The sequence below is a fragment of the Eleutherodactylus coqui genome, chromosome 10, assembly GCF_035609145.1.
Source record: "Eleutherodactylus coqui strain aEleCoq1 chromosome 10, aEleCoq1.hap1, whole genome shotgun sequence".
NCBI lineage: Eukaryota > Metazoa > Chordata > Amphibia > Anura > Eleutherodactylidae > Eleutherodactylus > Eleutherodactylus coqui.
Genome location: NC_089846.1, coordinates 46,202,882 through 46,347,060, shown reverse-complemented (window position 1 = coordinate 46,347,060; position 144,179 = coordinate 46,202,882). Strand labels below are relative to the sequence as shown.

Genomic DNA, 144,179 nt, shown 5'->3' with positions numbered 1-144,179 from the left:
ACACTAACCTCTTTAAGACACCAACTGCGCAGCCTCCTCACAGAAAAATATAATAAAAAATATATGTACCGCAAACAGGCCTACTACGCTCACGGCAATAGGGGCAGTAAGCTCACGACAGCCCTACTAAAGAAGGCTAAAATTAGGAACACGATCCATTCCATAAAAACGCAGACGGGGATCTCGGTTTCCTCCACACAGGATATAGCGAAAGAATTTCAGCTATTCTACTCGAAGCTGTACAACTTGGAGGAGAGCGAGATTAGCCTATCGAGACAGAACCCCATAGAAAACATAGACGCGTTTCTCAAGTCCCTTAACCTCCCTGAACTGGAAGCCGCAGAGGCCTCTTCCCGATCACGGAAAAAGAAATAGAAGATGTCCTAAACTCTTTCCCTCTCGGCAAAAGCCCAGGACCGGATGGCCTCTCTCTAACCTATTATAGGGCCTTTAAGAAACAACTAATCCCTAGACTAACTGAAACGTTCAACGCCCTGTTGAGCGGTGCAGCACTTACTAAACAAGCGCAGGAGGCGCACATTACGCTCATCCTGAAGGAGAGCAAGGACCCAGAGCAGTGCAGTAGTTACAGGCCCATTTCGCTCATCAACCAAGACGTAAAAATCTGGGCCAAACTCCTGGCTAAGAGAATGGGCGAATACATTCCTGATCTGATAACACCTGAACAGGCGGGCTTCGTTCGGGGGCGAGAGGGAAGAGAGAACTGTATAAGACTCCTTCATGCTGCTAAATACGCTCAAACCCGCAAAATACCAACGGCCTTTGTCAGCACTGACACTGAAAAGGCATTTGACAGGGTGAGCTGGGTTTTTATGGAGAGGGTACTGCTCAGGTTTAACTTTCCCCCTGCCCTTGTCGCAGCTATTTTTTCCCTCTACTCACAACCTCACGCCAGACTCAGAGTCAACGAATCCCTCTCGCCACCATTCGATATACGAAACGGTACGCGACAGGGCTGTCCCCTGTCTCCCACGCTTTTCATCCTTACTATAGAGCCGCTTCTCCAGTGGATAAGACAGGACCCAATTATCAGGGGCCTAAGGGTACACTCGCACACTTTGTCAACGGCGGCATTCGCAGACGACATAATGATTGTGGTTACCAAACCCGAAAGGAGCCTCCCCAGACTCACTTCAATACTAAAAGACTTTGGAGTTCTTTCAAACTTCAAGGTTAACTTTGCTAAATCTACAATACTCAATATCTCAATCCCGAAAGCACAGAGTGAGTCGTTGAGATCCAGTTCACACTTCAAATGGTCAGAGACGGTGGTAGACTACCTAGGTGTGAAGCTCCCCAAAAAGACCGAGGACCTATACCTTCATAATTTCCAACCACTAATCCCTCAAATAAAATCTTTACTGAGGTCATACGATTTACCGCTCCTGTCTTGGTTCGGGAGGAAAAATATTCTAAAGTCCTACGTACTCCCCATAATCATCTACAAATTGCGTATGATCCAGATCCGCCTACCCCCCTCTTTCTTTAAATCGCTGAAATCGCTTTTTACAAGCTTTGTCTGGAGACAAAAAAGACCCAGACTAGCGTATAGCTTAATGACAAGGCGGAGATCAGAGGGGGGGATGGACTTGCCGAGCATCCAGGACTACTATCAGGCCATCCAACTTAGCTACTGGACAGACCTGACACACCCGTCTAGAGACCCGTTACTCCAGAACCTGGCGAAGGCTTCCCAGAACGACACCTTGCCAGAGGTCTTGTGGTTCCCTGTAAAACAACAATATAGAGCAAAGGGGTTCAACCCTCTACTCAGAGGCCCATGCGAGACCTGGGACAAGTTCAGGGAATCACTCGCACCAGAACCCTCGCCACTGACACCGATCAGAGGGCTTAGTAGACTGGTAGGGGTACATCAGGACCCAGGATCCAGGAGTATCTGGAAACAATTTGAAAATAGTAAAATAGAAGACATCCAAAATCTAGCGCATAAGACACCAGAGGAAATCATGAATACGCTAGCCCCCAATAACTCCCTCTCCTTCCTGCAAAAAGCGCATGTTAAAAAAGTATTCAGCGAATACCTGAATAAGTACAAATCAACCAGACCCAAGACACATTTTGAAAACACCTTGAAAACAAACGCACCCGGCTCGAAGAAAATCTCTATCATAAGAAGGAGCTTCATAGTGCCCCCAATGCATGCTAAACCCACCTTTCTGATTAGCTGGGAAAAAGAGCTAGGGATTTCGCTTTCCACTGCTGAAACCAAATTAATACTGAGCCTGGCGTATGGTCTATCCCCATGCGTCCTTATGCAGGAGTGCCACTATAAATTACTAGTCAGGTGGTACAAAACCCCCCAATGGCTCTTCAGTTATAAGTTAGCCCCACATAATAGATGTTGGAGGTGCGAGGGAGAGATAGGCTCCTTCCTTCACATCTGGTGGGAGTGTTCGGGTATCGCTGGATATTGGAGGGAGGTCGAGAGGGACCTGAGGGCTCTGACCCCTGGCTTCTTGCTAACACCAGACATGATTTTTCTGTGGAAACCATCGTCCCACTTTCACCCGCGCAAAAACAAACTGGTAGCACATTTGATTGATGCGGCTAAAGCACTAATACCACTCAACTGGCTTCAGCAAACTTCGCCCTCTGTTAACCAGTGGAGGGAAAAGGCAGACTTAATATGCAACCTTGAGGAAATCACGAGCTGGTCAAAGGGAAACCAAGAGGATTTTATTTTTTACTTCGTCCGCGTGGAATTTGTATTTTTTTAGTCTAATCTGTGTTTTGCTGTATATTGAAACGTAAAAAGTTTAAATAGTGAAAGAAATGTAACTGCAATACACTGTCAGCGCAGTTCTGTACACTACGGTTTTGGATCATGAGACGTATACTGTCACGTGATCAGTACAGCAATACGTTACACCACTAGTTAATTAACGTGGGGTACGTATCCAGAAGTATTAACATAAACCGGAAGACATCCACGGACGTCTCCGTGTACCGGAAGCTATGGGACGGCGGTCCGGGCTATTGATCAGTGAATAAGCAGCAGGTGTCTCATAGGTAAGATTGGTTTATGTATAGTATATAAGGTCAGTATGTGTTTTATATGTCACTTGAAAAAGTTGCTGCTATGCGACGAAACGCGTCGGACATATTCTCAATAAAAGCATCCATATGTTTTGAAGTTTTAAGAGCCTTGTATTAACTGGGCTAAAGAGATCTGCTTTGGAGCGCTGGATCCTTTTTTGCTTCTTTCTTTATATTCGTTTATACGGAGTCGCATCCCTATCCTAGGGGTGCGACAGATCCTTGCTAGCTCTTTGCACCGTTTTCCTTGTTTCCGGACTGGAGAGAGGAGTCTCCGAAAACTTTGATTGAAGTCTTCCAGGAATTGGTATTCTATATATACAACGTTTACCGGGACGTGGAGGTGTTAGGTGGGGGGGTCCCTTACAAGACCCACCCGCCTACGCCAGGTAAGTCCCGTTCATTTATTGCAGTGACATTGCATTACAGTGGGTTGAGCGCCGTCTCATATTATTTTCCACGGTTTTGGTCTTGTCATCCTTTGCTAGGATATAAAGATTTTGTGGACTGTATACACGTGAGCACACCACATACAGTTGTCCATGAGAAAAACATGTTTTTTCTAAATGTACACCTGCTACCTTAAGTGTTTGCCCTTGAGCCTTATTCATCATTATCACAAATACTATTTTTTGGAGAGAATTGGAGCCTTTTGAATTGAAAAGGAAAATCCGTCGGTGGTGTTGAAATGTGTGGAATTAAAATAATGCTGAGGTAAAATAAAAGCTGCGCCGTGATTGGTTGCTATGGGCAACGCAGAATGTCTTTAAAGTCTCAATCCATGTTAATGTGTCTTTCGTTCAAGTTTTAATCTCGGGCAACGCCAGGTATTCCTGCTAGCTTAATAATTGCATAAGTGCAGCAACAACGTCTGCCTGCTTGTGTAGGCAAAGCTTACAATGTGCACCCCCTTCCCCTCTGTCTTGCTGCACGGTGTGCCTGCGCATCACCAAATAAATCTGTCTTGTCGCACTCCCTAGAGAACTCTATGTATTTTCATGTCCTTCCTCAAGATGCCAGCTATCTTCCTGTCAAATGTCATCAAAATCGCTCCAGCGGTTTAGCCGTGAAAAAGTAGCAGACAGGCAACGAGTGTGACTTCCACATTTATAATATTAGCATGGATGGCAGATGTCACCAAGAGGTTAAATGGGTAAATTCTATCAAGTGCCGAAAAAAATATAGCGCCAAAGTGCCAACAATAGTTTGCTTTCTAACAATTTATCCTTTTTTTTGGTGAGCACAAACTTTGGTCATAACTTCTGTGAACTGTTAGTAGGTTTATGGTTATTATGTAGGGACTCTGAACATCTAATTTTTTTTCTAATTTTACTGTTGTATTAAAGTCATTTTCATAGCCATTTACGGTAAATATAAAAATATTGTGCACAGCTATTGGTTTAGTTTACGAGTGTATTTCTCCCTAGAGTGCAGATTTTTTATTTTTTTATGTCTGTTTGCATTATCAGAAATTCTAAGGGTGGTTTGATTTCGGCATTGGCACCTCTGGCTGGAGGTTCCGTCGCACATCGGGCTGAAAATACCAGATGAAAAAACAGCGCTGCATGCAGCAATTTTTCTTCTGCCCAAAGGCCGGGCACCTGATCGGAAAGCAGGCGTACCCCATTATAAGTCATTGTATCCCACCAATTCCTACTTTATTGATAAAACGTGCATTTTCACAGATAATGGAGAACGCATTTCGATTTAATAAAAGTGAACAAGGTTTTTGATGAAACCGAAACGCGTTCTCCATTATCTGTGAAAATGCACGTTTTATCAATAAAGTAGGAATTGGAAAAGCAAGCAGTTTCCCGATCCTGAATTATATTGATGTACCCCATTATAGTCAATGGGGTCTGTCCAAAGACTGGACCATTCTGCTGCGGGAATTCCCTTTTCCTACTTCCCAAACAACGAGAGTGGAATCCCCAGTGCAAATGTGAAACCACCCTAGATCTGTTTTTTCATGCAAGATTACATTATGCTGGCACAGCATTTTGCATGTGTGCTAATCCTATACAACTACCCACGTTATACAACTTGCTGTCGTTGGGTAATTTACTCTTTTCAGGAAATAGATAATATGCAACACTAATAAATCCAAAATAACCACAGTATGAGAAGTAGTAATGCCATTCTATTTTCATTATTGGTTCGAGTCACACAGTAGGTTTCAGCCAGTACACAAAATTGTCCTGCTCTAGTATGTAAAAGCTAACACCTATGGATACCATAAGGTCAAGCAAGAATTAGGAATATGTATGGAGGTATGTGGAGTTTATCTACACCAATGTGTTACAGAGATATTATCCTGTAGAAGCAATGTTCATGGTGGAGCACAAAACTATTTTAATTCAGTTTTTGAATTTATACTAAACTAAATATATCTGAAGAGCTAAATGCTTACTTTGAGTACAAATTTGTGTGTATACAACCAACTTAAAGCATACCTGAGTTTTCAACAGGTTTTCTAAAACATTACTCATTTACTGCTGTTTTGCACCCTGTTTTAAGCTTTCAGGTTCTGCTTTTCAGGTGGGCTTCACCATTTTTCTGCTGCTTGCAATCCTCTTTCCAGCCGGGGGTATGTAGCTAGCCTACTATTCTGCCAGTAGCTCACTGTCCTGTACTTCCTTTCCTTTATTTCCCGTGCTACATTGTCCAGTCCCTGGTTCAATCAGCAGTGAGGCAATATCTGAATGCCTGTTCCTCTGCTTTCCCAGGATAATTTAAGTATTCAGAGACACTCTGGCCAAATGGTTGGTAAACTGAATTTAATGTACACACACACACACACGCTGTAACACCAGGAGAGGCAGAGATTATGGAGATTGCAGACATAGTATCTGCATATCTATCAGCTTGTGAGTGCACAGAAGCAGCCTGTGAAGATAGCTGCTCTCCCACATCCTAGCATTCGATTAACTACAGAAGCTCAATACCTAGCAACAGGCAGTGGATTGCGGAGGAGCTGGAAGGGAGAACCCTAGTGGCAGCCAATTCAAACTTGAATTACTGTGGTAAAATATCAAAATTGTTAATGAAAGCATATTGCAATGTTGATGAGACAAACTTAGGCTATTACATGACCATAAGTTGTCTCAAAAGTTAGTGACCATTTAAACCATATCCACTCTATATAATTGTTTCCAAACTGACTAATTTTGCTCCCAATAATGAAAAGGGAATATCTTTAATTTTTTGCCATATAGTATGGTACAGTGCAAGGCTGAAAAAACACATGCATCCATCCAAATTAATCTATTTCGCAATGTTTATCCAGAAGAAGGCAAACCTCCCATTAGGTAGACACCAATATTTCTCGTTTTAGGGAAAAAAATCCTTTTCAACTGCAAATTAGAATAACTCCCTTGATCAACAGGTTTTCTGCAATAATCTAATGACTATAACTTGGAATATAGTTGCACTCAAGAAAGGCGTCCAGGCCCCTCTTAAAACTCTTCTAGTGAGTTTGCAATTGCCACGTCCTCAGGCAGAGAATTCCATAGTCTCACTGCTTTTACAGTAAAGAACCCCCTTCGATGTTGGTGATGAAACGTTCTTTCCTTTAGACATAGAGGATGTCCCCTTGTTACAGACCTGGGTATATAATTAGATCATGGGTGAGAGCTCTGTATTTTCCTTCATTCACATATTTCATTTTTTTTTTCATTCCAATCTACTTTTACCTCCTAGCGACATCCACCGTACATGTTTGGCTGATGTGTGCAAGGTTTGTATGTGTGCAAGTGCTAGCATTAAATACAACTGACCATCTCAGTCAGGATTGAAAAGGACTCCTGTCATAGTTGTTAACATTTTATATCTTGCAGTCACTAACCACAATATGTCTATGGCTTGTCAGAGGGAGGAACTTCCTCTGTCCACCGAACGTCCATACCCCCATGACAAGATTATGGGGTGCTGTTCAGTTGCTATGGCAGCAATCAAGTATATCACATTTTATCAGATTATTCTTCCAACAGATTATATTCTGTGTATGTCATAAATAACACTTTTTTGAGAAAAATGTGGTGTTATTAAAGTACTGTTAAGTGTACAGCGTATGATGGTTTTATATAGGAACTATGTGGCATATATAGTATAATCTCTATGCTAGTTTACAGATATTTAAGTTCGGCCACACCACACTTAAAAAAAAGAAAGTGAGTTAGGATTAGTGTCAGAGGTTGTGGCACACAGCTGATCTACTAATACTATATACCTGGAGGCCATTTTTAGACCCTCAGATGCCATAGCAACCTTTGTAATCCAGGCACTGCAGCCTTGGTAGGATAGTTGAGTGGCAGAGGGAGCCACTTCCCTCTATAAACCACTTAAATACCACATTCACCATTGTAGGCATTTACTATGGGCCTCCTGGACAGGCAGAAGATATGGATGAACTCTTTCTACATCAGATGGCCCAGTTATCAAAAAAGATTGACATAGTTATAGGAGATTTTAACTATCCAGACATTTGTTGGAAATCTTTCCTGAAAAAATCAATGAATCAAACAAATTCTTATCCGCTCTTGCTAAGAAATTTATCTTCCAAAAGATAGAAGAGACAACAAGGGGATCTGCTATCTTGGCTCTAATTCTCACCAACAGGGAGGAAATGGTTGAGAAAGTAAGGGTGGCTGGGACCTTAGGAGGCAGTGAACATGCTATAATTGAAATTTGAATAACAAGCGGAGAAAGACCCTAGAATACTCAGAACTCAAGGTTGGAACTCAGAAAGAGGACAAGAAGGATCCATTGGACAGAAATGTCTAAGAAGGTTTAGAAATATTGCAAAATTAGATTCTCAAAGCACAATCTTCACCAATCCCTAAAAGAAGGAAGAATGTGAAGCATTTAAAGAGACCAGGATGGATGAATACAACTTAAATACAAGCTAAAAAAAAGATAAATATATTTATCAAATGGAAAGGGGGGAACAGCATATAAAGAAGAATATAATGTGGCCTGCAAAAACTGTGGAGCAAGTGTCAGAAAAACTTAAGCTAAAAATGAATTGAGGCTTGCAACAGAGGCCGAAAGCAATAAAAAAGGATTGGGGGGGGGGGGGGGGGGTATATCAAAAGCAAAATAAAAGCAAAAATGATGTAAGATGTTTACAGGATGAAAATTGTGATTTGGCTAAAAAATGATGTTGAGAAGGCCGAACTTTTACATTTCTATTCTGTATCTGTTTTCTCTCAGAAAGTAGATGGAACATCAGTTGATCTTCCCTTTGCTATTGGGGGAATAAAAGAATGCAGACTACCTATAAGCAGAGAGATGATGAGGAAACACTTAGCTAACTTAAATGAATTCAAGTTTCAAGGTCCAGATGAATTACATCCCAGGGTACTGAAGGAAGCAGCAGAGGTAATTGCTGAACCGCTTGCCAAAATCTTTGAAAATTCCTGAAGAACCGAAGTTCCAGAAGATTAGAGAAGGTCAAATATTGTCCCCATCTTCAAGAGAGGAGAAGCATAGAGTCTAGATCACGTGAGGCCATTATTCCTCTCGCAGATCTCATCTGGAATATTGTGTCCAGTTCTGGACATCCCAATTTTAAAAAAGACTGACACACGTGAGCAAGTTCAGAGAAGAGCTATCAGGATGGTGACCGGTCTGCAAATCAAGTCCTATGAGGATAGTTTAAAGGATCTGGGAATGCTAAGCTTTAAAAAAAGAAGGCTGAGAGGAGACTTAATGGCCATCTACAAATATCCGAAGGGCTGTCACAGTCCAGAGGGATCAGCTCTATTATCATTTGCACAAGGAAAGACTAGAAGCAAAGGGGTGAAACTGAAAGCGAGGAGACACATATTAGATATTACAAAAAACTTGTTGACAGTGAGAGTGATCAATAAGTGGAACAGGTTGCCACAGGAGGAGGTGAGATCTCTCTGAATGAAAGTCCTCAAACAAATGCTGGACAAACATCTGTCTGGGATGATTAAGTGAATCCTGCACTGAGCAGGATTTTGGACCAGATGACCCTGGAGGTCCCTTCCAACTCTACCATTCTATGTTTCTACTGGGGCCCATATGGTAGCACTATTACTACTGGGACAACTATGGGGAATACTATTACTACTGCAACCAATATGGGGGGGGGGGGGGGACATTATTACAACTAGAACTATTGTGGGGGACTCTATTACTATTGAGGTCTCTATGGGAGTCACTATTAGTACAGGGACCACTATGGTGGATACTGTTACTAATGCAACCACTATGGGGGTCAATGTTACTATACTGTCTTACAATCACAATCAGCCCTTTGAAGGCAACCATAAGGCTGATGTGGCACTTGTTGAAAACAACTTTGACACCCCTGATGTACATGTACATTAAATGTTGGGGAGGGGGTTAACCAAGTTTTTCTTTTAAAAAGACACGTTTCCCAAAAATACCAAATTTGACCACTAAGATCTTTTTTTTTTTTTATCTAGCAAAAGCATTATGCAAAAAATGTGAACACACCCACAATTGTATGAAGGTTTTAGATATTGTGTTCTCAAAAATAACTCAAATGAACATGTCAATGTCTCCATTTGACCAATAAGGCTAGGGGATTATGGTGACATGTAGTCTCATAGAAGTTGCATGACCAAAAATGTTTGCACCTTACCTGTGCCATGTTGTTGCATGACTGTTTCAGAGTATAATTTGGATGCTAACCAACAGCCAAATCAAAGACAAGTCACAGTCCCAATGTGACTTACACTGACGTGTATGATGGAATAATCACTTGCGACTTGTGGCCAAAGTCCATGTCGGATTTTCTGTGACTGTCATGTTGTAGTTGTGTTAGGTCACAGCGCGAAACCATTGACCATGACTAGATGCGACATAGCAGTGCGACACTGCATTCTTCATGTCACCGTGTAGCCCTAGCTTTAAAGTTTATAGTTCTATTAGGGATTCAGTCTGAATACCATTTTCAGCTATTCACATGGAACCCCAGGGTGAAAAGGCACAAGGTAATGAATGACGCACTGTGACTACATAGTCAGCTGTATGGTAAAACATAATGTCAACCATCTGAGTCACTCCACTTCCTGTTAAATGAGGAAATAGTGTAACATTTACTTCTGAAAGCGCTGCACTCAGCATAACCTCAACTCTGGAGAAGAAAAATGCTAAGAAAATACTATTAGAAAGTACATACTATTCTAATTTATAGATCAGCTCGATAGCAGTAACATACTTAGAGCCAAGGATGTCTTTTAGCAAAAATTAAACTGGGTCCACACGTTACCAAGTTTTGCCAAGAACAAATGGATCTGGCGTTTGTGTCTGACCTCATGACTTTTACATTTCACGAGCCGTAAGTCAATTTATAACCTTCTTGCTTACTAATAAAGCAGTTAATCTGGAAAGGATTTCCTGCACTTCTCACCATCTAAATAGCACAGGTAATGAGGCCAACCAGGGTTGGGTCAGCTCCTTCCTAGGGCCGCATAGCAGCTTGTTCTATAGTAAAAAAAAAAAAAAAAGTAAAGTCCACTGGTGCAAGCACTAAGTCGTGATCGACTCCTACAGTGATGTCTTCTCGGCAGACCATTTTTGCGGGGTGGTTTGCCATTGTCTTCGCCAGTCATCTTTTTCTCCCCAGCAAGCTGTGTACTCATTTTACCGACCTTGGAAGGATGGAGGGCTGAGTCAAACTTGAGCCGGCTACCTGAACTATGCAGGTATTGAACCCACATGATGATTGAAAAAGACTTCAGAGGAGGTCGAAACGTCGCAGCTTTATTATTTTTCTGCTGAGAAATAAAGCATTTGGATTAACAAGCTCCTGTGTGCTGATCCTGCCTATTGTTGATTGGAACATACGTCTATTGGGGTTCTCAAGTCCGGACCTCTATTGTTTGGATCGTGCACCAATTGATTCTCCACTCATGCTGTTACCGGTAGTGTTGCTTTCCACCTTGACCAATTTGAAAAGAACTAAGGTAATCCATCATTCCCTATTCAATAGCCTGCCCTCGGCCCCTTGGACATGTCCCTGGTTACCCTCCGATTGGAAGACAGTAGTGCCACTTTGACAAGGCCCAAACTCTACCCCACCATCTCCTAGGCTGGGGCCCACTCCTCGGACGCTGCAGTTTTAGGGGTTGTATCTGATCACCTTAACTGCACAAGACGTTAATGGCTGAATCTCCTGGGTCCTCAGTGCTCAGCAATCATAACTCATGTAGTCTTGTGCAAGAGTAAAACTGAGTTTTTAAAAGTGCTAATAAATGTTAGCAGTTCTTTATCATATGTAAAATAAAAAGAGGATCTAAGTTCTAGGTCAGGGAGCTCTAATGTTAACCCTTAACGATGTGGCCCTTTTTTTTTCATTTTCGGTTTTTCCTCCCCACTTAAAAAAAAAAATTATAACTTATCTATCTAAAAACGTAGATGTCTGAGGACTTGTTTTTTGTGGGATGAGTTGTATTTTTAATGACCCCATTTAATATACTGAAAAACTTTTAAAAAATTCTAAGTGGAGTAAAATGGAAAAAAAAAACACTGCAGCAAAAATGACATGATAACTTTATTCTATGGGTCAGTGCGATTACTACCATACCAATCATCTCACTGAGATCACTGATAGATGTTTAGCTTGTAGTATAATCCTATCTATAGAGAACACAGAAGCCACCATTCACAATATGTATAAGCTGTGACTATGTACCCCCTCCCCCCTGCAAAATGACCTCTGCACTCGTCACGGAACATGTCTAGAACAGTGTCCCATACAAGTCAATGGGTCCCCTCCTGTCCATTGTGTAAATAGCCCAAGAAGCTGCCATAAAGCATATCTTCTAAATGCTCTTAATGCTGTTCAATACAGCTCAGGAAAGATGGCCTCCCCCATAGTCATGTATAGACAACAGAATCAAAATCAATCAGAAAATAAAAATGAATTAGAAAAATGAAAAATATTTCACTATCTGGTTTGAATTAGTAAAAAAAAATGATGATTTAGTCCCTTTAACCACTTCAGAATTGCCATTGGCTATAAACGTCCAGGCAGTCCTTATGTATCTCTTCAAGGATATTTTAAAAACATCCTTGCAGAGAATAACTATAAGGCCTCCCATTACTGTGCAGAAGCTCTGTTATCCTAGTGTCTGATGAAAGCTGAGATTACAGGGTTTAGCCTGGAGAACCCTCGGCATGGTTTCCAGGAATTGTGATGGCTGTGAAAAAAATTGAGTTTGGGAATATTCTTCCACTTTCGAAAAATTGCTGCTATATTAATAAGCCTTGCAATGTTCAGAAGAATTAAAAAACTAAGTAAAAAATTAATGCCAACATAATGAGGACATATGATAAATGTTATTTATTAAGTATTTTACGTGGTATAACTATCTCTATTACAAGCAGAAGATGTCAAATTTAGAAAAATCTCTAAATTTGGAATTTTTTTCTTAAAAAACCCAGAACATATCAACCCAAATTTACCAGGGATATAAAGTAAAATGTCTCAAAAAAACATTCTCAGAATCACTTGAATAAGTAATATAATTCTAAAGTCATGAGCACATAAAGTGAAACAGGTCAGATTTGAAAAATTGGGCTTGGTCACATACAGTAGGCCAGAACTGGCTTGGGAGGCAAGTAGTTAAACAAACAGATGCAGACCAGACTTGTAAGTAAATACAAATGGAGACCAGGCCCCTCAATAAATTTACACCCTGCCCAAACAAATACATACCACAGACCAGACAGACCCCGGCGCAGAGTAATACCGGATGAGGAGTGGTGAGTATTTAATCAGGGTGTGGTGCCCTGAAGACTTAAAGCTTTTGACAGAGGGTGTCTGGAATGTCTCCCCTTTTTTCTAGGGGCCCCTTGAACATTGAAAGTTTAAAATATTGCCCTCCTCACCTGATTTCCTGTCACACTATTGAAGTCTTATCTGTTTATTCCAGTCCATGCAGTGCAGCCTCTTGACTGATGCTTATCAGGCACCATTTTGATGGTGACATTTTTAATTTTCACTTTCAATTAATCCTATGATACATCAGCTGAACATTAGTTAAGGCTATATCATTTTTGTTCACCTAAATAAGCAACAGACCAGCAGTATACGGGCAGTAGGATGAGCTGTGATCTCCTCTACTATAATTGTGTGCCAATTATCAGTAACTGTGAAAGGAGTTCTTGTATCGTTCTCTAGACAGTTTTTGTGGTAAATTCATGTAACAGCATTACATAAACTGAGAATTTGACCAGAAGATGAGCCCAAAACCCCAAAGTAAATCTGAGCTGGTCAGAACTGAGATCACATGACCATCTGAGCAAAAAGAAGCCAGGAGTTTCAGATATAGAGAAATAACTAACCAAGGTAACACTAGTTCGGCGTCCGAGTGGAAGAGACCATGGACTTCTCAAGATTGTTGTCACGTGACGTCAGTACCTCCTTTCAAGAAAACAGTTGCTCATTGTTAAATAAAAGTGTCCACAGACAAAGAGATAGCTTTCAAACCAGAAATACACAGTTTTTCTTTACTCGCATATTCCCACTTTGATTTTCCAAGAATAAAGTAGATTGACAGTCTCAGACATAACACTTCTGGCAGGCTTCCTTCTGATTCAACTCTGTTACACACACTCGTTTCCTAGGAGGCACTTTTCTTCCCGAAATCTAGGTGTCTTCAGTCTAAGTTATCTGATAGACTATCCTCGGGGGTACACTCCTGATACAGTGGGTCAACACACAACTCTACGTTTCCTTATTTGCTAGTTACTTCTTGTCATAGCAGGAACCAAAACTCTGAGCTTCAGTCCCCGAAGGGGATATATCCCACAGCAAATAAAGATAGGCCTGTTGCACTGCACAGGCAGAAGCAAAAACGAGCCTCAGCCTCCCGCTGACACGTCCTCCTCCACCAACTACATCTCTGCACTCTCCTACTACTCTCAACTCCACTTCCCAACTTCTCCTAAACTCCCACAATGCCACACACAACAACAAGTTAGGGAAGACATATTTGCCGCAACAAAGCTTGTTAGCACCAACATAGAACACACACAGACACACAAGTACACAAAGATACATAAACGACAAATACTCACGAGACAGACACATACCAACCAGACACACCAAATCTGGGCCACTACACTAGCTTACTTATACACACTGGTGGGGAAAGCTACATAATGAGTGATTTTTTTTTTTTTTAATCACCAGAGTGGTCCTTTAAAAGAAAGAAAAAATGCTTTAATTCAAAAGCAATTGCCAATCTTAAGTAATATTTATTTTAAGCAACAGTAAATTTACGCACATCCATTTCCTCAGAAGAGTCGACCACAGATCACGTGCCATTAACCATATCCATCTGTTTGGTCAAATTGTATAACTATCTTAAAGTGAAACTTCCACCTTTGTAATCATGTTGTTTAAGATTCTGTTACAGATTAGTTTCTTAATATACATTTGGCTATTTTCACACTATCTGGCAGGAAGATGTGGAGCTGCTCTGCCACGTACCAAATTGGCTTACAGCTAACTCTCAAGGCAGCACTTGGGGAACCCCAGTTTTCACCCTTGACCCCACCAAGTAGAATATGGTCTTTGCTTCAGGGTCCTCAACCATTACTCACACATATAGTCGTGGTGGTCTGGCAGCTGATGCTGTGCAGGGCCGAGGCAAGGTACCTTAAGGTGTGGACTGCAACCCTTGCTAACAAAGTGCAAGCAGAAGGTCAGGGCAGGCAGCAAGCAATAGTGCAGCCCAATAACCAGAGCTGAGGTCAAGGACCAGAGAAGCCAAAATCATCAGGAGTCAAAACCAGAGCAAAAATGAATGGAGGTTTTGACACAATGGCTGATGTAGACCAATTGGTGGTCAGGGAGAAAAAAACATAAATTATTTACTCCCCACGGGGAGTCCCCTTGTCATTGAATACTATAGTGCTGTCAGAGTGTTCAGTGACAAGGGGACTCCCCGCAGGGAATATTGACGGGCACCACGGACCTATGGTGCACGCATGTCCTATGTTTTTGTAGATACGTGCGTTTGCATGCCTGTAAAACATGGACATGTGAACACACCATAGGGAACCAATGGTTCTAATAGGCGTGTTTTTGTGCGCACATAAACACTCTCGTCTGAATCCACCATAAATCATACAGAATAAATAACATTACATTTTTTTCTGTGGGCTGGTACAATTACAACAATACTAAAATTATATTTTTTTAGGTATTTCCACTTTTGCACAATAAAATACACTTTTTTCTTAAATTATTATTTTTTTCCCACAACGTTTGATTCAAAGTCCCATATCTTTTTTATTTTTCATGGATGGAGCTCTGTAAGGGTTTGTTTTTTTGTGTGAAGAGCTAAAGTTTTTAACGGTACTATTTTGTGGTGCATACATCTTTTTTGATGTTTTTTATTGCATTTATTTGGGAGGCAAATTAACAAAATAAGCAGCTTTTTAGTTTTGCTTTTTTACAGTTTTTGCTAGTGTGTTTAATTTATTGTACAGGTCGTTTTAAGTACGATAGTCCCAAATATGTGGTTTTTTGGGGGAAAGTGTGCCCCCTAGTCGCCATCATCTTGGTCCCTCGCGCTGGTGTCCCCAGTTCTGCATTGTCCTCAGCGCTGACAGAGGATTCTCTTCTTGGTAATGGGGCTTTGAATACCTCACTTCCAGCAAGTGAGCGCTGTGATTGGATTGAGCACCAGCCAATCAAAGCTGAGACTCGATGAACCAATCACAGCTATTCAGTGTTGTTATTCACTGAATGACGGTGAATGATTGAGCACCGACTCCATTACCAAGAAGAGAATCCTCTGTCAGCGCTGAGGACACAGCAACCTGACGCAGCATCGGGGAGACCAGCGCGAGGGACCAAAATGCTGGTGGCTAGGTGAGTATTGCTTTTTTATGTAGTGTAGCTAAGGCTTATATTTCAATTCCCCCTTCTAAAAGTAAGGGTAGGGCTTATTATCGGGGTAGGGCTTATTTTCTGGAAAACACAGTAGTACATATTTTGTGGGAGTATGAATGGAATGAAAAGGCTGAAAATTATTCTAACCTTCAAACATTTCTTCCTAAAATGCAAATTCCAACCCCGCTAGATCCACATGATGTCCTTTATGGTGGTAGTACTAATGCGATCAAGCTTTACTACAAACAGGCTGCAGGGGAGAATAAATTACTATTGATTTCATAAGCCTGTATCACCTTATCAACAAAACAAAGACATATCCTGTCGGTCACTACAGATCATTTATGAAAATTTTGGATGCATCAAAAAATACTTGGGCATTGCATGAATTAAAGGGCGACCTCCAAGACGCTTGTTTTTTCCAGTCCTACCGATGAAATTGTGGTTTTTCTATCTGATACAAGACATATTTTGTCAGGGTAAAAAAAGTAGAACAATAAATGTGAAGCACACGGTCCTTTTAAATAACCCCTGCAATTAATTGCAAATTGTAACACTAGAAAGACAAATATACCCTGCGAAGACAAGGTTCATCTTAGAAGCTTTTGAGGAAGCGACACGAGAGCCTTATGGGCATTTGTTAGTAGATTTAAGAGGAAATACACCAGAGGAACTCTGCTTAAGAACGGGATTGTTTCCAACAGCTTTACTGGCCGTGTGTATTCACATGGAAATTGCCTCTAAAAAGTGAATTTATCATCACGCTGACTATTTTAAGCTCTGTACATATAGTGCTGATACGATGTCCGAGAGATTACGCTGCAATTGGGGCCTTTTAAAAAGCTGGTGAAAGCAACTCCTATAGTCAGAAAATCTATTTTGCACAATGTGAGCAATGATTCAACCACAGCTATTGGGGAAATGGCTTTAAATATCATAAAAGGGCGAATACCTCTAAAACAACATAAAAAATATACTAAAGAAGTGGCGAACAGCTATAAGTCGCCTGGGTGATAAAGTAAAAGAAGTGGATACTGAATCATGGGGTTTTATAGGATCACTCTAAGGCCTTAGTCAGACGGGCGTTTTTTCGCGCGATTTGCGGATCGCATGACGGATGCGCATCCGCAAATCGCGTGACCGGTGCGCGCAAGTCGCCCGCAAATCGCCCGAAAATCTGCTCCTAGCCGCGTTTCATTAGAAACGGGCCAGAGCTGTCCAGCGCATTGCATTCAATGGAGACGGCAATACAGCGGTCTCCATTGAAAGCAATGCGCTGCCGGCGAGCCCGGGATGAATTGTCGGTAAGGGCTTAAATATATAAGCCCTTACCTGCAATTCATCCTAAAATGTGTAAAAATAAAAAAAAATTGTATACTCACCTTCTGCCGGCAGCCGGAGCTCCGCGCGGCCGTCCTGCAGTGGGAGTGAAGGGGGTGTGAGTCAGACCTGCCCCCTGATTGGCTCAGCGCTGAGCCAATCAGAGGCATGCCTCACTCACACCCATTCATGAATTCATGAATGGATGTGAGTCAGACCTGCCCCTGATTGGCTCAGCGCTGAGAGGCAGCAGTCACTCACCCATTCATGAATTCATGAATGGGTGTGTGAGTGTTTTCAGCCTCTGATTGGTCAGGGCTGTGACCAATCAGAGGCAGATCATTCAGCAGGCAGGGATTTTAAAGCCCCGCCGGCTGAATAGTGCCAAGAAGCAGTTCAGGAGAACTGACAGCGGCCGCGGCTGGACTCCGGTTGCAGCGGAAAGGTGAGTATGCAATTTTTTTTTATTTTAACACATTTTAAGATGAATTGCCGGGAAGGGCTTATATATTTAACCCAGCTGTTACAGCTGTGGCAGAGAAGAATGATTTGTCTTCTATATGTTCTCAATGGGGTCGGCGCTGCTGCCGCCGGCCCCATTGAGCGCATATACAGAAGAGAACAGGAATCGCAGATCGCAGATAGGTGCGATCTGCGATTTTTTTGTTCTATAATTTATCGGACGAGTGCATAAAAAGCGCTCATGTGTCCGATACCATTGCAAAGCAATGGTTTTAAAAAATCGCGGGACGCATGCGCATGCGCAAATCGCGCCTAAAAACGCCCGTCTGACTAAGGCCTAAGGGTGCTTTCAGACATGAGTGTGTGTGTGCGTACATAGGTGCGCACAAAACCACGCACCTATTAGAACCATTGATTCCCCATGGTGTGTTCACATGTCCGTGCTTTACAGGCGTGCAAATACACATACTTGCGAAACATGGGACATGATGCGCATCAATATTCCCCAGCGGGAAGTCCCCTTCTCACTGAACACTATGACAGCATCCCCGCGGGTAGTAAAGAATCCCCTGCCACAGCTGTGACAGCTGTGGCAGAGGATTGCGATGCCATAAACCCTGCAGTGATTTTTCAGCAAAGGGCTTTAAATAGAAGCCCTTCCCTGAAAATCAATCCTATCTGGTGTAAAAAAAAAAAAATATCCACCTCTCCGCCACTGCCGGGGCTCAGGCACGTCTAGCAGCTTGGGTCCAGTCACTGCTCTGAGTCTCTTTCAGCAGGCAGGCAGCCCTCAGCCATTCATTGATTGACAGCTGAGCGCTGCCTGTGATTGGCTGACCGCTGTGACCAATCACAGGCAGCGCTTGGCCATTCATTAAATTCAATGAAGCCCTTCCCTGAAAATCACTGCAGGGGTTTCCAGCATCCTATTGCGTTCAATGGGGCCGCCGGCAGCAGTCACGGCCCCATTGAAAGCAGGGCTGCTCGGACCTGCATTCATGCGTGTTTGTGCATGTACATGGGGGCACGGTTTTGTGTGCACCTATGTACGCACGCTTGTGTGAATGCACCCTTAAGAGAAACCAAGTAATCTTGTATAGGTGATACCTTCTAATGGCTGAGGGACTAGCATCAGGATAAGGTAGCAACCGGGGCGACCACGGCCAGAGACAGTGACACCAGGAAATAACACTCTTTAGTTCAGGCTTTGCCTGGGTTTATTGCAGCAAAAATAAAGAAAACAGACCTTAACTCCAGGCCAACAGAAATGAACACCTGCTCGTCTGAGCACTCACTACACATAGACCGGCCCTGACTACTCACTTGAAAATACTGCTTGCTGCACACAGCCAGTCCGGTCCTCAGACCTGCAGAGGTCTCAGCACACACCTCTCCTAGGTGTGGAGGTTTTGGGCGTCTCCCTGCGAACCTCTGGCCTTCTCAGCCACACACTGGGCTAGCCGGGCTCCTAGCTCCACTGATCCGTCTCTCTGGCTCTCTCAGCCCACACCTCCACAAGACCTGCAGGCCCAGGTTTTTATGAGGCCTGTTACCAGCCTCACCTGGTACGTGGGAGTGGCCATCCCACCCTTCGCTTTGACCACTCCAGGAAAAGCCGGCCCGGACTATGCGTCTTGGAGCCACTACATAAACTACAACGTGTCAGTAACTTAGTGTTACTGACACCCAAATGCTGGCTTCCTCCACCGAGCCCAGGCTGCTCGGTGACACATATCTGCCAAGGTGCTCCCTAAAGCCACATATGAGCACTCTAGGCGAAACATGTCTGCCCTCCAGCACTTTGCCAGTCACTGTCTCTCACATGGCTAACAAAAATACATGATGTTATAGCGATTTTTCAAAAGTACTTGGGGTTCTTCCTCAGGCTTAATGGAAAAGATATATATATATATATATATATATATATATATACACACACACACACATATACACAGGAAAAGGCATTGACATGGTGTGAATAATAATTTCATAAGTATGTGTACAGTATATAGTAATATTCTTTATTTTTATAGTGCCAACTTTTCCGCAGCGCTATACAAATATATGTATGCTTCTTTGGATCTATTCTATTCCAGTAGCCTGAAGAACCCGATGTAGGTTCGAAAGCTCGATAAAACATCATGTATTTTTGTTAGCCATTAAAAGGTATCATATCTACAAGATTACTTGGTTTCTCTTACTGAGAACAATCATATTTTGCTCTACTGGCTAACACCATACCAAACTTTTTACTTTATACTTATGCAAGACAGTGTAAGTGACACTCACTCTTCATCAGTTCTTTCTGGTAACTCTGAAGATGTCTAGAGACTCTAGGTCCACAGTACACTTAGGCCGCCTGCAGACGGCTGGGTCGGATCCCGCTGTGAGAATTCTCGCAGCGGGATGCGGACCTGTGCCCCTGCAGAGACCTGCGTCTCACCGGCTCCCGGCGTCTCCCCTTCTCTGTGATGTGCCGGCAGATCTCTAATGACATTTCTGTGCGGATCTCTGCGAGACCCGCACAGAAATAGGACATGCCGCAATCTATTTTCCATGTGTGTTTTCACGCGGACAAATCGCGGCTGTGTGCATAGGATTGTTTTTTGTAATGCAATCCTATGGCAGCGGGCACGGGCGGAAATTCTGCGAGAAATCCCGCCGCAGAATTTCCACCTGTGTGCAGGGGGCCTTACAGTATAGACTTGGCATAAAAGAAAATATCAACAATGTTATTATTGTTACTTATGTAACCATTCATTATGATATGAAGTGTCCTTTCATTCTATCAATAGGATGGTGTTTTGGGGGATTTTCTTTATTTGTCATATTTGATGCAAATAAATGCGATCATACATTCAGCTTATTCCTTCACTGTGGGATGTAATACAAAGACTCATCTGTATGAGATCGGTATTCACCCAACAGTCAAGTATTAAGTGTAATTGTGTAGTGACCTAGTACCGGCACTACTGGATAATCTCAGGGAGACTGTGTCATCATATGCATTTTATCATATGTCTGTATCTCCGGTATCTCTGCCTGGCCTTAGCAACTGGGAAGATGTCTAGCTATTGGTCAGTCATTCTGTGGTACTTGATCCCTGATTGGCTGAGGATGGGTTGAGCTGGAAGATGCTAGAAACTTTTCAAAGGGAAGGTTATATAAGATCAGTCAATTAGGGAGTTTGTCAGACGGGTGTTTTTATGTGCACAAAAACACATGCCTAAAAAATTTGCGTGACCAAAGCCGGCGTCATGCTGAAAACAAAACCGCACTTGGCCGCGTTTTTGCGCACATAAAGTGCGCTGCCCACTATCCCCTGCTGTGGCTGTGACAGCTGCAGCAGAGAATTCCTTGGATGTGAGACCCCTGAATGCTGTCACATCCAGGGGTTTCAGCTTTGGTCAGTGGGGCCGGCAGCAGCAGCGACAGCCCCATTGGCATACAGAGAACATCGTTCTCCATCTCCGCAGGGAGTCCCCTCATCACTGAACACTGTGACAGCACTGTGCGATGTGCTTCATTGAAAGCAATGGGCTGCCAGCAAGCCCTGCAGGGATTTTCGGGGAAGGGCTTTAAATATAAGCCCTTCCCTGAAAATCATCCATAAAATGTGTAAAAAAAATAAAAAATATATATACTCACCTCTCTGCAGTTGCCAGGGCTCAGGCACATTCAGCTGGGTCTTCTTCCTGCACTGCTCTGAAGTGCTTTTTAGCAGGCGGGGATTTAAAATCCCCACTCTGATTGGCTGAGCATTGTGTCAAATCATAAGCAGCTCTCAGCTGTCATTCAATAGCAGCTGTGCCAGAGGATCAGGATCTTCACTGTATGTTCTCAGTGGGTCGGCGCTGCTGCTGCCGGCCCAATTGAGCACAAGGTGAAACCCCTGGATGTCACAGCATCCAGGGGTTTCACATTCAAAAAAAGATGCATGCCACAGTTACCTGCCTTTTAAAATTCGGTGCTCTATATTTACCGCTGCGCATTTTTGTGCGCAGGTATTTATCGGGCATATGACTGCTGTCATTGAAAAGCATTGGTTCTTAATACATGCGAATCAGAAATGCAGGTAACATACACACATAAAAACGCCCGTCTGACTGAGTCCTTAGACAGTCAAAAATACAGTTTAGGCAGTGAGACAGACAAAGAGAGTAGAGTGTGTGTAGTAGAAGTAGGCGCAGAGCAAGAAGTGATTTATCTGTTCCCACTCCGCTAATGCAGCGTATGGCACCTGAAAACTAGTGATGTTTTCTTGCATGGCACCGCTATGTGATGCTATGCGGAAAACAAATCACTGCATGTTATATCAAGCTCTTGTATCGCAGGCCCATTGTTTTCAATGTGGCAGACAGCAGCACTGCACCACGTGTTAGGTGCACACGTTGCGATGCGAGATCTTCCATAGAAACAATGGGAGAAACTCCGCGATCCCACGCCATGGCTGAAAGCCTCACATCCTCTGGGCTTTCACATGGATGGCGAGCGTGATATGGTGGTGGGATTCCCAGACAGTTCACGAACAGTCCTTAAATACAGACAGTTTTTTACTGCCATCTGTAGTGTAGAAAAAACCCTGTCCATGACTTTTCTAGTTTGCATGGCACTCTAGAATAAAAAACTTCATAGAGAATTCAGACACTCATGAGAGCAATGCTATTTTTTTAAAGAATGCTTTGTATGCAATTTTTAGATAAAAAGACATGGGTCATTCACATGCTCACTCAACAAACTATAGCTTTCCCTGTCTGTAAGCTCATTAAGAAAGCTACACACGGTTTTTGTGAACAGTCGTGACCAAAAAGTTTTGAGACTGACACAAATTTTGGTTTTCAAAAAGTTTTCTGCTTCAGTGTTTTTAGATCTTTTATGACTGACTGCACCAACCATGGTGTTGATCCAGGTTTAGTTAAACTGCGATCAGCTGGTTTAAAGTGGGTTCTGTCATAAAAGAAAATTCTATACTTAACTATTCCTCCCCCGTCAGTCTTCTTAACAGATCTTCTGCTCGCTGATCTTCTCCTGTCGCCTGCAGTCCCCTGGATCACCTTACCTCCAGCTGACTGAGTCTTCTGCTTCCTGTGACGAAGTGTACATTCACATGCATTCTTCTTCCTGCTGGGCAATGTACACTACGTCACTAAATAACAGTCTAGTAGGGAGTGCTGAGCAATTGCAGAGACTGCTCATGCGTCCTGTCTCTGCAATAGATCAGCATTCCTTTCTAGTCAAAGAACGCTACATCACAGGAATATGACCTTCACTGACCAGGAAGAAGAATGTGAGGAATGCAGGCTTCATAACAAGCAGGTAGAGATGAGCGAACGTACTCGTCCGAGCTTGATACTCGTTCGAGTATTAGCGTGTTCGAGATGCTCGTTACTCGTGACGAGTACCACGCGATGTTCGAGTTCCTTTCACTTTCATCTCTGAGACGTTAGTGCGCTTTTCTGGCCAATAAAAAGACAGGGAAGGCATTACAACTTCCCCCTGCGACGTTCAAGCCCTATACCACCCCCCTGCAGTGAGTGGCTGGCGAGATCAGGTGTCACCCGAGTATAAAAATCAGCCCCTCCCGCGGCTTGCCACAGATGCGTTCTGACATACTTTAGGGAAAGTGCTGTCTTGGTGGAGTTGCTATAGGGAGAGCGTTAGGAGTATTTTAGGCTTCAAGAACCCCAACGGTCCTTCTTAGGGCCACATCTAACCGTGTGCAGTACTGTGGAGGCTGCTTTTTGCAGTGTTGCACATTTTCTTTTTTTGGTATATCGGCCGTGCAGAGCATTGCGCCCTGCAGTAATACTCCAGGGCCAGAAGTGGTGGTTAGGCAGGGACAGGAGACATATATTGCAAAAACATTTAGGGAAAAAAATCTATTTGGGCTGCCTGTGACTGTCCTCAGTGTTCTGGGTCTGTGCTGGGTGTAGTAGTCCTCCTAATTCATACGCAGCCAGCTAAGTGTTACAGCAGGCTTGCGCAAAATTATTTCCTGGCTCTGTGTTGGCTGTTAAATCACCGCTGTATTCCAGTCCACAGTGCAACACTCTGCAGTTATTTGACATACTCCAGGGCCAGTAGCGGTGACGCAGAGAGCGAAGAGATATATTTATTGAATATAGGCAGTGGGCCTTTGCAAAAACATTTGGGGAAAAAAATCTATTTGGGCTGCCTGTGACTGTACTCAGTGTTCTGGGTCTGTGCTGGGGGTAGTAGTCCTCCTAATTCATACGCAGCCAGCTAAGTGTTACAGCAGGCTTGCGCAAAATTATTTCCTGGCGTTCCGTAAGCGAAGTCAGCCTCCAACCACAGGCCAATAAGCGGCACATTTAATTACAGCGTTCTGTTTCTGCACTACTGGTAATACACCATGCTGAGGGGTAGGGGTAGGCCTATAGGACGTGGACGCAGGCGAGGACGCGGAGGCCCAAGTCAGGGTGTGGGCACAGGCCGAGCCAGTGCGGTGGCCAGGGGTAGAGGCAGGGCCAGACCGAATAATCCACCAACTGTTTCCCAAAGCGCCCCCTCGCACCATGCCACCCTGCAGAGGTCAAGGTGCTCTACGGTCTGGCAGTTTTTCACAGAGACGCCTGACGACCGACGAACAGTGGTGTGCAACCTTTGTCGCGCCAAGATCAGCTGGGGAGCCACCACCACCAGCATGCGCAGGCATATGATGGCCAAGCACCCCACAAGGTGGGACGAAGGCCGTTCACCGTCTCCAGTTTGCACCACTGCCTCTCCCCCTGTGCCCCAACCTGCCACTGAGATCCAACCCCCCTCTGAGGACACAGGCACTACCGTCTCCTGGCCTGCACCCACACCCTCACCTCCGCTGTCCTCGGCCCCATCCAGCAATGTCTCTCAGCGCAGCGTCCAGATGTCGCTAGTGCCACTGTTTGAGCGCAAGCGCAAGTATGCCGCCACGCACCCGCACGCTCAAGCGTTAAACGTGCACATTGCCAAATTGATCAGTCTGGAGATGCTGCCGTATAGGCTTGTGGAAACGGAGGCTTTCAAAAGCATGATGGCGGCGGCGGCCCCGCGCTACTCGGTTCCCAGTTGCCACTACTTTTCCCGATGTGCCGTCCCAGCTCTGCACGACCACGTCTCCCGCAACATTGTACGCGCCCTCACCAACGCGGTTACGGCCAAGGTCCACTTAACAACAGACACGTGGACAAGCACAGGCGGGCAGGGCCACTATATCTCCCTGACGGCACATTGGGTGAATTTAGTGGAGGCTGGGACAGAGTCAGAGCCTGGGACCGCTCACGTCCTACCCACCCCCCGAATTGCGTGCCCCAGCTCGGTGGTGGTATCTGCGGCGGTGTATGCTTCCTCCACTAAACCACCCTCCTCCTCCTCCTCCTATGCAACCTCTGTCTCACAATCAAGATGTGTCAGCAGCAGCACGTCGCCAGCAGTCGGTGTCGCGCGGCACGGCAGCACAGCGGTGGGCAAGCGTCAGCAGGCCGTGCTGAAACTACTCAGCTTAGGAGAGAAGAGGCACACGGCCCACGAACTGCTGCAGGGTCTGACAGAGCAGACCGACCGCTGGCTTGCGCCGCTGAGCCTCCAACCGGGCATGGTCGTGTGTGACAACGGCCGTAATCTGGTGGAGACTCTGCAGCTCGGCAGCCTCACGCACGTGCCATGCCTGGCCCATGTGTTTAATTTGGTGGTTCAGCGCTTTCTGAAAAGCTACCCACACTTGTCATACCTGCTCGGAAAGGTGCGCCGGGTCAGCGCACATTTCCGCAACTCCAAGACGGATGCTGCCACCCTGCGCACCCTGCAACATCAGTTTCATCTGCCAGTGCACCGACTGCTGTGCGACGTGCCCACACAGTGGAACTCTACGCTCCACATGTTGGCCAGGCTCTATGAGCAGCGTAGAGCTATTGCGGAATACCAACTCCAACATGGGCGGCGTAGTGGGAGTCAGCCTCCTCAATTATTTGCAGAAGAGTGGGCCTGGTTGGCAGACATCTGCCAGATCCTTGGAAACTTTGAGGAGTCTACCCAGATGCTGAGCGGGGATGCTGCAATCATTAGCGTCACCATTCCTCTGCTATGCCTCTTGAGAAGTTCCCTGCAAAGCATAAAGACAGATGCTTTGCACTCGGAAACGGAGGCGGGGGAAGACAGTATGTCGCTGGATAGTCAGAGCACCCTCATGTCTATATCTCAGCGCGTTGAGGAGGAGGGGGAGGAGCATGAGGAGGAGGGGGAAGAAACAGCTTGGCCCACTGCAGAGGGTACACATGCTGCTTGCCTGTCATCCTTTCAGCGTGTATGGCCAGACGAGGAGGAGGAGGAGGAGGAGGGGGAGGAGCATGAGGAGGAGGGGGAAGAGACAGCTTGGCCCACTGCTGAGGGTACACATGCTGCTTGCCTGTCATCCTTTCAGCGTGTATGGCCAGAGGAGGAGGAGGAGGAGGATCCTGAAAGTGATCTTCCTAGTGAGGACAGCCATGTGTTGCGTACAGGTACCCTGGCACACATGGCTGACTTCATGTTAGGATGCCTTTCTCGTGACCCTTGCATTACACGCATTCTGGCCACTACGGATTACTGGGTGTACACACTGCTCGACCCACGGTATAAGGAGAACCTTTCCAGTCTCATTCCCGAAGAGGAAAGGGGTTCAAGAATGATGCTATACCACAGGGCGCTGGTGGACAAACTGATGGTAGACTTCCCATCCGACAGCGCTAGTGGCCGAAGGCACAGTTCCGAGGGCCAGGTAGCAGGGGAGGCGCAGAGATCAGGCAGCATGTACAGCGCAGGCAGGGGACCATTATCCAAGGCCTTTGCCAGCTTTCTGGCTCCCCAGCAAGACTGTGTCACCGGTCCCCAGTCAAGGCTGAGTTGGCGGGAGCACTGTAAAAGGATAGTGAGGGAGTACGTAGCCGATCGCACGACCGTCCTCGGTGACGCCTCTGCCCCCTACAACTACTGGGTGTCGAAGCTGGACACGTGGCCTGGACTCGCGCTGTATGCGCTGGAGGTGCTTGCTTGTCCTGCGGCTAGCGTCTTGTCAGAGAGTGTGTTTAGTGTGGCTGGGGGAATCATCACGGATAAGCGTACCCACCTGTCAGCCGACAGTGCCGACAGGCTAACACTCATCAAGATGAACAAAGCCTGGATTTCCCCAGACTTCTCTTCTCCACCAGCGGACAGCAGCGATACCTAAGCAATACATAGGCTGCACCCGCGGATGGAAGCATCGTTCTCTATCACCATCAAAAACGGGGACCTTTTTGCTTCATCAATCTGTGTATAATATTCCTCCTCCTCCTCCTGCTCCTCCTCCTGAAACCTCACATAATCACGCCGAACGGGCAATTTTTCTTAGGCCCACAAGGCTCAGTCATATAATTTTTCTAAACAATTTTTATACGTTTCAATGCTCATTAAAGCGTTGAAACTTTCACCTCAACCAATTTTTATTTTAACTGGGCTGCCTCCAGGCCTATTTACCAATTAAGCCACATTAACCAAAGCGATTAATGGGTTTCACCTGCCCTCTTGGTTGGGCATGGGCAATTTTTCTGAGGTACATTAGTACTGTTGGTACACCAATTTTTGGGGGCTCTCGCCTACAGTGTAATCCAATTAATTTTTAGCCCACCTGCATTACAGCTGACGTTACATCAGCTGTGTTGGGCACTGCAATGGGATATATTTATGTACCGCCGGTGGGTTCCAGGGAGCCACCCATGCCGTGGGTCCACAGGGAGTTGTAACTGCATGTGTCCACTTCTAAAGAACCCCAGTCTGACTGGGGCATGCAGTGTGGGCCGAAGCCCACCTGCATTAAGCACGACATTACCTCAGCTGTGTTGGGCACTGCAATGGGATATATTTATGTACCGCCGGTGGCTTCCTGGCACCCACCCATGCTGTCGGTCCACACGGAGTTGTAACTGCATGTGTCCACTTCTAAAGAACCCCAGTCTGACTGGGGCATGCAGTGTGGGCCGAAGCCCATCTGCATTAAGCACGACATTACCTCAGCTGTGTTGGGCACTGCAATGGGATATATTTATGTACCGCCGGTGGCTTCCTGGCACCCACCCATGCTGTCGGTCCACCCGGAGTTGTAACTGCATGTGTCCACTTCTAAAGAACCCCAGTCTGACTGGGGCATGCAGTGTGGGCCGAAGCCCACCTGCATTAAGCACGACATTACCTCAGCTGTGTTGGGCACTGCAATGGGATATATTTATGTACCGCCGGTGGGTTCCAGGGAGCCACCCATGCTGTGGGTGCACACGGAATTCCCATTGCGGAGTTGTACCTGCCTGTGACTATTTATAAAAAAACGCGGTCTGACTGGGGCATGCAGACACCTTGACAGAATGAATAGTGTGTGGCACATAGGTTCCCCATTGCTATGCCCACGTGTGCAGCTCCTGCTGGCGGTGGCACAGGATTATATTTCTCATTGCTTCTGTACAGCATTGTGGGCTATCGCCCCGCCCCTTTTACAGAGGGTTGCTGCCTAGCCGTGTCAACCCTCTGCAGTGTGTGCCTGTGGTTCCTCCTCATGGCAGACGCACTTATATATAGACATGAGTGTGGCGTGGCATGAGGGCAGCTGAAGGCTGCGCAGGGACAATTTGGTGTGCTCTGTGGACACTGGGTCGTGCAGGGGGGGGGGGGGGGTTGGGCAGCATGTAACCCAGGAGAAGTGGCAGCGGAGTGTCATGCAGGCAGTGATTGTGCTTTGTTGGAGGTAGTGTGGTGCTTAGCTAAGGTATGCATTGCTAATGAGGGCTTTTCAGAAGTAAAAGTTGCTGGGAGGGGGGGGGGGGGGCACTCTTGCCGCTATTGTGGCTTAATAGTTGGACCTGGGAACTTGAGATGCAGCCCTACATGTAGCCCCTCGCCTGCCCTATCCGTTGCTGTGTCGTTCCCATCACTTTCTTGAATTGCCCAGATTTTCACAAATGGAAACCTTAGCGAGCATCGGCGAAATACAAAAATGCTCGGGTCGCCCATTGACTTCAATGGGGTTCATTACTCGAAACGAACCCTCGAGCATCGCGATAATTTCGTCCCGAGTAACGAGCACCCGAGCATTTTGGTGCTCGCTCATCTCTACAAGCAGGCTTGCGGTGAGCTGACAAGGGGAAGGGGGGTTGGAGAAGTTCAGTGAGGAGAAGATCTGGTAAGGAGTCTGCCCGCAGAGGAATAGGTGAGTATAGAATTTTATTTTTAAAGACAAAACCCCAGGAAAAAGTATAGCATCAGATTTGCAAAACCAAGTTCACTTGATCTCAGATCAAAGGTTGAACCTAGAAGAAATGTATTGCTGACTGGTCAGATGATCTTCCCAGCATGCATAGTGATAGTAAAAAGATGTCTACTACCAGCAGCAAATGTGGGTGGATTTTCAACACCTAAAAGAAGCCTATCACAAATATTAGCCTCGCCCATCATCTTGGATTTCAGATGTTAAATTAAGTTCAACTAGTTTGATCCGCAAAAAATGAGGGATCAAATTGAACTGTGTTCGTGCAAATTTTTTCTACTTGATCTTAACTCTTGTTAATCTCAGATTAAAACTGGTGCAACCAGCCCTGTGGTACAATTATAAGGATTTCAGAAGTTTATAAACTATTGACACATACATCACGTTTAGGCAAAGACTCATTTTTTACACTGTTCTTTCTAACAGAAGACAATGATTTTAAGCACCATTCTCCTTTCACACAGGACAGAATTGTCCGTAGGCTGCATCGAAGATTAGAATTTTGTCTAAAGGGTGGATATTGTTGCATTTTTAACTGAAGAATGTGTTCTGCGGAACATCTTGTGGAATTTCTTGCTCTTCATTCCACAGACTATGGCTTCTTTCCCACGAGCGTATATCAGCCGGATGTTTTCACGGCCGGCCGATATACGTTACACTGGAAGAGCTAAAACTGGTGAACGGGCACACAAACGCTTGATTCAGACAGCATTGGCCCCCGCACATATACGCTGAGACTACCATGCTGTCACCCCTTTTCCCTTTCTCCCCATCGCAGGCTCACCTGTCCTCTCCTCCCACTCGTTCTTTGCAATGGGAGGGGGCGGGACGGGGGCGTAGTTAAGCACCGTCCCGTCCTGCCTCCTCCCATGGATTGCTATGCAGGAGGGGCACGGAGAGAATGAGAGCTTAGTTCCACCCACGTCACGGCCCTTGTCCACAGCCAGCAATGGGAGGAGGTGGGACGGCTGGTGCTTAGCTCCACCCCTGTCCCACCCCCTCCCATTGCAGAGAGCCAGCGGAGAGGAGAGGACAGGTGAGCCTGCACGGGGGGAGGAGAACAGAGGGCAGGAGTTTAGCAGCCACGCAGCAGCTGTCATTTTCCCGTCAAAAAGATAAAAACACCCGGCGCTATATTTGGCTGGCCGGGTGCTTTTACGTCGCGGGAATACGACCATGTGATCTGATGCATTGGAATCCAATGCATCAGATCACAGCATATATTGTCCGGCCGTATACGCTCGTGGAAAGAAGCCTATAACTGCAGAATTACATCTGCTGTATGTTAGAAATCAGCAACAACAATTCCGCAAGACGTCCTTAATTTCACAGCACAAAGCTTTTCCACTGCAGAATATAATCTTGCAGTTTTGAAGTAAAGACGTGCGGATTTTAACAGGTGCGGAATTCGAGCCCCATAGGGGTAACATTGTGATGCAGAAATCTCTGCATGTTCTTATTCCGTCACATGTGAAAGGTCCCTAATGAAACCAGTTTGCTCTTATAATTCAATCAGTATGACAGAGTGATATCAGCTGCCTCGTCATTGCTTTCTCCTGAGAGAATGAGAAGACCACTGAAATGATGTTAATAGGTCATTTTGTGGCAGGGATGAAATTCAGTGGAAACGGAGTCTTAGGAGTTAATTTTCATGGCAAAAATGACTTTGCAATCCATCTGATCACTCTTCATAACAAGCTGGAGTTAATACAAATTGCCACTATAAAAATTGAAGCAGCAAATTTCGTGAATACCGAAATTAGTGGCAGTCTCAAAAACGTTTGGCCATGACTGTATTTGTGATTAGCAAAAAGTAGGGTCACATGGAGTATAATAGCACATGACTGCAACATCACAACACACAGAGCTTGTTTGTATTCTGTAATTATGGAGACACAAAGGTCTGTATAGGAGGTGCATACACAAAACGGTATATATTATTTAGGGCTCTTTCCCACGAGTGTATATCGGCCGGCCGTTTTCACGCTGTGTTGGGAGAGATAAAACTAGAGACTACCATACCGTTACCCCTTTCCCCTCCCTCACCATTGCAGGCCCACCTCTACTATCCTCCCCAATCGTTCTTTGCAATGGGGGGTGGGGTGGGGGTGGAGCTAAGTGCTGGTCCAGGGGGAGGAGAGCAGAGGTGTGCCTGCATGAGGAATAGAGGAGGGCAGAGGTGAGCCTGCACGGGGAAAGGGGGGAGAGGAGAGCAGAGGGAGGGAGTTTAGCAGCCACGCTCCCATAGGAGCCCATGCAGCGGCCAACGTTTTCCCGCCCAAAATATAGTTCTAGGACTATCTTTTGGGCCCAACGTAAAAATGCCCAGCGCTGTATTGGCCTGGCCAGACGCTTTTACGTCTCAGAAATATGTCCATGTGATCTGATGCATTGGAATCCAATGCATTAGATCAAAGCGTATATCAGGCGTATATACGCTGGTGGGAAAGAGCCCTTAGCAAGACTATGAGTAAACCTGCTGGATTTTTTAGTTCTAGATTCACTGCAATAATTAAAAAATGGTTGCAAAGGTGCACATAGGTGACATACCCCATGTAGAATCATAGAATTAGAGTTGGAAGGGAGCTCCAGGGCCATCAGGATACACTAAATCATCCCAGACAGATGTCTGTCCAGCCTCTGTTTGAAGACTTCCATTGAAGGAGAACTTCAATGTAATGTAATGTAATGCAAGTATGATAGTTGGGCATATTACACATGGCTTATTATATGCTAGATTTTTGTATATTTCCTATATACAGTAATTGTAGGAAGTGTAGACTTAATATGATCTAGCGATTGAGGTCATAAATATCCCAAATTTTGAAATAGATATTACATGTATTTACGTGTTTACTATCTCATAGGAGACGAGAAAAGGGAAGGAAGTTGTATCACTAGAACGATGAAATGGAATACATACAATGTAGAAAAGGGAATCTTCACATTCTTCTGAGTCACTTCAGCGTAGAAGAACACGCCAAGAAGAAGAAGAATGGCACATAACTCGGTCATTGGCCATATCAAGTGGTTTTTTGTGTTTGCCATTTGTTTTTCAGGCAGAAATGGTGAGTTATGATTTTTTTATGCTTTGCCAGCAAATTAGTTGAGATTTTATGGACTTTTTTTTATAGATATAATTTCTTTACTTTTTAAAACATTTTTATTATGCAATGTAAAAAACATTTCACATATTATTAGCAGTTGTAGTATTGTTAGTAGAGATGAGCGAGCATACTCGGTAAGGCGATATACTCCAGAGAGCATCGCCTTTTTCAAGTGCCTGCTGGCTCGTCCCTGAAGATTCGTGGGGACCGCGGGGGTCAGGGGCGGCGCGGGGCAGCGCGGGGGAGCAAGGGGGAGAGTGAGAGAGATCCCTCTCTCTCCCTCCCGATCCCCTCTGCAACCCCCCGATCACCCCCGCGGCCCCCCCGAATCTTCAGGGACGAGCCAGCAGGTACTCGAAAAAGGCGATGCTCTCTCTCTTGAGTATATCGCCTTATCGAGTATGCTCGCTCATCTCTAATTGTTAGGAATTCTTTGGACAATCGTTTTGGAAATCATGGGCTCGATCCCTCTGATTGGCAGATTTCAGTAGTAGACTGTTGTATAAATATTGTTTTGCCTTGTGCTACAAGATATATGGAACACTACATTGTATCCATTGTAAAGCCATCAGCAGAAATTCAACTCTCTCTTCTTGTTATATTGGAACCCCTTCCCAAGGGTAGGACAACAAGGTGTACAGAGGTGGCAGTCATACCTGGGCTCTGGTGCCTGAAAGGGTCAAATAACTCCTATTTTACTTAAGCATATGCCAGCATTAAAAATGGCACTTTGTAAGTGGGGTAGACTGTAGAACATTTTTTTGGGGGGATTCAGGAGTTTCAAGGTACGTTTCAGTGTCTTTTACTTCAATATAGCCTTTTATAAGAATGCCTTTTAGGGTATCTAGAAAATGCTTTTCAAAAGGTGTCCTGGATTATAAAATGTAGGGGCTTGATTTTTGTAGGGCAAGTTGTATTTTTTAATGGTACCATTAATGTATGGAAAACCATTTAAAAATCTCCAAGTCTGTTAAAATTGAAAATAGACATAATTTCACCATTTTTAGGAAGGTGTTCACTGTAACTTTACTTTTATTCTGTGGGTCAGTACAATTACGATGATATCAAAGGTTTTTTTGACGTTGCACTACTTAAAAAGAATAAATAAGTTTTCTGTCTAAGTGGCTCGATGAGGGCTTGTTTTTTGCGGTTCGAGCAGTATTATCTATTGGTACTCCCTTGAATGCGTACGACTTTTGGATTGCTTTATGTTCATTTTTCTCTTTTCGTACGGGGTAATCAAGAAATCCCAATTCTGTTGTATATGTTTTCTGGACACCATGTTGGAAAAATAATGTGATATTTTAAAAGATCAAACTTTATTCAACCCATCCTAGTTACATTCTGGCATTGATTTTTTACAGGTTGCACGGCCAGGGGCCACTTTTTTGTCAATCCCTGTAAACTAGAGATGAGCGAGCACCAAAATGCTCGGGTGCTTGTTACTCGAGACGAACTTTTCGCGATGCTCGAGGGTTCGTTTTGAATAACAAACCCCATTGAAGTCAATGGGCGACCCGAGCATTTTTGTATATCGCCGATGCTCGCTAAGGTTTTCATTTCTGAAAATCTGGGCAATTCAAGAAAGTGATGAAAACGACACAGCAACGGATAGGGCAGGCGAGGGGCTACATGTTGGGCTGCATCTCAAGTTCACAGGTCCCACTATTAAGCCACAATAGCGGCAAGAGTGGGCCCCCCCCCAACAACTTTTACTTCTGAAAAGCCCTCATTAGCAATGCATACCTTAGCTAAGCACCACACTACCTCCAACAAAGCACAATCACTGCCTGCATGACACTCCGCTGCCACTTCTCCTGGGTTACATGCTTCCCAACCCCCCCTGCACGACCCAGTGTCCACAGCGCACACCAAAGTGTCCCTGCGCAGCCTTCAGCTGCCCTCATGCCACGCCACACTCATGTCTATTTATAAGTGCGTCTGCCAGAGGAACCGCAGGCACACACTGCAGAGGGTTGGCACGGCAAGGCAGTGACCCTCTTTAAAAGGGGCGGGGCGATAGTCCACAATGCTGTACAGAAGCAATGAGCAATCCAATCCTGTGCCACCTCCATCTGGAGCTGCACACGTGGGCATAGCAATGGGGAACCTATGTGCCACACACTATTCATTCTGTCAAGGTGTCTGCATGCCCCAGTCAGACCGCGTTTTTTTATAAATAGTCACAGGCATGTACAACTCCGCAATGGGAATTCCGTGTGCACCCACAGCATGGGTGGCTCCCTGGAACCCAGCCGCTGTACATGAATGTATCCCATTGCAGTGCCCTGGACAGCAGAGCTAACGTCAGATGAAATGCAGGTGGGCTTCGGCCCATACTGCATGCCCCAGTCTGACTGGGGTTCTTTAGAAGTGGAAACAGATGCATTTACAACTCCCTGTGGACCCACAGCATGGGTGGCTCCCTGGAACCCACCGGCAGTACATAAAAATATCCCATTGCATTGCCCAACACAGCTGAGGTAGTAATGTCATGTTTAATGCAGGTGGGCTTCGGCCCACACTGCATGCCCCAGTCAGGCTGGGGTTCTTTAGAAGTGGAAACAGATGCATTTACAACTCCCTGTGGACCCACAGCATGGGTGGCTCCCTGGAACCCACTGGCAGTACATAAAAATATCCCTTTGCATTGCCCAACACAGCTGAGGTAGTAATGTCATGTTTAATGCAGGTGGGCTTCGGCCCACACTGCATGCCCCAGTCAGACTGGGGTTCTTTAGAAGTGGAAACAGATGCATTTACAACTCCCTGTGGACCCACAGCATGGGTGGGTGCCAGGAAGCCACCGGCGGTACATAACAATATCCCATTGCATTGCCCATCACAGCTGAGGTAGTAATGTCATGTTTAATGCAGGTGGGCTTCGACCCACACTGCATGCCCCAGTCAGGCTGGGGTTCTTTAGAAGTGGAAACAGATGCATTTACAACTCCCTGTGGACCCACAGCATGGGTGGGTGCCAGGAAGCCACCGGCGGTACATAACAATATCCCATTGCATTGCCCATCACAGCTGAGGTAGTAATGTCATGTTTAATGCAGGTGGGCTTCGGCCCACACTGCATGCCCCAGTCAGACTGGGGTTCTTTAGAAGTGGAAACAGATGCATTTACAACTCCCTGTGGACCCACAGCATGGGCGGCTCCCTGGAACCCACCGGCGGTACATAAATATATCCCATTGCAGTGCCCATCACAGCTGATGTTATGTCAGCTGTAATGCAGGTGGGCCAAAAATTTATTGGATTACACTGTAGGCGAGGGCCCACAAAAATTGGTGTACCAACAGTACTAATGTACATCAGAAAAATTGCCCATTCCCAACCGAGAGGGCAGGTGAAACTCATTAATGGCTTTGGTTAATGTGGCTTAATTGGTAACTAGGCCTGGAGGCAGCCCAGTTAAAATAAAAATTGGTTGAGGTGAAAGTTTCAACGCTTTAATGAGCATTGAAACGTATAAAAATTGTTTAGAAAAATTATATGACTGAGCCTTGTGGGCCTAAGAAAAATTGCACGTTCGGCGTGATTACGTGAGGTTTTTGGAGGAGGAGCAGGAGGAGGAGGATGAATATTATACACAGATTGATGAAGCAAAAAGGTCCCCGTTTTGGATGGTGATAGAGAACGATGCTTCCATCCGCGGGTGCAGCCTACGTATTGCTTACGTATCGCTGCTGTCCGCTGGTGGAGAAGAGAAGTCTGGTGAAATCCAGGCTTTGTTCATCTTGATGAGTGTAAGCCTGTCGGCACTGTCGGTTGACAGGTGGGTACGCTTATCCGTGATGATTCCCCCAGCCACACTAAACACACTCTCTGACAAGACGGTAGCCGCAGGACAAGCAAGCACCTCCAGGGCATACAGCGCAAGTTCAGGCCACGTGTCCAGCTTCAACACCCAGTAGTTGTAGGGGGCAGAGGCGTCACCGAGGACGGTGCTGCAATCGGCTACATACTCCCTCACCATCCTTTTACAGTGCTCCCGCCAACTCAGCCTTGACTGGGGACCGGTGACACAGTCTTGCTGGGGAGCCATAAAGCTGGCAAAGGCCTTAGAGAGTGTTCCCCTGCCTGCGCTGTACATGCTGCCTGATCTCTGCGCCTCCCCTGCTACCTGGGCCGCGGAAATGCGCCTTCGGCCACTAGCGCTGTCGGATGGGAAGTTTACCATCAGTTTGTCCACCAGCGCCCTGTGGTATAGCATTATTCTCGAACCCCTTTCCTCTTCGGGAATGAGAGTGCAAAGGCTCTCCTTATACCGTGGATCGAGCAGTGTGTACACCCAGTAATCCGTAGTGGCCAGAATGCGTGTAACGCGAGGGTCACGAGAAAGGCATCCTAACATGAAGTCAGCCATGTGTGCCAGGGTACCTGTACGCAACACATGGCTGTCCTCTCTCGGAAGATCACTTTCAGGATCCTCCTCCTCCTCCTCCTCCTCTGGCCATACACGCTGAAAGGATGACAGGCAAGCTGCATCTATACCCTCAGCAGTGGGCCAAGCTGTCTCTTCCCCCTCCTCCTCATGCTCCTCCCCCTCCTCCTCCTCCTCCTCCTCCGGCCATACACGCTGAAAGGATGACAGGCAAGCAGCATCTGTCCCCTCAGCAGTGGGCCAAGCTGTCTCTTCCCCCTCCTCCTCATGCTCCTCCCCCTCCTCCTCAACGCGCTGAGATATAGACATGAGGTTGCTCTGACTATCCAGCGACATACTGTCTTCCCCCGCCTCCATTTCTGATTCCAAAGCGTCTGCCTTTATGCTTTGCAGGGAACTTCTCAAGAGGCATAGCAGAGGAATGGTGACGCTAATGATTGCAGCATCCCCGCTCACCATCTGGGTAGGCTCCTCAAATTTTCCAAGGATCTGGCAGATGGCTGCCAACCAGGCCCACTCTTCTGTAAATAATTGAGGAGGCTGACTCCCACTGCGGCGCGCAAGTTGGAGTTGGTATTCCACTATAGCTCTACGCTGCTCATAGAGTCTGGCCAACATGTGGAGCGTAGAGTTCCACTGTGTGGGCACGTCGCACAGCAGTCGGTGCACTGGCAGATTAAACCGATGTTGCAGTGTCCGCAGGGTGGCAGCGTGCGTGTGGGATTTGCGGAAATGTGCGCAGAGCTGGCGCACCTTTCCGAGCAGGTATGACAAGTGGGGGTAGCTTTTCAGAAAGCGCTGAACCACCAAATTAAAGACATGGGCCAAGCATGGCACGTGCGTGAGGCTGCCGAGCTGCAGAGCCGCCACCAGGTTACGGCCGTTGTCACACACGACCATGCCCGATTGGAGGCTCAGCGGCGCAAGCCAGCGGTCGGTCTGCTCTGGCAGACCCTGCAGCAGTTCGTGGGCCTTGTGGCTCTTCTCTCCTAAGCTGAGTAGTTTCAGCACGCCCTGCTGACGCTTGCCCACCGCTGTGCTGCCACGCCGCGTGACACCGACTGCTGGCGACGTGCTGCTGCTGACACATCTTGATTGCGAGACAGAGGTTGCGTAGGAGGAGGAGGAGGAGGAGGGTTTAGTGGAGGAAGCATACACCCCCGCAGATACCACCACCGAGCTGGGGCACGCAATTCGGGGGGTGGGTAGGACGTGAGCGGTCCCAGGCTCTGACTCTGTCAAAGCCTCCACTAAATTCACCCAATGTGCCGTCAGGGAGATATAGTGGCCCTGCCCGCCTGTGCTTGTCCACGTGTCTGTTGTTAAGTGGACCTTGGCAGTAACCGCGTTAATGAGGGCGCGTACAATGTTGCGGGAGACGTGGTCATGCAGGGCTGGGACGGCACATCGGGAAAAGTAGTGGCGACTGGGAACCGAGTAGCGCGGGGCCGCCGCCGCCATCATGCTTTTGAAAGCCTCCGTTTCCACAAGCCTATACGGCAGCATCTCTAGGCTGATCAATTTTGCAATTTGCACGTTTAACGCTTGAGCGTGCGGGTGCGTGGCGTCGTACTTGCGCTCAAACTGTGGCGCTAGCGAAGTCTGGACGCTACGCTGAGAGATATTGCTGGATGGGGCCGAGGACAGCGGAGGTGAGGGTGTGGGTGCAGGCCAGGAGACGGTACTGCCTGTGTCCTCAGAGGGGGGTTGGATCTCAGTGGCAGGTTGGGGCACAGGGGGAGAGGCAGTGGTGCAAACTGGAGGCAGTGAACGGGCATCGTCCCACCTTGTGGGGTGCTTGGCCATCATATGCCTGCGCATGCTGGTGGTGGTGCCTCCCCAGCTGATCTTGGCGCGACAAAGGTTGCACACCACTGTTCGTCGGTCGTCAGGCGTCTCTGTGAAAAACTGCCAGACCTTTGAGCACCTTGACCTCTGCAGGGTGGCATGGCGCGAGGGGGCGCTTTGGGAACCAGTTGGTGGATTATTCGGTCTGGCCCTGCCTCTACCCCTGGCCACCGCACTGGCTCGGCCTGTGCCCACACCCTGACTTGGGCCTCCGCGTCCTCGCCCGCGTCCACGTCCTATAGGCCTACCCCTACCCCTCAGCATGGTGTATTAGCAGTAGTGCAGAAACAGAACGCTGTAATTAAATGTGCCGCTTATTGGCCTGTGGTTGGAGGCTGACTTCGTTTACGGAACCCCAGGAAATAATTTGCTGCAAGCCTGCTGTAACACTTAGCTGGCTGCGTATAAATTTGTAGAACTAATACCCCCAGCAGAGACCCAGAACACTGAGCACAGTGACAGGCAGGCCAAATAGATTTTTTTTCAAGATTTTTTTCAAAAGGACCACTGCGTATATTCAATCAATAGTATATGTCTTCTGGCCCTGCCTACACAATTCTGTCCCTGAACTGTGTCACGGAACTGCAGTGTTGCACTGTTATTAACTGCAACAGAGCGGTGATTTCAGAGCAGGAAATAATTTGGCGCAAGCCTGCTGTAACACTTAGCTGGCTGCGTATTTATTTGGAGAACTACTACCCCCAGCAGACACGGACCCAGAACACTGAGCACAGTGACAGGCAGGCCAAATAGATTTTTTTTCAAGATTTTTTTCAAAAGGACCACTGCGTATATTCAATCTATAATATATGTCTTCTGGCCCTGCCTACACAATTCTGTCCCTGAACTGTGTCATGGAACTGCAGTGTTGCACTGTTATTAACTGCAACAGACCGGTGATTTCAGAGCCAGGAAATAATTTGGCGCAAGCCTGCTGTAACACTTAGCTGGCTGCGTATTTATTTGGAGAACTACTACCCCCAGCAAACACAGACCCAGAACACTGAGCACAGTGACAGGCAGGCCAAATATTTTTTTTTTCAAGTTTTTTTTTAAAAGGACCACTGCGTATATTCAATCAATAGTATATGTCTTCTGGCCCTGCCTACACAATTCTCTCCCTGGAGTATTACTGCAGGGCGCAATGCTCTGCACGGCCGATATACCCCCCCCAAAAAAAGTGCAACACTGCTAAAAGCAGCCTCCACACTACTGCACACGGTTAGATGTGGCCCTAAGAAGGACCATTGGGGTTTTTGAAGCCTACAATAACTCCTAACGCTCTCCCTGCCTCCACACTTCTGTCCCTGGAGTATTACTGCAGGGCGCAATGCTCTGCACGGCCGATATACCAAAAAAAAATAATGTGCAACACTGCTAAAAGCAGCCTCCACACTACTGCACACGGTTAGATGTGGCCCTAAGAAGGACCGTTGGGGTTCTTGAAGCCTACACTAACTCCTAACACTCTCCCTATAGCAGCTCCGGCACCAATAGCACTGTCCCTCAGCTATCTCACAACGCATCTGAGGCGAGCCGCGGGAGGGGCCGATTTTTATACTCAGGTGACACCTGATCTCCCCAGCCACTCACTGCAGGGGTGTGGTATAGGGCTTGAGCGTCGCAGGGGGAAGTTGTAATGCCTTCCCTGTCTTTCAATTGGCCAGAAAAGCGTGCTAACGTCTCAGAGATGAAAGTGAAAGTAACCCGAACATCGCGTGGTACTCGTTACGAGTAACGAGCATCCCGAACACGCTAATACTCGAACGAGTATCAAGTTCGGACGAGTACGTTCGCTCATCTCTACTGTAAACCCTTTAACCGTATATCAATGTGCTGGACATAAAGCTCTGTATTAAAGGGTTTTTTTTAGGATAAGGCACCAATAATCGATTGACGGGGTTCCACCGGTCAGGACCCTGTTGATCAGCTGATTAGAATAAGCTGTGGATAGAACTGTTAAAGCATAATCCATAGCACTGTGGCCAGGTTTGGTATTGCAGCTCTCTTTCATTGAAATGGATTGTAGAGAGTTGCAGTGTGGACCGTATTTTGATAGTTCCAGTTGTCTGAAACTCCTTCCATTCAGCTGATGGCAGGAGATCTGAGCAGTGGACCTCAGCTGATCTGCTGTTGGTGATCTATCATGAGGATAGGTCACTAATATTTTTTTCCTGGAACACCCCTTTAATAAAACAGAGCTCCAAACAGTATATAGATATAGAAAGATAAATTGGTGGTAAAAATGGGCCACTGATTTTAAGGGTGCTTTCCCAAAGGGTGTAAAAATACACAACGGACAAATCTGCTTCAAAATTTGCATGTTTCACATGCCGAACCTGACATGGATTTGCAATGGGTGAAATTCGCAGTAATTCCACTGCAAATCCACGTCAAAATCTGTATGTAATTCATGTAGATTTTGGCTTGAATTTGTCTGTCGCGTATTTTTATTTGCCTTGTGTGAAAGCGCCCTAAGGACCCAAATAATTCCACCGGGACGCAGTGGAATTTGGGGCTAACTGCGGATTTTGATGCAGAATTGCAAGCTGATTTATGCCATTTTCTTTCTGTATCAAAATCTGCACAGAGCCGTTTGGATTTTGGTGCAGAATTTACTGTAACTTATGATGCGGAATGCAAAAATTTCCGCACTTGTGAATTGGGTAATAAGTCACTGCAAGACTTATTACCCAATTTCTCATTTTCTGTGTCATTTTATGCATATGAGCATTTTTCTTCTTTTTTAAGTGAAAATACGTATAGGAAATATAATTTTGCAGAAGCAGAGCTGGAGCACGTACGCTTCACATTTTATGGGATAGGCTTTCAATGGTCTACTCTTCATTCAAGCAGTTTTGAAATCCATAAAGATCAGAAGAATGGTGAACCTTGCTGATAAGTTCTGTCTTTCTCTTACGACCAGACTTATGTCTTTATACAAGACATAGCTTCCTGGAGCTTCAATCCCTGGTCTGGCAATGTCCCCCGATCAGCTAAACCCAGCCAAACCCAGGGATCATCCAACTCACAGCAACTTTTCATTCTTCCCAGAATGCATCAGGAATATGCAAATTATCTTTCTGGAACTCCAATCCCAGCTCTTATATTTTTCTGTTGACACAGCAGTCTGAGGGCTTTTTTTTTTTTTGCGGGATGAGTTGTATTTTTGAATGCTACTATTTATTGGTATATGGTATTATTTAATGTACTGAAAAAACTTTAACTATTTCTAGGTGAACTGTAAAAAAAAGTGGAATTTCACCAACTTTGGGGAGCTGCTTGATCCTACTTCATACAAACTCGTGTACCCAGGATGTACATATATATCCTGGCATGCTAAGGGGTTAAACAGCCATGATCAGAGGTAGCTGCAATCACAGCTGTTGTGGCTGGTGGTCAACTATATGAAATAGCAGATTGCTACCAAGAATGGAGTTGGCCTGCCAAGCCCGCTCCATTCCACCAGACCAAAGGCGTACATTTATGTCCTTGGTTGTGAAGGGGTTAAAGACTAGTTGTGTTTTATGTGATCTGTCAGAATAAATTATTATTTATGCATGGGTTCACCCCTTATGATATGGTTATATAAATGTCCTGATAGGCAAACTTTAAAAAGTTTCTCCTGGATATACCCTTTTATATTTAACCCCTTAATGACACGGCCTATTTTGGCGTTGAGGACCAAGGGAGTTTTTGGTATTTTTCCATCTCCATTTTTCAAAAGCCATAACTTTTTTATTTTTCCGTGGACGTGGCCGTATAAGGGCTTGCTTTTTGCGTGGCGATCTGTAGTTTTTATCGGTGCCACTTCTGGGTACATAGACTACATCGTAAAATTTTTTTTTTTATAATAACGGAGAGAAAATGCATCAATTCTGCCATAGACTTCTTTTTCTTTTTTTTTTACAGCGTTAATCATGCAGGATAAATGACACAAATTTTTTTCTGCGGGTCGGTACGGTTACAACGATACCAAAATTGTTATATTTTTTTTAGGTTTTTACACTTTTTTGCAATAAAACCCCCTTTTTTTTGGAAATCTTTTTTTTTTCTCTATAGCTGCATTCAAAGTCCTGTAACTTTTTAATTTTTTCTATGTACGGAGCTCTATGAGGGCTTATTTTTTTGTGAGACGAGCTATAATTTTTATTGGTACCATTTTGGGGAATGTACGGCTTTTTTGATCACTTTTATTGCATTTTTTGTGAGGCAAAATGCTAAAAATTAGCATTTTGCCTCTGTTTTTTAGCGGGTTTTTTTTACGCTTTTTGTCGTACAAAATAAAAAGCGTGTTCAACTTTTTGGACACGTCGTTATGGACGCGTCAATACCCAATATGTGGGGTTTTAATTTTTGTCCCCTTTTTTTATGCTAATATTAGAAAAAGCATAAAAAAGGGTTTTTTAAATTTTTTTTTTACATTTTTCTTTTTTTTACACTTTTCTTTTCTTTTTTTTACACTATTTGAGTCCCTCTGAGGGACTTGCAGCACTGTGCCTATGATCGCTGTCATAAGGCATGGCAGAGCTACTGCTCTGCCATGCCTTATCGCTTGTACAGTGATTATAGGCACAGGCAATACAGGACGCCAGTGTCTGTTGCTATGGTGACAGGCCGGGCTCGCGAGAGCCGGCCGGAGACACAGAGGGAGCGCGATCCCTCTGTGAACTCTTTCCCTGCCGCGATCTACTTAGATCGCGGCAGGGAAGGGGTTAACAGCAGGGGGCACATCTCCGATGCCTCCCCCCCCCCCCCCGCTGCTGCAGCGGGACGCCGGCTGTGACTGACAGCCGGTTCCCGCTGCGGGATAGCGTGGGATCTTATGTGATCTCACGCTATCCCCAGGACGTACCGGTACGTCCTGTTGCGGGAAGTACCAGGCTCCCAGGACGTACCGGTACGTCCTGGAGCGGGAAGGGGTTAATACCCTCTCATGAAGAATGAAAAGTTTTTCAACTTCATGCTTGTACAACCCCCACCCCATCCACTGAACTGAATGCCGCTACATGTAAGCATTGTAGGGGGGGCTCAAGCCCATTCAGGGCTTCCTCCTCTCTCTTAGGATATCCGTACTTAGCACAAAGAGGCTTTTGTGACTGCAGCCGGAAAGCCTTTTAGTAGCAGTGAGTGCGGGAGGAAGTTATGTACAGACTTGAGTGCCGCTGCAGTGTTTTCATGCAGCCGTACTTAATTCAGCGGACCCTTTAGGGAAGAATGGGGGAATTTTTTTTCAAACATCAAATTGAAAACCCTTTTAACCCCTTGAGTGGCGGGTTTCCTACCACCCTGTCGTGCTCACCAGGGCAGGTTTTTTAAAATGGTCTAATCATTGAATTTCAACTAATTTTACAGTTGCGTCTCAAGAGCTATAACTTTTTCATTTTTCCATTGACATGGCCATGTGAGGGCTTGTTTTTTGCGGGACAAGTTGTGATTTTTTAAACAGGGGGGAGGAAAAAAAGAAATGGGGAAAAAAGAAAAAAAGGGGCCATGTCATTAAGGGGTTAAATAATGTATTAACTTCCCTCTGTGGCTCATTACGACGCATGGATACCACATGTGTGATTTGATTTTTGATTTTTTTACAAAGTAAAGGGAGACAAGTGTTTTTATTTATTTTTTTATAATTTTTTAACTTTTTTTTTTTTTTTGTCCCTTTAGGGGACTTCCACAGGGATCCATAAGGACCCCTGATCACATTCCGGGGGTCCGATGGTGACAGCCCTTTACATGCTGCAGTGACAGCCCTTTATATGCTGCAGTCACATAGACTGCAGCATGTAAAGGGTTAACACAGCAGAGATCGGAGGTTTTCTCTGATCTCTGCTGTAAGAGCTAGTACCTAGCTGTCCTCTGACAGCTAACAACCAGCTCTCCCTGCCACAGAGACCATCGGCTTGCTTCTGACAAGCCGATGGTCTCTATGGCAACCTGTAAACAAACCAGTGCAGGAGATTGCCGACATATCTGCAATATCTTCTGCTGGTTTTTCAAAGCCCTTGCTTTGTTCTCTGTGGGTCTGTGCAGGCAGAGCACACTGTCACCGCTTGTGGCATTGTGCTCTGAAGCTCCCACAGTGATACATAGCCCGGAAATCTTCCGGGCTGTATCGCTATGAGCAGTGGAGCTCGTCCCGGAAAATTTCCGGGCCTGCCACTCAAGGGGTTAATTCTTAAAAAACAGTAGGGTTGAATAAGGGCTCATTCACACGAGCACAGCGATTTTCAGTTGGCCGTGTCATGGCCACACTGCGACCAAAAATCACGTGAACGGGAGCACAAATCTGCCGTTTGTGCGCCTATTCAGACGGCCCAGGCCCGGTGCATATACGCCAAGCCCGAATTGCCGTTGGGCGGGTGGAGACAGTTTAGCTCTGCATTCTATGGACTCTCTCTGTGTCCAACATATCATTGCCGGAGGCTGGCTGTTCCGCTCATCTTAATAACTAGGGCCAGTTTCAAATTTGCATTCAAACCTCCAACAGTGCTTTTTCTTCAACCCAAAAGCTGGTCAACTAGGCAGAAAGCAGACAGACCCCATTATAGTCAATGGGGTCCATCCAGAGACGGCTCCGTCGAGGAATTGAGCCGTTTTGCGGCGGGGATTCCCCTTTCCTGCTTCCTGAACAGAGCAGAAAAGCGGAACCCGGAGTGCAGATGTGAAACCACCCAAAGCCAGTCCTTCTCTCTGTCATGGCTGATGCAGAGACAGTGACGGGTGCTGGCTTAGTTATTAAAATAAGCAGAACAGCCAGCCCCTGCAATATTGGGATGGGCACAGAGAGAGAGTCCATACCATGTGACCCAGTGTTGGAACCGGGCCGAAATGGTTTCAGTACTGCAGGTCATGGTTGGGATTCCGCCTCTCTAGACAACCGCTTAAACTGACAAGTCCATGGAGACTGCTCCAAAGAAGAATGCTACGGTTTATTGCCACCTGATCTACTCTGTAGACTCTAAATGATGGCTAATTAGTTCTCTTGGCTCAGTTGTTGCAGCAGGTAACTTAGCTTCCCATAATATTGGGCTCTAGTTTGTGCTAGTGAGTGTGTTGTGTCTATACTTGACACAGAGAAATTACAATGTAAGCTGCACTTGGACTGAGATGAATGTGAATGTTCTCTGTTCGGCAAAATATGTAGCCTTTAGATGATAAGTAAATAGTCTTTCCTTTGCATTGTGTCTTCTGAGGGTTCTTCTTCTTATTAAATAACAATTGAATACTTTGTGTCCTAACAGTTTTTTGCGACCTTTCTCTAAATATGGATCACGAAGTGACTGGATACCGCCGTCAATCAGTGATCATTCCTTGCACTTACACACCATCTAAGGACTATACGGAGGAAAAGGTCGAATGGTTTTTAGAGGACTCTGATGTAATCATTCTTCGCATTGGGTCACAAGACGACGTCCCACTTACTAAGTTTAGAGAAAGAGTGGAAATATCCAAATCTCCAGGGGATGTGTCCCTGACTATCAAGAAATTGAGCATAGGTGACAAGGGAAACATTAAGTGCAAAGTCACCTGGACGAAAAGGGTTGGAACTCAGGTTTCTAAGGAGCAAATCACTAAACTTATAGTTCTCAAAAGTAAGTTACGCCTTTTTCTTAATAGTAAATCTTTTACATTTATGAATTTTCATCTTTATTTACACATGTCATCCATGGATTCATTGATCATAAACACTTCTGACCCTGAGGCCATGTTCCATGAGACTGAATTGCTATCCTCAGGATAGGTCATCAGCAGCAAATTGAATGGGCTGTGTTCAGTGCATCGGGGCAGGATGTCATCATCAGTGGCCAAGGAGGAAGGGTACTACAAAGGGTGCTGGCCGACTTCACTCAATCGGAGCGCTCTGCTTCTATAACACTTCTTGCTCCTCATTATGGTCAGCACCAGATGTCTGGTCCTGTTTGCAGTGAGGATCAGGAAGTGTAATAGGGGCAGCAGAGGCGTAACTTGTAGCTTTTGGGCCCCAATGCAAAATCTATAACAAGACCCCCAACTATAATGCTTTATTCATAGTACTGGGCTCCCTATATGGAGAAGAGAGAACTTATGGGCTCCTTAGGGCTCCTGGGCCCGGATGCAACCGCATCCCCTATAGTTATGCCAGTGGGTGGCAGCACTCCCATTGATTTCAATGAAGGTGAAGCCAGTTAGTATACTTCCTCCCCTGATCAATGATGACATTGATGATGACATCTAACCTTCTGCACTAACAGTGGGCCTATCAATCAGCTGTTCTGCAGGGATCTGAGGATAGGCCATCAGTTGTGAAAACTTGGAATACTCCATTTAAGTTACAAAACCTAATTAAGAACTAAAGGTTTCAAAAGCTGCTATAGAACTCATACAACAGATTAAGCTAAAGTAGAGTGAGGCCGCTATTATACTGGTTTTCGTTGAATATATATCACCTTAAGGGCCCATTTAGACTCTCACATGTTAGGGACATCAACATGGCCATTCTTTCGCACACACTGATGGTTCGTGTGAAAGAAATCGTTGCAGTGTGCTTGGTCCATAGGTGAAGAGGTCCTGTTCCCGGCAGTCCTGCCCACCTAGTACAGAGAAGGTGCTGACCATTGCCTGACCGTGTTCCATTGGCAGCTGTCCATAGCAGAATTGTTGCATATAGACATGGGTATGTGATTCCCGGCTTAGGAAGAAACAATGAAAGAAAAAAATGGCAATTAGTCCAGTTTTATGTTCTTGTATGGACACCACAATTGAGTTCAGTATGACACCCATTGTAAACAACAGGCAGATGAAAGGAATCCTAAATAGATTTCACATTTGTATGTCCCTGCGGTGGGGCAAGTAGGAGTGAGACGTATATTGTAGTTTCTACAGCTATTACAATTTGCACAAGAAACATTTGTATAATATGTATATTTTGGTATCGCAGCAAATTCAGGAATATCTGAGGACCTCATTACTACAGAAGAACCCGACTTCAAGACAAGTATTCAGTTTCTAGAATGAAACTGTTGTTTATGTGGAGTTATGCTTTCAGTTTTTGTTGCCTATTACTGTACGGCCGCTTGCACACGGGCGGGTCAGACCCCGCATGCGGGATTCCTGCAGCAGAGTTCGACCTGGTGCCTGGCCCGTGACCCCCACGTACCTCTTCGCCATCTTCTCATCTGCTGGTGATGTGCAGGCCGACGTGCCGGCGCACATACGCAGTACAGAGAACGCCGCTCCAACATTATGGCTATGACGCAGCAATGATAACGATTGAAGAATGGCCGCAGGACAGACGGCTTCTATTGACTTCAAGAAAGCCGACCGCGCGTATCCCGCACAAAATCGCAGCATGCTGCGATTTCTCCCCAGTGAGCAGAAAATCGTAATCGATTTCTGTTCATGGGCAGGAAATCACGCATCATCATAGCATGCTATGGGCTGGATTTGCTGCAGAATCTGGAGGCGGAATCCCGCTCCAGATTTCGCAATGGAAATCCACCCGTGTGCAGAAGGCCTTAATTGGTGTCATACCTTGGCTGCTTTTTGTATCTATGTGTCCGCTAAATTAGCCTTCAGCTTGTGTAAAACTATGTTCATCCAACGCATATTACAGTAATACTTATTTATGTTCAGAAGTATTCCAAAGTTACAGAAGTCAACAGGGCCGGTTGTAGACAAAGTGCAGCCGTGAATAAAGGTTAAGTGGGACTCCATATTCTGAAATATTGTACCAATACAGACATGTGGAATAACTCGGTAAATCATAAACATTTACGCTCATGCAAAAATATTTGCTTAAACACCATACTGCCAAAACTTGGGTTTTTGCTATATATATATATATATATATATATATATATATATATATATATATATATATATATATATACATACAGAGAGAGAGAGAGAGGAAGAGAGTAGCAAACTAAAAGGCTTAAGGTTTGGCAATATGAAATGTAAGCAGTCCATACACATATATGTCTATATGTGAGAGTAGCATGGACATTTTTGTTCTCCTATTTGGACAACATTGGGATGGAATCAATTTCCTTAATAAAATGGGCAAAGATGGATGGTTTTGAAGAGTTTTTTTGAAACAAAAATTTTTTTTACTGCAGCATAAAGTTTGTCCCTGGTAGGCTGGCAGCCCAAGGATGAAAAAGTCCTCCACAGCTCCACTCTTTTACCTTCTGACATCACTGTGGCATCTACATTGGGTGTGTAGATGCAAACTGCATCTTCTAATGCAGCGCTGGCCAGGTGGGCTACCTGATTGGGCTGGTGACGGGCCTAGTCAACCAACCCCAAGAATCCTCATTGACCTGGGGGTAGAGAGTGTCCGGTTGCCTAATCTGTTAGTAAACACTCCCCTCCTCTGCTGATCCACACTTGGCTCCCAATATGCTGTTCCATTACAAAGCTACCCATTTACTGCAAAGATGGATAGCGCTGCAGCTGATCTGTAGACTTTAATAGTAATGGCCGCTGTAGCAACATGGGGGTTAATGAGTACGCCAAATGGTCACTTTTACGTCTTTGTTAGTTTATTCATATATGTTTTAGCAGAACATAAATGACTCGGTCTCCAGAGAAATAATAAAGTTTGCAAAAGTCCTTTCAATTTAACCCTCCATAGTCCACAGGAGGAGCAAGTAAGTCCACAGCTGAGGGAAACAGTAATAAGTCTGTTTGTTTTCACAGACCTGTAAGTGTCCAGAGAGCAGCTGGTCTTTAGGCCGTAGTGTCTCCAGACCCCAGTCCTAGGGCAGGCGTTCCCCAAGGGTCCTGCTGGAACAACGTAGCTCCTTGTCCACAATGTCTCTCTGCTCACAACAGAAGTCAGGTTAACCAGAAGTCTGGTCGCAACACAATTCTGGTTACAACTGAAGTCTGGTTCTCCCAGACACACACACCTCCTCCTAACTTCCATCTGTCCCTTTACATAGCTTGCTGGTTCAGGTGGAAGATCTGGCTTGGAGTATTTTTGGACCGATCTACATCACAGAAGCAAACAACCTCTGTGACATACATCTTCTATTCCATACCATACCTGTGGGTGTTTTTGCTCTTGTCTCAGGCACCAGACTGACTGTCTGTTGCCCCCTACAGGCCATTCTTAGTAGTGCACCCCTACACCGCGTTGAAGACAAGGGGCCTGGGCAATTACTCACTGTCCCCCATTCTATAGCCGGCCCTGAGAGTAATATCTGCCTTACATGCTCTACTTACCAATATTTGAGCCCCCAATTCGTGAAATATTTTAATCGTTAGGAGCACCCCAAAATGGCAGAAATATCCCTTTTTAATCTTTCACTTGTTTTGTCATTGCAAGTTTTATCATATCATGTGCATACGCTGCGTTGGTGTGCTAATGTCTTGACTTGTAGGTCCTGCAGCTTCCACTATGTGCCTTATAATACAGACAAAGCAGAACAATGCTTATAATACTAACAACCTACCTTTATCATTTTTATCTTAGTGCAACCTCCAACTGAGAAACCCCCTAAAAATATAATGACAACAACACATCAAGAACATGAGACAAGTACGTGATCGCACAGAGTGTCTCACTCTTGGGAGGCATAGATGGTACAGCCTCATGCACGCAGGTGTATTACAGCTGTGAATTGTACAGAGCTCCCTGGCACTCTATGTGCTGCCATATAACCTTCTTCACACGGCTTCACAATGTGCATGTGACCTTAATTGTAATAATTGTTATTTGATTTACCAATCAGAATCATTTTGGGGTTAAGGAATAATGCGGTCAATACAACATAACAAAACCAAAAGACTTCCAAAACTGTTATAGAACTGCTTCAAGTAGTATGAGAGCGCTATAAGACTGGTTTCAGTTGAATATATATCACCCTAAGGGTCCATGCAGACAGATGTATATTGAGGCTGTATACGGTTTATGTATTCCATGAACAGTACACAGACCCATTATAGGACGACCATAGGCGTGATTGCGCATTCTTCAGTGCAAGGTATTAATGCAGTGAACGAGGTTTGAAGAGGTGCGTTTGTGCGCATATTGGCGCATAATACCTTTTTGCGCCCGCAGGACCTGTTCACATGCGTGCACAACACCCACCCACCATTATTTTAAATGCTATTTAGCCTAATGAAATCCTTAGGTGTTCTTTTTTTCACTAACTTGCCAACGTATTGTGCATTTGTGTGCATATTGAATGCACATTTGTACAACCGCCCTAATACTTCTATGGAGCCCTCGGTGTGCAAATGCGTACAAATATAGAGCAGGTACAATTGTTTTCCACTCATGCAAAATACGTGCAAAAAACACATTTATGAGAAAGAACCCATTGGCATCAATGCGCTCAACTCTTGCGCATTGTGCATATACGTTACGCGTGAAAAAACATGCGCAAATATGGTTGTCTGAAGCCGACCTAAGGCTATTAGTATGACCATTCGTGTGCATGGATTAAAGGGTAGCTCGGGACCTTACCTTATTACCAACAGGGGAAGTTCACAAAATGGGGTAACAGCAGTTACCTGTAGTCCTGTTTGTCACTCGTGACGCCAACGTTCCGTCCTCTGCGGTGAATCTTAGTAGATGGAATAAAGTAGTCTACGCACACAGAGTGTCTTTTCTCAACAAGAAGCGGGAACGTTTCGGTTCTGTCCGTTCACTTAAATGCTGTGAACGAATAACAAGAAAACAGTTCTTACAGGGATGAAGCAGGGAGGATTCACGGGGTATATGTACATCCACAGGCGTAGTTATCTGTAGGAATTCACTCTCCTGGCAACTCTCTCTCCTGTCAATCACTCACTCAGGCGGTGGTTCTCTCTCTTTCCGGATGCTATGCGGCTTTTCCTTGGTCTGGGCTCAGGCACTCCAGCTATGGGTAATATCCTTGGAAAGCATAGATCCAAGCGGGAACAGCAAACCACCTTTCCGCTTCCTCCATGTCCGTCCAACTTTCTCTTCAACGCCAACAACTACTCCGTCCCTTCTCTCTCACTTTCTAGATTCTCGACTCTCTCTCACATAGACATGTGACCCTCCTTTTATACTGCACACAGGACAAAACAATACATTTCCAGACATCCCCAGACGTGACCAGACAATAACCAATTCATGCCTGCAAACACCCAATACACATAAATGATGCCTGCAACAAACAAGAGACAAATATACAGCATGCATTCTGAGGTGCAGAGGGGACCCCAAACTCTGGGCCACTACATTACCACATGCACCCATGTGTTTTTGCCCTTATTAGATGTTTTTGCGTTCTGCAATCCTCCATCTCATGTTTGATTAAAGCCACATTAAGGAAGAAACAATGAAAGAAAAAATGGCAATTAGTCCAGTTTTACGTTCTTGTATGGACACCACAATGGAGATTAGTTTGACCCATTGTAAACAACAAGCAGATGAAAGAAATCCTAATAGTTTTCCCATTTGTATGTTCCCCTGGTGGGGCCATTAGGAGGAGTGACATTTGTGTAACTTATGTAATGCAGATTCTACTGCTGTAACAATTTGCACATGAAACATTTGTATAATATGTATATTTTGGTATCGCAGCAAATTCAGAATTATATGAGGACCTCATTACTACAGAAGAACCCGACTTCAAGACAAGTATTCAGTTTCTAAAATGAAACTGTTGTTTATGTGGAGTTATGCTTTCAGTTTTTGTTGCCTATTACTGTAAGGCCGCCTGCACACGGGCGGGTCAGACCCCGCGTGCGGGATTCCTGCAGCAGAGTTCGACCCGGTGCCTGGCCGGTGACCCCCATGAAACTCTTGGCCATCTTCTCCTCTGCTGCTGATGTGCCAGCGCACATGCGCTGTACAGAGAACGCCCCTCCGTCATTATGGCTATGGCGTGGCTGTCGCACCCATTTTGCAATGATGATTGCAGAATGGCCGCAGGACAGACAGCTTCCATTGATTTCAAAGAAGCCGGCCGTCCCCCGCAAGCGGAAAATCGTATTCGATTTCTGTTCATGGGCAGGAAATCACGCATCATCATAGCATGCTATGGGCTGGATTTGCTACAGAATCCGGAGGCGGAATCCCTCTCCAGATTTCGCAATGCAAATCCACCCGTGTGCAGAAGGCCTTAAGTGGTGTCATTCCTTGGCTGCTGTTTTTACTTATGTGTCCGCTAAATTAGCCTTCAGCTTGTGTAAAACTGTGTTAATCCAACGCATATTACAGAAATACTTATTTATGTTCAGAAGTATTCCAAAGTTACAGAAGTCAGCAGGGCCGGTTGTAGACAAAGTGCAGCCCTGAATAAAGGTTAAGTGGGACTCCATATTCTGAAATATTGTACCAATACACACATGTAGAATAACCCAGTAAATCATAAACATTCACGCTCATGCAAAATTATTTGAAGAGTTTTTTTTTAAACAAAAATTTTTATTTACTGCAGCATAAAGTTGGTCCCTGGTAGGCTGGCAGCCCAAGGCTGAAAAAGTCCTCCACATCTCCACTCTTTTACCTTCTGACATCACTGTGGCATTTACATTGGGTGTGTAGATGCAAACTGCATCTCCTAATGCAGCGCTGGCCAGGTGGGCTACCTGATTGGGCTGGTGACGGGCCCAGTCAACCAAGCCCAAGAATCCTCATTGACCTGGGGGAAGAGAGTGTCCGGTTGCCTAATCTGTTAGTAAATACTCTCCTCCTCTGCTGATCCACACTCAGCTCCCAATATGCTGTTCCATTACGGTGCTACCCATCAATTGCAAAGATGGGTAGCGCTGCAGCTGATCCGTAGACACTGATAGTAATCGCCACGTTGAAGACAGGGGGCCTGGGTAATTACTCACTTTCCCCCATCCTATAGCCGGCCCTGAGAGTAATATCTGCCTTACATGCTCTACTTACCAATATTTGAGCCCCCAATTCGTGAAATATTTTAATCCTTTGGAGCACCCCAAAATGGCAGAAATATCCCTTTTTAATCTTTCACTTGTTTTGTCATTGCCAGTTTTATCATATCATGTGCATACGCTGCGTTGGTGTGCTAATGTCTTGACTTGTAGGTCCTGCAGCTTCCACTATGTGCCTTATAATATGGACAAAGCAGAACAATGCTCATAATACTAACAACCTACCTTTATAATTTTTATCTTAGTGCAACCTCCAACTGAGAAGCCCCATAAAAATATAATGACAACACATCAAGAACATGAGACAAGTACGTGATCGCTCAGAGTGTCTCACTCTTGGGAGGCATAGATGGTACAGCCTCATGCACGCAGGTGTATTACAGCTGTGAATTGTACAGAGCTCACTGACACTCTATGTGCTGCCATATAACCTTCTTCATACGGCTTCACAATGTGCATGTGACCTTAATTGTAATAATTGTTATTTGATTTACCAAGCAGAATCATTTTGGGGTTAAGGAATAATGTGGTCAATACAACATAACAAAACCAAAAGACTGCAAAAACTGTTGTAGAACTGCTTCAAGTAGCATGAGGGCGCTGTAAGACTGGTTTCTGTTGAATATATATCACCCTGAGGGTCCATGCAGACAGATGTATATTGGGGCTGTATATGGTTTATGTATTCCATGAACAGTACACAGACCCATTATAGGACGACCATAGGCACAATTGCACATTCTTCAGCGCAATGTATTAGCGCAGTGAACGAGGTTTGAAGAGGTGGGTTTGTGCGCGTATTGGTGCATAATACCTTACTTTTTGCGCACGCAGGACCTGTTCACATGCGTGCACAACACCCCCCCACCATGATTTTAAATGCTATTTAGCTCAATGAGATCCTTATGTGTTCTTTTTTTCACTAACTTGCCAGCGTATTGCGCATTTGTGTGCATATTGAGTGCACATTTGTACAACCACCCTAATACTTCTATGGAGCCCTCGGTGTGCAAATGCGTACAAATATAGAGCAGGTCCAATTTTTTTCCACGCATGCAAAATACGTGCAAAAAACACATTTATGAGAAAGAACCCATTGACATCAAAGGGCTCAACTCTTGCGTATTGCGCATATACTTTATGTGCATAAACGTGCACAAATATGGTTGTCTGAAGCCGACCTAGGGCTATTAACATGAGCATTCTTTCGCATGGATCGAAGGTCATGTGAAATAAATTATTGCGTGTCCTATTCTTGCCATTTTCACAGTCCAGAAGAGCATGTTTAGGGTCCGTGGGCGAGGAGGGTGAGGAGTTCCTAGCAGCCCAGCTTGTCTTATACAGTAAGAGCGCCATCCTGTGCCTGAACATACTCCCTTCCTGCTCTAGCTGCCAAGTTGACCTCTGTCCATTCCACAACTGTCGCATATAGATATGGCTATGTGAGTTCAGACTTTAAAGCCCAAGCTCTTTGATTAGGGCTTAAACAGATGGTTGTGTTTTAGTCCCATTATATGGGCTGGAAAATCACGGCCGCATAACTATGAAATGAAACTGCTGATTTCAATGGTTTCATTTCTTCTATCGGGATTCTGGTGCGTTAATATTACATGTGAGAAAGATAGGGCAGGACCTACCTTATTGCTTTCTTTTTCAAACCCGCGCCCAATAGCGCAGAGTCTGAATAGTTTAAAATATAAACTGTAGTTTATGCGCAAATACGCTTCATAGTGACGTGTGTATTAGTGCAGTGTCCAAGGAGCAGGCCCTCAGCCGAGGAGACAACGAGATAGAAAAGGGCCTTGTCACAGGGCTCTACCGTCTCCTCCCCTAGGGGGAGGTCAGGACCCTACCTCGCTACTGACAGGGCGAGTTCACAAAATGGGGGTAACAGCAGTTACCTGTAGTCCTGTTTGTCACTCGTGACGCCAACGTTCCGTCCTCTGCGGTGAATCTTAGTAGATGGAATAAAGTAGTCAACACACACAGACTGTCTTATCTCAACAAGAACCAGGAACGTTCGGTTCTGTCCGTTCACTTAAATGCTGTGAACGAATAACAAGAAAACAGTTCTTACAGGGATGAAGCAGGGAGGATTCACGGGGTATATGTACATCCACAGGCGTAGTTATCTGTAGGAATTCACTCTCCCGGCATTTCTCTCTCCTGTTAATCACTCACTGGGTTGCTCGCTCTCAGGCGGTGGTTCTCTTACTTTCCGGATGCTATGTGGTTTTTCCTAGATCCGGGCTCATGCACTCCTTGTGGATAGTAGCTATGGATAATATCCTTGGAAAGCATAGGTCCAAGCAGGAACAGCAAACCACCTTTCCGCTTCCTCCATGTCTGCCCAACTTTCTCTCCAACTCCAACAATTACTCTGTCCTTTCTCTCTCACTTTCTAGATTCTCGACTCTCTCTCACATAGACATGTGACCCTCCTTTTATACTGCACACAGGACAAAGCAATACATTTCCAGACATCCCCAGACATGACCAGACATTAACCTATTCATGCCTGCAAACACCCAATACACATAAATGATGCATGCAACACACAAGACAATGCATGAGACAAATATAAAGCATGCATTCTGAGGTGCTGGGGGGACCCCAAACTCTAGGCCACTACATTAGCACATGCACCCATGTGTTTTTGCCCTTATTAGAGGTTTTTATGTTCTACAATCCTCCATCTCATGTTTGATTTGAGCCACACTAAGGAAGAAACAATGAAAGAAAAAATGGCAATTAGTCCAGTTTTACGTTCTTGTATGAACATTACAATGGAGTTCAGTTTGACCCATCGTGAACAACAGGCAGATGAAAGGAATCCTAAATAGATTTCACATTTGTATGTCCCTGCGGGGGGGCAAGTAGGAGTAACATGTATATTGTAGTTTCTACAGCTATTACAATTTGCACAAGAAACATTTGTATAATATGTATATTTTGGTATTGCAGCAAATTCAGAATTATATGAGGACCTCATTACTACAGAAGAACCCGACTTCAAGACAAGTATTCAGTTTCTAGAATGAAACTGTTGTTTATGTGGAGTTGTACTTTCAGTTTTTGTTGCCTATCACTGTAAGGCCGCCTACACACGGGCGGGTCAGACCCCGCGTGCGGGATTCCTGCAGCAGAGCTCGACCTGGTGCTCGGCCGGTGACCCCCACGTACCTCTTCGCCATCTTCTTCTCTGCTGCTGATGTGCTGGCCGATGTACCAACGCACATGTGCAGTACAGAGAACGCCGCTCCGTCATAATGGCTATGACGCGGCTGCCGCGACCATTCTGCAATGATGATTGCAGAATGGCCGCAGGACAGACGGCTTCCATTGACTTCAAAGAAGCCGGCCGTGTGTAGGCCGCACAAAATTGCAGCATGCTGCGATTTCTCCCCCGCGAGCGGAAAATCGTAATCGATTTCTGTTCATGGGCAGGAAATCACGCATCATCATAGCATGCTATAGGCTGGATTTGCTGCAGAATCCGGAGGCGGAATCCCGCTCCAGATTTCGCAATGCAAATCCACCCGTGTGCAGGAGGCCTTAAGTGGTGTCATACCTTGGCTGCTCTTTGTATCTATGTGTCCGCTAAATTAGCCTTCAGCTTGTGTAAAACTATGTTTATCCAACGCATATTACAGTAATCCTTATTTATGTTCAGAAGTATTCCAAAGTTACAGAAATATTCCATATATACAGAGAGAGAGGAAGAGGAAGAGAGTAGCAAGCAAAATGGCTCAAATTTTGGCAATATGAAATGCAAGCAGTCCATACACATATATGTCTATAGGTGAGAGTAGCATGGAAATTTATTGTTCTCCTATTAGGACAGCGTCGGGATGGAATTAATTTCCTTAATAAAATGGGCAAAGATGGATGATTTCGAAGAGTTTATTTGGAACAAAAAATTTTTATTTACTGCAGCATAAAGTTGGTCCCTGGTAGGCTGGCAGCCCAAGGCTGAAAAAGTCCTCCACAGCTCCACTCGTATACCTTCTGACATCACTGTGGCATCTACATTGGGTGTGTAGATGCAAACTGCATCTCCTAATGCAGCGCTGGCCTGGTGGGCTACCTGATTGGGCTGGTGACGGGCCCAGTCAACCAACCCCAAGAATCCTGGTTGACCTGGGGAAAGAGAGTGTCCGGTTGCCTAATCTGTTAGTAAATACTCTCCTCCTCTGCTGATCCACACTTGGCTCCCAATATGCTGTTCCATAACGGTGCTACCCATCCAGTGCAAAGATGGGTAGAGCTGCAGCTGATCAGTAGACACTGGTAGTAATGGCCACGTTGAAGACAAGGGGCCTGGGCAATTACTCACTTTCCCCCATCCTATAGTCGGCCCTGAGAGTAATATCTGCCTTACATGCTCTACTTACCAATATTTGAGCCCCCAATCCGTGAAATATTTTAATCCTTTGGAGCACCCCAAAATGGCAGAAATATCCCTTTTTAATCTTTCACTTGTTTTGTCAGTGCAAGTTTTATCATATCATGTGCATACACTGCGTTGGTGTGCTAATGTCTTGACTTGTAGGTCCTGCAGCTTCCACTATGTGCCTTCTAATATGGACAAAGCAGAACAATGCTCATAATACTAACAACCTAACTTTATCATTTTTATCTTAGTGCAACCTCCAACTGAGAAACCCCCTAAAAATATAATGACAACAACACATCAAGAACATGAGACAAGTACGTGATCGCACAGAGTGTCTCACTCTTGGGAGGCATAGATGGTACAGCCTCATGCATGCAGGTGTATTACAGCTGTGAATTGTACAGAGCTCACTGACACTCTATGTGCTGCCATATAACCTTCTTCATACGGCTTCACAATGTGCATGTGACCTTAATTGTAATAATTGTTATTTGATTTACCAAGCAGAATCATTTTGGGGTTAAGGAATAATGTGGTCAATACAACATAAAACCAAAAGACTGCAAAAACTGTTGTAGAACTGCTTCAAGTAGTATGAGGGCGCTGTAAGACTGGTGTCTGTTGAATATATATCACCTAAGGGTCCATGCAGACAGATGTATATTGGGGCTGTATACGGTTTATGTATTCCATGAACAGTACACAGACCCATTATAGGACGACCATAGGCACAATTGCACATTCTTCAGCGCAATGTATTAGCGCAGTGAACGAGGTTTGAAGAGGTAGGTTTGTGCGCGTATTGGTGCATAATACCTTACTTTTTGCGCACGCAGGACCTGTTCACATGCGTGCACAACACCCCCCCACCCTGATTTTAAATGCTATTTAGCTCAATGAGATCCTTATGTGTTCTTTTTTTCACTAACTTGCCAGCGTATTGCGCATTTGTGTGCATATTGAGTGCACATTTGTACAACCGTCCTAATACTTCTATGGAGCCCTCGGTGTGCAAATGCGTACAAATATAGAGCAGGTCCAATTTTTTTCCACGCATGCAAAATACGTGCAAAAAACACATTTATGAGAAAGAACCCATTGACATCAAAGGGCTCAACTCTTGCGTATTGCGCATATACTTTATGTGCATAAACGTGCACAAATATGGCTGTCTGAAGCCGACCTAGGGCTATTAACATGAGCATTCTTTCGCATGGATCGAAGGTCATGTGAAATAAATTACTGCGTGTCCTATTCTTGCCATTTTCACAGTCCAGAAGAGCATGTTTAGGGTCCGTGGGTGAGGAGGGTGAGGAGTTCCTAGCAGCCCAGCTTGTCTTATACAGTAAGAGCGCCATCCTGTGCCTGAACATACTCCCTTCCTGCTCTAGCTGCCAAGTTGACCTCTGTCCATTCCCCAACTGTCGCATATAGACATGGCTATGTGAGTTCAGACTTTAAAGTCCAAGCTCTTTGATTAGGGCTTAAACAGATGGTTGTGTTTTAGTCCCATTATATGGGCTGGAAAATCATGACTGCAAAACTATGAAATGAAACTACTGATTTCAATGGTTTTATTTCCACTATCGGGAATCTGGTGCGTTAATATTACATGTGAGAAAGATAGGGCAGGACCTACCTTATTGCTTTTTTTTTTTTTTCAAACCCGCGCCCAATAGTGCAGAGTCTGAATAGTTTACAATATAAACTGTAGTTTATGCGCAAATACGCTTCATAGTGATGAGTGTATTAGTGCAGTGTCCGAGGAGCAGGCCCTCAGCCGAGGAGACAACGAGGTAGAAAAGGGCCTTGTCACAGGGCTCTACCGTCTCCTCCCCTAGGGGGAGGTCAGGACCCTACCTCGCTACTGACAGGGCGAGTTCACAAAATGGGGGTAACAGCAGTTACCTGTAGTCCTGTTTGTCACTCGTGACGCCAACGTTCCGTCCTCTGCGGTGAATCTTAGTAGATGGAATAAAGTAGTCAACACACACAGACTGTCTTATCTCAACAAGAACTGGGAACGTTCGGTTCTGTCCGTTCACTTAAATGCTGTGAACGAATAACAAGAAAACAGTTCTTACAGGGATGAAGCAGGGAGGATTCACGGGGTATTTGTACATCCACAGGCGTAGTTATCTGTAGGAATTCACTCTCCCGGCATTTATCTCTCCTGTTAATCACTCACTGGGTTGCTCGCTCTCAGGCGGTGGTTCTCTTACTTTCCGGATGCTATGTGTTTTTCCTAGATCCGGGCTCATGCACTCCTTGTGGATAGTAGCTATGGATAATATCCTTGGAAAGCATAGGTCCAAGCAGGAACAGCAAACCACCTTTCCGCTTCCTCCATGTCTGTCCAACTTTCTCTCCAACTCCAACAAGTACTCCGTCCCTTCTCTCTCACTTTCTAGATTCTCGACTCTCTCTCACATAGACATGTGACCATCCTTTTATACTGCACACAGGACAAAACAATACATTTCCAGACATCCCCAGGCGTGACCAGACATTAACCGATTCATGCCTGCAAACACCCAATACACATAAATGATGCATGCAACACACAAGACAATGCATGAGACAAATATAAAGCATGCATTCTGAGGTGCTGGGGGGACCCCAAACTCTAGGCCACTACATTAGCACATGCACCCATGTGTTTTTGCCCTTATTAGAGGTTTTTATGTTCTACAATCCTCCATCTCATGTTTGATTTGAGCCACACTAAGGAAGAATCAGTGAAAGAAAAAATGGCACTTAGTCCAGTTTTACGTTCTTGTATGAACATTACAACGGAATTCAGTTTGACCCATCGTGAACAACAGGCAGATGAAAGGAATCCTAAATAGATTTCACATTTGTATGTCCCTGCGGGCCAGTAGGAGTGAGACGTATATTGTAGTTTATACAGCTATTACAATTTGCACAAGAAACATTTGTATAATATGTATATTTTGGTATTGCAGCAAATTCAGAATTATATGAGGACCTCATTACTACAGAAGAACCCGACTTCAAGACAAGTATTCAGTTTCTAGAATGAAACTGTTGTTTATGTGGAGTTGTACTTTCAGTTTTTGTTGCCTATCACTGTACGGCCGCCTGCACACGGGCGGGTCAGACCCCGCGTGCGGGATTCCTGCAGCAGAGCTCGACCTGGTGCTCGGCCGGTGACTCCCACGTACCTCTTCGCCATCTTCTTCTCTGCTGCTGATGTGCTGGCCGATGTACCAACGCACATGCGCAGTACAGAGAACGCCGCTCCGTCATAATGGCTATGACGCGGCTGCCGCGACCATTCTGCAAGACAGACGGCTTCCATTGACGTCAAAGAAGCCGGCCGTGTGTAGGCCGCACAAAATTGCAGCATGCTGCGATTTCTCCCCCGCGAGCGGAAAATCGTAATCGATTTCTGTTCATGGGCAGGAAATCACGCATCATCATAGCATGCTATAGGCTGGATTTGCTGCAGAATCCTGAGGCGGAACCCCGCTTGAGATTTCGCAATGCAAATCCACTTGTGTGCAGGAGGCCTTAAGTGGTGTCATACCTTGGCTGCTCTTTGTATCTATGTGTCCGCTAAATTAGCCTTCAGCTTGTGTAAAACTATGTTTATCCAACGCATATTACAGTAATCCTTATTTATGTTCAGAAGTATTCCAAAGTTACAGAAATATTCCATATATACAGAGAGAGAGGAAGAGGAAGAGCGTAGCAAGCAAAATGGCTCAAATTTTGGCAATATGAAATGCAAGCAGTCCATACACATATATATCTATAGGTTAGAGTAGCATGGAAATTTATTGTTCTCCTATTAGGACAGCGTCAGGATGGAATTAATTTCCTTAATAAAATGGGCAAAGATGGATGGTTTCGAAGAGTTTATTTGGAACAAAAATTTTTTATTTACTGCAGCATAAAGTTGGTCCCTGGTAGGCTGGCAGCCCAAGGCTGAAAAAGTCCTCCACAGCTCCACTCGTATACCTTCTGACATCACTGTGGCATCTACATTGGGTGTGTAGATGCAAACTGCATCTCCTAATGCAGCGCTGGCCTGGTGGGCTACCTGATTGGGCTGGTGACGGGCCCAGTCAACCAACCCCAAGAATCCTGGTTGACCTGGGGAAAGAGAGTGTCCGGTTGCCTAATCTGTTAGTAAATACTCTCCTCCTCTGCTGATCCACACTTGGCTCCCAATATGCTGTTCCATAACGGTGCTACCCATCCAGTGCAAAGATGGGTAGAGCTGCAGCTGATCAGTAGACACTGGTAGTAATGGCCGCGTTGAAGACAAGGGGCCTGGGCAATTACTCACTTTCCTCCATCCTATAGTCGGCCATGAGAGTAATATCTGCCTTACATGCTCTACTTACCAATATTTGAGCCCCCAATCCGTGAAATATTTTAATCCTTTGGAGCACCCCAAAATGGCAGAAATATCCCTTTTTAATCTTTCACTTGTTTTGTCAGTGCAAGTTTTATCATATCATGTACATACGCTGCGTTGGTGTGCTAATGTCTTGACTTGTAGGTCCTGCAGCTTCCACTATGTGCCTTCTAATATGGACAAAGCAGAACAATGCTCATAATACTAACAACCTAACTTTATCATTTTTATCTTAGTGCAACCTCCAACTGAGAAACCCCCTAAAAATATAATGACAACAACACATCAAGAACATGAGACAAGTACGTGATCGCACAGAGTGTCTCACTCTTGGGAGGCATAGATGGTACAGCCTCATGCACGCAGGTGTATTACAGCTGTGAATTGTACAGAGCTCACTGACACTCTATGTGCTGCCATATAACCTTCTTTGCATGGCTTCACAATGTGCATGTGACCTTAATTGTAATAATTGTTATTTGATTTACCAATTAGAATCATTTTGGGGTTAAGGAATAATGTGGTCAATACAACATAACAAAACCGAAGACTTTAAAAACTGTTGTAGAACTGCTTCAAGTAGTATGAGGGCGCTGGAAGACTGGTTTCTGTTGAATATATATCACTCTCAGGGTCCATGCAGACAGATGTATATTGGGGCTATATACAGTTTGTGTATTCCATGAACAGTACACAGACCCATTATAGGATGACCATATGTGTGATTGCGCATTCTTCAGTGCAACGTATTAGTGCAGTGAACAAGGTTTGAAGAGGTAGGTTGGTGCGCATTGGTGCATAATACCTTACTTTTTGCGCACGCAGGACCTGTTCACATGCGTGCACAACACACCCCCACCATGATTTTAAATGCTATTTAGCTCAATGAGATCCTTAGGTGTTCTTTTTTTCACTAACTTGCCAGCGTATTGCGCATTTGTGTGCATATTGAGTGCACATTTGTACAACCGCCCTAATACTTCTATGGAGCCCTCGGTGTGCAAATGCTTACAAATATAGAGCAAGTTCAATTTTTTTCCACTCATGCAAAATACTTGCAAAAAACACATTTATGAGAAAGAACCCATTGACATCAATGGGCTCAGCTCTTCTGCATTGTGCTTATTCTTCACGCGTGAAAAAACATGCGCAAATATGGTTGTCTAAAGCCGACCTAAGGCTATTAATATGACCGTTCGTTTGCATGGATTGAAGGGTAGCTCGGGACCTTAGCTTATTACCAACAGGGGAAGTTCACAAAATGGGGTAACAGCAGTTACCTGTAGTCCTGTTGGTCACTCGTGACGCCAACGTTCCGTCCTCTGCGGTGAATCTTAGTAGATGGAATAAAGTAGTCTACGCACACAGACTGTCTTTTCTCAACAAGAACTGGGAACGTTTCGGCTCTGTCCGTTCACTTAAACGCTGTGAACGAATAACAAGAAAACAGTTCTTACAGGGAGGATTCACGGGGTATTTGCACTTCCACAGGCATAGTTATCTGTAGGAATTCACTCTCCTGGCAACTCTCTCTCCTGTCAATCACTCACTCAGGCGGTGGCTCTCTCTCTTTCCGAATGCTATGCGGTTTTTCCTTGGTCCGGGCTCAGGCACTCCAGCTATGGGTAATATCCTTGGAAAGGATATGCACAAGCAGGAACAGCAAACCACCTTTCCGCTTCCTCCATGTCTGTCCAACTTTCTCTCCAACTCCAACAAGTACTCCGTCCCTTCTCTCTCACTTTCTAGATTCTCGACTCTCTCTCACATAGACATGTGACCCTCCTTTTATACTGCACACAGAACAAAACAATACATTTCCAGACATCCCCAGGCGTGACCAGACATTAACCGATTCATGCCTGCAAACACCCAATACACATAAATAATGCCTGCAACAAATAAGAGACAAATATAAAGCATGCATTCTGAGGTGCTGGGGGGACAGCAAACTCTGGGCCACTACATTACCACATGCACCCATGTGTTTTTGCCCTTATTAGAGGTTTTAATGTTCTGCAATCCTCCATCTCAAGTTTGATTTAAGCCACACAAAGATAGAAACAATGAAAGAAAAAATGGCAATTAGTCCAGTTTTACGTTCTTGTATGGACATTACAATGGAGTTCAGTTTGACCCATTGTAAACAACAAGCAGATGAAAGAAATCCTAATAGTTTTCCCATTGTATGTTCCCCTGGTGGGGCCATTAGGAGGAGTGACATTTGTGTAACTTATGTAATGCAGATTCTACTGCTGTAACAATTTGCACATGAAACATTTGTATAATATGTATATTTTGGTATCGCAGCAAATTCAGAATTATATGAGGACATCATTACTACAGAAGAACCCGACTTCAAGACAAGTATTCAGTCTCTAGAATGAAACTGCTGTATATGTGGAGTTATGCTTTCAGTTTTTGTTGCCTATTACTGTAAGGCCGCCTGCACACGGGCGGTTCAGACCCCGCATGCGGGATTCCTGCAGCAGAGTTCAACCTGGTGCCTGGCCCGTGACCCCCATGTACCTCTTCGCCATCTTCTCCTCTGCTGCTGATGTGCCAGCGCACATGCGCAGTACAGAGAACGCCGCTCCGTCATTATGGCTATGGTGCGGCTGTCGCACCCATTCTGCAATGATGATTGCAGAATGGCCGCAGGACAGACAGCTTCCGTTGACTTCAAAGAAGCCGTCCGTGCGTAGCCCGCACAAAATCGCAGCATGCTGCGACTTCTCCCCCGTGAGCGGAAAATCGTATTCGATTTCTGTTCATGGGCAGGAAATCACACATCATCATAGCATGCTATGGGCTGGATTTGCTGCAGAATCCAGAGGCGGAATCCCGCTCCAGATTTCGCAATGCAAATCCACCCGTGTGCAGAAGGCCTTAACAGGTGTCATTCCTTGGCTGCTTTTTGTATCTATGTGTCCGCTAAATTAGCCTTCAGCTTGTGTAAAACTGTATTCATCCAGCGCATATTACAGTAATACTTATTTATGTTCAGAAGTATTCCAAAGTTACAGAAGTCAACAGGGCCGGTTGCAGACAAAGTGCAGCCGTGAATAAAGTTTAAGTGGGACTCCATATTCTGAAATATTGTACCAATACAGACATGTGGAATAACTCAGTAAATCATAAACATTCACGCTCATGCAAAATTATTTGCTTACACATCATATTGCCAAAACTTAGGTTTTTGCCTGATATATATATATACTAGCTGATATACCCGGTTCGCCCGAGTTAATTTGGTACTGGAGTTTATCTGGTGTTCACACGGAAAATCTTCTGAAGTCATGGTTACTTTAGAGATACCGGGGAAAAACATATGTTCACCATTTTGCATAGTTCTCTGTGTTACCCAGGAAACACCACGGGAGGTAACCATGCGACGTTTCCTTTATATAAAATGACATCAAGAAGTGAGAGAATTAGATTCCATACGTAAAATTTGGACGCTAATTCTTTTGCACTTAGAATTGAACAATCGTGGTGGGACCCATTATATTTTCCTATTTATGACGTAAACAATGACCGTGCCAAATTTCAAGTTTCTATGACATCGGGAAGTGAGAGAATAAGATTTTGTACGTAAAATGTGGACGCTAATTCTTTTGCGCTTAGAATTGAACAATCGAGGTGGGACCCACTAACTTTTCCTATTTATGACATAATCAATGCCCGTGCCAAATTTCATGTTTCTATGACACCAAGAAGTGAGAGAATTAGATTCCATACGTAAAATTTGGACGCTAGTTCTTTTGCGCTAGAATTGAATAATGGAGTTGGGACCCATTAGCTTTTCCTATTTATGACATATTCAATGCCTGTGCGAAATTTTAAGTTTCTATGTGAGAAAATTACATTTCGTACATAAAATTTGGACACTAATTCTTTTGCGCATAGAATTGAATAATGGAGTTGGGACCCATTAGCTTTTCCTATTTATGACATAATCAATGCTCCTGCCAAATTTCCACTTTCTATGACACCGGGAAGTGAGAGAATTAGATTCCGTGCGTAAAATTTGGACGCTAATTCTTTTGCACTTAGAATTGAATAATCGAGTTGGGACCCATTAGCTTTTCCTATTTATGACATAATCAATGCTCGTGCCAAATTTCACATTTCTATGACACCGGAAAGTGAGAAAATTACATTCCGTACGTAAAATTTGGACACTAATTGTTTTGTGCATAGAATTGAATAATCGAGGTGGGAGCCATTTGCTTTTCCTATTTATGACATAATCAATGCTCGTGCCAAATTTCATGTTTCTATGACACCGGAAAGTGAGAAAATTACATTCCGTACGTAAAATTTGGACGGTAATTCTTTTGCGCATAGAATTGAATAATCGAGTTGGGACCCATTAGCTTTTCCTATTTATGACATAATCAATGCTCGTGCCAAATTTCACGTTTCTATGACACCGGAAAGTGAGAAAATTACATTCCGTACGTAAAATTTGGATGCTAATGCTTTTGCGCATAGAATTGAATAATCGAGTTGGGACCCATTAACTTTTCCTATTTATGACATATTCAATGCCCGTGCCAAAGTTTAAGTTTCTATGTGAGAAGATTACATTCCGTACGTAAAATTTGGACGCTAATTCTTTTGCGCATAGAATTAAATAATCGAGTTGGGACCCATTAGCTTTTCCTATTTATGACATAATCAATGCTCGTGCCAAATTTCACAGTTCTATGACACCGGAAAGTGAGAAAAATACATTCCGTACGTAAAATTTGGACGCTAATGCTTTTGCGCATAGAATTGAAAAATCGAGTTGGGACCCATTAGCTTTTCCTATTTATGACATAATCAATGCTCGTGCCAAATTTCACGTTTCTATGACACCGGAAAGTGAGAAAATTACATTCCGTACGTAAAATTTGGATGCTAATGCTTTTGCGCATAGAATTGAATAATCGAGTTGGGACCCATTAACTTTTCCTATTTATGACATATTCAATGCCCGTGCCAAAGTTTAAGTTTCTATGTGAGAAGATTACATTCCGTACGTAAAATTTGGACGCTAATTCTTTTGCGCTAGAATTAAATAATCAAGTTGGGACCCATTAGCTTTTCCTATTTATGACATAATCAATGCTCGTGCCAAATTTCACATTTATATGACACCGGAAAGTGAGAAAATGACATTCCGTACATAAATTTGGACGTTCATTCTTTTGCACATACAATTGAATAATCGAGTTGGGACCCATTAGCTTTTCCTATTTATGACATAATCAATGCTCCTGCCAAATTTTAAGTTTCTATGTGAGAAAATTACATTCCGTACGTAAAATTTGGACGCTAATTCTTTTGCGCATAGAATTGAATAATGGAGTTGGGACCCATTAGCTTTTCCTATTTATGACATATTCAATGCTCATGCCAAATTTCCAGTTTCTATGACACCGGGAAGTGAGAGAATTAGATTCCGTACGTAAAATTTGGACGCTAATTCTTTTGCGCATAGAATTGAATAATCGAGTTGGGACCCATAGAATTTTCCTATTTATGACATATTTAATGCCGTGCCAAATTTTAAGTTTCTATGACATTTGGAACTGAGAGATTTAGATTCCGTACGTAAAATTTGGACGCTAATTCTTTTGTGCTAGAATTGAATAATCGAGTTGGGACCCAATTACTTTTCCTATTTTGGAGATAATCTATGCTTGTGCCAAAATTCATGTTTCTACGACCTCGGGAAATTGGAGAACTTTTGGCAAGTCAGTCAGTGAGTGACTTAGTGAGTCAGTCAGTCAGTGAGGGCTTTCAGCTTTATATATACATATATATATATATATATATATATATATATATATATATATATACTACCTGACATACCCGGCTTCGCCTGAGTTAATTTGGTACTGGTGTTTATCTGGTGTTCACACGGAAAAGCTTATGAAGTCGTGGTTACTTTAGAGATACCGAGGAAAAAAAATATGTTCACCATTTTGCATGGTTCTTTGCATTACCCAGGAAACACCACGGGACGTAACCATGCGACGTTTCCTTTATATAAAATTACATCAGGAAGTGACAGAGTTAGATTCCGTACGTAAAGTTTGGACGCTAATTCTTTTGCCCTTAGAATTAAATAATCGAGTTGGGACCCATTAACTTTTCCTATTTATGACATAATCAATGCTCGTGCCAAATTTCATGTTTCTATGACATCGGGAAGTGAGAGAATTAGATTACGTATGTAAAATTTGGACGCTAGTTCTTTTGTGCCAAAATTGAATAATCGAGTTGGTACCCATTAGCTTTTCCTATTTATGACATAATCAATGCTCGTGCCAAATTTCACGTTTCTATGACATCGGGAAGTGAGAGAATTAGATTACGTACGTAAAATTTGGACGCTAGTTCTTTTGTGCTAGAATTGCATAATCGAGTTGGGACCCATAAGCTTTTCCTATTTTGGACATAATCTATGCTTGTGCCAAATTTCATGTTTCTACGACATCGGGAAGTTGGAGAATTAGTGGCGAGTCAGTGAGTGAGAGAGAGGAAGAGAGTAACAAGCAAAAAGGCTCATATTTTGGCAATATGAAATGCAAGCAGTACATACACATATATTCTGAAATATCTATATGTGAGAGTAGCATGGAAATTTTTTCTTCTCCTATTTGGACAATGTCGGGATGGAATTAATTTCCTTAATAAAATGGGCAGAGATGGATGGTTTTCAAGAGTTTCTTTGAAACAAAAATTTTTATTTACTGCAGCATAAAGTTGGTCCCTGGTAGGCTGTCAGTCCAAGGCTGAAAAAGTCCTCCACAGCTCCAATCTTATACCTTCTGACATCACTGTGGCATCTACATTGGGTGTGTAGATGCAAACTGCATCTCCTAATGGAGCGCTGGCCAGGTGGGCTACCTGATTGGGCTGGTGAACCTGGAGGAAGAGAGTGTCCGGTTGCCTAATCTGTTAGTAAATACTCTCCTCCTCTGCTGATCCACACTTAGCTCCCAATATGCTGTTCCATAACGGTGCTACCCATTCACTGCAAAGATGGGTAGCGGTGCAGCTGATATGTAGACACTGATAGTAATCGCCGCATTGGAGACAGGGGGCCTGGGCAACTACTCACTTTCCTCCATCCTATAGCAGGCCTGAGAGTAATATCTGCCTTACATGCTCTACTTACTAATATTTGAGCCCCCAATTCGTGAAATATTTTAATCCTTAGGAGAACCCCAAAATGGCAGAAATATCCCTTTTTAATCTTTCACTTGTCTTCTCATTGCAAGTTTTATCATATCATGTACATACGCTGCGTTGGTGTGCTAATGTCTTGACTTGTAGGTCCTGCAGCTTCCACTATGTGCCTTCTAATACAATGATCATAATACTAACAACCTAAATTTATCATTTTTATCTTAGTGCAACCTCCAACTGAGAAACCCCCTAAAAATATAATGACAACAACACATCAAGAACACGAGACAAGTACGTGATCGCACAGAGTGTCTCACTCTTGGGAGGCATAGATGGTACAGCCTCATGCACGCAGGTGTATTACAGCTGTGAATTGTACAGAGCTCACTGACATTCTATGTGCTGCCATATAACCTTCTTCACGTGGCTTCACAATGGGCATGTGATCTTAATTGTAATAATATTTGATTTACCAATCAGAATCATTTTTGGGTTAAGGAATAATGCGGTCAATACAACATAACAAAACCGAAAGACTTCAAAAACTTTTGTAGAACTGTTTGAAGTAGCATGAGGGCGCTGTAAGACTGGTTTCAGTTGAATATATACCACCCTAAGGGTCCATGAAGGCAGCCCTATATTGGGGCTGTATACGGTTTATGTTTTCCATGAACAGTACACAGACCCATTATAGGACGACCATATGCGCAATTGCACATTCTTCAGAGCAATGTATTAGCGCAGAGAACGAGGTTTGAAGAAATAGGTTTCTGTGCATATTGGCCTGCAGGACCTGTTCACATGCGTGCACAACACCCCCCCCACCATGATTTTAAATGCCTAATAAGATCCTTATGTGTTCTTTTTTTCACTAACTTACGCAGCATATTGCACATTTGTACAACTGCCCTAATACTTCTATGGAGCCCTCGGTGTGCAAATACGTACAAATACAGAGCAGGACCAATTTTTTTCCACGCATGCAAAATACGTGCAAAAAACACATTTATGAGAAAGAACCCATTGACATCAATGGGCTCGACTCTTGCGCATTGCGCATACACTTTATACGCATAAACGTGCACAAATATGGTTGTCTGAAACCGACCTAAGGCTATTAACATGACCATTCTTTCGCATGGATCGAAGGTCATGTGAAATAAATTACTGCGTGTCCTATTCTTGCCATTTTCAAAGTCCAGAAGAGCATGTTTAGGGTCCGTGGGCGAGGAGGGTGAGGAGTTCTTGGCAGCCCAGCTTCTCTTATACAGTAAGAGCGCCATCCTGTGCCTGAACATACTCCCTTCCTGCTCTAACTGCCACGTTGACCTCTGTCCATTCCACAACTGTCGCATATACATATGGCTATGTGAGTTCAGGCTTTAAAGTCCAAGCTCTTTGATTAGGGCTTAAACAGATGGTCGTGTTTTAGTCCCATTATATGGGCTGGAAAATCACGGCCGCATAACTATGAAATGACAACAACACATCAAGAACATGAGACAAGTACGTGATCGCACAGAGTGTCTCACTCTTGGGAGGCATAGATGGTACAGCCTCATGCACGCAGGTGTATTGCAGCTGTGAATTGTACAGAGCTCACTGACACTCTATGTGCTGCCATATAAACTTCTTCATACGGCTTCACAATGTGCATGTGACCTTAATTGTAATAATATTTGAATTACCAATCAGAATCATTTTGGGGTTAAGGAATAATGCGGTCAATACAACATAACAAAACCGAAAGACTTCAAAAACTGTTGTAGAGCTGCTTCAAGTAGCATGAGGGCGCTGTAAGACTGGTTTCTGTTGAATATATATCACCCTAAGGGTCCATGCAGACAGATGTATATTGGGGCTGTATATGGTTTATGTATTCCATGAACAGTACACAGACCCATTATAGGACGACCATATGCGTGATTGCGCATTCTTCAGCGCAATGTATTAGCGCAGGGACGAGGTTTGAAGAGGTGGGTTTGTGCGCGTATTGGTGCATAATACCTTACTTTTTGCACACGCAGGACCTGTTCACATGCGTGCACAACACCCCCCTACCATGATTTTAAATGCTATTTAGCTCAATGAGATCCTTAGGTGTTCTTTTTTTCACTAACTTGCCAGCGTATTGCGCATTTGTGTGCATATTGAGTGCACATTTGTACAACCGCCCTAATACTTCTATGGAGCCCTCGGTGTGCAAATGCTTACAAATATAGAGCAGGTCCAATTTTTTTCCACGCATGCAAAATACGTGCAAAAAACACATTTATGAGAAAGAACCCATTGACATCAATGGGCTCGACTCTTGCGCATTGTGCATATACTTTATACGCATAAACGCGCACAAATATGGTTGTCTGAAGCCGACCTAGGGCTATTAACATGAGCATTCTTTCGCATGGATCGAAGGTCATGTGAAATAAATTACTGCATGTCCTATTCTTGCCATTTTCACAGTCCGAAAGAGCATGTTTAGGGTCCGTGTGTGAGGAGGGTGAGGCGTTCTTGGCAGCCCAGCTTGTCTTATACAGTAAGAGCGCCATCCTGTGCCTGAACATACTCCCTTCCTGCTCTAGCTGCCCAGTTGACCTCTGTCCATTCCACAACTGTCGCATATAGACATGGCTATGTGAGTTCAGGCTTTAAAGTCCAAGCTCTTTGATTAGGGCTTAAACAGATGGTCGTGTTTTAGTCCCATTATATGGGCTGGAAAATCACGGCCGCATAACTATGAAATGAAACTACTGATTTCAATGGTTTCATTTCCACTATCGGGATTCTGGTGCGTTAATATTACATGTGAGAAAGATAGGGCAGGACCTATCTTCTTGCTTTTTTTTTTGAAACCCGCGCCCAATAGCGCAGAGTCTGAATAGCTTAAAAAATAAATTGTAGTTTATGCGCAAATACGCTTCACAGTGACGAGTGTATTAGTGCAGTGTCCGAGGAGCAGGCCCTCAGCCGAGGAGACAGCGAGGTAGAGAAGGGCCTTGTCACGGGGGTCTACTGTCTCCTCCCCTAAGGGTAGCTCGGGACCCTACCTCATTACTGACAGGGGGAGTTAACAAAATGGGGGTAACAGCAGTTACCTGTAGTCCTGTTGGTCACTCGTGACGCCAATGTTCCGTCCTCTGCAGTGAATCTTAGTAGATGGATTAAAGTAGTCTACACACACAGAGTGTCTTTTCTCAACAAGAACCGGGAATGTTTTGGTTCTGTCCGTTCACTTTACTGCTGTGAACGAATAACAAGAAAACAGTTCTTACAGGGAGGATTCACGGGGTATTTGTACATCCACAGGCGTAGTTATCCGTAGGAATTCACTCTCCCGGCATTTCTCTCTCCTGTCAATCACTCACTGGGTTGCTCGCTCTCAGGCGGTGGCTCTCTTACTTTCCGGATGCTATGTGGTTTTTCCTAGGTCCGGGCTCATGCACTCCTTGTGGATAGCAGCTATGGATAATATCCTTGGAAAGCATAGGTCCAAGCAGGAACAGCAAACCACCTTTCCGCTTCCTCCATGTCTGTCCAACTTTCTCTCCAACTCCAACAACTACTCCGTCCCTTCTCTCTCACTTTCTAGATTCTCGACTCTCTCTCACATAGACATGTGACCCCCTTTTATACTGCACACAGGACAAAACAATACATTTCTAGACATCCCCAGATGTGACCAGACATTAACCAATTCATGCCTGCAAACACCCAATACACATAAATGATGCCTGCACCACACAAGACAATGCATGAGACAAATATAAAGCATGCATTCTGAGGTGCTGGGGGGACCCCAAACTCTGGGCCACTACATTACCACATGCACCCATGTGTTTTTGCCCCCATTACAGGTTTTTACGTTCTGCAATCCTCCATTTCATGTTTGATTTAAGCCACACTAAGGAAGAAACAATGAAAGAAAAAATAGCAATTAGTCCAGTTTTACGTTCTTGTATGAACATTACAATGGAGATTAGTTTGACCCATCGTGAACAACAGGCAGATGAAAGGAATCCTAAATAGATTTCACATTTGTATGTCCCTGCGGGGGGGCAAGTAGGAGTAACATGTATATTGTAGTTTCTACAGCTATTACAATTTGCACAAGAAACATTTGTATAATATGTATATTTTGGTATCGCAGCAAATTCAGAAATATTTGAGGACCTCATTACTACAGAAGAACCCGACTTCAAGACAAGTATTCAGTTTCTAGAATGAAACTGTTGTTTATGTGGAGTTATGCTTTCAGTTTTTGTTGCCTATTACTGTAAGGCCGCCTGCACACGGGCGGGTCAGACCCCGCGTGCGGGATTCCTGCAGCAGAGTTCGACCTGGTGCCTGGCTGGTGACCCCCATGTACCTCTTTGCCATCTCCTCTGCTGCTAAAGTGGCGGCCGACGTGCCGGCGCACATGCGCAGTACAGAGAACGCCGCTCCGTCGTTATGGCTATGACGCGGCAACCGTGACCATTCTGCAATGATGATTGAAGAATGGCCACAGGACAGACAGCTTCCATTGACTTCAAAGAAGCCGGCCGTGTGTAGCCTGCACAAAATCGCAGCATGCTGCGATTTCTCCCCCGCGAGCGGAAAATCGTAATCGATTTCTGCTCATGGGCAGGAAATCACGCATCATCATAGCATGCTATGGGCTGGATTTGCTGCAGAATCCAGAGGCGGAATCCCGCTCCAGATTTCGCAATGCAAATCCACCCGTGTGAAGGAGGCCTTAATTGGTGTCATACCTTGGCTGCTTTTTGTACATATGTGTCCGCTAAATTAGCCTTTAGCTTGTGTAAAACTATGTTCATCCAACGCATATTACAGTAGGCCGCCTGCAGACGAGTGGGTCGGATCCAGCGGCGAGAATTCTTGCCGCGAGAGCCGACCCGAGCGCCTGCAGAGACGAGCGCGTACTCACCCGCGCCCGGCGGCCCCGGCTATTTCATGTGCTGGCTGCCGGGCAGCCGGCGCATGCGCAGACCGGAGCCGGCGGCCGGGTGAGTGACGTTTTTGTGTGCGAGGCTCTGCGAGCCCCGTACAAAAATAGGACATGCCGCGGTTTGTTTGCCGCGCGAGATTTCGCGCGGCCAAACCGCGGCCGTCTACATAGGAGTGCGTATTGTAATGCACTCCTATGCAGGCTTTGAGCGGCGGAAATCCTGCGGGAAATCCTGCCGCGGGATTTCCGCCCGTGTGCAGGCGGCCTAATCCTTATTTATGTTTAGAAGTATTCCAAAGTTACAGAAATATTCCATATATACAGAGAGAGAGGAAGAGAGTAGCAAGCAAAAAGGCTCAAATTTTGGCAATATGAAATGTAAGCAGTCCATACACATATATGTCTATAGGTGAGAGTAGCATGGAAATTTATTGTTCTCCTATTTGGACAACATTGGGATGGAATCAATTTCCTTAATAAAATGGGCAAAGATGGATGGTTTTGAAGAGTTTTTTTGGTCCCTGGTAGGCTGGCAGCCCAAGGCTGAAAAAGTCCTCCACAGCTCCACTCTTATACCTTCTGACATCACTGTGGCATCTACATTGGGTGTGTAGATGCAAACTGCATCTCCTAATGCAGCGCTGGCCTGGTGGGCTACCTGATTGGGCTGGTGACGGGCCCAGTCAACCAACCCCAAGAATCCTGGTTGACCTGGGGGTAGAGAGTGTCTGGTTGCCTAATCTGTTAGTAAATACTCTCCTCCTCTGCTGATCCACACTTGGCTCCCAATATGCTGTTCCATAACGGTGCTACCCATTCACTGCAAAGATGGGTAGCGCTGCAGCTGATCAGTAGACACTGATAGTAATCGCCGCATTGGAGACAAGGGGCCTGGGCAATTACTCACTTTCCTCCATCCTATAGCCGGCCTGAGAGTAATATCTGCCTTACATGCTCTACTTACCAATATTTGAGCCCCCAATCCGTGAAATATTTTAATCCTTTGGAGCACCCCAAAATGGCAGAAATATCCCTTTTTAATCTTTCACTTGTTTTGTCAGTGCAAGTTTTATCATATCATGTGCATACGCTGCGTTGGTGTGCTAATGTCTTGCCTTGTAGGTCCTGCAGCTTCCACTATGTGCCTTATAATATGGACAAAGCAGAACAATGCTCATAATACTAACAAACTAACTTTATCATTTTTATCTTAGTGCAACCTCCAACTGAGAAACCCTCTAAAAATATAATGACAACAACACATCAAGAACATGAGACAAGTACGTGATCGTACAGATTGTCTCACTCTTGGGAGGCATAGATGGTACAGCCTCATGCACGCAGGTGTATTACAGCTGTGAATTGTACAGAGCTCACTGGCACTCTATGTGCTGCCATACAACCTTCTTCACACGGCTTCACAATGTGCATGTGACCTTAATTGTAATAATTGTTATTTGATTTACCAATCAGAATCATTTTGGGGTTAAGGAATAATGCGGTCAATACAACATAACAAAACCGAAAGACTTCCAAAACTGTTGTAGAGCTGCTTCAAGTAGTATGAGGGCGCTGTAAGACTGGTTTCTGTTGAATATATATCACCCTAAGGGTCCATGCAGACAGATGTATATTGGGGCTGTATATGGTTTATGTATTCCATGAACAGTACACAGACCCATTATAGGACGACCATATGCGTGATTGCGCATTCTTCAGTGCAATGTATTAGCGCAGGGACGAGGTTTGAAGAGGTGGGTTTGTGCGCATATTGGCGCATAATACCTTACTTTTTGCGCCCGCAGGACCTGTTCACATGCGAGCACAACACCCCCCTACCATGATTTTAAATGCTTTTTACCTAATGAGATCCATATGTGTTCTTTTTTTTCACTAACTTGCCAGCGTATTGCGCATTTGTGTGCATATTGAGTGCCCATTTGTACAACCGCCATAATACTTCTACGGAGCCCTCGGTGTGCAAATGCGTACAAATATAGAGCAGGTCCAATTTTTTTCCATGCATGCAAAATACATGCAAAAAACACATTTAAGAGAAAGAACCCATCGGCATCAATGCGCTCAACTCTTGCACATTGCGCATATACTTTATGTGCATAAACGTGCACAAATATGGTTGTCTGAAGCTGACCGAAGGCTATTAACATGAGCATTATTTCGCATGGATCGAAGGTCATGTGAAATAAATTACTGCATGTCCTATTCTTGCCATTTTCACAGTCCAGAAGAGCATGTTTAGGGTCCGTGGGTGAGGAGGGTGAGGCCCAGCTTGTCTTATACAGTAAGAGCGCCATCCTGTGCCTGAACATACTCCCTTCCTTCTCTAGCTGCCCAGTTGACCTCTGTCCATTCCACAACTGTCGCATATAGACATGGCTATGTGAGTTCAGGCTTTAAAGTCCAAGCTCTTTGATTAGGGCTTAAACAGATGGTCGTGTTTTAGTCCCATTATATGGGCTAGAAGATCACAGCCGCATAACGGACCGAAATTTAACCACTAATATCAATGATTTCGTTTCCACTATCGGGATTCTGGTGTGTTAACATTACATGTGAGAAAGATAGGGCAGGACCTACCTTCTTGCTTTTTTTTTTTTTTTTTTTCAAACTCATGCCTAATAGCGCAGAGTCTGAATAGTTTAAAAAATAAACTGTAATTTATGAGCAAATACGCTTCATAGCGACGAGTGTATTAGTGCAATGTCCGAGGAGCAGGCCCTCAGCCGAGGAGACAGGGGGTAGAGAACGGCCTTGTCACAGGGCTCTACCGTCTCCTCCCCTAAGGGTAGCTCAGGACCCTATCTCGTTACTGACAGGGGGAGTTCAAAAAATGGGGGTAACAGCAGTCACCTGTAGTCCTGTTGGTCCCTCGTGACGCCAACGTTCCGTCCTCTGCAGTGAATCTTAGTAGATGGAATAAAGTAGTCTACACACACAGAGTGTCTTTTCTCAGCAAGAACCGGAAACATTTTGGTTCTGTCCATTCACTTAAACGCTGTGAACAAATAACCAGAAAACAGTTCTTACAGGGATGAAACAGGGAGGATTCACGGGGTATTTGTACATCCACAAGCGTAGTTATCTGTAGGAATTCACTCTCCCGGCATTTCTTTCTCCTGTCAATCACTCACGGGGTTGCTCGCTCTCAGGCGGTGGCTCTCTTACTTTCCGGATGCCATGTGGTTTTTCCTAGGTCCGGGCTCATGTACTCCTTGTGGATAGTAGCTATGGGTAATATCCTTGGAAAGCATAGGTCCAAGCAGGAACAGCAAACCACCTTTCCGCTTCCTCCATGTCTGTCCAACTTTCTCTCCAACTCCAACAACTACTCCGTCCCTTCTCTCTCACTTTTTAGATTCTCGACTCTCTCTCACATAGACATGTAACCCCCCTTTTATACTGCACACAGGACAAAACAATACATTTCTAGACATCCCCAGACGTGACCAGACAATAACCAATTCATGCCTGCAAACACCCAATACACATAAATGATGCATGCACCACACAAGACAATGCATGAGACAAATATAAAGCATGCATTCTGAGGTGCTGGGGGGACCCCAAACTCTGGGCCACTACATTACCACATGCACCCTTGTGTTTTTGCCCTTATTACAGGTTTTTACGTTCTGCAATCCTCCATCTCATGTTTGATTTAAGCCACATTAAGGAAGAAACAATTAAAGAAAAAATAGCAATTAGTCCAGTTTTACGTTCTTGCATAGACATTACAATGGAGATTAGTTTGACCCATCGTGAACAACAGGCAGATGAAAGGAATCCTAAATAGATGTCATATTTGTATGTCCCTGCAGTGGGGCAAGTAGGAGTGAGACGTATATTGTAGTTTCTACAGCTATTACAATTTGCAGAAGAAACATTTGTATAATATGTATATTTTGGTATCGCAGCAAATTCAGAATTATATGAGGACCTCATTACTACAGAAGAACCCGACTTCAAGACAAGTATTCAGTTTCTAGAATGACACTGTTGTTTGTGTGGAGTTATGCTTTCAGTTTTTGCTGCCTATTAGTGTAAGGCCGCCTGCACACGGGCGGGTCAGACCCCGCATGCGGGATTCCTGCAGCAGAGTTCGACCCGGTGCCTGGCCGGTGACCCCCACGTACCTCTTTGCCCTCTCCTCTCCTGCTGAACTGCCGGCCGACGTGCTGGCGCACATGCGCATTACAGAGAACAGCGCTTCATCATTATGGCTATGACGCGGCTGTCGCGACCATTCGGCAATGATGATTGCAGAATGGCCGCAGGACAGGTAGCTTCCATTGACTTCAAAGAAGCCGGCCGTGCGTATCCCACACAAAATCGCCGCATGCTGTGATTTCTCCCCTGCGAGCGGAAAATCGTAATCGATTTCAGTTCATAGGCAGGAAATCACGCATCATCATAGCATGCTATGGGCTGGATCTGCTGCAGAATCCGGAGGCAGAATCCCGCTCCAGATTTCGCAATGCAAATCCACCCGTGTGAAGGAGGCCTTAATTGGTGTCATACCTTGGCTGCTTTTTGTATCTATGTGTCCGCTAAATTAGCCTTCAGCTTGTGTAAAACTATGTTCATCCAACGCATATTACAGTAATCCTTATTTATGTTCAGAAGTATTCCAAAGTTACAGAAATATTCCATATATACAGAGAGAGAGGAAGAGAGTAGCAAGCAAAATGGCTCAAATTTTGGCAATATGAAATGTAAGCAGTCCATACACATATATGTCTATAGGTGAGAGTAGCATGGAAATTTATTGTTCTCCTATTTGGACAACGTCGGGATGGAATCAATTTCCTTAATAAAATGGGCAAAGATGGATGGTTTTGAAGAGTTTTTTTTTAAACAAAATTTTTTTAATTTACTGCAGCATGAAGTTGGTCCCTGGTAGGCTGGCAGCCCAAGGCTGAAAAAGTCCTCCACAGCTCCACTCTTTTACCTTCTGACATCACTGTGGCATCTATATTGGGTGTGTAGATGCAAACTGCATCTCCTAATGCAGCGCTGGCCAGGTGGGCTACCTGATTGGGCTGGTGACGGGCCCAGTCAACCAACCCCAAGAATCCTGATTGACCTGGGGGTAGAGAGTGTCCGGTTGCCTAATCTGTTAGTAAATACTCTCCTCCTCTGCTGATACACAATTGGCTCCCAATATGCAAAGATGGGTAGCGCTGCAGCTGATCAGTAGACACTGATCGTAATCGCCGCATTGGAGACAGGGGGCTTGGGCAACTACTCACTTTCCCCCATCCTATAGCCGGCCCTGAGAGTAATATCTGCCTTACATGCTCTACTTACCAATATTTGAACCCCCAATTCGTGAAATATTTTAATCCTTAGGAGCACCCCAAAATGGCAGAAATATCCCTTTGTAATCTTTCACTTGTCTTCTCATTGCAAGTTTTATCATATCATGTACATACGCTGCGTTGGTGTGCTAATGTCTTGACTTGTAGGTCCTGCAGCTTCCACTATGTGCCTTCTAATACAATGATCATAATACTAACAACCTAAATTTATCATTTTTATCTTAGTGCAACCTCCAACTGAGAAACCCCCTAAAAATATAATGACAACAACACATCAAGAACACGAGACAAGTACGTGATCGCACAGAGTGTCTCACTCTTGGGAGGCATAGATGGTACAGCCTCATGCACGCAGGTGTATTACAGCTGTGAATTGTACAGAGCTCACTGACATTCTATGTGCTGCCATATAACCTTCTTCACGTGGCTTCACAATGGGCATGTGATCTTAATTGTAATAATATTTGATTTACCAATCAGAATCATTTTTGGGTTAAGGAATAATGCGGTCAATACAACATAACAAAACCGAAAGACTTCAAAAACTTTTGTAGAACTGTTTGAAGTAGCATGAGGGCGCTGTAAGACTGGTTTCAGTTGAATATATACCACCCTAAGGGTCCATGAAGGCAGCCCTATATTGGGGCTGTATACGGTTTATGTTTTCCATGAACAGTACACAGACCCATTATAGGACGACCATATGCGCAATTGCACATTCTTCAGAGCAATGTATTAGCGCAGAGAACGAGGTTTGAAGAAATAGGTTTCTGTGCATATTGGCCTGCAGGACCTGTTCACATGCGTGCACAACACCCCCCCACCATGATTTTAAATGCCTAATAAGATCCTTATGTGTTCTTTTTTTCACTAACTTACGCAGCATATTGCACATTTGTACAACTGCCCTAATACTTCTATGGAGCCCTCGGTGTGCAAATACGTACAAATACAGAGCAGGACCAATTTTTTTCCACGCATGCAAAATACGTGCAAAAAACACATTTATGAGAAAGAACCCATTGACATCAATGGGCTCGACTCTTGCGCATTGCGCATACACTTTATACGCATAAACGTGCACAAATATGGTTGTCTGAAACCGACCTAAGGCTATTAACATGACCATTCTTTCGCATGGATCGAAGGTCATGTGAAATAAATTACTGCGTGTCCTATTCTTGCCATTTTCAAAGTCCAGAAGAGCATGTTTAGGGTCCGTGGGCGAGGAGGGTGAGGAGTTCTTGGCAGCCCAGCTTCTCTTATACAGTAAGAGCGCCATCCTGTGCCTGAACATACTCCCTTCCTGCTCTAACTGCCACGTTGACCTCTGTCCATTCCACAACTGTCGCATATACATATGGCTATGTGAGTTCAGGCTTTAAAGTCCAAGCTCTTTGATTAGGGCTTAAACAGATGGTCGTGTTTTAGTCCCGTTACATGGGCTAGAAAATCACAGCCGCATAACGGACCGAAATTTAACCACTGATTTCAATGGTTTTGTTTCCACTATCGGGATTCTGGTGCGTTAATATTACATGTGAGAAAGAAAGGGCAGGACCTACCTTCTTGCTTTTTTTTTTCGAACTCATGCCTAATAGCGCAGAGTCTGAATAGTTTAAAAAATAAACTGTAATTTATGAGCAAATACGCTCCATAGCAACGAGTGTATTAGTGCAGTGTCCGAGGAGCAGGCCCTCAGCCGAGGAGACAGCGAGGTAGAGAAGGGCCTTGTCACGGGGCTCTACTGTCTCCTCCCCTAAGGGTAGCTCGGGACCCTACCTCATTACTGACAGGGGGAGTTAACAAAATGGGGGTAACATCAGTTACCTGTGGTCCTGTTGGTCACTCATGATACCAACGTTCCGTCCTCTGCAGTGAATCTTAGTAGATGGAATAAAGTAGTCTACGCACACAGAGTGTCTTTTCTCAACAAGAACCGGAAACGTTTTGGTTCTGTCCATTAACTTAAACGCTGTGAACAAATAACCAGAAAACAGTTCTTACAGGGATGAAGCAGGGAGGATTCACAAGGTATTTCTACATCCACAGGCGTAGTTATCTGTAGGAATTCACTCTCCCGGCATTTCTCTCTCCTGTCAATCACTCACGGGGTTGCTCGCTCTCAGGTGGTGGTTCTCTTACTTTCCGGATGCCATGTGGTTTTTCCTAGGTCCGGGCTCATGCACTCCTTGTGGATAGCAGCTATGGGTAATATCCTTGGAAAGCATAGGTCCAAGCAGGAAAAGCAAACCACCTTTCCGCTTCCTCCATGTCCGTCCAACTTTCTCTCCAACTCCAACAACTACTCCGTCCCTTCTCTCTCACTTTTTAGATTCTCGACTCTCTCTCACATAGACATGTGACCCCCTTTTATACTGCACACAGGACAAAACAATACATTTCTAGGCATCCCCAGACGTGACCAGACATTAACCAATTCATGCCTGCAAACACCCAATACACAAATGATGCATGCACCACACAAGACAATGCATGAGACAAATATATAGCATGCATTCTGAGGTGCTGGGGGGACCCCAAACTCTGGGCCACTACATTACCACATGCACCCATGTGTTTTTGCCCTTATTAGATGTTTTTGCGTTCTGCAATCCTCCATCTCATGTTTGATTTAAGCCACATTAAGGGAGAAACAATGAAAGAAAAAATGGCAATTAGTCCAGTTTTACGTTCTTCTATGGACATTACAATGGAGATTAGTTTGACCCATCGTGAACAACAGGCAGATGAAAGGAATCCTAAATAGATTTCACATTTGTATGTCCCTGCGGGCCAGTAGGAGTGAGACGTATATTGTAGTTTATACAGCTATTACAATTTGCACAAGAAACATTTGTATAATATGTATATTTTGGTATCGCAGCAAATTCAGAAATATTTGAGGACCTCATTACTACAGAAGAACCCGACTTCAAGACAAGTATTCAGTTTCTAGAATGAAACTGTTGTTTATGTGGAGTTATGCTTTCAGTTTTTGTTGCCTATTACTGTAGTGCCGCCTGCACACGGGCGGGTCAGACCCCGCATGCGGGATTCCTGCAGCAGAGCTCGACCTGGTGCCTGGCCCGTGACCCCCATGTACCTCTTCGCCATCTTCTCCTCTGCTGCTGATGTGCGGGCCGACGTGCCGGCGCACATGCGCATTACAGAGAACGGCGCTCCATCATTTTGGCTATGACGCGGCTGCCGCATCAATGATCTCAATGATGACTGCAGAATGGCTGCAGGACAGACGGCTTCCATTGACTTCAAAGTAGCCGGCCGTGCGTAGCCTGTACAAAATCACAGCATGCTGCGACTTCTCCCCCGCGAGCGGAAAATCATAATTGATTTCTGTTCATGGGCAGGAAATCACGCATCATCATAGCATGCTATGGGCTGGATTTGCTGCAGAATCTGGAGGCGGGATCCCGCTCCAGATTTCGCAATGCAAATCCACCCGTGTGCAGGAGGCCTTAAGTGGTGTCATACCTTGGCTGCTTTTTGTATCTATGTGTCCGCTAAATTAGCCTTCAGCTTGTGTAAAACTATGTTCATCCAACGCATATTACAGTAATCCTTATTTATGTTCAGAAGTATTCCAAAGTTACAGAAATATTCCATATATACGGAGAGAGAGGAAGAGAGTAGTAAGCAAAATTGCTCAAATTTTGGCAATATGAAATGTAAGCAGTCCATACACATATATGTCTATAGGTGAGAGTAGCATGGAAATTTATTGTTCTCCTATTTGGACAACGTCGGGATGGAATCAATTTCCTTAATAAAATGGGCAGAGATGGATGATTTCGATGAGTTTTTTTGAAACAAAAATGTTTTATTTACTGCAGCATAAAGTTGGTCCCTGGTAGGCTGGCAGCCCAAGGCTGAAAAAGTCCTCCACAGCTCCACTCTTTTACCTTCTGACATCACTGTGGCATCTACATTGGGTGTGTAGATGCAAACTGCATTTCCTAATGCAGCGCTGGCCAGGTGGGCTACCTGATTGGGCTGGTGACGGGCCCAGTCAACTAACCCCAAGAATCCTCATTGACCTGGGGGTAGAGAGTGTCCGGTTGCCTAAACTGTTAGTAAATACTCTCCACCTCTGCTGATCCACACTTGGCTCCCAATATGCTGTTCCTTTACGAAGCTACCCATTCACTGCAAAGATGGGTAGCGCTGCAGCTGATCAGTAGACACTGATTGTAATAGCCGCGTTGAAGACAAGGGGCCTGGGCAATTACTCACTGTCCCCCATCCTATAGCCGGCCCTGAGAGTAATATCTGCCTTACATGCTCTGCTTACCAATATTTGAACCCCCAATTCGTGAAATATTTGAATCCTTAGGAGAACCCCAAAATGGCAGAAATATCCCTTTTTAATCTTTCACTTGTTTTGTCAGTGCAAGTTTTATCATATCATGTGCATACACTGCGTTGGTGTGCTAATGTCTTGCCTTGTAGGTCCTGCAGCTTCCACTATGTGCCTTCTAATACAATGATCATAATACTAACAACCTAACTTTATCATTTTTATCTTAGTGCAACCTCCAACTGAGAAACCCCCTAAAAATATAATGACAACAACACATCAAGAACATGAGACAAGTACGTGATCGCACAGAGTGTCTCACTCTTGGGAGGCATAGATGGTACAGCCTCATGCACGCAGGTGTATTACAGCTGTGAATTGTACAGAGCTCACTGACACTCTATGTGCTGCCATATAACCTTCTTCATACGGCTTCACAATGTGCATGTGACCTTAATTGTAATAATTGTTATTTGATTTACCAATCAGAATCATTTTGGGGTTAAGGAATAATGCGGTCAATACAACATAACAAAACCAAAAGACTTCAAAAACTGTTGTAGAACTGCTTCAAGTAGTATGAGGGCGCTGTAAGACTGGTTTGTGTTGAATATATACCACCCTAAGGGTCCATGCAGACAGATATATAATGGGGCTGTATATGGTTTATGTATTCCATGAACAGTACACAGACCCATTATAGGACGTCCATATGCGTGATTGCGCATTCTTCAGTGCAAGGTATTAGCGCAGTGAACGAGGTTTAAAGAGGTGGGTTTGTGCGCATATTGGCGCATAATACCTTACTTTTTGCGCCCGCAGAACCTGTTTACATGCGTGCACAACACCCCCCACCATGATTTTAAATGCTATTTAACTAATGAGATCCTTATGTGTTCTTTTTTTCACTAACTTGCCAGCGTATTGCGCATTTGTGTGCATATTGAGTGCACATTTGTACAACCATCCTAATACTTCTATGGAGCCCTCGGTGTGCAAATGCGTACAAATATAGAGCAGGTACAATTGTTTTCCATGCATGCAAAATACGTGCAAAAAACACATTTAAGAGAAAGAACACATTGACATCAAAGGGCTCAACTCTTGCGCATTGCGCATATACTTTATGTGCATAAACGTGCACAAATATGGTTGTCTGAAGCCGACCTAAGGCTATTAACATGAGCATTCTTTTGCATGGATCGAAGGTCATGTGAAATAAATTACTGCATGTCCTATTCTTGCCATTTTCACAGTCCAGAAGAGCATGTTTAGGGTCCGTGGGTGAGGAGGGTGAGGAGTTCCTAGCAGCCCAGCTTGTCTTATACAGTAAGAGCGCCATCCTGTGCCTGAACATACTCCCTTCCTGCTCTAGCTGCCATGTTGACCTCTGTCCATTCCACAACTGTCGCATATAGACATGGCTATGTGAGTTCAGGCTTTAAAGTCCAAGCTCTTTGATTGGGGCTTAAACAGATGGTCGTGTTTTAGTCCCATTATATGGGCTGGAAAATCACGGACGCATAACTATGAAATGAAACTGCTGATTTCAATGGTTTCATTTCCACTATCGGGATTCTGGTGCGTTAATATTACATGTGAGAAAGATAGGGCAGGACCTATCTTCTTGCTTTTTTTTTTTCAAACCCGCGCCCAATAGCGCAGAGTCTGAATAGTTTAAAAAATAAATTGTACTTTATGCGCAAATACGCTTCATAGTGATGAGTGTATTAGTGCAGTGTCCGAGGAGCAGGCCCTCAGCCGAGGAGACAACGAGGTAGAAAAGGGTCTTGTTACGGGGCTCTACTGTCTCCTCCCCTAAGGGTTGCTCGAGACCCTACCTCTTTACTGACAGGGGGAGTTCACAAAATGGGGGTAACAGCAGTCACCTGTAGTCCTGTTTGTCACTCGTGACGCCAACGTTCTGTCCTCTGCAGTGAATCTTAGTAGATGGATTAAAGTAGTCTATGCACACAGAGTGTCTTTTCTCAACAAGAACCGGGAACGCTTTGGTTCTGTCCGTTCACTTAAATGCTGTGAACGAATAACAAGAAAACAGTTCTTACAGGGATGAAGCAGGGAGGATTCACAGGATATTTGTACATCCACAGGCGTAGTTATCTGTAGGAATTCACTCTCCCGGCATTTCTCTCTCCTGTCAATTACTCACGGGGTTGCTCGCTCTCAGGTGGTGGTTCTCTTACTTTCCGGATGCTATGTGGTTTTTCCTAGGTCCGGGCTCATGTACTCCTTGTGGATAGTAGCTATGGGTAATATCCTTGGAAAGCATAGGTCCAAGCAGGAACAGCAAACCACCTTTCCGCTTCCTCCATGTCTGCCCAACTTTCTCTCCAACTCCAACAACTACTCCGTCCCTTCTCTCTCACTTTCTAGATTCTCGACTCTCTCTCACATAGACATGTGACCCCCCTTTTATACTGCACACAGGACAAAACAATACATTTCTAGACATCCCCAGATGTGACCAGACATTAACCAATTCATGCCTGCAAACACCCAATACACATAAATGATGCCTGCAACAAACAAGGCAATGCATGAGACAAATATACAGCGTGCATTCTGAGGTGCTATAGGGGACCCCGAACTCTGGGCCACTACATTACCACATGCACCCATGTGTTTTTGCCCCCATTACAGGTTTTTACATTCTGCAATCCTCCATCTCATGTTTGATTTAAGCCACATTAAGGAAGAAACAATGAAAGAAAAAAATGGCAATTAGTCCAGTTTTACGTTCTTGTATGACCATTACAACGGAGTTCAGTTTGACCCATCGTGAACAACAGGCAGATGAAAGGAATCCTAAATAGATTTCACATTTGTATGTCCCTGCGGGCCAGTAGGAGTAACATGTATATTGTAGTTTATACAGCTATTACAATTTGCACAAGAAACATTTGTATAATATGTATATTTTGGTATCGCAGCAAATTCAGGAATATTTGAGGACCTCATTACCACAGAAGAACCCGACTTCAAGACAAGTATTCAGTTTCTAGAATGAAGCTGTTGTTTATGTGGAGTTATGCTTTCAGTTTTTGTTGCCTATTACTGTAGTGCCGCCTGCACACGGGCGGGTCAGACCCCGCATGCGGGATTCCTGCAGCAGAGCTCGACCTGGTGCCTTGCCCGTGACCCCCATGTACCTCTTCGCCATCTTCTCCTCTGCTGCTGATGTGCCGGCCGACGTGCCGGCGCACATGCGCATTACAGAGAGCGCCGCTCCAACATTATGGCTATGACGCAGCTGCCGCATCAATGATCTCAATGATGACTGCAGAATGGCTGCAGGACAGATGGCTTCCATTGACTTCAAAGTAGCCGGCCGTGCACAGCCTGTACAAAATCGCAGCATGCTGCGACTTCTCCCCCGCGAGCGGAAAATCGTAATTGATTTCTGTTCATAGGCAGGAAATCACGCATCATCATAGCATGCTATGGGCTGGATTTGCTGCAGAATCTGGAGGCGGAATCCCGCTCCAGAATTCGCAATGCAAATCCACCCGTGTGCAGGAGGCCTTAAGTGGTGTCATACCTTGGCTGCTTTTTGTATCTATGTGTCCGCTAAATTAGCCTTCAGCTTGTGTAAAACTATGTTCATCCAACGCATATTACAGTAATACTTATTTATGTTCAGAAGTATTCCAAAGTTACAGAAATATTCCATATATACAGAGAGAGAGGAAGAGAGTAGCAAGCAAAATGGCTCAAATTTTGGCAATATGAAATGTAAGCAGTCCATACACATATATGTCTATAGGTGAGAGTAGCATGGAAATTTATTGTTCTCCTATTTGGACAACGTCGGGATGGAATCAATTTCCTTAATGAAATGGGCAAAGATGGATGGTTTCGAAGAGTTTTTTTGAAACAAAAATGTTTTATTTACTGCAGCATAAAGTTGGTCCCTGGTAGGCTGGCAGCCCAAGGCTGAAAAAGTCCTCCACAGCTCCACTCTTATACCTTCTGACATCACTGTGGCATCTACATTGGGTGTGTAGATGCAAACTGCATTTCCTAATGCAGCGCTGGCCAGGTGTGCTGCCTGATTGGGCTGGTGACGGGCCCAGTCAACCAACCCCAAGAATCCTCATTGACCTGGGGGTAGAGAGTGTCCGGTTGCCTAATCTGTTAGTAAATACTCTCCACCTCTGCTGATCCACACTTGGCTCCCAATATGCTGTTCCTTTACGAAGCTACCCATTCACTGCAAAGATGGGTAGCGCTGCAGCTGATCAGTAGACACTGATTGTAATAGCCGCGTTGAAGACAAGGGGCCTGGGCAATTACTCACTGTCCCCCATCCTATAGCCGGCCCTGAGAGTAATATCTGCCTTACATGCTCTGCTTACCAATATTTGAACCCCCAATTCGTGAAATATTTGAATCCTTAGGAGAACCCCAAAATGGCAGAAATATCCCTTTTTAATCTTTCACTTGTTTTGTCAGTGCAAGTTTTATCATATCATGTACATACGCTGCGTTGGTGTGCTAATGTCTTGCCTTGTAGGTCCTGCAGCTTCCACTATGTGCCTTCTAATATGGACAAAGCAGAACAATGCTCATAATACTAACAACCTAACTTTATCATTTTTATCTTAGTGCAACCTCCAACTGAGAAACCCCCTAAAAATATAATGACAACAACACATCAAGAACATGAGACAAGTACGTGATCGCACAGAGTGTCTCACTCTTGGGAGGCATAGATGGTACAGCCTCATGCACGCAGGTGTATTACAGCTGTGAATTGTACAGAGCTCACTGACACTCTATGTGCTGCCATATAACCTTCTTCATACGGCTTCACAATGTGCATGTGACCTTAATTGTAATAATTGTTATTTGATTTACCAATCAGAATCATTTTGGGGTTAAGGAATAATGCGGTCAATACAAGATAACAAAACCGAAAGACTTCCAAAACTGTTGTAGAACTGCTTCAAGTAGTATGAGGGCGCTGTAAGACTGGTTTCTGTTGAATATATATCACCCTAAGGGTCCATGCAGACAGATGTATATTGGGGCTGTATACGGTTTATGTATTCCATGAACAGTACACAGACCCATTATAGGATGACCATAGGCACAATTGCACATTCTTCAGCGCAATGTATTAGCGCAGGGACGAGGTTTGAAGACGTAGGTTTGTGCGCGTATTGGTGCATAATACCTTACTTTTTGCGCCCGCAGAACCTGTTCACATGCGTGCACAACACCCCCCCACCATGATTTTAAATGCTATTTAACTATTGAGATCCTTATGTGTTCTTTTTTTCACTAACTTGCCAGCGTATTGCGCATTTGTGTGCATATTGAGTGCACATTTGTACAACCACCCTAATACTTCTATGGAGCCCTCGGTGTGCAAATGCTTACAAATATAGAGCAGGTCCAATTTTTTTTCCACGCATGCAAAATACGTGCAAAAACCACATTTAAGAGAAAGAACCCATTGACATAAATGGGCTCAACTCTTGCACATTGTGCATATACGTTATGTGCATAAACGTGCACTAATATGGTTGTCTGAAGCCGACCTAAAGCTATTAACATGACCATTATTTCGCATGGATCGAAGGTCATGTGAAATAAATTACTGTGTGTACTATTCTTGCCATTTTCACAGTCCAGAAGAGCATGTTTAGGGTCCGTGGGTGAGGAGGGTGAGGAGGGTGAGGCCCAGCTTGTCTTATACAATAAGAGTGCCATCCTGTGCCTGAACATACTCCCTTGCTGTTCTAGCTGCCATGTTGACCTCTGTCCATTCCACAACTGTCGCATATAGACATGGCTATGTGAGTTCAGGCTTTAAAGTCCAAGCTCTTTGATTGGGGCTTAAACAGATGGTCGTGTTTTAGTCCCATTATATGGGCTGGAAAATCACGGACGCATAACTATGAAATGAAACTGCTGATTTCAATGGTTTCATTTCTTCTATCGGGATTCTGGTGTGTTAATATTACATGTGAGAAAGACAGGGCAGGACCTACCTTCTTGCTTTTTTTTTTTTTGAAACCCGCGCCCAATAGCGCAGAGTCTGAATAGTTTAAAAAATAAATTGTAGTTTATGCGCAAATACGCTTCACAGTGACGTGTGTATTAGTGCAGTGTCCGAGGAGCAGGCCCTCAGCCGAGGAGACAACGAGGTAGAGAAGGGCCTTGTCACGGGGCTCTACTGTCTCCTCCCCTAAGGGTAGCTCAGGACCCTACCTCATTACTGACAGGGGGAGTTAACAAAATGGGGGTAACAGCAGTTACCTGTAGTCCTGTTGGTCACTCGTGACGCCAACGTTCTGTCCTCTGCAGTGAATCTTAGTAGATGGATTAAAGTCGTCTACGCACACAGAATGTCTTTTCTCAACAAGAACCGGGAACGTTTTGGTTCTGTCCGTTCACTTTACTGCTGTGAACGAATAACAAGAAAACAGTTCTTACAGGGATGAAGCAGGGAGGATTCATGGGGTATTTGTACATCCACAGGCGTAGTTATCTGTAGGAATTCACTCTCCCGGCATTTCTCTCTCCTGTTAATCACTCGCTGGGTTGCTCGCTCTCAGGCGGTGGCTCTCGTAGTTTCCGGATGCTATGTGGTTTTTCCTAGGTCCGGGCTCATGCACTCCTTGTGGATAGTAGCTATGGGTAATATCCTTGGAAAGCGTAGGTCCAAGCAGGAACAGCAAACCACCTTTCCGCTTCCTCCATGTCTGTCCAACTTTCTCTCCAACTCCAACAACTACTCCGTCCCTTCTCTCTCACTTTCTAGATTCTCGACTCTCTCTCACATAGACATGTGACCCTCCTTTTATACTGCACACAGGACAAAACAATACATTTCTAGACATCCCCAGACGTGACCAGACATTAACCCATTCATGCCTGCAAACACCCAATACACATAAATGATGCCTGCAACAAACAAAACAATGCATGAGACAATTATAAAGCATGCATTCTGAGGTGCTGTAGGGTACCCCAAACTCTAGGCCACTACATTACCACATGCACCCATGTGTTTTTGCCCCCATTACAGGTTTTTACGTTCTGCAATCCTCCATCTCATGTTTGATTTAAGCCACACTAAGGAAGAAACAATTAAAGAAAATAGCAATTAGTCCAGTTTTACGTTCTTGTATAGACATTACAATGGAGATTAGTTTGACCCATCGTGAACAACAGGCAGATGAAAGGAATCCTAAATAGATTTCACATTTGTATGTCCCTGCGGGGGGGCAAGTAGGAGTGAGACGTATATTGTAGTTTCTACAGCTATTACAATTTGCAGAAGAAACATTTGTATAATATGTATATTTTGGTATCGCAGCAAATTCAGAATTATTTGAGGACCTCATTACTACAGAAGAACCCGACTTCAAGACAAGTATTCAGTTTCTAGAATGAAACTGTTGTTTATGTGGAGTTATGCTTTCAGTTTTTGTTGCCTATTACTGTAAGGCCGCCTGCACACGGGCGGGTCAGACCCCGCGTGCGGGATTCCTGCAGCAGAGTTCGACCTGGTGCCTGGCTGGTGACCCCCATGCACCTCTTTGCCATCTCCTCTGCTGCTAAAGTGGCGGCCGACGTGCCGGCGCACATGCGCAGTACAGAGAACGCCGCTCCGTCGTTATGGCTATGACGCGGCAACCGTGACCATTCTGCAATGATGATTGAAGAATGGCCACAGGACAGACAGCTTCCATTGACTTCAAAGAAGCCGGCCGTGTGTAGCCTGCACAAAATCGCAGCATGCTGTGATTTCTCCCCCGCGAGCGGAAAATCATAATCGATTTCTGTTCATGGGCAGGAAATCACGCATCATCATAGCATGCTATGGGCTGGATTTGCTGCAGAATCCAGAGGCGGAATCCCGCTCCAGATTTCGCAATGCATATCCACCCATGTGAAGGAGGCCTTAATTGGTGTCATACCTTGGCTGCTTTTTGTATCTGTGTCCGCTAAATTAGCCTTTAGCTTGTGTAAAACTATGTTCATCCAACGCATATTACAGTAGGCCGCCTGCAGACGAGCGGGTCGGATCCGGCGGTGAGAATTCCCGCCGCGAGAGCTGACCCGAGCGCCTGCAGAGACGAGCGCGTGCTCACCCGCACCCGGCGGCCCCGGATCTTTCATGTGCCAGCTGCTGGGCAGCCGGCGCATGCGCAGACCAGAGCAGGCGGCCGGGTGAGTGACGTTTCTGTGCGAGGCTCTGCGAGCCCCGCACAAAAATAGGAAAGGCTGCGGTTTGTTTGCCGCGCGAGATTTCGCGTGGCCAAACCGCGGCCGTCTGCATAGGAGTGCGTATTGTAATGCACTCCTATGCAGGCTTTGAGCGGCGGAAATCCCGTGGGAAATCCCGCCGCGGGATTTCCGCCCGTGTGCAAGCGGCCTAATCCTTATTTATGTTTAGAAGTATTCCAAAGTTACAGAAATATTCCATATATACAGAGAGAGAGGAAGAGAGTAGCAAGCAAAAAGGCTCAAATTTTGGCAATATGAATTGTAAGCAGTCCATACACATATATGTCTATAGGTGAGAGTAGCATGGAAATTTATTGTTCTCCTATTTGGACAACATTGGGATGGAATCAATTTCCTTAATAAAATGGGCAGAGATGGATGGTTTCGAAGAGTTTTTTTGAAACAAAAATTTTTTTGGTCCCTGGTAGGCTGGCAGCCCAAGGCTGAAAAAGTCCTCCACAGCTCCAATCTTATACCTTCTGACATCACTGTGGCATCTACATTGGGTGTGTAGATGCAAACTGCATCTCCTAATGCAGCGCTGGCCAGGTGGGCTACCTGACTGGGCTGGTGACAGGCCCAGTCAACCAACCCCAAGAATCCTGGTTGACCTGGGGGTAGAGAGTGTCCGGTTGCCTAATCTGTTAGTAAATACTCTCCTCCTCTGCTGATTCACACTTGGCTCCCAATATGCTGTTCCATAACGGTGCTACCCATCCAGTGCAAAGATGGGTAGCGCTGCAGCTGATCAGTAGACACTGATAGTAAACGCCGCATTGGGGACAAGGGGCCTGGGCAATTACTCACTTTCCCCCATCCTATAGTCGGCCATGAGAGTAATATCTGCCTTACATGCTCTACTTACCAATATTTGAGCTCCCAATTCGTGAAATATTTTAATCCTTAGGAGAACCCCAAAATGGCAGAAATTTTCCTTTTTAATCTTTCACTTGTTTTGTCATTGCAAGTTTTATCATATCATGTACATACGCTGCTTTGGTGTGCTAATGTCTTGCCTTGTAGGTCCTGCAGCTTCCACTATGTGCGTTCTAATATGGACAAAGCAGAACAATGCTTATAATACTAACAACCTACCTTTATCATTTTTATCTTAGTGCAACCTCCAACTGAGAAACCCCCTAAAAATATAATGACAACAACACATCAAGAACATGAGACAAGTACGTGATCGCACAGAGTGTCTCACTCTTGGGAGGCATAGATGGTACAGCCTCATGCACGCAGGTGTATTACAGCTGTGAATTGTACAGAGCTCACTGACACTCTATGTGCTGCCATATAACCTTCTTCATACGGCTTCACAATGTGCATGTGACCTTAATTGTAATAATTAATATTTGATTTACCAATCAGAATCATTTTGGGGTTAAGGAATAATGCGGTCAATACAACATAACAAAACCGAAAGACTTCCAAAACTGTTGTAGAACTGCTTCAAGTAGTATGAGGGCGCTGTAAGACTGGTTTGTGTTGAATATATATCACCCTAAGGGTCCATGTAGACAGCCGTATATTGGGGCTGTATACGGTTTATGTATTCCATGAACAGTACACAGACCCATTATAGGACGACCATATGCGTGATTGCGCATTCTTCAGTGCAAGGTATTAATGCAGTGAACGAGGTTTGAAGAGGTGGGTTTGTGCGCATATTGGCGCATAATACCTTACTTTTTGCGCACGCATGACCTGTTCACATGCAAGCACAACACCCCCCACCATGATTTTAAATGCTATTTAACTAATGAGATCCTTATGTGTTCTTTTTTTCACTAACTTGCCAGCGTATTGCGCATTTGTGTGCATATTGAGTGCACATTTGTACAACCGCCCTAATACTTCTATGGAGCCTTCGGTGTGCAAATGCTTACAAATATAGAGCAGGTCCAATTTTTTTTCCACGCATGCAAAATACGTGCAAAAAACACATTTATGAGAAAGAACCCATTGACATCAATGGGCTCAACTCTTGCGCATTGCGCATATACTTTATGCGCATAAGCGTGCACAAATATGGTTGTCTGAAGCCGACCTAGGGCTATTAACATGAGCATTCTTTCGCATGGATCGAAGGTCATGTGAAATAAATTACTGCATGTCCTATTCTTGCCATTTTCACAGTCCAGAAGAGCATGTTTAGGGTCCGTGGGTGAGGAGGGTGAGGAGTTCTTGGCAGTCCAGCTTGTCTTATACAGTAAGAGCGCCATCCTGTGCCTGAACATACTCCCTTCCTGCTCTAGCTGCCAAGTTGACCTCTGTCCATTCCACAACTGTCGCATATAGACATGGCTATGTGAGTTCAGACTTTAAAGTCCAAGCTCTTTGATTAGGGCTTAAACAGATGGTTGTGTTTTAGTCCCATTATATGGGCTGGAAAATCATGACTGCAAAACTATGAAATGAAACTACTGATTTCAATGGTTTTATTTCCACTATCGGGAATCTGGTGCGTTAATATTACATGTGAGAAAGATAGGGCAGGACCTACCTTATTGCTTTTTTTTTTTTTTCAAACCCGCGCCCAATAGCGCAGAGTCTGAATAGTTTACAATATAAACTGTAGTTTATGCGCAAATACGCTTCACAGTGACGAGTGTATTAGTGCAGTGTCCGAGGAGCAGGCCCTCAGCCGAGGAGACAACGAGGTAGAAAAGGGCCTTGTCACGGGGCTCTACCGTCTCCTCCCCTAAGGGTAGCTCGGGACCCTACCTCGTTACTGACAGGGGGAGTTCACAAAATGGGGGTAACAGCAGTTACCTGTAGTCCTGTTTGTCACTCGTGACGCCAACATTCTGTCCTCTACGGTGAATCTTAGTACATGGATAAACCCCTTGAGTGGCACGCCCGGAAAATTTTTGGGACGAGCTGCACTGCTCATAGCAACATAGCCCGGAAGATTTCCGGGCTATGTATCACTATGGGAGCTGCAGAGCACAATGCCACAAGCTGTGGCAGTGTGCTCTGCCTGCACAGACCCACAGAGAACAAAGCAAGGGCTTTGAAAAACCAGCAGAAGATATTGCCGATATGTCGGCAATCTCCTGCTTTGTTTACAGGTTGCCATAGAGACCATCTGCTTGTCAGAAGCAAGCCGATGGTCTCTGTAGCAGGGAGAGCTTGGTGCTTGGCTGTCAGAGGACAGCTAGGTACTAGCTCTTACAGCAGAGATCAGAGAAAACCTCTGATCTCTGCTGTGTTAACCCCTTACATGCTGCAGTCTATGTGACTGCAGCATGTAAAGGGCTGTCACTGCAGCATGTAAAGGGCTGTCACCATCAGACCCCCAGAATGTGATCAGGGGTCCTGATGGGTTCCTGTGGAAGTCCCCTACAGGGACAAAAAAAAAAAAATTAAAAAAAAAAAGTTAAAAAATTATAAACAGAATTATAAAAACACTTGTCTCCCTTTACTTTATAAAAAAAATCAAAAATACAATCACACATGTGGTATCCATGCGTTGTAATGACCCAGAAAAGGAAGTTAATACATTATTTAACCCCTTAATGACATGGCCCCTTTTTTTCTTTTTTCCCCATTTCTTTTTGTCCTCCCCCCCTGTTTAAAAAATCACAACTTGTCCCGCAAAAAACAAGCCCTCAAAGGGCCATGTCAATGGAAAAATGAAAAAGTTATGGCTCTTGAGACGCAACTGCAAAATCAGTTGAAATTCAATGATTAGACCATTTTAAAAAACCTGCCCTGGTGGGCACGATGGGGTGGTAGGAAACCCGCCACTCAAGGGGTTAAAGTAGTCTACACACACAGAGTGTCTTTTCTCAACAAGAGCCGGGAACGTTTGGTTCTGTCCATTCACTTAAATGCTGTGAACGAATAACAAGAAAACAGTTCTTGCAGGGAGGATTCACGGGGTATTTGTACATCCACAGGCGTAGTTATCTGTAGGAATTCACTCTCCCGGCATTTCTCTCTCCTGTCAATCACTCACTGGGTTGCTCGCTCTCAGGCGGTGGTTCTCTTACTTTCCGGATGCCATGTGGTTTTTCCTAGGTCCGGGCTCATGCACTCCTTGTGGCTAGCAGCTATGGGTAATATCCTTGGAAATCATAGGTCCAAGCAGGAACAGCAAACCACCTTTCCGCTTCCTCCATGTCTGCCCAACTTTCTCTCCAACTCCAACAACTACTCCGTCCCTTCTCTCTCACTTTCAAGATTCTCGACTCTCTCTCACATAGACATGTGACCCTCCTTTTATACTGCACACAGGACAAAACAATACATTTCCAGACATCCCCAGACGTGACCAGACAATAACCAATTCATGCCTGCAAACACCCAATACACATAAATGATGCATGCACCACACAAGACAATGCATGAGACAAATATAAAGCATGCATTCTGAGGTGCTGGGGGGACCCCAAACTCTGGGCCACTACATTACCACATGCACCCATGTGTTTTTGCCCCTATTACAGGTTTTTACGTTCTGCAATCCTCCATCTCATGTTTGATTTAAGCCACATTAAGGAAGAAACAATGAAAGAAAAAAATGGCAATTAGTCCAGTTTTACGTTCTTGTATAGACATTACAATGGAGATTAGTTTGACCCATCGTGAACAACAGGCAGATGAAAGGAATCCTAAATAGATTTCACATTTGTATGTCCCTGCGGGGGGGGCAAGTAGGAGTGAGACGTATATTGTAGTTTCTACAGCTATTACAATTTGCACAAGAAACATTTGTATAATATGTATATTTTGGTATCGCAGCAAATTCAGGAATATTTGAGGACCTCATTACTACAGAAGAACCCGACTTCAAGACAAGTATTCAGTTTCTAGAATGAAACTGTTGTTTATGTGGAGTTATGCTTTCAGGTTTTGTTGCCTATTACTGTAGTGCCGCCTGCACACGGGCGGGTCAGACCCCGCATGAGGGATTCCTGCAGCAGAGTTCGACCTGGTGCCTGGCCCGTGACCCCCATGTACCTCTTCGCCATCTTCTCCTCTGCTGCTGATGTGCGGGCCGACGTGCCGGCGCACATGCGCATTACAGAGAACGTCGCTCCAACATTTTGGCTATGACGCGGCTGCCGCATCAATGATGTCAATGATGACTGCAGAATGGCTGCAGGACAGACGGCTTCCATTGACTTCAAATAAGCTGGCCGTGCGTAGCCAAAATCACAGCATGCTGCGACATCTCCCCCGCGAGCGGAAAATCGTAATTGATTTCTGTTCATGGGCAGGAAATCACGCATCATCATAGCATGCTATGGGCTGGATTTGCTGCAGAATTTGGTGGCGGAATCCCGCTCCAGATTTCGCAATGCAAATCCACCCGTGTGCAGGAGGCCTTAAGTGGTGTCATACCTTGGCTGCTTTTTGTATCTATGTGTCCGCTAAATTAGCCTTCAGCTTGTGTAAAACTATGTTCATCCAACGCATATTACAGTAATCCTTATTTATGTTCAGAAGTATTCCAAAATTACAGAAATATTCCATATATACAGAGAGAGAGGAAGAGCGTAGCAAGCAAAAAGGCTCAAATTTTGGCAATATGAAATGCAAGCAGTCCATAACCATATATGTCTATAGGTGAGAGTAGCATGGAAATTTATTGTTCTCCTATTTGGACAACGTCGGGATGGAATCAATTTCCTTAATAAAATGGGCAGAGATGGATGGTTTCGAAGAGTTTTTTTTAAACAAATTTTTTTTATTGACTGCAGCATAAAGTTGGTCCCTGGTAGGCTGGCAGCCCAAGGCTGAAAAAGTCCTCCACAGCTCCACTCTTTTACCTTCTGACATCACTGTGGCATCTACATTGGGTGTGTAGATGCAAACTGCATTTCCTAATGCAGCACTGGCCAGGTGGGCTACCTGATTGGGCTGGTGACGGGCCCAGTCAACTAACCCCAAGAATCCTGATTGACCTGGGGGTAGAGAGTGTCCGGTTGCCTAAACTGTTAGTAAATACTCTCCACCTCTGCTGATCCACACTTGGCTCCCAATATGCTGTTCCTTTACGAAGCTACCCATTCACTGCAAAGATGGGTAGCGCTGCAGCTGATCAGTAGACACTGATTGTAATAGCTGAAGACAAGGGGGCCTGGGCAATTACTCACTGTCCCCCATCCTATAGCCGGCCTGAGAGTAATATCTGCCTTACATGCTCTGCTTACCAATATTTCAACCCCCAATTCGTGAAATATTTTAATCCTTAGGAGCACCCCAAAATGGCAGAAACATCCCTTTTTAATCTTTCGCTTGTTTTGTCAGTGCAAATTTTATCATATCATGTACATACGCTGCGTTGGTGTGCTAATGTCTTGCCTTGTAGGTCCTGCAGCTTCCACTATGTGCCTTCTAATACAATGATCATAATACTAACAACCTAACTGTATCATTTTTATCTTAGCGCAACCTCCAACTGAGAAACCCCCTAAAAATATAATGACAACAACACATCAAGAACATGAGACAAGTACGTGATTGCACAGTGTCTCACTCTTGGGAGGCATAGATGGTACAGCCTCATGCACGCAGGTGTATTACAGCTGGGAATTGTACAGAGCTCACTGACGCTCTATGTGCTGCCATATAACCTTCTTCACATGGCTTCACAATGTGCATGTGACCTTAATTGTAATAGTTAATATTTAGAGATGAGCGAACGTACTCGGTAAGGCCGATTTCGCAATCGAGCACCGCGATTTTCGAGTACTTCACTACTCGGGTGAAAAGATTCGGGGGTCGCCGGGGGGCGGGGCGTGGCATGGGGTAGCGGGGGGTAGCAGCGCGGAACAGGTGGGAGCTCTCTCTCTCTCCCTCTCTCCCCCACTCGCCTCTGCAACCTCCTGCTCACCCACAGTGCCCCCGAGTACTTTTCACCCGAGTAGTGAAGTACTCGAAAATCGCGGTGCTAGATTGCGAAATCGGCCTTACCGAGTACGTTCGCTCATCTCTATTAATATTTGATTTACCAATCAGAATGATTTTGGGCTTAAGGAATAATGCGGTCAATACAACATAACAAAAACGGAAAACTTCAAAAACTGTTGTAGAGCTGCTTCAAGTAGTATGAGGGCGCTGGAAGACTGGTTTCTGTTGAATATATATCACTCTCAGGGTCCATGCAGACAGCCGTATATTGGGGCTGTATACGGTTTATGTATTCCATGAACAGTACACAGACCCATTATAGGATGACCATATGCGTGATTGAGCATTCTACAGTGCAACATATTAGCGCAGTGAACGAGGTTTGAAGAGGTGGGTTTGTGCGCATATTGGCGCATAATACCTTACTTTTTGCGCACGCAGGACCTGTTCACATGCGTGCACAACACCCCCCACCATGATTTTAAATGCTATTTAACTAATGAGATCCTTATGTGTTCTTTTTTTCACTAACTTGCCAGCGTATTGCGCATTTGTGTGCATATTGAGTGCACATTTGTACAACCACCCTAATTCTTCTACGGAGCCCTCGGTGTGCAAATGCTTACAAATACAGAGCGGGTCCAATTTTTTTCCATGCATGCAAAATACGTGCAAAAAACACATTTATGAGAAAGAACCCATCGGCATCAATGGGCTCAACTCTTGCGCATTGTGCATATACGTTACGCGTGAAAAAAACATGCGCAAATATGGTTGTCTGAAGCCGACCTAAGGCTATTAGTATGACCATTCTTTTGCATGGATCGAAGGGTAGTTTGGGACCCTACCTTGCTACCGACAGGGGGAGTTCACAAAATGGGGGTAACAGCAGTTACCTGTAGTCCTGTTTGTCACTCGTGACGCCAACGTTCCGTCCTCTGCGGTGAATCTTAGTAGATGGAATAAAGTAGTCTACGCACACAGAATGTCTTTTCTTAACAAGAATCAGGAACCTTTTGGTTCTGTCCGTTCACTTAACCCTTTCCAATCCACTGTCTGACGTCTGAAGACATTATGATGTAAGGCTGTACAGCTCCGATGTTGGAAGACGTCCATCGGGGGTTCTCTTACTGTATATTGCCAGCCTCTCTACCGTCGGAGCCTATCCAACGTGTCACCTCATGCAGTACTGGCTTTAGCCAGCAGATAACGTTGTTGTATAACAGTAGAAAAAGAGTAAGCTCCCTAGGACCGTGATGGCGAACCTATGACACGCGTGTCAGTGCAGACACGCGTGGCCATGTTCGCTGACACGCGGCCGCATACAGAGGATTATGCGGCTGCACGCGGAGAGCCGGGATGTTTCATCCTCGGCTCCTGCACAGCCAGGTGCAGTAGCCGAGGATAAAACATTGCGGTGGGTAGACGCTGTGCGCCGGAGGTCTGTAGGCCAAAACCACAGACCTCCGGCACAGAGCGTCTAGTAGTGCCGGGACGTCCGGTTAGGCCGCTGACCTCACTTCCGGCCGGCGGACCTTTTAGCCGCGGAGTGCGCAGGGGAAGGGATCTGGGGGCCATCTTAGCAGCCACCAGCAGCATCCACCGTGAGCAGCATCAATTACTGAGATAAGTGAGGCGAGGGCCTGTGTGGAGCCATTTAAAAAAGCCCATTAGCGCCATTACTGAGAAGTGAGGGGAGGGCCTGTGCAACAGCCATTTAGAAAAGCCCATTACCAGCGCCATTACTGAGAAGTGAGGGGAGGGCCTGTGCGGCAGCCATTTAAAAAAGCCCATTACCAGCGCCATTACTGAGAAGTGAGGGGAGCACCTGTGCGGCAGCTATTTAAAAAAGCCCATTACCAGCTCCATTACTGAGAAGTGAGGGGAGCGCCTTTGCAGCACCAGCGCCATTACTGAGATAAGTGAGGGGAGGGCCTGTGCAGCAGGCATTTAAAAAGCACCATTACCAGCGCCATTACTGAGAAGTGAGTAATCTTCTGCCATTGCAATCACTGTCTGATGGAGAACCCCCCCCCCCCAAAAAAAAAAACAGGTTAAGTAAAGGGAGTGGTAGTAGTAGCAGTAGCCGACCCTTTCAAGAGACGTGGACCGAGATGTCTGGCATTATGAAGTTAGTAGTGCTTGCTTGGGCTTGAAGTGTGCAAAATACCAACCTTCAATTGAAGATTTAATTTTAGCCACTGAAATTCAGCAACAAAAAAAGTCACTAATAGGGAGGTTAGTTAAAGAACTCCCCCCCCCCCCCTCACTTACCTCAGTTCACGGCACCTCACACCAGTTAGATTCATATTGGACCGTTAATTAATTTCAAGACCAACAGAAGAAACCGACTGATGGATGAACAAAGAAGTCACTAAGCAGGTAAGTTAAAATAATTATTTTTTGGTTTATTCATTACAGTTATATGTTACAAGTATACATTCTTCCTATTTAAACTATTAATATCACAAATTTTGGGTGTTTTTTTCGAAGTGACACACCACCCGAGTTATGCTCGGTTTTTTGGCGAATTTTGACCCACCAAGCCAAAAAGGTTGCCCATCACTGCCCTAGGAAAACCAGGATACAAATTGGATTGGAAAGGGTTAAATGTTGTGAACGAATAACAAGAAAACAGTTCTTACAGGGATGAAGCAGGGAGGATTCACGGGGTATTTGTACATCCATAGGCGTAGTTATCTGTAGGAATTCACTCTCCCAGCGACTCTCTCTCCTGTCAATCACTTACTGGGTTGCTCGCTCTCAGGCGGTGGCTTTCTCTCTTTCCGGATGCTATGCGGCTTTTCCTTGGTCCGCAGCGGATTTTAACTCTTCACCCGCACGTGGATCCACACCCCATAGGGATGCATTGACCACCCGCGGGTAGATAAATACCCGCGGATGGTCAATAAAAGTGATTTAAAAAAAAATGGAGCATGAAAAAATCTAGACCATGCTCCATTTTCGTGCAGGTCTCCCGCGGGGACAGCTCCCGCGGGCTTCTATTGCAGCCTATGGAAGCCGTCCGGATCCGCGGGAGACCAAAATCGGAATTTACTCACCTGCTCCGGATCTTCCCTTCACCGCAGCTTCATCTGTCACGGCCGGATCTTTTTTCTTTGGGCCGGCGCATGCGCGAGGCACGCAACCGATGTGCCCTGCGCATCCGCCGGGCTGAAGAAAGAAGATCTGGCCGCGACGGAGAGAAGATGAAGCCGCGGCGAAGGGAAGATCCGGAGCGGGCGAGAGGTAAGTTAATTCTTATTTTTATGCCTCATGTCCGCGGGGCAGGAGGGACCCGCTACGGATTCTCCATGGAGAATCCGTAGCGGGCCTGATTTTCTCCGTGGACATGAGGCCTTACAGAGTGCATTCTGAGGTGCTGAAGGCAACCCCAAACTCTGGGCCATTTCATTACCACATGCACCTATGTGTTTTTGCCCTTATTAGAGGTTTTTACATTCTGCAATCCTACGTCTCATGTTTGATTTAAGCCACACTTAGAAAGAAACAATGAAAGAAAAAAATGCCAATTGGTCCAGTTTTACGTTCTTGTATGGACATTACAATGGAGTTCAGTCTGACCCATCGTGAACAACAGGCAGATTAAAGGAATCCTAAATAGTTTCCCCATTTGTACTGTATGTCCCTGCGGTGGGGCAAGTAGGAGGAGTGACATTTGTGTGACTTATATAATGTAGATTCTACATTCTATTACAATTTGCACAAGAAACATTTGTATAATATGTATATTTTGGTATCGCAGCAAATTCAGAAATATCTGAGGACCTCATTACTACAGAAGAACCCGACTTCAAGACAAGTATTCAGTTTCTAGAATGAAGCTGTTGTTTATGTGGAGTTGTGCTTTCAGTTTTTGTTGCCTATTACTGTAAATTGGTGTCATTCCTTTGCTGCTTTCTTGTACCTCATGTGTTTGTTAAATTAGCCTTCAGCTTGTGTAAAACTATGTTCATCAAATGTTCTTGCCTTGTAGGTCCTGCAGCTTCCACTATGTGCCTTCTAATATGGAGGAAGTAGAACAATGCTCATAATACTAACAACATATATTTATCCTTTTTATCTTAGTGAAACCTTCAACTGAGAAACCCAAAGAAGATCTAATGACAACGACACATCAAAAACACGAGACAAGTACGTGATCGCACCGATTGTCCAACTCTAGGGAGGCATAGATGGTACAGCCTCATGCATACAGGTGTATTACAGCTGTGAATTGTACAGAGTCATAATGGGAAACCCATAAAAATGTATGGAGCACTACTGCCTCCGATTCATTATGTACAGAAATTATTTACTGATCGATTAAATGTGGAGTGAAAATGGCCCTCATATATAACAGATACAGCAGCTCACTGACACTCTATGTGCTGCCATATAACCTTCTTCACTCAGCTTCACAATGTGCATGTGACCTTAATTAAAACCAATGTAATAATCACTATTTGATTTTACAATCAGAATCATTTTGGGGTTAAGCAATAGTGCAGTCAATTCAGGCTATACAACATAACAAAACCGAAAGCCTTCAAATAGTATGAGAGCGCTGTAAGACTGGTTTCTGTTGAATATATATGCAAATAAGGAAGATGGAACAATACCTCTGCAGCGCCACCTATTGGATGGCAGGATTCCTGCAAATCAATGTACAACCCTTTATACAGGTCTTTAGAACAATGATTGTGAATAGCAAACCAAGCCAGAATGCATACACAGGCGGCTGTTTCGGGGTTCTTGCCCCTCATCAGTGTGCAGTAGGATTCCAGATTGGCTAGTGAGAGGTCTATGATGTGAGTCGGGAGGGGTACCATCACTCCTTGAGGAGAGCGCCTTTCACTAGCCAAGCCAGAAACCTACTGCACACTGATGAGGGGGAAACACCCTGAAACAGCTGTCTGTGTATGGATTCTAGCTTGGTTTTCAATTCCCAATCATTGTTGCAAAGACCTGTATAAAGGGTTGGACATTGATTTGCAGGAATGCTGCCATCCAATAGGTGGTGCTAAAGAGGCTCAAGCACTTCTTTCTCGCCTGTCTCCCTGCCACATACAGGACCTCTGGCACATCCAAAAACGTTTGGAATTGTGTCACTCCCCAGCATCCTGTTATGTTCAATCCAGCCGAACAGACGAAGGGGCTCGTCCCCGAAATGCGTTTTCAATTGCTGGTTTTTATTTTGTGAAATGATAAAAAAGAAGTGCTTTCACTATCACATATTGGACCTTAATCTTCTAGTAGCTTAAAGGGTTGCACCTTCACGAAAGTATTTTTTCCACCCATCGTGAACAACAAGCAGATAAAAGAAGTCCTAAATAGATTTCCCATTTGTATGTCCCCGTGGTGGAATAAGTAGGAGTGACATTTGTGGGACTTATATAATGTAGATTCTACTGCTGTAATAATTTCCACAAGAAACATTTGTATAATATGTATATTTTGGTATCGCAGCAAATTCAGAAATATCCGAGGACCTCATGACTACAGAAGAACCCGACTTCAAGACAAGTATTCAGTTTCTAGAATGAAGCTGTTGTTTGTGTGGTTATACTTTCTGTAGTTTTGCCTATTACTATGAATTGGTGTCCTTCCATGGCTGCTCTTTGTATCTCATGTGTCCGCTAAATTAGCTTTCAGCTTGTGTAAAATGGGGTTCCAACCAACGCATTTTACAGTATTTCTCATTTGTATTGAGAACTATTCCAAAGGTTCAGAAGTAATATCTGCCTACATGCACATCTAATTACCAACATTTGAAGCCCAAATCAAGAGACATTTTAAGACCCAAGAACACCCCAAAATGGCAGAAATGCCCCTTTTGCAATGTGTCACTTGTTTTATGCCAGCACAAGTTTTATTATATGTACTGTATTGTATGTACTCCATGTTGGCTGCCTAACGTCTTGCCTTTTAGGTCCTGCTGCTTCCACTATGTGCCTTCTAATACGGACAAAGTATAACGATGCTCATAATACTAACAACCTACCTTCATCCTTTTTATCTTAGTGCAACCTGCAACTGAGAAACCCAAAGTAAATACGATGACAACAACACATCAAGAACGTAAGACAAGTATGTCATTGCACATATTGCCTCTCTCTTGGGATGCATAGATGGTACAGCCTCATGGACTCACATGGTTTATGTTTTGTACGGAGCCATAATAAGGCACCTACAAAAGTGTATTTAATATTACTCGAAAGCAGGAACCGAATATAACTCTGTGTCGGATACACGGTACACGGTCAGCATCTTTAGATGTGTAACGAGTACTGAGGAAGAGGTTCCCATACCTCAAAACGCATATACAAGTTGGTTTTAATAAACTGAAATCTTTTTGTCAAAATACCTCATCTCAAGAATTTATATCTCAAGAAGATTGCCCCACAGTGACTCCTCCAGAAGATAGTTTTCGTTTTTCCTCATTTGTTATTGCACAATAACTGCTGACTGCAGCATCTAAGTAGTTAACAGATGGGGAAAAAAAACGCTATAAAAAGTGAGCAAAAAGTCATTCTACACCAATTAAAACTACAAGTCATCCAACAAAAAGAAAAAAAAAAGCTCACACAGGTCCGTGGATGGAAAAGTAAAAATATTACGGCTCTTTGAATGTAACAACACAAAGAACATAAAAAAGTGCTTTTGTTGTACCAAGGAAGAAGACTCTAAATAAACCCATATAATCTTGGGTTCTTCATAATGGTATACTGTAGGTGTGCCGCTTGACCTCCTGTCGACTTTTTTGTGCTTTTTTGGTAGTCACATAGTCGGGCTATTAGTAAATGGCTGGCCATGCTCCTGCCCAGAAAAAGTGGAGATGAAACAAAGCAGTGCTAAGCTTTCCCTGCACTTCTGTTATTAGTTGTAAAGTAGCTAACCCCTTTAACCCTTTGCAATCCAATTTTGGATTCAGGGTTTCCCAGGGGGCTTTATCTTTCTGCCATTATACAATGATGCCATCTGCTGGCTAAAGCCAGTACTGCGGTATGGGACATGCTGGAGAGGCCCCCCGACAACAATGCGGCCAGTAATCTACAGCAAGAATACCCTGCCGGACGTCTTTCGACATTGGAGCTGTACAGCCTTCGATCAGAATGTCTTTAGATGTCAGACAGTGGATTGGAAAGGGTTAATAAATATGTTTCACTTGATAGTTTTTGCATTTTTTAGTTTTCTCCACATTCTCCTTTCCCTTTGACCTTTCATTTTCCATTTGCTTTGATCTAACCCTCTCAGGGATAGGTGATAAAAGTTGATTGTGGTACAAACCCTCTAATAGACTGCAAAACATAACAATCCTGGGATCTTATACTAGTCTCCGGGCTGCTATGTGAAGCCAAACAATGAATCGAAACCGTTAACAGCAGTGATCGGAGCTAGCTGCCATTACAGGCAGGCATCAGCTGTCAGAAACAGCCGGCACTCACTTAGCATGGAGCAGGCTCAGCTCCTGGGCTTGCTCCATACAACACCCGTGACTGCCCAATGTATATTTACAGAAGGTGGTCTATAAGGGATTAAGATATAAAACCTTTGTAGAAAATAACATTCTAAACTATTTAGCATTAATAGAGTCTCATGTGCAATAAGCTCACATTGATGAAGTCTGTGATCTTGGACCGCCACTATCACCCATACTGAAAGGACATCATAGAGACCCCTTTGGCACTGATCAGAGATTCCTACTGCTGGAAGAGGAAGGGGTTTTATGCACACTTGCTAACTTTCCTGAAATGTGTAGGCAATAGAGATGAGCGAACGTGTTCTTCCGAGCTTGATATTCGTGCGAATATTAGGGTGTTCGGGATGTTCGTTATTCGTAACGAACACCATGCGGTGTTCTGGTTATTTTCACTTCCTTCCCTGAGACGTTAGCGCACTTTTCTGGCCAATTGAAAGACAGGGAAGGCATTACAACTTCCCCCTGTGACATTCAAGCCCTATACCACCCCCCTGCTGTGAGTGGCTGGGAAGATCAGGTGTCACCCGAACATAAAAGTCGGCCCCTCCCGCGGTTCGCCTCAGATGCCGTGTGAGTTAGATGAGGGACAGTGCTGTTTGTACCGGAGCTGCTGTAGGGAAAGAATTGGTAGTTAGTGTAGGCTTCAAGACCCCCCAAAGGTCCTTATTAGGGCCACTGATAGCTGTGTGTTGGCTGCTGTTAGCAGTGGCAATTTTTTTTTTCTCAAAATCGGCTCTGCAGAGCGTTGCACCTGGCATTAGGGACAGAAGTGCTGCATAGGCAGGGAGAGTGTTAGGAGTGAGTGTAGCCTTCAAGAACCTCAACGGTCCTTTCTAGGGCCATATTTATCCGTGTGCAGTACTGTGCTGGCTGCTGTTAGCTGTGCTGCATATTTTTTTGCTTCTCAAAATCGCCTCTGCAGACCATTGCACCCTCCATTGATACTGCAGGGAAAGAATTGTATAGGCAGGGCCACAACACAGTTATTATTCATAGAATATACGCAGTGCTGCCTTTTGGTGCAAAAAAACGGAAAATAATTCTATTTGTCCTGCCTCTGTCCGTCCTAAGGGCGGTGGACACGTGTCGGCTGCGTGTGCAACCTGTAAAAATCAGACGCACCCAGCTACGTTTTACTCCTGGCTTCGCCATTTGCTTTCCTTAATTGGGAAAAAAAATACCTGCTCTGCCACAGTTAATAACTCTGCTACCCTCACGTTCTGTGACACATTAGCAGGAACACAGCACAGTTATTAAACTTCTCATGTTCATAGAATATACGCAGTGCTGCCTTTTGGTGCAAAAAAACGGAAAATAATTCTATTTGTCCTGCCTCTGTCCGTCCTAAGGGCGGTGGACACATGTCGGCTGCGTGTGCAACCTGTAAAAATCAGACGCACCCAGCTACGTTTTACTCCTGGCTTCGCCATTTGCTTTCCTTAATTGGGAAAAAAAATACCTGCTCTGCCACAGTTAATAACTCTGCTACCCTCACGTTCTGTGACACATTAGCAGGAAAACAGCACAGTTATTAAACTTAGATTATTCATTCACTAGAGGCAGTGGGGCCTTTCGTTTTCAAAAAAGGGAAAAAATTATATTTGGCCTGCAGTCTTGCGCCAATTTATTTCCTGCCTGTGAAATCAAATCACTGGTAATACAGCATGCTGAGGGGTAAGGGTAGGCCTAGAGGACGTGGACGCGGCCGAGGACGGGGAGGGCCAAGTCAGGGTGTGGGCACAGGCCAAGCTCCTGATCCAGGTGTGTCGCAGCCGACTGCTGCGCGATTAGGAGAGAGGCACGTTTCTGGTGTCCCCACATTCATCGCCCAATTAATGGGTCCACGCGGGAGACGGTTATTAGAAAATGAGCAGTGTGAGCAGGTCCTGTCCTGGATGGCAGAAAGTGCTTCGAGCAACCTATCATCTACCCGCAGTTCTGCGCCGTCCACTGCTGCCAATCCGAATCCTCTGTCTGCTGCTCCTCCTTCCTCCCAGCCTCCTCACTCCACTACAATAACACCTGCTCAGGAGCGGGAACACTCCCAGGAACTGTTCTCGGGCCCCTGCTTAGATTGGGCAGCAGCGGTTCCTCTCCCACCAGAGGAGTTTATCGTCACTGATGCCCAACCATTCGAAAGTTCCCGGGGTCCGGGGGAAGAGGCTGGGGACTTCCGCCAACTGTCTCAACAACTTTCTGTGGGTGAGGAGGACGATGACGATCAGACACAGTTGTCTTGCAGTGAGGTAGTAGTAAGGGCAGTAAGTCCGAGGGAGCAGCGCACAGAGGATTCGGAGGAAGAGCAGCAGGACGATGAGGTGACTGACCCCACCTGGTGTGCAACGCTTACTCAGGAGGACAGGTCTTCAGAGGGGGAGTCAAGGGCATCAGCAGGGCAGGTTGCAAGAGGCAGTGCGGTGGCCAGGGGTAGAGGCAGGGCCAGACCGAATAATCCACCAAGTGTTTCCCAAAGCGCCCCCTCGCGCCATGCCACCCTGCAGAGGCCGAGGTGCTCTAAGGTCTGGCAGTTTTTCACAGAGACGCCTGACGACCGACGAACAGTGGTGTGCAACCTTTGTCGCGCAAAGCTCAGCCGAGGAGCCAACACCAACAGCCTCACCACCACCACCATGCACAGACATATGATGGCCAAGCACCCCGCAAGGTGGGACGAAGGCCGTTCAGCGCCTCCGGTTTGCACCCCTGCCTCTCCCCCTGTGCCCCAACCTGCCACAGAGATGCAACCCCCCTCTCAGGACACAGGCACTACCGTCTCCTGGCCTGCACCCACACCATCACCTCCGCTGTCCTCGGCCCCATCCAGCAGTGTAGTTCAGCGCACCGTCCAGCCGTCGCTTGCGCAACTGTTGGAGCGCAAGCGCAAGTACGCCGCCACGCACCCGCACGCTCAAACGTTAACCGTCCGCATAGCAAAATTCATCAGCCTTGAGATGCTGCCGTATAGGGTTGTGGAAACGGAGTCCTTCAAAAGTATCATGGAGGCGGCGGCCCCGCGCTACTCAGTTCCCAGTCGCCACTACTTTTCCCGATGTCAAGCGTCAGCAGGCCGTGCTGAAACTACTCAGCTTAGGCGATAAGAGGCACACGGCCCACGAACTGCTGCAGGGTCTGACACAGCAGACCGACCGCTGGCTTGCGCCGCTGAGCCTCCAACCGGGCATGGTCGTGTGTGACAACGGGCGTAACCTGGTGGCGGCTCTGCAGCTCGGCAGCCTCACGCACGTGCCATGCCTGGCCCACGTCTTTAATTTGGTGGTTCAGCGCTTTCTGAAAAGCTACCCACGCTTGTCAGACCTGCTCGTAAAGGCGCGCCGGCTCTGCGCACATTTTCGCAAGTCCCACACGGACACTGCCACCCTGCGCACCCTGCAACATCACTTTAAGCTGCCAGTGCACCGACTGCTGTGCGACGTGCCCACACGGTGGAACTCTACGCTCCACATGTTGGCCAGGCTCTATGAACAACGTAGAGCTATTGTCGAATACCAACTCCAACATGGGCGGCGCAGTGGGAGTCAGCCTCCTCAATTCCTTTCAGAAGAGTGGGCCTGGTTGGCAGACATCTGCCATGTCCTTGGTAATTTTGAGGAGTCTACCCAGGTGGTGAGCGGCGATGCTACAATCATTAGCGTCACCATTCCTCTGCTATGCATCTTGAGAAATTCCCTGCAAACCATAAAGGCAGCTGCTTTGCGCTCGGAAACGGGGGCGGGGGAAGACAGTATGCCGCTGGATAGTCAGGGCACCCTCTTGTCTATTTCTCAGCGCGTACAGGAGGAGGAGGAGGAGCATGAGGAGGATGAGGAGGAGGGGGAAGAGACAGCTTGGGCCACTGCTGACGGTACACCGGCTGATTGCCTGTCATCCTTTCAGCGTGTATGGCCTGAGGAGGAGGAGGAGGAGGAGGAGGATCCTGAAAGTGATCTTCCTAGTGAAGACAGCCATGTGTTGCGTACAGGTACCCTGGCACACATGGCTGACTTCATGTTAGGATGCCTTTCTCGTGACCCTCGCGTTGCACGCATTCTGGCCACGACGGATTACTGGGTGTACACACTGCTCGATCCACGGTATAAGGAGAACCTGCCCACTCTGATTCCCGAAGAGGAAAGGGGTTCGAGAGTGTTGCTATACCACAGGACCCTTGCGGACAAGCTGATGGTAAAATTCCCAGCCGACAGCGCTAGTGGCAGAAGGCGCAGTACCGAGGGCAAGGTAGCAGGGGATGTGCGTAGATCGAGCAGCATGTACATCCCAGGCAGTGCAACAGTCTTTAAGGGCCTGGCCAGCTTTATGGCTCCCCATCAAGACTGTGTCACCGCTCCCCAGTCAAGGCTGAGTCGGCGGGAGCACTGTAAAAGGATGGTGAGGGAGTACGTAGCGGATCGCACGACCATCCTTGGTGACGCCTCTGCCCCCTACAACTACTGGGTGTCGAAGCTGGACACGTGGCCTGAACTAGCGCTGTATGCCCTGGAGGTGCTTGCTTGTCCTGCGGCTAGCGTCTTGTCGGAGAGGGTGTTTAGTGCGGCTGGGGGAATCATCACAGATAAGCGTAGCCGCTTGTCAACTGACAGTGCCGACAGGCTAACACTCATCAAGATGAACAAAGGCTGGATTTCCCCAGACTTCTGTTCTCCACCAGCGGACAGCAGCGATACGTAAGCAATACGTAGGCTGCACCCGCGGATGGAAGCTACGTTCTCTCTCACCATCCAAAACGGGGACATTTCTGCTTCATCAATCTGTGTCTAATATTCCTCCTCCTCCTCCTCCTGCTACTCCTCCTGAAACCTCACGTAATCACGCTGAACGGGCAATTTTTCTTAGGGCCACAAGGCTCACTCAAATAATTTTTCTGAACAATTTTTATAAGTTTCAATGCGCTTAAAAGCGTTGGAACTTTAACTTGAACCAATTTTTCGTTACACTGGGCTGCCTCCAGGCCTAGTTACCACTTAAGCCACATTAACCAAAGCGATTAATGGGTTTCACCTGCCCTCTTGGCTGGCCATGGCCAATTTTTGGGATGTACATTAGTACTGTTGATACAGCAATTTTTGTGGGCCCTCGCCTACAGTGTAATCAAATTAATTTTTAGCCCACCTGCATTACAGCTGACGTTACCTCAGCTGTGTTGGGCAATGCAATGGGATATTTTTATGTACCGCCGGTGGGTTCCAGGGAGCCACCCATGCTGTAGGTGCACACGGAGTTTTTAATACATCTGTACACTTCTAAAGAACCCCAGTCTGACTGGGGCATGCAGTGTGGGCCGAAGCCCACCTGTATTACGCACGACATTACTACCTCAGCTGTGTTGGGCAATGCAATGGGATATTTCTATGTACCGCCGGTGGCTTCCTGGCACCCACCCAGGCAGTGGGTCCACAGGGAGTTTAACCTACATGTGTCCACTTGTAAAGAACCCCGGTCAGACTGGGGCATGCAGTGTGGGCCGAAGCCCACCTGTATTACGCACGACATTACTACCTCAGCTGTGTTGGGCAATGCAATGGGATATTTCTATGTACCGCCGGTGGCTTCCTGGCACCCACCCATGCTGTGGGTCCACAGGGAATTATAAATGCATCTGTTTCCACTTATAAAGAAACCCAGTCTGACTGGGGCATGCAGTGTGGGCCGAAACCCACCTGCATTAACCCTTTCCAGTCCACTGTGTGACCTGTGAAGACATTAGGGTTTAAGGCTGTACAGCTCCGTTGTTGGTAGACGTCCGTCGGGGTTCTCTTACTGTATATTGCCAGCCTCTCTGCTGTCGGAGCCTATCCTACGTGTCAGCTCATGCAGTACTGGCTTTAGCCAGCATATAGCGCCGTTGTATAACGGCAGAAAAAGAGTAAGCCCCCTAGGAAAACCATATACAAATTGAATTGGAAAGGGTTAAGCACAACATTACTACCTCAGCTGTGTTGGGCAATGCAATGGGATATTTCTATGTACCGCCAGTGGCTTCCTGGCACCCACCCATGCTGTGGGTCCACAGGGAATTATAAATGCATCTGTTTCCACTTGTAAAGAACCCCAGTCTGACTGGGGCATGCAGTGTGGGCCGAAGCCCACCTGCATTAAGCACGACATTACTACCTCAGCTGTGTTGGGCAATGCAATGGGATATTTTTGTGTATCGCCGGTGGGTTCCAGGGAGCCACCCATGCTGTCGGTCGACAGGGACTTCACAATAGGGAGTTGTACCTGCCTGTGTCTATGAATTAAAAAGCCCGGTCTGACTGGGGCATGCAGACACCTTGACAGAATGAATAGTGTGTGGCACATAGGTTCCCCATTGCTATGCCCACGTGTGCAGCTCCTGATGGCGGTGGCACAGGATTATATTTCTCATTGCTTCTGTACAGCATTGTGGGCTATCGCTCCGCCACTTTTAAAGAGGGTCGCTGCCTAGCCGTGCCAACCTCTGCAGTGTGTGCCTGCGGTCCCTCGTCATGGCAGACGCAATTCTAAATAGACATGAGCGTGGTGTGGCATGAGGGCAGCTGAAGGCTGCCCAGGGACACTTTGGTGTGCGCTGTGGGGGGGAGGGGGGGCGGTTGGGCAGCATGTAACCCAGGAGAAGTGTCAGTGGAGTGTCATGCAGGCAGTGATTGTGCTTTGTTGGAGGTAGTGTGGTGCTTAGCAAAGGTATGCCATGCTAATGAGGGCTTTTCAGAAGTAAAAGTTGTTGGGAGGGGGGGGGGGGCCCACTCTTGCCGGTATTGTGGCTTAATAGTGGGACCTGTGAACTTGAGATGCAGCCCAACATGTAGCCCCTCGCCTGCCCTATCCGTTGCTGTGTCGTTCCTATCACTTTCTTGAATTGCCCAGATTTTCACACATGAAAACCTTAGCGAGCATCGGCGAAATACAAAAATGCTCGGGTCGCCCATTGACTTCAATGGGGTTCGTTGTTCGAAACGAACCCTCGAACATCGCGGGAAGTTCGTTCCGAATAACGAACACCCGAACATTTTGGTGTTCGCTCATCTCTAGTAGGCAACACTTGGGGAGATCCCCCAAACTCCTGGAAGTGCAGAATCTCCCGAATGCCGATTCTACTCACCTCTCCCCATCCTTCCTTTCATCTTCATACATGGACAACGCTGCTCACAATGTCCTGGTGCTGGCTTGGCATTAAAACTTTGCAGCAGCGCCCAGGAATAAAGGAACATGCAGGAATAGGAAAAGGTTTGCATATGCATATCTAGTTTGAGATCTGCATTTAGAAGTAAGATGGTTCTAGTCTGGGGTCTGTAGTTGTAGGAGATCTGGTCTGGGATCTGTATACAATGATAGTCTGGTCTGCGGTATGTATTTTTGGGAAGTCTGGTCTAGGATGTCTATTTAGGGATAGTCTGGTTTGGGGTTGTATATTTTAGGATAGTCTGGTCTGGGGTCGGAATTTATGGCACATGATTGATGCACTAAATTGAACACAAACTACTGGAAACCAATGAAGTGGAGGCAATGAAGCATCACTACTAGAGATGAGAGAGCATACTCACTAAGGACAATTACTCAATCGAGCATTGTCCTTAGCGAGTACCTGCCCGCTCGGAAGAAAAGATTCGGCTGCCGGCACGGGTGAGCGGTGAGTTGCAGGGGGGAGCGGGGGGGGGGGGGGGGAGAGAGGGAGAGAGAGATCTCCCCTCCGTTCCTCCCCGCTCTCCCACGCCATTCCCCGCCCCCCACCGGCAGCCGAATCTTTTCTTCCGAACGGGCAAGTACTCGCTAAGGACAATGCTCATTTGAGTAATTGTCCTTAGCGAGTATGCTCGCTCATCTCTGATCACTACCCAAAAAAATCTTCAGCGAGTGTAATCAAGTCAAGTGCTATGTTTGTGAATGACTACAGAAAATCTTATTTAGAGATACAAGGCTGCCTAGATTACATGCACAGCGGGGTTTATCCTTGTGCCGACCTTTACTACAGTACTGTTCTATCAGTAGGTATATTGTATTCTAAGGCGGGTTAGATTTGTAAGGATGTTATCATGGTAGAGCCATCTAGTGGCTGCTAAACATACAGCAGGCAAGCCGTTAAAAGTCTTTCAAAATTGAAGCTATTTTCCACTGTGGGGGGAGTGTCTTATGTAGCGGCCACAATGCCACCAAAATAAAATTAACTAATGTTTAATCACTTGATAATGAGAAGTCCTAAAGCTTTCTATTATACTCTGTGTTTCAGTTCCTTGCTGACGATGAATAAGTTATTTCTTGTTCACATCCAGAGGCTGAAAACTTGTAAAGCACTACTGTACTATGTTCTTACAACTGACAATTGAGTGCAGAAATACAAAAGCCCACAGGACCTCTTAGTACGGGATAGTCACGAAGAAAGACAGTAATGGACTGTAGGCGCAACTCTCATAATATAAGGCAGATTTAGACAAATGGATTAGCACAATTCTTCTTTACTAATTGATTGCTTAACAGCCAGCACATATGACACGTTTTGGGGGCACAGCCCCTTCCTCAGAAATGGCAGGGTAGAGTACAACTATAGATAAGAACCTGCTCAGGTATGAATGGTTGAAAGAGAGTTAAAGACACCACCTTAATTGGGTGATGTTGAGGAGGGGAAACTAAGTGTGGCCAGTCTAGCGGCACTCTAGATGACTCAGGTGGTGTCCGTAACCCTCTTTCAACCATGTATAGCTGAGCAAGTTCTTATCTATAGATGTCTAATTTTGTCTAAATTTGCCCTACATTATAAGGGTTGTGCCTATGGTCCATTATTTGCTTTCTTTAGTGACTAGCACTTTTTACGCCCCGTTACCCACAGTTGCGACAATTAGATTGGCAGCACCCTACTAACTATCTTACTAAAAAAATGTACTATTTGGATGACATTCCTAATAGTAGTTGCTCCACCTTTTTCTTCTCTTAGTACAAGGGCTGGGCATGTGTCACATTGATGCCCCCATGGTAACATAATCCAAAAGATGGCTGCTCCAACACTATAGCAGTCTCCCTGTGTATTATTTTCATATAGGTTTTATTCATGTTTTCAATAAAGTATTTGTAATTTTATGGCGCTTTACTCTTTCTATCTTTATGTTAATATGACAATAGAGCGCAGTCAAAATATTGCTACATTTTGACAGGAGAGCGCAGCTTGTGAATACATATGTTATTCCTGGTCATTGTTACAAGGCTTGTTTAAAAAGTCTAACACTGACTTGCAGGAATGCTGCATTCCAATAGATGGCGCTGCAGAGGTATCATCTTCCAATTTGCATATTTCCCAGAGGAGCATGGATGGCCTTATAAGTCTCTTCATACACCTTCTAGGTGTTCTCCTTTAAGAGAAATGATACCCTTCCTGACCCATATATATAGGCCTCTCACTAGCCAAGCCAGAAACCTGCTGCACACTGATGAGGGGAAATCACCCCAAAACAGCTGTCTGTGTATGGTTATTCTGGCTTTGGCTCATAATTCCCAGTCATTGTTATAAGGCTTGTTTAAAAAGTCTGACATTGACTTGCAGGAAAGCTGCCTTCCAATAGGTGGTGCTGTATGGGGTATTGTTCCATCTTCCCATTTACATATGTGATTGTGATGCCATCACAACCTATTGTAGCTTAGAAATACTCACTATTTTGAGATTATTGCAGTTTATAAATGCATACTATACACCCTCTGCTGTGACATCATCTTAATACAGCTGATTATATATATATATATATATATATATATATAATCAGATTTCATGCTCTATATTTCCAATTAGTGTTTTTGTTATGTTTGCTAATACATGTATAATGTATATAAATATGAGTGTGTTACAACAACAATCTATTCTGTTGTAGGAATCTCACATTCTGATGAAGACTCCCATGTTAGTACAGTCGCTACAATGGAAAGCACTAAGCATACAACTGTTCAGAAATTTCCGGAAAGTACAACTGTGATGCCATTGCATACTACCGACATATTCTACGAAAATCCTGCAACTGCTCAAAGTAAAGGTAACTTGCCAAATCTAATGCTTAGTGTGCGAAGTTTATAAAGTACATTGCATTGGCAAGCTGTTGTTAAGCAATGATGTAGGCAAGAATGGGATCAATATTTATGGGAAGTAGAAGAATCCAGAATCATCTATTTCAATGGACAGTATAGAATACAGAAAAATCTGTACTCCCATATACTACAGCATTTTACAGCAGCGCCATATCTTCCGTGGCATCACAGCCCCGGTCCTCTCCCTCCGGGTGCCACCAACACGTTTGGGTCCATATCCCAGTAGTCCCAAGAGTGATGGACTACCCAGCCTGACTGATAAAAGGGGTTCACCCTGAAACGCATATCGTTTGCTGGTTTTTAATTCATTTAATAAAAGAGAAATTGGATATTTTATCCTATTGTCTCACGACTTTTACTGGAGAGTGGCGCAAGATACTAGTATTTTGTTTTTCTGTAGAATCAGGCTACACAACTCAGCTATTTACTGTAGTCCCATAGAGATGAATGGAGCACACGTTTGACCCCCACTCCATTCATTTGGGGACTCTCATAGCCCTTGTTCTCGTGATCAGTGGGAGTCCAAGTGGTCAAAACCCCACCAACCAGATACTTATCTCCTCACTGTTGAGACCCCTGCCATTCTCCAGAACAGGACTCCCATGTCCCGTTCCGACTGTCAGTGCTAGGGTTGCTTCTTTCAGAGCAGCAACGTCAGAATGAAGGGAGTGCTGGCCAAGCATGTGCTGTCAGCACTCCATTCATTTCAATGGGGCTGAAGGAAATACCCAAGTGGGTGTCACTTGGGTATCTCCGCAAGGAATAAAATAAAGGAATAAAAGGGATTATATCCATATGGTTTTCTATTGGCACTGACCTATGTATAATCATCCTGGGGGAGCATTTGGTCATTCTTTTGGATTGCTTCTAATATCTTAAGCACATTGTCAAAGTTGATTTGGACTACTACGACATACAGTGGAGCATTATTGGCTTTAATAGTCATTGTGGCTTACCTTACACAACAATGACAGGTGAGCAGCCACTTTGGATTTCTATTTGGGCCATTTTGTCTCTCACCCCTATATCTCTTTTAATGCACCCCAAGACTTTATTTGCTTTTGCAGCAGCTGACCGGCATTGGTTACTCCAGTTTAGTCTACAATCCACTAGTACCCCCAGGTCCTTTTCCATCTCACTTTTTCCTAGCAATACCCCATTTAGTGTACATTGGTGACATCCGTTTCTCCTGCCCATGTGCATAACCTTACATTTATCAATATTGAACTTCATTTGACATTTTTCTGCCCAAGCCTCCCACATATCTAGGTCCATTTACAGCCGTACATTGTCCTTGTTATATTAATTGTCTCGTATATTTTTGTATCATCTACAAATATTGATATTTAACTGCGCAGTCCCTCTATCAGGTCATTGAAAAATATATTGAAAAGAAAGCTAGATGGCTAGACAGAACTAGAGGAAAATAACAGTGTTATCATTTGTGTTTCTCAACTGATTCAAGTATTTATTCTATTTCGATAGGTTTTCGGATGCCTTTATTCATACTTATAGCCATTCTAATATGTGTTCTATGCATCACTACTGTAGTTATTGTCCTCCTCAAGAAGAAGAAGAAGGGTAAATGATCCTATCTGTTATATATACTAAATATAATCTGTCTATCTCTGTATCCATTTCTGCCCTATATACTATAACACAATGAAGGATATCAGTAGACCGACTACTCAGGGTCATAGATTAGAGATGTATGCTGGGGGTTTCAGGCGGCAGGACTCCCTGCGATTTGCTTATTATCAAGAAACCATTCCAAGAAAAATCTATGGTCAACTGTAGACATCTGCTTTTGAGTTTAAGCCCATATGGAGCAGCATTGATGGCCATAATGCAGCTGAAGAACAAAAGGAAAGAAACTGGTGGATAGGTACAACTCTCCAAAAAAGGTAATCGGACGATAGGATGTAATATCCAACTTCTTTTTTATTAAATAGAATAAACACCATCATAAGATACGGAGTGTACCCCTTCATCAGTCAAGGTGGGTACAACCAACACACAAGAGGTATATGGTAATGGAAGACGTCCTTTCCTGCTTCTAGTCTTGTAACACATCTATTGTAAGTTACAACTACTTCCATTACCACATATTTCTTGTGTATTCGTTCTGCCCAGCTTGACTGATGAAGGGGTTCACGCTGAAACGCACATCTTATGCTGGTTTTTAATCTATTTAATAAAAGAGACGTTGGATATTACGTCCTATTACCTTTTTTGTGAAGTTGCGCCTATCCACCATTTTGTTTCCTTTTGCTCCTCACATATCCGGTGTGCCCACCGTTGGTGGGCTCCTCTGGTTGGTAAAACCTCCACTATCTATCTAATTTTGCAACTCTTCCTGGGGCTTCTTTGGCTTGAGATATCCATCTGGGACCCAAGCCTCCAGGACCATTGAGTTTGCTCCACCTCTCTTCCTTCTTATATAATGCAGCTGAAGACTGTGGAAGGATGCAACTGTTGCAGTCTTTAAAATGATTGTTTCATGATTGCATAATTTTACCTTCAAAACCATGTGGTTAACAATAAATCTTAAAGGGTTTTTCTGGGACTAAACTATTGATGAGCTATCCTCAAAATAGGTCATCAATAATTGATTGGTGAGGGTTCGCTGCTCTGGATCACTGCCAATCAGCTGATTGAAGAGGCCATGGTGCTCAGGTGAGTGACTCGGCCTCTTCTTGGGCATGTGAAGTCAAGTTCATCAGTCACATGGCCTGAGAACAGTTCCATCCCTTCCCATTCAACTGACCTGCAATACCAAGCACAGCTGCTATACAATGTGTGGCACTGTGCTTGGTATGGACTGAAGTCACAACAGCCCTCACCCAAGTCAGCTAAACAGCAAGGATCCTGAGCAGTGGATCCCTGACGATCAACTATTGGCATAGGTCATCAATACTTTAGTCCAGCAAACTACTTTAATGGTCGCATTGTCTTATGAGTAGGACCGGTTTCAGACAAGTGTACTCTAATATGGACATGTGTCCCAGCTCGACCATGGGGTTTACTGACCCAAACCCAGAGCGTCAGTAAACAATGTTGTCAGGCTGGAACACGTATGGGACACAGAAATGTGACTGTAACACGCTCGTCAGGAACTAGCCTAAAATTAATCTGTAAACCTGTACGAACATTCAACAGTCATTATAAAAAAATCACATGCTGCTATGGTTTTCAGCCACATGGTGATTGCATCAATTCCACCTCAAATGGCCTTACTCTAAATAATCACATTTTATTATAATTTTTAAACCCATTGAGAAATTATGACAAAATACAACAGAAGCTGCGAGACAAGTTTAGATGCTGCCAATGACTTTGCAAAGATGGAAATCTCCACTGACACAATTGAACAATTGTTTCATCAGTCACATAACAGACAGTTAAAGGGGTTGTATAAAGTTATAAGGCTATTCCCTATCCACAGGTTAGGGGATAACTTTATGATTGGTGGGGATTCAACTGCTGGGACCTCCACCGATCCTGAGAACGAAGGTCCAGTTGGTCCTTGACTGATTGGAGCAGACATTGTGCAGGAACGCCGCTTCTTCATTTGCTTCAAAGACAGCGCTGGAGATTGCCAAAGCACTTGAACTCTAATGTCTGGCGCAGTCATTGAAGTGAACGGAGCAGTGACGCACCTGCCGACCTCCACTCCATTCACTGGATTACCGACCGGATGCTCACCAATCATAAAGTTATCCCCTATGATGTGAATAGGGGATAGCTTTATAACTTGGAACTACACCTTTAGGCCCCCTGCACACGACCGTGGTTGAATTGCGAAATCCGCAATCGTCTCCCGCATGGATGATCGGCAGCATTCCACACCAATTCAAACCAAAGGAGCATCCACATGTTTGCTCACACGAGCGGACAATGTCTGCGATTTTCTGCTTGCGGAGGAAAGATTGCAGCATGATTCATTTTCCTGCAGGCTCCACATGGGCGGCTTCCATTGAAGTCAATGGAAACCATCCAACCCTTGGCCCTTCTGCAGTTGACATTGCGGAAAGGTCGCGAGACCCGCGTCATTGCCTAGCGACAGCGAGAGAGAGATAAACCTTTGAAGAAAAATATGTACTACGTATGTCCGACGGCTTGCCGTCTGGACCAACCGCAGTACAGTAGAAGATAAGAAATGACAGGTACGTGCGGATGTCGGCTGGGCACAGGGTCAGAATTCGGCTCTGGGATCCCGCAGCTGGCCCTAAAGAAAGAGCTTAATAAATAATTCTCACTGACAAAAAAGATATATGAATACAATTGTAGGTGATATTGTGAGATGCAACGCCTGTGCTTCTGTATTAATGAATGATCTGTTTCCCTTTCTTTAGGTTACATGTATGATCTACCCACGTAAGTCCTAAAACAGCCGTCACACAAACATAATAAAGAGTTTGCCTATTGTTCCTTTTCTAATGTTGTATCTTCTCAGGCTTATCGTTAGTTCACCAGGACGGTGGAAAGGGGTTCCTCATTACACCCACAGCATTTATAGGGTGGTTTCATCTTCAGCTGACATGTTTGTTTCAGTTTTTGCATTCTCCAAGATATATCAATTCTGGAGCATCAATTATTATCAAATAACCGTCCATTCCTCTGTTACTCCTCATGACAACGAGCTCTTACCATACCCCCTGTATTGGCACAGCCTGGCACTGTCAGCAATACTAGACACTGTCAAAGTCTGTAGGGATATGCGGTTAAACTGGTTAAACACCCAGTTGCCAATGTATGCAGATGTTTTCAGGAGGAGTAACATTACTTTACATAGTTTTGTATCATCTGCAAATATTGATATTTCACTGCACAATCCTTTTACCAGGTCAATAATAAATATGTTAAAAAGAATGGGGGCCCATACTGACCCCTGTGGTACCCCACTAGTAATCCCTTCAAAACTGACCCCTGTGGTACCCCACTAGTAACCCCTCCAATACTGCCCCCTGGGGTACCCCACTGGTAATGGTGACCCAATCAGAGTATGTACCATTTATAACCAGTGCCACCTTTCTATCAATGACCAGTTACTTACCCACTTACACCCATTCTCACCCAGACCAAGCTTTCTCATTTTATATACCAACCTTTTATGCGGCGCAGTATCAAACACTGTGGAAAAGTCCAGATACACAAGATCCAATGACTCCCCTTGGTCCAGTCTAGAACTTATCTCCTCATAGAAGATGCTGTTACTTACCTATCAGTGTGGATGTAACTGCAGGGATCCCCATGATCCTGAGAATAAAGAGGTCACAGCACTAATCCATAACTGGGTATGTCTACACTGGGTGCATTTTCTGCACGGACCCTTTTAAAAGTCTCCTGCATGTGCTGCAGAAAAAAAAATCCATTGTGGAAATTGACATGTGGTACAGAATTTAGGCCTCATGTCCACGGGCAAATTCGGATTTTAAATCCGCAGCGTTTCTCCCGCATGCGGATCCGCGCCCCATAGGGATGCATTAGACACCCGTAGGTAGTTAAATACCTGCGGATGTCATTTTTCCCTGCAGGCGCGGGTCCCGCGTGCAGGAAAAAATCCGGGCATGCTCCATTCAGGCGCGGGTCTCCCGCGGGGACAGCTCCCGCAGGCATCTATTGAAGCCTATTGAAGCCTATGGAAGCCGTCCGGATCCGCAGGACACTCGCGCCTGAATTAAACTCACCTGCCCCGGGCGATGCAGGTCTTCCTTCCTTCGCGGCCTGAAACTTCTTTCTTTGCCCCGCGGATGTGCCCGGCGCATGCACATGGCACGCAACCGACGTGCCGAGCACATCCGCCGGTCCGAAGAAAGAAGATCCAACGCGACGGAAGGAAGAGACACATGGACCGCTGCAGGTGAGTTTATTCTGATTTTTTAGCATCATGTCCGTGGGGCAGGAGGGACCCGCTACGGATTCTCCATGGAGAATCCGTAGCGGGCCTGATTTTCCCCATGGACATGAGGCCTTAAGGCCTCATGTCCACGGAGAAAATCAGGCACGCACGGATTTCTGCTGTGGATGCACTATAATTGCCTTTTTTTCGATGCGGGAGATCAATTGAGATAGAGCTCCCATACGCGTGATCAATGTTAAAATGGAGCATGCCGTGTTTTTTTTCCCACACGTGAAATCAGTAAATCACTTAAAATACCATTCGTAGCTATTTAATTAACCGCGGATGGTCAATGTATTCCTATGGGATGCGGATTTGCTTTTTTTCTCCCGTGCGGATTTGCTAAATATAATTTCCCCGTGGACATGAGGCCTAAATCCCAGCATGTCAAATATAGAACTGGATATTCTGTGCGGATCCACCTCTTCAAATCAGGGGATGAATTCTGTACCAAATACTGCATAAAAAAGGTGTCAAATTCTGCAGCAAATGAGACTGTTGTTAAGCAGATTTAGTGCTGTGGATCTGCTGCTACTCCACAACACATCTGCCCTGTGTGGACGTACCCTCACAGTTTTCCCTGCACAGCGGGGCTCCCAGTAAGGCTTTTTTTCACACAAGCGTTTTATCGTGGCTATTTTGCCATGATAAAACGCAGGCTCAAAATCGTGACCATCTGAAGCATTGGATTCCAATGCATTTGTTTGGATGGGCGTTTTTATTTTTTTTTTGGTGCGTAAAAGCGTCCGTCCGGAAAAGATAGCGCATACGCTGCACATTCCAGCAGGCCGCTTTTACACGCACCCGGAAAAGATACGTCTTGTCCTATCTTTTGTGGCAATGCACCGGCCGTTCCCATTAACATCAATATGTTATTTTCCCGTTCTATCCGTATCACAAACGGACAGAACTCGCACAGGAGAAAACATTTTTGTAAATTCACCCTTACTCACTATTTCATCAACTTTTTAGGTAAGTATCCTCTAATAATGTTCCTTAAGGGTTAGCTAAAAATGAAGAACCTCGATAATCCTTTTTAGTTTGCAGAATATAAATTAATTAATTTGTGAGAGCGTGATTAGTATAACCATAGAATTCTGTAGATTTGCCCTTTCCTCCAGCTAATACTAACTCCCAGAAGTTGACCCTCTACTACAGTGTTCCCCAACTCCAGTCCTCACCCCTAACAGGTCATGTTTTCAGGATTTCCTCAGTATTTCACGGCTGATGTAATTATCATTGATGCCTCATACATTGCCACAGGTGTTCTTACTATAGGATATCCTGACAACATGACCTGTTGGGGTGCCTTGAGGACTGGAGTTGGGAAACACTGCTCTGCTAGATAAGCACACCCTGAAACTTTGACCAAAGTTTGTTCAAATGCAGACAGCCCCTTGAAAACTTTTTAACAATATAAACTTTTCGTAAAAGATACATGTGACATTTTATTCTAATTGTACTTTTCTTTAGGATGAACCAGCTGTTGGCTTTAGAAGGTGTTGGAAATGGCCAATCATGTACTGATGAAACAAGAGCTAGCAACGTCTACGAACAATGCAACCCTCCCCCAGTGTCGGCATATGAAGGAATAGTTCTCCCCTATTCCAATGAATATGAGGTTCTTCTACCTGAAAATCCACCAGAAGAAAACTCTTCATGAAGTTCCATAAGTCAACATTCAATGTCAGACATGGACGAAAACATTTGGAACATGTGTTCCTTACCTTATGAAAGTTTAGCTAGTTGGTGCAGGTTACCCATTGGCTTTCACTAGGCTTCACACTCCCACTTTTTCCAGTGCACAATGTATAAACCCAACCTAACTGCTCATACAAACAAGCAGATTCCATATTGAATTGATACCAAATAAATATCCCATAGTATCCTACGGGCTTCTGTTGGACAGTACCTCTGTGTGCCTTGCATCTTCATACGGAGGCATACAGAACGTGTTCTATCTCATGCTACCCCAAGGCTAGAGCTTCATTGTGATTCTGGTTGCTGACCTCAAGTCTCAGACAATTCGCATTACTAAATGATTTGTCTACACTTTACGGTGGCACAAGTCGTTAAAATTTGTGATCTGCTTGTAAAATAACCAAATCACATACCGCTGGCAAGCAAGTCGCACGCGGCTTATACTGCAGTCTATGAAGGCAAAGTCGTATGTATCCTGTAACTAAAAATCTAGCAGGTTTGGGCTTTTGCATATAGTCATGTTGTGTTCTTATGTCATGTGCCACAACATGACCACATTAACAATCATTGGATGTCATGTTACAAGGCAACATTGCAATGTTCATGTCGCGAAGGCAAAGCCACTGCATAGTCCTGGCGTTAAAGACTGTTTTCTTCGCTCTATAGCAAGCATTGCCTGCAAGGGAGGGTATTGCGGTGCACTGAGGCACCTTGGAGATTGCTGTGCATATTGCAGATTCAAATTGCTGTCTCTACATCTCTGCACAAAAAGTCTTCTAATTATTCGGATTTTAACCTTTGTTGCTTCATTAAAAGCCTTTTTCTGTTAGGCAATCTGTAAGATGTAATGGATGCATAGTGGCCTTATGACAGGTTCCTTTCATATCTTTGAATATCTGTAAAAGGGCGAATTAATGCTGGCTAAATATTCGATAATCAACCTGACCACTCGGCCCTGTGAACAAGATGGAGGCTACATATACAATACAAAGTAAACATAACCGGCATGTACACACATCTACCGTGGCTTCACCTGAGGTTGGTTCATTCTACGTTTCTGCCCTCCGTTTAGCGTGCATGTCGGAAAAGCTCCGGAGGCTAAAGGTCTCCATCTGGCTGGTATCCGTTGTGGATGGAATTGCGTAGTAGACTGCTCTATTCTATCCAGATGCATCCTGTAGAAAATGTATCCGTTAAACAGATACCATAAAAGCCTATGGGTGATAGATGCCACTGCATGACATTCATCACAGGTTTCCATTTAATAGGTAAGTCATGAGGTTTTTCTGGCCTTTTCATGACAAATCAATTAAATGGATGTACAGTATTTATAGCCTATAGGTGATGAATTGGAACACCGGACTGTGTCACCCATAGGCTATAATGACATTTGTTTAATGGATATGTAATGGAAAAGCTAACAATGTATCCCATATTAGTCTATGGATGATGGATGTCACTTTTAGGCAACTTTCACATTGCGATTTTAGTTCCGGTGCTGGTTCCATCTACTATTCAGAAAACTGCATAGGGAAAAAATCCTGGACGGAAACCAGGACAGAACTATAGTGTTTAATGTGTAAGATGGAGACCAATTTGGTCTCCTTTTTACTAGGTTTCCATTCCTGCTACTCTTTTTATTTGGATAGAAAAGCTCAGTGGAAGATGCTTCTATCCAGATAAAAAGACTGACAGGGACGGAAAGCTAGTGAAAAGGAGACCAAACAGGTCTCCAACTTACACATTGAATACTATGGTTCTGTCCTGGTTTCCGTCCAGTATTCCTTCCCTATACAGTTTTCTGAATAGAAGATGAAAACCCGAGATGTAATCAACACTGGAAGTAAATGTGAAAGCAGCTTAATCATCCGACGTATCTATCGGCATATCCCAACATATGCATTAAAGGGAGGCCAAAAACTAAGTGTAAACCGAACCTTACACACATACAGTAATTCACTTTATTAGGTTGTTAGTTATTGACGATGTACCTGAGTGTAACATGTTAACATGAGGGTATTGAGAAGTAGTAGAAGTGAATGTAGAATATGTTAGTGCAATATGGATATATGGCTTTTATATGTACTGTAATAATGTTGTAATATAGGGATATATTAGAATAAATATTGTACTGCCTGAATACTGTTTTCTGTGTCCTGACATAAAGTGTGATCATTCCGCTATTGTAATTTTATCTATTATATGTGAAATTATTGCTCACAATTCCCCTTTCACAAGCACGTCTCATCCAGGGGCATAAACTAAACAGGGCGCTCTACACGGTTACAACCTGAATTTTTGTTTTCTTGGACAACTTATCCAAAAATCACGGTCAGCCAATATTTTATTAGGGCCACATAGGACAACCATAATGAATGATAAAGATTATATGTGATGCATGTTTATAGGTCATGTACTCATGTGAATACTAACCAGCTCAAATACCAATAGCCTCAAAAAAATCATGGTCATATCTATTTTTTATATGCCCTATTTTTAAGGACTGTGCCAGACCTTCAGGACGGTTGGTAACCCTCGGTACTGCATAGCAAAGCTTGGAGTCGGATTAGAGTCCACCATGCTCGACTTTTGTAGCAAGCATGTTTAGGAATAGCATGCGTTAATTTTGGCCTCTACTCTTTTATGCACCAACAAATGGACGATTGATTCAATCCTTATTTAGTAAAGCTTAAAGAGGTATTCCCACCTCGGGAACCCCATTCCAATGTGCCGCAAATATAAAAATAAAGTACTTACCTATAACACGTCTGTATTAAAAATGACCCATTCTTTTGAGAAGTTTCTGTCTTCATTGCAGTTGTTTAATGCTTATTGTTAGCGGAACCGACCACCTCCGCCATGTTTCTTTGCATAGAAGGGCTTCTGAGCAGCACAAAAAGTCCTTGTTGTTCGCGTTGCCCAAAGCACTTCTATGTAAAGAAACAGCAGGGCTCAGCGGTAGCTGGTGGCCGGGTGGGGAGTTAATGCGCATGCGCTCTACAAATCCCGGCCATCCAGCAGATCGTTGCACACCAAGTTAGAAGTGCGCAAGCGCTGTCCATCTCTGCTCCATAGTGGTGGTACTTGGTTCAAACAACTGCAATGAGGACTGGAGGCTTTCAAGAAAATGGGGCATTTTTGTAAAATAGATGTCATTGATTAGTACTTCATTTTCGCATTTGCGGCACATTGAAATCTGAGATGAAAATACCCCTTAATATGGTCACTAATTTTTCAAACAACATGTGCCAATATGATAGCCAGTATGGTAACTTGCAAAACTGCCATTTACTTCATTTGCCTAAAATATTGTTTTTGTTTTGAAAAATCACTCAAGTCCTGGTGACCAGGAGTCTCACTCGATCTGTCGGGCACAGATGCCCGGAAGGTCGTCCCAGCAATAATGGTTCCGAACGAGCCTCGCTGACTGAACAGAGATGGATCAGACTGGGGATTGTTCCGGCCCACCCGCCTCATAGTAATCAGCCAGTCGTTCATAAGTGAGTAATCAGCCAGTCGTTCATAAGTGAGTAACTGCCTGTTTTCACCGAATGATCCGTCATTCAGTTTTCTGCATGCAGAAACTGAATGCCGAACGAGAAGCGAACAAGTCCTCATTCATTGTTCAGTCGGTACATGCATTTACACTGAATGATAATCGTTCAGATTCTCGCTGGATCCCAGGAATCTGAATGAAAATCATTCTGAGTAAAAGCTCCTTTACTTGAAGTCCACTGCCTGTTGTCAACTAATGCTATCTCTGTTACTGGAGAGGGCACAATAGCAGAAAACTAGGTATAGGAGGGGGTGAGTCATCCTGCTGTTTGGAGTCTATGAGATTAGAGGGGAGGAGGAGGAAGGACAGAAGCACTCACATACAAACATCCTGCTAGAGCTAATAGTGAGGGATTTGTTGCTATTTATTGACATTTCCACTGCTCCGTACTGTTGTGCACTGTTATACATGCTGATGTTATGTCTGTATGTTATAAACAGAGAGCAGAATCTGCAGTCTTTTCTGTGTGCAGTGTATAGAAGACAGCATAACAGTAGGCTCCTCCCATCACTTCTGAGAGAACTGAAAATCAGATTTATAGGATAGTGTTTGTAATGACTGCTGAGCCAGCAGTGCCTATCTCACCTGCCTCTTCCATCGGTTGATGCCAGATGTATGTGTTGTTCCCTCTACGCAGCAGACACTACACTCTTGCTCCTGCTGTCAGGGCCTTCCATCCCCAACCAACGCAGGCACTCTCCTAGTTATTTAAGAAACCGTCCCCTTTTGGAGGGTGCCTGAGCAATAGGTTCTGTAAAACATGTTGTTTTGTGATTAGGGGATTTTGTGTTGTTTTGTAATAGGGGATATTTAGGACAGCTGTATGTACATCCTTAGGCTGGCTGTCCACGGGCGAGGTGTCAATGCGAGATCCGTGGAGATAAATCGTTTGCAGAGCTCGCATGGCACGCTTTCCATAGGAGAACTATGGAAAGCGCAGCCTACTGCACACGAGCGGAAAATCATAGCAATTTTCCACTTGTGTGATTAAAATCACAGCATGCTGCGATTCTCCACGGTGCGCCTATCAATAATATACCTTTTAGTGCTCCTCCCCCACTGCTGAATATCGCTAGCGATAATCCGTCGCGGCCGTGGACAGGCGGTCTTAGGGTGCTATTACACGAGTGCTTGTGGCTACCACTAGCACTCACATTTTCCTGACAGTTGTCAGGCAGGTGCAGCCCGGGATTATCAGGGAGACATGAGCTGTAGTGGCTGCTGACAGCACTTGTGTAATGGCAGCCTGAGGCCGGTTTCACATGACCGAGAAACTCTAGCAAAATTTGTGCTTTGCCAGACTCACAGATCTCACATGAATATAAACCACATTCTTTTGAATGGAGTCATATACATGTCCTCTCTTTTCGCATTCCTTGGAACGCATTGTCCATTGTTTTCAATGTAATGATAAAAAACATCGCACGGCGTGCAACGCAAAGTTTTCTATTGAAAATAATGGAGAACACTTGCCGATCCTCTAACATCGTCTGAAAGCCATTCCAGGGAATCACTACTTTACAGGAGTGATGGGGAATGTTTTCGCGCATGTTGGCGAGTGTGATGTCGGGCCAAGTTTCTGGCCGCGATATCATGCTTGTCTGTGTGTATATAGTCTTCGTTATATTGCAAGGCCTATTCAAATTTGGGATATTGGTTCATAGGGTACCATTCCAGCAGGTAGCACGGTGGAGGATTATTCTATCACTTATTTACATGGAATGGCCAAGTTGAAGTTAATCCTATTGAGATTTTGTGACATAACCTGAACAAGACATACAAGGAATCCTGAAAATATTGATGACCTAAAACACATCAGCAGGAAGGAATGCTCCAAAATTTCTCAAGGTGGTACAAATCTTATTTGCGGCTATAGGAACATTTGACGAAGGTGATTGCTGATAAAAGGAGAATCTACAAGTTACTAAATTCAAGAATTTACTTCTTCTCTGTGCACTGTGGATGTTTACTCAACATGCTCAATAAAACCAGATTTGAACTGCGGATTCCGCGATCATATGATCCGCGGTTATACGCTGTTCAATCAAATATACGGGATTACACAATTCCGCTCACATTAGCAAAGGTTCTGTACTTGATAATGATCCAGCATGCAGAAGGTACATTAACAATCCCAAACTATATGTCATGTGATTAAAAAGCCACCAACGTATATTGCAGACCATTTACGCGTTTCGGGTGAAGCTTGTCCCTAATAGTAGCTACAATGAAAGATGAGTTTCCGCCTTAAAAGCATAAACAGTCTTCAGTATATGTTGGTGTCTTTTTAATGGCATGAAATAAAGTTTGGGAATTTTTAACCAACCATCTGCATGCTGGATCATTCTTAAGCACAGGAGTTGGGCTATGGTTGAAATGAGATCTGTGCACACCAGAGAGGAATTTCTTGGGCCTCTCAAAGCTGGCTTCTTCTCCCCTTCACAATTGCATTAACTTTTTATGGCAACTATAATTGCTTCTGGTCAGAATATCTCTTTAAGGCTGCTGACAGAAGAGCGTATTCTGGCTGCATTTATGTGTCCCTAATATGGATGAGTGTCCTGGCCTGATCGTAGGTCTCCTGACCCAAAGTCTGAGCATGATGTAAATCTATGATGCTCGTAGTTTGGGTCAGGAAACTAGCGGTCAGGCTGGAACACTCATCTGTATTCCAGATGCATAAATGCGGCCGGTACACGCTCATGTGTCACCTGCCTAAGTGTACCTGAGCTTTCTATTGTGATGAACTAAGAGCTTGTGTTAGTTGGGCATGATCTATAATAAAATAAGTGGCACAGAAGAATTTGGGAATATAAATTTATAACAACTTTTGACACTTTCAACAGAGGGTTGAATTCGTCAAGAGGAGTGTGACTGGGAAGTATGAGACATCTATAGCCCAGATAACACTGCTGACCTGATGATTTCTTAACACTAATTCAGAGACCATAAAACCTTCACATCTATGTTTGTATTTCTGTTGTAGCAAATTAATGCCACCATGACTGCGCCTCGTCATAAGTATGTATATGTGTGTGTGTATGTATGTGTATATATAAATACATGGCTCTTCAAATCCATTTCATTATGCCTTGATGAAGGACCCTGTTAGGTCTGAAAGCTTGCATTATCATCATGTATTTTTGTTAGCCATTGAAAGGTATCATATCTACAAGATTACTTGGTTGCTCTTACTGAGAACAAACACACTTTGGGCATGATCAGGACAGCCTTTCAGACTCTAAATAAGGGGTCGGGATGGGTAAGGTTACTGGTGAGAGCACTTAGAAGGTATGTGAGGAGACTTTGGGTGGTTTCTGCTTTTCGGCTTTGTTTGGGGAACAGGAAAGGGGAATCCCTGCAGCTGAATGGCTCCGTCTCAGGACAAAACTGAACTTTAATGGGGTCCATTGGGTTTCCAGTCAGCTGCCTAACATTTAAATGGAAGACAAAGTGCTCCATGCAGTGCTTTTTCCTCTCATATTTTGAGATGGATCAGCGGCAGAACCTCCAACGCAGATGTGAAACTGGCCTTATAAGGCCAAGCATGCTCTTTTGGGAAAAATGCAAATGAAAGATGAAACAATAAAAGGAATAAAAGGCCCATTTTAGGCCCCAATGATAAACCAATTTCATTTTTTACAGGTTTACTGGACATAACTAGAGAGAAGCGAGTATACTCGCTAAGGCACATTACTCAAGCGAGTAGTGCCTTAGCCGAGTATCTCCCTGCTCGTCTCTAAAGATTTGGGGGCCGGCGTGGGTGACAGGTGAGTTGTGGCGGGGAGCGGGGGGAGAGGGAGGGAGAGAGAGATCTCCCTTCCATTCCTCCCCGCCCCCCGCCGGCCCCCGAATCTTTAGAGACGAGCGGGCAGATACTCGGCTAAGGCACTACTCGCTCGAGTAATGTGCCTTAGCGAGTATACTCGCTCATCTCCAGACATAACCAGATGACCTGTCAAATGTTGTGACACTGGACTGCCAGAGAGGAGGTTAGGTGCCACAGTATATTGATTTTAAATAGGGAGCCCAAAAATATATAAAATCAATAACTCAGAAAACCCTTTTAAAGAATAAATAAAAAGGAAAACATGGCAAATTGAATTTATTATATTAACATTTTTACCAAACAATAAGTACATGGGGGAAACATCATTTCTTGTACAAATATATGTGCCGCCTGACATGTTCTATTTTTTTTTTCTACTATTTTTCTCATAGACCCTTCCTGGATATACCGGCTGATTTACGGATGGCCTTCTCATGCCCCAGTGTGATACAATGCAGACATGTCATTTGCATCCGTGTCTTATAGAAACATTTTGTTGTTATACAACATGCAAATGTTTATATACAATAGTTCTTTTGTCATGCTGGGAGAAATTGTGCAAGCTCCCCCAGCACACCGTGAAAGACAAGTATACAAATAGTAAAGTAGACAACGACGAGACAAAAAGACAAAGATAAACACTAACGAGAAACAAAACCGAGAAAAAGAAAAACAATTAACAAAATTATTTAAATTGTATTTCTGAAATCAACTGTAAGTCAAAACCAGCTGGCTTTGTTTAGATGTCCTGAAGTCGGGTTTACCATTCGCAAGTCGCTCCATCTGCTCAAATGAGTTATGGAAATATTTACATCTTTACAGCCTTGTAATTAATTCAGTCACTCTAATCCAAGCGGCTAGGGGTATACAAGCCGGGGCGTAGAGGAATCCAGAAGACTGAGGTCAGCGGTGCAATGTCTTCAGGACTTCTAAACAAGTTTAGTTGGCTCTTAAGTAATTTACATGAAAAGTTACTTTCAATATTTAACTTTTTTTTAGTCATCAAGTAACACAAATATCTAACATTTGTAGCATACAATACTGCTGAAGCCGGAAGGTGAAGAAATCTGTTGCCTCCTTCGCTGCAAGTGCCTCACTTGGGGTATTTGACAAACTGACACTGATATGTTGAGTGTCAAATTCAGCTTGTCAAATACACTTAGTGCCGCACCAAAGATCTGCCTCTTCTTATATTAACCGAAATCTGAAAGAAAAGATAGACATTTTGGATGAGATGCAATGAGAGTTGTCAATTTCTAATGGTCAATCCATAAAAAGTGCATTAATTAAGCATGTTGTAGACGACAGAGTATTGCAATACTATAACTATGTCTGAAATAGTCTAAGACTTGCATTACCAATAGTAGTAAAAGCATTATTATTATTGAGTTATTATCTCAATTCATAGGGGTTAAGGCTATTATGGATACGTCTTGGAGAATGATGTTAGTTTACCTCTAATTAATTCTCCATATAATGAGTTTTCTTGAGTGCACCATGTTGTAGTCACATCCAAGTTATATTCAGAATTACATAGTAACGTAGTATGTAATGCCACAAAAAAGACATGTCCATTCAGTTCAGCCTATTACCCCCCAATGTTGGCAAACCCTAAGGCTGCTTTCACATGGGGCAGAATTATAATGTATTCCACACTCAATTCCGCCACTTTGAATTCTGCACCAAAACCTGCAAGTCTTATGGCGAATTTTGGTGCAGAATTGCAGACCGATTTAAGCCATTTTCAATTCTGCATCAAAATCTGCATGAGCCATTTGGATTTTGGTGTGGGATTTGGGTGCAGAATGTGAAATAATTCCACCTGTCTGATAGAACTATTAAGGCGTTTTCACACATGCAGAATTAGCCCACAGTGTGCACGGCAACACGCCGTAAAGTCATCTCCAAAATCTGTAGGGTTACCTGTGGGGAATTCAAAATGGCTTAAATCAGCCTGCAATTCCACATCAAAGTCTGCAGTTAGACTTGTGGATTTTGGTGTGGAATTCCACAGCGGCAAATTAAGCTGCAGTTTTCGTGCATATTGCGATTAATTCTGGCCCATAGCGGCCCACTCTGCGTTCACTTGATTCATCTGCCTTCTGGAGAACTGTATTCTCTCCTGCATCAAACTATTGTGTATTGCCTGATAGAACGGCTACCCCCCAGGATACAAGTCAGTATCACCCTGCAGAGTTATTGAACCCGCAATGGATGGGAATGTACAATAAGATGAACTAAGAAGCCAACAGAATTATAAATGAAGCTCTGGGTGATGCTAAACTGTAATACATACTGTAAGCTATCACCAGTATATAATAAGTGAAGTACTAGTAGTTACATGACAGCATGTATATATAATAGGGTGCATTCACATGGGTGATAGTGAGTCCTGGTGACTCGCATCACACAGCCCATGGACATCCCGCCATGCAGGAGACCGCACATCTGCATGTTCTATTCTCATGTGAAACTCACACAAAAATAGTAGATGCTGCGATTCTACCGTCCCTCAGCGTCGCTGTGAGAAAAAAGACAAACACCCATGTAAATACACCCGTTGCAAATAAGGAGTTGTATTTTCGTGCAACGCACAAAACTCGCACAATTTTGACGTTCGTGGGAATGCACCCTTATACATGTGTAAACTGTATGAAACCTTCTATTTATCCAGTTCTGCTTTTGCAGGGTTACATAAAATACTAACAGTCACGCAGATCTAATCCGCACCTAAGGCATAAAATACACCACGACTAGTATTATATACAGAGTATGAAACAAACTATGCACAAACTTTAGATTATGGATATTATCTAAGTGCACAGCCTACAGGGGTATTACTGGACCATTTGTTGGCTTAATGCAGCACTTCATAAATTGCATCACCCCAATAGAATACTGATTGAGAGGTCTACGATAAACATGGTGTATGATTATTGTAATGAGGGTGGAGGAGACAGGCGACCTATAGTGACTGTAGTCCAAGGGCCCACGTACACCCACAGCTGGCCCCTGCTGTATGTTGTGCTTTAGGGTGCTTTAACACAGAACGACTATCATTAAAAAAAAAAAAAAAAAATGATCGCAGGATCATTGGAATTTGAATGATAATCGTTCAGTGTAGATACGGCCAACAATTGGATGATAATTCGTAATGCATATTGTTCCTTTCATGCAAGCATGAAAATCACTGGTTTGTTTGCTAATGCTTCGGTTTAAATACTGATAGTTCAGTCGTTCTCATGGGAATGACTAAACGAATTATGAGTGAATGAGCGAATGCTCTCTATCAAATCTAGAGACTGGCACAGTGAGATCTAACATGTTAAGTAGTATCAGATTAATGAGAACACAATGAATCAAGTTGCACACACACACACACACACATATATATATATATATATACACACACATATACATACATACATACATATGTACACATATATATATATATATATATATATATATATATAACCAATAGTTACTAAACAAATCTGATCTAGCTATAATAAAGATGGTCATTAAAATGTATTTCTATAAGCTTCACACTTTAGCCCGTTTCTCATTTAACACAATGCAAAAAGTCAAAGACATTTTTAGAAGTGCTACAAGTTAGTGTCATTTCCATTGTATTACAAGTGCACTGCTCCCATGTGAGCTATAGAGCGGTGGGTATACTAATGAGGACTATATGTGCACTGAATGTCTTCATTCTACTACATTTTGAAGATTTCATTGACAGTCTGGGAAAAGCACAAGTTACACATAACCACATACCTCTAGAAACTTAAAGATAGTTAAAGTTACAGTAGGTTCCCTTGTAAAAGTATCAAACCTTAACTCAACAAATCCCACTGTTACTACCCACTCGTAACAAGAAAAGGTCTAATTACCACTTACCTCATCATCCACTTAGTAATAATGCTGCACATCATCAGAACAAAATAGGTGAAAGAGAAGTATTATCAACTATGAAGTGAGACAATGGCGCACAAGGTGTATAGAAGATAAGATCTTGCTTCCCGTCAATGGAAGCAGCCACAATGAAAATGTAGTAATTGAAGACCTACAAGACTGTAAGGCTATATGAGCATTAAGAATATAGATAATATGGAAGTCAGAGATGAAGCAGAATAGGAAAGGATGCTATAGCAATTACAGAGAAGTGATGTCAAGGTGGAGAGGCAGGAAATCCAGACCTAAAGGTACAGCAGGCAGGACTCATGGTCCAAGACTCAAGTGTCTTCACAGATAGAAGGCCTCTTGTTAATAAGGGTGCAGCATTTCTTTAAGAGGAAGCTGACAAAGAGGAAGATAAGTTTGAGGTTTGCCAGCAGGAAATATCTGGAAGAAAGATGACAACGTAATATCTAAATTGCACAACTTGTTGTCCAGTTAATGGTAGGGTGAGGGGGGGGGGGGGGGGTACGGTATGACAGGCCATTTCTGGGCTTGCAATTAAGCTGAAAATGTATCATTGTCACATTTCAATTGCATCACTTACAGCCTGATCCACCAGGTTTTCATCTAATCTATAGCATTTCAGTGGCTGTTGCTCAGCAGTTACCTCATACGGTCTATGTAGAGGGTTTAAAGAAACTAGATCTTGGATGAGGAGTTACAGAAAATAAGGTTGGACATTAACATTGGATTGGTGACAGCCTGGCACCCACATAGATATAGACGCTCAGCTGTTCATCGCAGTATCACCTACTGTCCGCCAAGGGCCCTATTACACTGAAAGATTTATCATTCAGATTACTGCTGGATCAGGAAAATCTGAAGTGCTACTAGTGACTGAATGATGGATGATAATTCCTTTACTTATAGTTCAGTTTGGGCAGGCATAAAAATCCAACGACAATTGGCCTGTGTGAACAGGTAGTCTTCATCTATGAACGACTGCCTGTTTACTGTGAACCTAGATGCAACACCCTGCACCAAAAAATTGGCACCATTTTTCTGTTGTAAATTAAGGCAACGAAAAGGTGTTATAAAGATAGACCAGACAGTCTTAAAATTTGACAGATTTAGCATTCAGCAGAGCTACTATGATAAATATTAAGGCTTCCTCCACACAGGGGCTTTTTTCCATGGCGCTGAAAACGCTGCGGTAATCGCGGTATAACACTCCCATTGTTTTCAATGGAGCCTCTCAGACAGGCACTGGATCGCGCACTTTCCAGTGTCGCAACTTTCGAGTGGAGTCTGTTCTATTTTTCAGCGTTTAGCACACCTCATCAATGATCGAAGTGCTAAAAGTCGATATCGGATGCAAAAACGAAAGTAAATCACAGCAAAGCACCGCGATCAAAATTGCGGCGCTTTGCCGAACGCCTGTGTGAGGGAGGCCTAAGAGTCTAGTCTGAGTTTGCACTGTCTAACTATTAAACAGTATTAGTAAATACTCAGTGGAGCGCCCTCCCATTCCACTCTTCTCCTTGCCCAACACTGAGCTGGGTCTGTTCTCCTTGCTTAGTATGTTGGAGCCTGATTGTCATGGCCCAGGGCACTGCTAAGCAGTATCACTATAGTACTGTGTTTCCCTTGTCTTATTTTAATTTTTGCCTCAAAAGAGGCACAGGGTCTTATTTTTAGGGGATGTCTTATCATACTTACCTAGCAGGCACTGTCTGGATCCCTCCCGCTGGTCTCCGGAGTTCCGTCAGGCTTGTTTGCAGTTCTCAGCCGCTGACAAAAGACCGCTTGCTGGTAATGGGGTTTGTAAAACCTGCCTCCAGCAAGAGATTGCTCCGATTGGTTCTCAAGCTCCAGGGCTCAGCCAATCACTGCAGCGCTTGATGAATCAATCACAGTCATTCAATGTGATGGCTGTGATTGGTTCATCAAGCGCTGCAATGATTGACTAAGCTGCCGTGCTCGAAAACCAATCAGAGCAATTGCTTGCTGGAGGTGAGGTTTAAAAGCATTGTTATCACCAAGCAATCTTCTGTTGGAGGCTGAGAACTGCAAGCAAGCCTGCTGGAACTCCAGAGACTAGTGGGAGGGACCTGGACAGCTCCTGCTAGGTAATGTATAGCTTTTTTTTCATGTAGTGTAGCCAGGGCTTATTTTCGGGATAGGGCTTATATTTCAGGGTAAGGCTTATTTTATGAGTAGGTCTATTTTCGGGGAAACGTGGTAGACCAGATGATACCATTACTTGGAAGCATCCTTCACCAGCAATACTCCTAACCTGCTCCTGTGACCTCCTCCCTGCCCGGCCAAAAGTACAGACACACAGGGGGCAGAGTGGAGGAAACCCACACAGGGGGAACAGGGCAAAAAACTAGTGGAGATAAGAGTTGCTCATTCAATACTTTTACCCAAGATTAAAGAGTGTGCTCAGGCACTCCCAGTTCTTGCCCACCAAACATTCCATCCTACTGCTATAAATGCGCCGTGATTGAAAAAGTCTGTGCATCCTAATTAGTCCCCGGTGTTATTGATTTACCAGTGAAATTGTGCAGTTCATTGTGCAATTTCATGGGGATCGGGTGCACATTTGTGCACCCTTGTAGGCTCCTATGGTGAACTAGGTGCGCAAATGACCACAAAAATAGAGCTTGTCACATTTTTTTTCCGCATGAGTGAAATATGTACACAAAAAGAGCGAGAATGAACCCATTGAAATCAATGAGTTCTATTCTTTTTGTTTTGCAAGCGGGATTGAACTTTTGGTGCTTCCCCACATAGAGCCATAGCATTTACCTGCAGTCACCACTAGGGGCATCTCATTATATATTAAATGTATACGGCTACCATTGAACCAAAATCTCTATGCACTGAGATTCCCCTAGTGGTGCCTGCAGGAACCCAGAGTATTATGTACTGTACTACTGTAGATGGGAAGCTATATTTTTCTAATTATGTTACTATATACTTCTGCCAGGACTCTGGTGTAAATACATAAAAACATGGTTTTCAGGCTGATGAACATATTTTTGAAGCACCTGTTCCACTGTTACTGACAAATGATGGTAGAGTTGGCAAGCTTTCATCAGTCAAGCAAAATTTGAAAGGTCTTACCTGGAGTTTTCAGCCCAAGCGAGCATTATGAAAGCATTTATATGCATATATGTTGCACTCTTCCAGGCTTCTTGCTTTCCAAACAGACTTTCGATAATCCCTAGATGCACGGACATGCTATGAGTCTTGTAGTCATAAATCCACGTCCAGCTTCTACAAGGCTCACTTGGTGCATCAGTAGTATGGGAGCTCCTCCATAAAAGATTAAATTATGGGGAGCAATAACTTAATAAACATTATTAAATTTCACGATGCTCTCAGTGGCGGGGGTGGGGGTGTAGGGGCCATACTAAATTTTGCTATGGGATCCTAGTATTTCTTTGTATTTCCAGTATAAAGCCAGCATATCCTGCTGTAATGGACGCTTACTGTGGACATTCTGTGCAGCATCCGAGGAGCGGGCACCAGCCTAGGAGACAGTGGAGTTTAGATGCAGGCCTTGTCACGGTGGCTGTACCGTCTCCCACCCGGAGGGTAACCGGGGACATATCCAAGGGGCCACGAGCAGGCTATTAAAGGGGGGGTTAACCTTGTGTGGTTTAACTTGGTTGTTTGTCACGGGTGATGCCACTGTTCCGACTTCTGCGGTGACTTCTCGATGTCGGAATAAACGTCCACATGCAGGGTTGAAGATTAAAGGCAGGACCGAGAACGGTCAGTAAAGCTGTTTCCTTGAACACAACTTGAAATACAGTCCAACACAGTCCAAGACAGTTTACATCCACTGGCAGAGTACTCTGTGCAGGAGAACACGTGGTGTAACAAGGAGGAAACACAGGAGGACAGAGTGAATTACACAGGCCAAGTTATCTGTGTTTTCTCTGTTCTGGGACACAGTCTCGCAAACACTCACCGACTCTCTACCGCTACACACTCACAGAATTGTAGAACACACAGTGGGAACTTGGACTTGTTGCGGATTCTTGCTCTTGCTTAATCTTCCAGAAGGGGAAGAATAAGGCCTCCAAACCACACATTTGCTGTCCTCTCAGCCTCTTCCATATTCCCTACACAAAGACTGAAGGTGTCTGTGCAAACCGACTCTTCTCATATCCGACCAAAAGACGTTCATACAAGCAAAAACTTCACTCACGCACCTTGCATCCACATATATAAAACAAGGTCACATGACACACAAAGAGATACTTTTCCAGATATAACCCAGAAATACTACCTCAGCAGCACCACCTATTGGATGGAAACATTCTTACAATCAATTTCTGGATTTTTCCAGAGAAAAACAAAAAATGATAGGGAAGAGAACACCCATTTTGACCTCCTTCAGACCTTTCATATTCCCCACTTATGCGAGAAACCCGGGGTGAGGTTCATTCCATGAGGGTGTCAAACTTCTACCCCCAAATTCTTCTGTAATGCTGTAACTTTAAGTTGATCTTCAGGGTATTATTATAGCTTGATGCCACCAGGAAGTAGTGCTGCAGTGAGCACTGACAGCTCAGTGACGCCTCCAGTACCTCATTGGCTGTACAGATAGCTCCCTTGCAGGTCCTGGAAGGAGAGTGTGATGCTGCTGTCCCAGCTCCCGGTAATCCTATAAGTCTGCCAGGCTCACCGTTTGGCCACAAAAGTAACCTCCGCAATGCAGCTGTAAGAGTCTCAGACTCTCCATCTGGAGGCTGATCGTGCCCTTCCCTGCTGCTCCATTTTCTCCTGACCACCAGCTGCAGGACATCCCAGCTCCAGGCCAACTGTTGTCCTCCCAGATAATGGTGTCCGTCTGCCAGGCTCCCCCAGAAATAAGCTCCATGATGCACCTTTACGTCTCCCAGCCTCTCCAGCCACATGCTGCTCGGGCCTTTCCCCGCTGCTCCATTCTCTCCCGACCGCCGGCAGCAGGACATGCACTGTATGCTGAGCCAGTGGTGGCATCACAGTGCAGCCTGGCCGTTCCACGCTGCTGCTGCTGCTCCCCGTTGTCCATCTGCCTTCTGTCGGGGCCGGCGGCATCACACATCCAGATTATCGTGATGCAGCAGCGCCAGGAAACTGCCACCCGGGCCTTCCCCTCTGATGCTGCTGCCCGCTGTCTGCTCTTGGCTGGGGCAGATGGAAGGGGGACAGCTGGCTACTATTGTAGCTTGATGCCACCAGGAAGGACCTTACAAAACTCAGCATATTGGAAACTAGGGGTGTTCCTGCATCCAAGCCATGGCACACCTCTAGCTTCCGGTGGCATCAAGCTACAACAATACCGACCTTCAGTATGCCAACTCTCATCTGCTCTATGCTATGTCCGTGACCACAAAAATGTTTTGCCACAGGTAATCAGACATAGCATAGAGCAGATGAGAGTTATCATACTGAAGGGCAACTTCAAGTCACATGCTGTAACATCATGTAGCTTTGTTAGCCATTAAAAGGTATCATATCTACAAAAATACTTGGTTTCTCTTACTGCCAGTGCTGCTGGTAGGGTGCACGGCCAGTCCACTTCTTAAAGGGATAGCACACACAGCATTCTTGACCTTGGACATCTGGATCTCTCCTGGGTTATTTAAAGCACTCTACATCAGTCGAGGGTTCCTGAGAAATACATTCCTTTCTGCAAAGGTGCTATTAGTTCTGAACAATTTCTGGTTTCATTCATAATTGTATACCCAGCTTTGCTGACTTCTCCTGTCCAGACCTTGGTTTATACCTTGATCATGATATTCTGATTGCTGCCTGCCCTGACCCTTTGCCCACCTCTCCAAATATGCATGAACTCAGCCTGTCCTGACCTTAACCTGTGCTATCAACTACGTCTCTGCTTGTCCTTCAGGAACTACTCTATGGTGCCTCTGACTAGTCTGTGTCAGTTCCAGAGTGCAGGAGTTTGAAAAAAGAGGCGAGAAGATAGTGGCTGCCCGAACTTCCCTCCTGCGCAATGTATTCACTACATGTGGATTAAGGCCGCCTGCACACGAGCGGAAATCCCTGCGGGATTTCCGCCGCTGAAAGTTTGCATAGGAGTGCATTAAAATACGCACTCCTATGCAGACGGCCGCGGTTTGGCCGCGCGAAATCTCGCGCGGCAAGCAAACCGTGGCATGTCCTAATTTTCTGCGGGGCACGCACTTACCCGGTCGCCGGCTCCGGTCTGCGCATACGCCGGCAGCGCGGCAGCCGGCACATGAAAGAGCCGGGGCCGCCAGGCGCGGGTGAGTACGCGCTCGTCCCTGCAGGCGCTCGGGTCGGATCACGCGGCGAGAATTCTCGCTGCCGGATCCGACCCGCTCGTCTGCAGGCGGCCTAAGGATACATTTCTGATCACTGGGGGGTCCCACAGCTGTGATGTGCAGTAATCCCAAGGCTGACACACACTGAAAACCCTGTGTGAATGGAACGGTGGTTTTCTTGGGGTCCCAGTGATCAGATATTTATCCACCATCCCTTGCATAATGAATAAATGCCTTTATGGGAAAACAACCTTAAACCAAACATTTTTGAAAAATCCACTAAATAAGCAAATTTAACTAAAACTTCACTGTGAGACTTTGTGTCTTGTGATTGATGTTTAGCAATAGCTGAAGTACAGAAAGTGACACATTGTAACTTCCATTTTACTCTTTTAGACATCTCAGAAATGTAGCAACTTCTGAGTATTTCACATTGACATTTAGTTGTCAGTGAGCAGAGAACGTGACCGGTCAGACCGCGTACTGTATAACGGACAATGCAATCCTCTACGACAGGCGATAATGGAGTCCTTCTGTGCAGGGTGGAAGCAGATAAAGACCAAAACAACCGTTTTTCTGCTTAACCCCTTCACTACACAGCTTATCAAGTCGCTGCAAGATTACTGCAACTTTCTGAGAAACTTGAGTTTTTGTTTTTAAATTGGGATGCAAACACTTAACCCCTTAAAAATCGCCAATACGCCTCTTTATAGTAGTCATTAAGGGTCCTTAATCTATTGCATCAAGTTCATAAAAACTTTAGAATAAAGTTCTGAATGGGTCACTGTAGAGGCATCCTGGCATCATTAAAGGGGACTTCACCCCAATCGGGTCATAAGGTTTATGACAGGATGAGGGACTAGAAAACCCCTGTGAAGTCAACCCTGAGGCACTGAGGAAGGCCACCAGGGCTGTTTATTAGAACACACCAAGGTTGGTTTCACATCTGTGTCAGATCCTCTGGATGGAGGTTCCATCACAGGTTTGGCATGCAACGCTTTTTCTTCTGTCCAAAAGTCTGGCAGCTGCATGCCGCCTGCACACGGACAGGTCAGATACCTGTTTTTTCCTCTTCTCTGAACTATGGAAGTTCCGCACGGCTTGACGTCAGACATGCGCAGTACAGATTTTTTAATACTTCTGCTTATCCTGAGTCATCGCCTAGCGATGACACAGAATACGTGAGCTTTCCACAATGTCAATTGCAGTAGGGCTGCAGATCGGACGACTTCCAGTAACTTTAATGGAAGCCGTCCACACGGAATCCACGCAAAAATGGAGCATGCTGCGATTTTTCCTCCGTGAGTGGAAACCGCAATTTGTTTCTGCTCATGTGCATGAAAAATCACTTTTCCATAGGATGCCATAGGCGGTATTTGCTGCGGAATCCAGAGGCGGTCGTCCAGTCCGGATTCCACAATGCAAATCCACCTGAGTGCATGAGGCCAAGTGTCATAATAATACAGCGCATCATGTATCACCATACACTATACATTTGAGCTCTGCTAGCTCTGGCAGTCTGATTGATATGAATGGAGTGATGGTGTGCATGTGCGACCACCACTACCCTTACTTCAGGACACATTAGAGCCCCATTCTCAGGATCAGTGGGGGTCACAGTGATCGGACTCCACCAATCTGAAAGTCATCCTTTATCCTGTGGATACCGGATAACTTTCAAACATGGCACAACACCTTTAAGTTAACCTTTGATACATCTGTACAAATGTGTGCAGGACCTGCATGGTTGAGATTACAGGGCCAAGTGCACGCATCCTTTTAATGTTAAAGGACCTGCACAGATTAGGTCACATGATCTATGCAGGTCCTGAAGCAGAGGGCAGAACAGCAAGGGGGATCCACAGAGAAGGAGAGTATAAGCTGCTGTGTTTTGCATGCTACTTTAAATACTGCAGATTTGAAACCAGGAAAATCTGGAAAGAAGATCAGCAGCATATCTACCCTGTGTGAACATGGACAAAAATATGGAAACACCATACAAAATGCATGGGATTTTAATCATTAGCAGTGAGCTGCCCTTTTGAGCCTTGCTTGGATGTGAGCTTTCCTGGCAAATTTGAGTTTACTTCACCTCTTGCCCTGCTCTGGGTGGTTTTGGGAGCCAGCTGGTAACAGCAACTGAGTGGCTGAAACTCCTGACCAATGGAACCTTGTTGCTCCGGCAAACATCATCTGTGTCATATTACCTCCACTTAAAATCTGTTTATACATGTCGACTTCTACTTGTTGACTTAAAATCCCATGTAACTTTAGGCATGCTTTTTGTATGGTGTTTCCATATTTTTGTCTATCCCCTGTACCCCTACAGTATCTGCTAAAGTGCCAAGAGATGTGCCAAAGGATGATTTGCGTCTTGCCCAGTCAGATGGTAGACATACCTGCCTAGAGTATAGACAATGATCAGGAGCTCTGATCTGGAGTTTGATGGGTTGTAAGGGGTTTTAGACAGCCCTCTATTTTGCAAACCAT

General features: G+C 44.8%; 1 protein-coding gene across 3 annotated transcripts; it reads left to right on the top strand.

Annotated features, from left to right (window-relative positions):
* The first annotated feature begins 32,008 nt into the window (after positions 1–32,008).
* On the top strand, positions 32,009–125,624 carry VSIG4 (V-set and immunoglobulin domain containing 4). Of its 3 annotated transcripts, XM_066580971.1 has the most exons (9): positions 32,009–32,098; positions 45,620–45,970; positions 103,038–103,103; positions 104,418–104,474; positions 104,973–105,038; positions 116,283–116,441; positions 117,979–118,074; positions 120,849–120,870; positions 123,869–125,624. In XM_066580971.1, exons 1-9 carry the CDS (start codon positions 32,026–32,028, stop codon positions 124,056–124,058), a joined length of 1,080 nt encoding a protein of 359 aa, XP_066437068.1. In that variant the 5' UTR covers positions 32,009–32,025; the 3' UTR covers positions 124,059–125,624. The 3 variants fall into 3 exon arrangements, with proteins under 3 accessions (XP_066437068.1, XP_066437069.1, XP_066437070.1); XM_066580972.1 differs by lacking the exon at positions 104,418–104,474; XM_066580973.1 differs by lacking the exons at positions 104,418–104,474; positions 104,973–105,038.
* Positions 125,625–144,179: the final 18,555 nt, after the last annotated feature.

What these genes read in the sequence shown, in the direction of transcription:
- VSIG4 (XM_066580971.1), top strand. Translation starts at nt 32,026, where the DNA reads ATGGCACATAACTCGGTCATTGGCCATATCAAGTGGTTTTTTGTGTTT. An exon ending in AGAACCCGACTTCAAGACAA is followed by an intron (nt 104,475 to 104,972) that starts GTATTCAGTTTC and finishes TTTTTATCTTAG; the next exon opens with TGCAACCTGCAACTGAGAAA. An exon ending in TGCAACTGCTCAAAGTAAAG is followed by an intron (nt 116,442 to 117,978) that starts GTAACTTGCCAA and finishes CTATTTCGATAG; the next exon opens with GTTTTCGGATGCCTTTATTC.